The sequence below is a fragment of the Heloderma suspectum genome, chromosome 1 (assembly GCF_057233095.1).
Source record: "Heloderma suspectum isolate Gila_16-S chromosome 1, 16-S_ref, whole genome shotgun sequence".
NCBI lineage: Eukaryota > Metazoa > Chordata > Lepidosauria > Squamata > Helodermatidae > Heloderma > Heloderma suspectum.
In genome coordinates, this window is record NC_139458.1 from 338146939 (window position 1) to 338291117 (window position 144179).

At 42.8% G+C, this 144179-nt stretch overlaps 2 protein-coding genes and 1 long non-coding RNA gene across 9 annotated transcripts; 1 reads left to right on the forward strand and 2 right to left on the reverse strand.

Annotated features, from left to right (window-relative positions):
• Positions 1-11482: 11482 nt before the first annotated feature.
• ALDH8A1 (aldehyde dehydrogenase 8 family member A1) lies at positions 11483-37603 on the reverse strand. 5 transcript variants are annotated; one of them, XM_084827591.1, is made up of 8 exons: positions 37431-37494; positions 33593-33793; positions 29728-29871; positions 27670-27825; positions 22816-22965; positions 20728-20984; positions 16445-16606; positions 11483-13258 (listed from the first exon to the last, which is right to left on the reverse strand). In XM_084827591.1, the coding sequence occupies exons 2-8, from the start codon at positions 33783-33785 to the stop codon at positions 12797-12799; spliced, it is 1524 nt and encodes a 507-aa protein (XP_084683717.1). In that variant the 5' UTR covers positions 33786-33793; positions 37431-37494; the 3' UTR covers positions 11483-12796. The 5 variants fall into 5 exon arrangements, with proteins under 5 accessions (XP_084683717.1, XP_084683715.1, XP_084683720.1 ...); XM_084827589.1 differs by lacking the exon at positions 33593-33793 and having other exon boundaries at positions 29728-29875; positions 37431-37603; XM_084827594.1 differs by lacking the exon at positions 33593-33793 and having other exon boundaries at positions 29728-29835; positions 37431-37492.
• A 4366-nt stretch (positions 37604-41969) lies between these two features.
• On the reverse strand, positions 41970-98077 carry HBS1L (HBS1 like translational GTPase). Of its 2 annotated transcripts, XM_084827587.1 has the most exons (19): positions 97872-98077; positions 92444-92509; positions 90943-91071; positions 87791-87985; positions 86711-87178; positions 64737-64845; positions 56906-57165; positions 56610-56775; positions 55589-55706; positions 55021-55167; positions 53356-53430; positions 52426-52543; positions 52076-52144; positions 50830-50934; positions 48719-48809; positions 46515-46623; positions 45936-46036; positions 44858-45002; positions 41970-42602 (listed from the first exon to the last, which is right to left on the reverse strand). In XM_084827587.1, the coding sequence occupies exons 1-19, from the start codon at positions 97912-97914 to the stop codon at positions 42591-42593; spliced, it is 2526 nt and encodes an 841-aa protein (XP_084683713.1). In that variant the 5' UTR covers positions 97915-98077; the 3' UTR covers positions 41970-42590. The 2 variants fall into 2 exon arrangements, with proteins under 2 accessions (XP_084683713.1, XP_084683714.1); XM_084827588.1 differs by lacking the exon at positions 86711-87178.
• On the forward strand, positions 97278-106160 carry LOC146359564 (uncharacterized). 2 transcript variants are annotated; one of them, XR_014786696.1, is made up of 4 exons: positions 97278-97341; positions 99828-99891; positions 100702-100837; positions 105340-106160. It is a non-coding gene; the product is annotated as an uncharacterized LOC146359564 (long non-coding RNA). The 2 variants fall into 2 exon arrangements; XR_014786697.1 differs by lacking the exon at positions 100702-100837.
• Positions 106161-144179: the final 38019 nt, after the last annotated feature.

The following is a 144179-nucleotide window of genomic DNA, read 5'->3' on the forward strand; positions in this document are numbered from 1 at the left end:
TCAACATGACCCCCAAATCTCATAGTTCATGTCATGAGTTGGCCTTTTCTGATGGTTCTGTTGCAATGGAAAGGGATACATCCTGAGGAAAGGGTGCAGTTCCCTTTATCTGACGGCTGTCCAAAAGTCACACGCTATGTTAACCTCGCAGGGACTGTTCTGGGAAAGTGGAGTGGTGGAGGGCGCAAGACACAAGAGTGTGTTTGCCATGACATTATAGACAAAAGGCAGCACAATTTCTTAGCCCCCAAAGGTAGTAAGTTTAATTTGGAGCAGCAGACACAGAAGCACAGCAATTGGTTGCCTATTGCTTTCTGGTCTCAATTCAAGATGTTGGTTTTAACCTTGTCTGCTTGGGATCTAGATATCTATGTGAGCTCCTGTCTCAGTATGAACCTGCCTGGTTATTAAGATCTGCAGGAGACCCTTTCCTGAGGACACCATTACCCACAGAGGCTCATTTGTTGGGCACACATGAAAGGGCTTCCTCTTGTGTTACTCCCAAACTGAAGAAAGTGCTCCCTCAGGAACTACAAGTGCCCCCGACCCTGCTTTTCACGGAAGTGCAATGACACATGTTTTTAATGTAGCTGTTTAAATTATGTCATTGTTTTAATGTTTTTAATGTTCTTGATTTTCATTGTGCTAATGTTTCATTGTTTTGAATTGTTGCACACCGCCTTGATGGCTTTTTAGCAAATACAGCAGTATATAACTGTTAAATAAATAATAAAAGGCCTTCAAAGCAGCTTACAAGTTAAAGAAAACAATAACAAAAGAATAAAACAAATGAGTAAGAAGAGCACACATAGGCAGCAGTAAAAGAAACGCCAACTACAGAAATATAATAAGTTAAGAATAAAGACCCTATGCCAATCACCTAAAAATCTGTGGTGTGGGAGCCATGTGAGTCTTCAGAAGAAGGGAGTTCTGCAACCCAAGTGCTACTACCAAGAAAACTGCCCCTTATCACCAGCCACACTTCAAATGAGTGAAGCACAACCTTCCCGTTAATGTAGTAAAGGTAGACCTTCCGCGCAAATTACATTTTGACATGTCTTGTGCTGGCTTCTACAACTGCATAGGCCAGAAACCAGAATTGCTTAAGGCAGCTGCATCTGACACATTATTTAGTTCAAAAGCTTTTAAAAAATGGAACAGGAAGAGTGATATTTGTGTAAATTGTCACATATATCTTTTTTATTTAACATATTAGTGAATATTAAAACATATGGATAGGGGGCATTGCCCAGGCCTCACCTGTCCACATTGGCTGCTTATAGATGCATGTATCTTAACAGTGATCATGTTGTAGAGTCTATGCTCACCACTGTTTGGTCTGACATACAAGCTTCCTGAGAGAATTAATGCTCAGGAGCAGCAATCTCTTCTTGTTTCTAGCAGAAGGTGCCTGTGCAGCATCCTGATTGGCTGGCATAGTGATGATTGAAGTGACCTTCCAGAACAAATCCTACCCTCAGATTTGGACCCATAGCTAGCTGCCCTAGCTGGGAGCCCATCCTCCTGAGGCTCAGATACAGATGCAAGGGGCAGAGCCTGAGAACGTGGTGGGATAAGGGTGAGACATAGAGGTACCTGGTGGAGCAAAGGATGGCACCTGGTGAGTCACGGGAAGGGCTTGGTGGGCCTGGTGCCTCAGCATGGAGCCTGCCTGATGGACATAATGTGGCAGAGTTAATAGTAAAGCTGAAGCCTAACCTAAAATCCCCACACCATTTATTCTGAGTCTCCAGTCATTGCTGTAGCCTGGGGCTCTGTGCTGTTTCCACTGAGCTCTAATTGAATTGGAAGTAACTCCCATTGTGGTTAATGAGGTCCTCTGGGTTAAAATGAGGGCTAGTTTCCCTCTTTGTGTTCTCCCCCACTTTTCCCAGCACAAGCATATGTGTGTCTACTTGGAAGTAACTCCCATTGTGCTCAATGAGGCGTGCTCCTGAAATGCAGGTGCATCTGGACTTTCAGGGGAAAGGAGAAAGGGGGGGGAGAGGGGGGAGCCTCTCTTCACAGCAAAGCTGATTCCTTTTTAAAAAATCTGGTACTCCTCCATTAGCTTCTCCTTCCGTTGTCCTGGAAACACTGCCGAGGAGGCGGGAACACAGATGAGGTCATCAGACCAACCCAGACTCCTCTCAGACTCCACCCAGCCGTCAAGAAAATAATTCATTTAGAGCTCAGTGGAAACAGCACAGAGCCCCAGGCTACAGCGATGATAAGCTGGGACTTTAAGCACTGTGGAAAGAAGATGCAATTGGGGAAACATCGCAACAAAGTTGCAAACGAAGTGAAGCCAATAGCGTGGAAACACGCCCCTTCAGATTTGTCTCCAGGAGCAGAACAACGAATTGTCCTTCCTGTGCGACGGACAGGAGGGGTTGGGGTGGAGGAGAAGAACTAGGTATTTATTGGTCACATACTCCAATGCAGTCTTCCCCAACCTGATGCCCTCCAACTGTGTTGGACTACAACTCCCATCACACCCTAGGGGATGATGGTGGAGTTATAGTCCAAGGAAACAGCAAGAGGGGAAGGCACTTCTGTGTCCCAAGATAGAAGAGAAAATATTCTCAGGTATGCGAGAAAAACTTTTATTATGCCCAAAGCTGGCTGGGGATGATGGTGGCATTATAGTCCAACACATCTGGATAGCACCAGGTTGGGGAAGGCTACCCTAATGTCTCCTCCACTGAGCCTAACAGCACTAAAGATTTCTTGCTTAGGTTGCACAATGTCTTAATGCACATGGTGTAGAAAAATAGGTCTTTGTCTGCATATCATTTGGCTGGCTGGTGGTGGTAGGGGAAGAGGTAAAAGGTCTTGTCAAAGAACAGTATCAGCAGCTTTTTACTTACTAAGAAGGCTTAATTCACTCCACACACACACTTTTTCTCTGAGGCCTGTATGGGTGATACATGTAGAAACATTTCCTCATTACAGAAAACATTTCACAATTCCTGATACAAGAAAACATCCCACATAAATACCAGATAAGCTGTTGCGTTTGTATCACTATGAAAGTGAGATTCAGAAGTGAGGCTTCACAATGCAAGAGTTGTCGGAAGCTAAGCAGGGTCAGCCCTGGTTAGTACTTGGATGGGAGACCCCATGGGAATCAGGCTTCCTGCACTGAGCAGGGGGTTGGATTCGATGGTCTTGTAGGCCCCTTCCAACCCTATGATTCTATGATTCTAGGCCTCCGGGGCCACGATCCGAGTGTTGTCTTTCCAAAGATTGCATGACATTTAAGCACTGAGAAATGGTTCTGAAACATACACAACACATGCTCTTACCATGTAGGAGAGATCAAGAGGCATTTAGAGGCAACATCAATAAAGGGATAGCATGCCATGCCACATAAATAATTAATATCAAATCATTCATGCAAAGCACGCAGCAAATTTACATAGGCTCAACATGGTTGACCCTGGATAGAGGTCTTAATTCTCTCCTCTGGCATTGTCTTGGAATATTATCAAAGTCCTTTTCTCATTGGCTGGGTTGCTAAAAGTATGTTGTAAATTCAGGTACCGACTCCTACATAAAACTAGAATTTAGTAGCCATTTACACCTGCTTCAGAATCCTCAAAAAACAGAACTCAGCAGAACATTACTAGGCAAGCACTGGGGCTTCATTCAAGGACCTCCCTGGGACAGAGAATCATAGAATAGTAGGGTTGGAAGGGGCCTATAAGACCACTGAGTCCAACCCCCTGCTCAATGCAGGAATCCAAGTCAAATCATTTCAATATGGTGAGTTCTTGAACTGTCAATAGATGCAGAATAATAAACAGCTGCAAAAGGCAATCCAATTGTTCATTCAGAGCACTCCAAGGTCAGAACACTCTGACATTTCCTAAGCTCTGCTGAGCTCTGGCCTGCAGGGCAGAAGGTAGAGAGTGTGTTCGCCACTCCTTTCCTCCTGGTTTTTCATCTCCAGTCCATTGCTTGCAATTAGAGGGAAACATTTAGACCAGCTCTCTGGCTTCTCCAAATTTCCTCCCATGCCGGGGTGTGATGGAGGGCTGGGAGGGCTTTGGATACTGTGTATCCAGAGTTCTCCCTGCTCCACCCACACCATGCCCCTCATCTGCCCATTTTCTCCCCTTGGTCGGAGCTCTGACATTGGAAAGGGAAGGGTTTTTCAAAGGTCCATTGGGGCAGGGAAAGGAGATTGCATCTCTTCTTCTGAGGTCAGAACTCTGTCTCTGACCATGTTGGTGGGGTAATTCCCATAAAATAGGAGAAAAATGAGGTGGACAGTTGCCACTTTATGTTGTTATTTTGCCCCATGTGATCAACTGAACATATTCCACCTGTAGAAAAAGGAGACCCAAGGCTGGAAATGCTTTAGTCACTGGCTTCCAAAAAAGCAGAATTCCCGAGCACTGTATCTAACAACAGGCTCAGCAGTAAATATCAGTTTGGATGTTTTCTCCTTCCTTTAAAGCAGCAGACGAACTGAATTTGGAAGAAAGCCACCAGCAATATCCCAAGCTGTTACATTTTTCACAGATAGACATATTAGTGTCTCCATTTAACTCAAAAATCATACCACACTAGTGACTAAAATCATTATGAGGGAAGTCCTTTTTGCCACTTGGGCAGAAAACATATTGCATCCTTTCGAGCCTGTTGTCCTTGAGATTTATTGGGACTACAACTCCCATCTCCTCCCACCAGCATGGCTGATGGGCCTTTCTGGCTGGGAATGATGGGAGTTGTGGTACAACACATCTGAAAGGCACTAAGTTGGGGAAGGCTGACATACTTAAGGGCTTAGCAGCATTTCACACCTCTGGAAAAGTGTCTCATTCCTACTTGCTTGACTGTTTTGCTGCTGTGACTAGATTCTGCACTAACATAATTAAGCCTGAAGATGTGAAGAGTATGTGCAGGACCACAAATTATAGTTTTGTTGACAGAAAACACTGCTACATATTACTATAGTACAAGCAACCTGTCACCATAAATATTACATCCTCCCATATCCACAGAATGTGGGTATTGCACAAGAGAGTATTATTGGCTGTCTGCAGATGAAGAAGCATAGGTAGAGATCAGAGATAAGGGAAGGGGTTCCGTTGATAGTATAGGAAGCCCTTCCTGATCTCTGATCTTTGCTGAAAGTTCAGAGATAAGGGAAGAGTTTTCTTTGCTGGTCTGGTGGGCTGCCAAAAAAATGACATACGGTCCATGGGCTGAACTTTTTGTACCTCTGGGCTAAAAGAAGGGGTTTCACATTCATTTGCAGTATGTTGGAAGTGATATTCCTAGAAATCCCTCAGGATTTTTGTACATTTAACATGGATGAGCCATATGCACAAAGCTGATTCCACATACAGATTGCATCATCAGGATGAGCGTGAAAATTTGCTGATCACTTCCAGTGATGCAATCCCAGTAACATTTCCCTACGTTAACATGGAGAAATGGGGGCCCAATCATTGCTTCCATGTTTAATGCAAGGAAACCTTATCACTTAAAAATGTGTGGACATCCCATTGACAATTGATGCTGCAAATCGTGCTTCACATGTATTTTACCATTTAAACATGAATACTTTTGTACCCCAGTGTAATAAGTAAAGCTAAAATTGGCCCCTAGTGGTCAGTGATGACGTACTATGCGTGAGAATTTCTGGGATCCACTTAACCCAAGCAAGGCAGACGCTTCCCACGCTGCACATGGAGACAAAACAACGCAGAAAATTATTAGCTGGAGAAATTTAATTATGGATTGCAAAACTGTGCCCTCTGTTCTTAAACAATCTAATTTTATTCCATGAGAACCATGAATAGAAGCAGTAAAGAACAGAGAAGCTATCCTAATCCAATCTCCCCTCCTTTGTGAGTGATACTCTGGAATGTATCCCTTTTGAACAAACACAGGGTTTGTTCAAAACAGGGTATTATTAGAATCAACAGGTTGGATACAGAGCAAGTCAGTCACACTTAAGTCCCATTAAAATCAATGGGTTCAATCCAGACTTAGTCAGAGTAGACCTATTGAAATCAATGAAACTAAGTTAGACATGAGTAACTTAAGTCCCATTGATTTCAGTGGATCTACTCCAGGCATAGGCAATCCTTTTTAGCTGTGGGCACAATTCAAGCAATTTGAAAAAACTGTCCTGGGCACCACCACAAAATGGCTACCATGGGAGGCATGGCAAAGGGCAAATAACCCACCCAAATGACATGACAAGGCAGACATTGGGTCTGAGCCCCAACATGCTAAACAACTCATTTGAACCCACAGTTTTCAGCACCAACAGAAACCTATTTTAGATCAATCACAGTTGCTGGTAAGAAAATGTGTAAATTTTTTTTTTTTAAAGGGGGAGGGGTAGGGCACCTTGGTGAATACCAAGAAAGGTATCTGGAGGTGCAATGGTGCCCACTGGGACCTTGTTGCCTAACCCAATCTACTCTAACCATGACTAAGACTGGATCCAACTCCAAGTCAATGTGAAAAGTTAGTCATGTTTTAAGCCCCATTAATTTCACTTGGACCTAAGTGCAACTAACTTGGTTCAGAAGATCCATCCTGAGGTAAATATTTTCAGAAATATTTTCACATTGTGTCCCATGTATTTCACATATATTCCTACATTATGTTTTTAATACAAAAATGTCCTGAGCTTTTCAATATGTCACTCCTATTCCCTTCAGGTAAACTGATCCTTTCATTATACCAGTATATGCAGTTCTAGCGAATTCCATGTTTTTGAACTATAAGGGCTTAAACGCACATGCGCGCACACGCACACTCACACGCGCGCGCACACACACACACACACACAGATAGAGAGAGGTGAGAGGGGGGAGAAAAAGAACATAGCAAGGTGGTTTTTTTAACTTACCAACAAGATATTTCAACAGATTTATTAGCAACTATGCTTTGTCATTTCCATGTGGGTGCTACAACAACCTAATAATGTGGAGGTGAGAAAAACCTCCCCATCTCTACTGCGAATGAGTCCACCCATCTTTTTCTCTCTTTTTTTTAAAAAAAAAAGAATTTTCAGAAAAGCTCAGGCTTTTCTCAGTTCTCAGAAATCTGGGAGAGACCTGGCCCATTCGAAACCGCTACCTGTCAGCCTGTCATTGTCCTCAGCCTGCCTTCCAGCCAACATTTCTCTGTCCCCAGCCAGGTCCCTTTTAAGACTATGAGAGCCCTGTGGCATGCGGGGGGAAGCTAAATCTCCATTAGAGCCCCCCCCCTCCTTCTCACAGCACCCTGTGTCAGTAGTATTTTTATATGTACAGAATCTTTTCAAAAATCATCTCTGTTTGACATCTGTGCCATAGAGAACTATAACGACTTCTTCCCCCACCCCACCCCACCCCACCCCACCCCAACCCAACCCAACCATGGATGTATCTCACGTTGCCTCGGCCATTATCCCTCTCTGCACCAAGCCTCCATTCCACGCCCAAACTTACCAGGTGATACATTAAATCTGTGTGGCAGTTGTTTTTTAGAAGCCAGTCAAGACTGAGACTGCAGCAGATGGAGATGGAGGGGGTTAATCCTTTCCTCTCACCCTGTTGTCCCAATGAAAATCACCTGGCCCTTCGAAGCTTCTTATTTGCCCTCAGAAGGAAGCTGCCATCGGTACCAATGGCAGCTTCCCTCCCAGGGCAAATAGCAGCTTAAAGGGGTGATTTTTGACTGGGTGAATAGTGTGCAATCATGCATTTAGCGTATCTTTGAGCATGGCCCTTGCCTTAGACCAAGTGAGAGGGAGGGCTTGATGGAGATAGGGGCATGCTGATGGATGTCTCATGCCTAACAGCCTGCCTAGACAGTGTGGTTTGCACACCTGACCAGGTTGGGAGGGGGAGCTGTATGTTCCCTACACAGCCCCGTCTGCAGGCATGAGCTATGCCCATGCTATGGGGGATCATGGCCTTTTTCTTCTTCCTGCCTCCCCCTAAAATCATCAGATCAGATAACCATCATTAGTAAAATTGGAGTGTAAGGAAACAAAATCAGAACATACATTCAAGAGTTTGCAAATTCAAGGTCAAGAATTTCCCCTCTGAAAGCTCTTGCTCAGGGGTGCAAAACCTCTTTCCACCCGAGGGCCGCATCCCAGTGGTGGGTGGGGCCGAAGGCAAAAGGGGCAGGTCCACAGTACCAGCATATTCTAGCTTAAAGCTCTTACTGCTAGTTCTGAAACCTTAGGAGAGGCACTTCCAGTTTTTAGAATGGGGGAAAACCCTCACAAAAGCTGGAAACTACCAAATAATCTGCGGTCAGGGGAAAGGGCATGGCCAGACTGGGATACCAGGTGACTGGATTTGGCCCATGGGCATGAGGTTCAATGCTCCTGCCCTAGCCCAGCCTGTGTGTGGGGGTGGGGGATCATAGAGCACCATATTGCACCAGTTTTAAAATCTTTACACTGGCTGCCAGTTTGTTTCGAGCAAAATATAAAGTGCTGGTTCTTACATTTAAAGCCTTACATGATCCAGGTCCGAGGTATCTTTGGGAGCGCTTTCTCCCCTACGTCCCAGCCCACCACTTGAGGTACTCTGAGGGCCACCTGCTGTGGTGAGATTGGCAGCCACACGCAAGAGGACCTTTTCCTTTGCCGCCCCTCAGTTGTGGAATGACCTGCTGGCTGAAATGCACCTGCTGACCTCTTAGACGGTTCTTAAGCAGGAATTAAAGACTCTGCTATTCCGGCTGGCATTCCCTTTTTAGAACTCTTGTTCCTTCTGCTGACTTTTGTATACCATTTTTAAGCTGTGGTGTTTTAAGCTGTGTTGTCTTATTATTGGATTATAATTTTTTTTGTTAAAGTGTTTTTAGTTCAAAGTTGTTTTTAGTTATATGTTGTTTGTATATGTTGTCCATACGCTTTTATGCAAATGGTTTTTAAACTTTGTATATTATATTTTAATGTTTTAACTTTTGCAAACCACCCAGAGAGCTTCGGCTATGGGACAGCATAGAAATGTAATAACTAAATAAATAAGGACTGTGTATTATGTCAATTGAATCACTGTGAGGTAGTTGTCCAAATAAAGTATGTTCTCTTTTCAGTTCAATGGCAAAGAATGAGCTTTGCCATGCGGGACAAGGATTTTATAGCACAGAGAGAGATGGGGGTAGGGGAACTAAACACAAGGATGCCATTATCCTGTGCATGGCTGTGAGAAACTGGAATTAAGCCAAAGAAGAGTCAACTCTATGCTTGCTGTTACATAATATTTAATTTCAACTGACACCCAGTTTGCAGTTTTATTGACACCCTAAATTATTTGCTAACTTAGACTAGATAATGACTCCTGTCTTTTCTCTCCTCTCTGCCATGAGCTTCAGTGAAACCTGGACAGAAACAGAAACAGGGGAACATAAAACTTAAAAGTGTGCCGCCCTGATGCAAGCAGACAGAAATGGCCTCAGCAACAGGGGCTGCCAGCACAATTCTCAAGTGAAACACCTAGTCCAGGGCCGGCATGTTTGCATCTCCCCCTGTGGGGCTGGGACATATAGCTGCAATGTTTAAACCACAGGAGGCTGCACAGCCACCCCTGGCTGACTCAGAGCCGGAAAAGGTTGTGGGGGTGGGGGGTAGGTGAGAAAACCGGTGCTCCACCACATGGGATCCATGCAGGAGTGGCTTCTGACTTCAGCCCCCAGCAGCACAGCCACCTACTGGGGGTGAGGGCTTGAGAGTTTTTTGAGCAGGCACTGGATGGTTGCCTATCAGGGATGTTGTAGCAGCAGATTTCCTGTATCGGCAGGGAACTGGATTAGATGATCTTCGACATCCCTTCCAACTCTGTGATTCTATGAAGGGAGAAGCAGCGGAGGCTGGTGGTTCTGATGTCAGCAGGACGGTGGATCCACTCCGGGTTTCTATCAGAACCAGCCAGAACTCTAAAGGAGCTATCCAAGGTGCAGAGCCTTTAGAATGACACCTGGAGCGGATGCACTGCCCCACAGACATCGGAGCCACCAGCCTCCACTGGGGAGAAGGGACACACGCTATGAAATCAGGCGACCTGTTCTTCCTGCTCCTGCCACACTGTGCAAGTCTGTTGTTGGAGGAAGTGAGTCTGCCCCCCCCCCCGCCGTCACTTTCCTTCTGTGTGGAGTGCACACCAATTTGCTGGATGTAATTGGCCACTACCGCCCCACATGGCAACCTGTTGCTGCTCAGCTACATCAGATCTGGGCACCAAGACCCATGCTCAGACATGGCACGTTGCCTCTGGATTAGGGTATGGATTTCAACATACACACAAGTTTATTTCACATACACACGAAAGGAATTGAGAGCACATATTTGGGTTCGAGGGCAAGGGTTACCTTCTGCACTTGGTATTAGCTTCGCATTTTGTATTGATCAATGTTCTCCATGATGATAAGCTCAAAGTGACAAAGAAATGTCAATATGCTGGAATTTTGCACATTATATTTTGAGCCATCTGTGTTCTTACATTTGTCACAAATATAGACCCATTGCCATTCATATACTCTGTCTTTCCACAAAAGCATTTTTCGTGCTCAAAAAATAATAATCAAGGTCTAATTTTTACATTTTTAAAAATGTAAAATGTTTTATTCATGTAAAGTATTAAATGTTAAATGTATTTTTTTAAACACCCTAAAAGTGGTAAAATACTTAGCTTAAACATGAGTGTTAGAAAACGAGAGCATCATTTTGAGAAGAGATGATGTAATCTCAGCCCGGCCCCAGTCAGTTGAAATTGTCGCATGACAAGGTACTTGTCTGGATTAGGGGCATGGGGTGGGGGTGGGGTTGTACCAACTGGCAGTAGTGGGATAATCAGTTCGGAGTTGATTTCCATCTGTAAGAATTAACAGATGGACTGACTCTGCAGAGTTACATAAAATGATTAAACAAAACCCTCATGACAGCTACGCAATTTCTTTTGCCTGACGGGACAGCTGGCAGCAAAGAAGGTTAAAAAAATTCCATTACCCCAGGAATGGAAAACTACAAGATATCTGCAGTTCTCGGACTGCGTCTCATAGGTCTGGTGTAATGAATCCATTTGATCCTCCACATTTTAACTCCAAGGTTTCCCTTGGCCATCGAAATGGAATCTAAGCTCAGTAGTCTTCTACCTTTAGAGCAAGAGTGGGCAATTTGTGGGGGGGTCCACAGGCCTCGGGATCCCCTGCAGGCTGCCCTCCTGATGCTGCAGTTGGCTGTGGTGGCCAAAAAAAAAAAATCAAGCTAAATGTGTCCATTTTAGATTTCCATAGTGGGTGGTTGCCAAAATTTGGCACTGAGTTTTTTGCTGCTGCCACAAATTTCGGTGGTAGTAGAGGGGGTAGCTACACCTGGGGTGTTGGGGGCCTCATGCAGGCTGCACCTCTGCTTTAGAGTTTCAAAAATAGAGAAAGGTTTTTCTAACTAAATTCTCTTTTCCTATTTGTATAACTAATATTTTTTTCTTTATAGTTTTTTTTTCCCATTATGAGGGTTTTCTGAAAGGGAAAAACAAAATCAGGGAAGAAAGAAACATGTTTCAGAAAGACATCTAGATGTAATGAAGCTCAGCAGAAACAAGAGTGAACAATGAACAACTCTGCTGCCCTCATATGGACATAAATGACAGATTTGAAATGGTATTCATTATGGGTTCAATGCAACATCACGCAAGCGGACATCTGCTCATGCAACAGGACTTCCCCTTCCTCTCCTCCCCCCTGCATCTCCCCATGCCCCCCCCCAAATCTACTCTAGAGGATCTCCAAACCCTCCAGAGCAGATATTGAGAGTGCGTGGAGGACCGCAAGGAGGAGAGGAAACAGATTCCCCATAAAGTGTCTGTTCTGTTTGTGGATGGGCACTGTTGGACCATTTTGCTATATCCCCTTAAAGCTCAGGGAAAGTAACCCATTCCCATGCTCTCATTTACACCACTCAGCAGATCACCCTGTATTCCCATTTTACAGAATTTCCATTGCTGAAAATGAAAAGTTTAAAATAAATGGACCCAACACGTCCTTAAAGTTTAATTTTCTCTGTACTAGACAGCCTTTCTGGTACAAGTGCTTGAATGTCCGGCTTAAAACACAGGCACCCTAGGTTAATCGATGAACGAATTCCCCTGTTCAGATGTGAAGCAAACTTAAGCCTTGGATCCCAAAGTCACACACGACCCCTATAGAACTGGAACTCAGGTCTCCTTGCTACAAGACCAACACTCTACTGGCTAAATCAGAAGAACTTTTCAACCAATCATATGTAGCTATCAGCCAGAACTTTTCCTGCGTCAGGATTCTTTCACATCCCAGGTGTAATTCTCACGTTCTCAAACATATGGCTCAGGAACCAAGCCAGATGAATGCAGGCTTCATGGGAGGGGAGGGGGAGTGAACAGTATTGTGGAGTTCGGACAATGGCACACATACAGGCAGAGGCACCCATCGTCCCAAAATGGGCGCATGGTCACAGGAGCTGCCCCTTCCCACTGCACTCTTTTTGATGACATAACTGTTATTGTGCAACCCTTCTGTTCTCCACAGGAGGCAAGAAGGCAACCAGACAGCTCCCATGTAGGTATAAATAAGGGATTCCAGAGCACATTTGAATATACAGTTATAAGCAAACCATGTCTTCCAGAGAGACACAGCAGCACACGCTTTATTTTTTTATTATTTATTTGTTCGTTTAGGCATTAAGTATTCTTAGAATCATAGAATCATAGAACAGTAGGGTTGGAAGGGGCCTACAAGGCCATCGAGTCCAACCCCCCCGCTCAATGCCCCCTGCTCTTTTCCATCACTACATTGCAGTATGCTTTATTGTAATTGTTTTCACCTCAGTGAAAAACTCATAGGAATCCTTTGCTCCCTCTCTGCCTATCCCAGATGCTTTCATACCCCCAAAGGGCAAATTCAAGTCTCTGATTAGCCAGCAATTGGTCCACACCAATCCAGACTGGAGTCTCTTAGCAACACGATGAACCCGCCCCACATTGCTTGACCACAGAGTGGCTGCCAGGCCATACTTGACTCCATTCGCTCTCCTAATCACTTCCTCTTCTGTGTCAAAGACCGTGATGCACGTTACAGGACCAAAGATCTCATCCTGCATGCAACTGGAGTCATCACCGATTTCAGTAATGATGGTTGGAAGCAAGAAATAGCCATTCTGGTTTCTTGTAGGAAGAGCCACGGAATTGATTCCCTCTCCGCAAAGGATCTTTGCCCCTTCTGCCTGTGCTTTTTTGATATAGTTCTTTACCTAATGAAAGGAACAACAAAAAAGCATGTTTAGAAAGGCTTGCAATTCCCAGCGTCCATAACTGATCCACAAGGAAATAAGGGACTATTCCTAGTGATTTCTAGTGAACTGCATCCTAGAGTAATAAAGGAACTGGCAGAAGAACTCTCAGAACCGCTGTCTATTCTCTTTGAGAAATCATGGAGGACTGGGGAAGTGCCAGATGACTGGAGGAGGGCTAACGTTGTCCCTATCTTCAAAAAGGGTAAAAAGGAGGAACCTGGGAACTACAGACCAGTCAGTCTGACATCAATCCCTGGGAAAATTCTGGAGCAGATCATAAAGCAATCCATCTGGAAGCACCTTGACAACAATGCCGTGATTACTCGAAGCCAACATGGATTTGTCAAAAACAAGTCCTGCCAGACAAATCTGATCTCATTTTTTGATCAAGTCACCTCCCTTGTAGACCGTGGGAATGCTGTAGACATCATATACCTCGACTTCAGCAAAGCTTTCGACAAAGTGCCCCATGATATCCTGATGAGCAAACTTGCTCGAAGTGGGCTAGATGAAACAACGATCATGTGGATCCACAGTTGGCTACAGAATCGGACTCAAAGAGTGCTTATCAATGGGACCTTCTCAAGCTGGGGAGAGGTAACGAGCGGGGTACCGCAGGGCTCAGTCCTGGGCCCAGTGCTCTTCAACATTTTTATTAATGACTTGGAGGAGGAGGTGCAGGGAATGCTGATCAAATTTGCAGATGACACAAAATTGGGAGGGATAGCTAATACTTTGGAAGACAGAAACAAAATTCAAAGTGATCTGGATAGACTGGAGTGCTGGGCAGAAAACAACAGAATGGCATTTAATAGGGACAAATGCCAAGTTCTGCACCTAGGAAAAAGAAACCAAATGCACAGTTACAAGATGGGGGATACGTGGCTCAACCACACTACGAGCGAGAAGGATCTTGGAATTGTCGTCGATCACAAGCTGAATATGAGCCAACAATGTGATGTGGCTGCAAAAAAGGCAAATGCTATTTTGGGCTGCATTAATAGAAGCATCGCTTCCAAATCCCGGGAAGTACTAGTTCCCCTCTACTCAGCACTGGTTAGGCCTCATCTGGAGTACTGTGTCCAGTTCTGGGCACCACACTTTAAGAAGGATGCAGACAAGCTGGAGAGGGTTCAAAGGAGGGCAACAAAGATGATCAGGGGACTGGAAACAAAGCCCTATGAAGAGAGACTGAAAGAACTGGGCATGTTTAGCCTTGAGAAGAGAAGACTGAGGGGAGATATGATAGCACTCTTCAAGTACTTGAAAGGTTGTCACAGAGAAGAAGGCCAGGATCTCTTCTTGATCATCCCAGAGTGCAGGACACGGAATAATGGGCTCAAGTTACAGGAAGCCAGATTCCGGCTGAACATCAGGAAAAACTTCCTGAGTGTCAGAGCAATACGGCAATGGAACCAATTACCTGGGGAGGTGGTGGGCTCTCCCACACTGGAGGCCTTTAAGACGAGGCTGGACAGCCATTTGTCAGGGATGCTCTGACTTGGATTCCTGCATTGAGCAGGGGGTTGGACTCGATGGCCTTGTAGGCCCCTTCCAACCCTACTATTCTATGATTCTATGATTTGTCATTCAATTGCATTAAGGAATTAAGGTAGTTAATAAAAAATGATGATGATGATGATGATTAAGAAGAATATTAATCTATAGAGGAAAAATCCTAGGCACCTCAAAATATGATGATGGAACTTGATATTTTTCCTGCCTGGCTGTAATTATATTTGTAAAAGAACATACAAGAGGAAACAGATTGCTTGCAACTGTGTCCATCTCCCAGTGGAATGGATTCCCCCTCCCCACTGCAACCCATGGGCCACCAGCCCCAAGTCTGCTCCAGATGGTTGGGGGACACTCTGGAGCAAATTTGAAGGGGCAGAGGGATGCAGGGGAGAAGGGGAAGTCCTACTACACAAGCAGAAGTCTGCTAGCTCAATATTGGAGGCCTTTCTACACAAGGCATTTATTGTGCACTTGTGATACCTCACTCACGGTAGTTTGCAAGTACTTTACATGTCATCATCACCCAGGGCCTTTCCCGATCTTTGCAAGCATTATAGTGGATTTTTTTCTAACAAGAAAAGTCTGGTATTTCCTTGAATGACAGCATGAAAGTGTATTTGCTCAATTCTGCTATACTACGGCACCCCTTAGTGGCTGTGTAATGGAACATATATAGAAAGGTAGAGAAAGAAAAACCCCAGGGGGAAAAAAAACACATTTAAAGGAGCTGATCTTAATCCCACAAAGAATCCAGAAGCAGAAGCCTTGGTAAAGTGTTGGGTTAAAAGCCTCAGGTAGAAAAGCCCTGGATGTTACCCAACCCTTCCAATTTAAACTTCTTGTCACTTGTGGTGAATTTTTAAGGAAGCCCTTTAAATGTGAAAAAATATACCCAGCTCTCAGGCTCTCCATAAACAGCTTCTCCTGGCTAGAGGAGAGGTAAGCTTTGAAGGCATATTCCAGAAAGCAGGAGGAAGAGGCAGAGGGCTAAAGAGCATCATCATCTTCATCATCATCATCATCATCACTATTATTATTATTATTATTTGAAAGGAGGTTAAAGGAAGAACACACACCTCTCAGCCACCTCGTAATGCAGCCTTCCCCAACCTTACAGATGTGTTGGACTGCAACTCCCATAATTCCCAGCCAGCATGGCCATTGGTTCTCCTGGCTAGGAATTATGGGAGCTGCAGTCCAACACATCTGGAGGGCATTGGGTTGAAAAAGGCTGTTGCAATGTATTAACCCCCCCGCCAACATTTCTAAGGAAATTCTCCCCCTCCCCTTTTGGGGGATGGTTTCTCTCCCTTGCAAGTAGCCAAAAACTGATATCAGAAAAGTTATCAGAATGTTATCTGATGATAACATCAGATGAAAGTTATCAGAAAAGTTATCAGTTCTGACTGCTGCAGTACTTAATTTGAGGAGCGGCCCTCAAAGCTGCTAAAGTCTTGCTCATGCCTGTTCCCAGGATGACTGTCGATTTACAGTGATGTGAAAAAAGCACCCTCTCTGTGTTTTGAGGTACCTTTGTTCACAAGCCATCAAGAAAATTGTCCCATCTAATATGCTGAGCACATTATTTGAGCACAGATAGCCTCTTTTTCACTTCTTTTTTTTTACCTTTGCTAAATGTTCTTTACTTATCAGTGCTCCCATGTCAACTGTGGGATCAGAGGGGCTTCCAACCTTCCACTTTTTAACAGCTTCCACAAACCTTGTCAAAAATTCTTTGTAAATGCTCCTCTGTACAAAGATTCTGCTGGTGCACAGACATATTTCACCCTAATGGTGCAGGGGGGTGGGAAGGAGAGAGAAAACAGTTATGGGTGGTTATTACTACGGTTTTCAAAATTTCCATAGAGATCTAGAGAGATCAATTTCTTTAAAATGTGTAAATAGTGTGAAAGCCTGACTTTACTGAAAACTTTATCATTTATTTCACCAAGGGAAGAATTTCTCTTCTAGACTTCATGGGTAGAGAGAACAAATTGGCAAGAACTGAGGAAGAGAATATACACACAATATAGAAAGGAAAGGAAAGGAAAGGAAAGGAAAGGAAAGGAAAGGAAAGGAAAGGAAAGGAAAGGAAAGGAAAGGTTCCTCCTGTGCAAGCACCGAGTCATTGCTGACTCCTAGAGGGACGCCTCTTTTGCTGGTGTTTTCATGGCAGACTATAGCGGGGTGGTTTGCCATTGCCTTCCCCAATCATGACTACCTTTCCCCCAGCAAGCTCGGTACTCATTTTACTGACCTTGGAAGGATGGAAGGCTGAGTCGACCTGAGCCGGCTACCTGGGACCCAGCTTCCACTGGGATCAAACTCAGGTCATGGGGAAAGTTTCAGTTGCAATACTGCTGCCTACCACTCCACTCCACTAAGTGCAAATATCAGTGTGCAGTCATATTGGTTGTTGCTTAGTGCCAACCTCGATGTTAGTTATCTCAGAAAATGTGTGCTCCTAACCCCCTGTTGCTAAGATAGCTGGGGAAGCTATGGGGAGAGTGTGCTTAGAAGGCAACCAGTGAACTTAAGAGACTGCATTTAACTCCTTCTGTGGACACTGATTCTTCCTTGATAATCTATGTATACACACACATACCCCTCAGATATTTTTCCTGCTGTCAAACTTGCTTCTGGAGGTGGATCCAGATGGGGAAACATATTTTGAAAAACCACCAAGGGGATTTTCAGGGAAGAATTGTCAGGCTTGGAAAAAGTTAAATACACGCTGCAACCAGTGCTGGCCAGCCCAACTCTAGGATAAATAGTGCTTTGGGTGAGGAGTGAGTTTAGTGCCCCACCCGCCAAGGTCAGTTTTGCAGGGCCACCCAGAGGATTTGTGGGGTCTGGTGCAGGTGTGATGTCCACTGAGAACGACATTGCTCAAAACCTTGATCTCTCCGCCACTGTGCTACACTTTGCACAAGTCAAAGTTCAAAAAACTGCATTCTGAGCATAGAATCACAGACTCATAGAACAGTAAGGTTGGAAGGGGCCAGAAGGCCACTTTGGCTTATTTCCTCCACTGCACATGCCAGTCACATATGGGCCAAATTCCTTTAATTGCCCTCACTGGCACAGCTTGCTGTGTGGCCCAAACCTGGGCGGCATGACTTGTTTGGGGTGGGCAGCAAGCAACCCTCAAATAACCCAACAACAGCCCATGGGTTATTTGAGGGTTGCTGCCCCCTCAAACAAGCCGTACCTCCTGGGTTCAGATGACATGGTTAGCCACACCAGTGAGGGTAATTAGAGAAAGCCGGCTGGTGTGCAGTGTGGTTAACCATGCCACAATTGTGCAACCAGGACAATGGGTGGATGTAGAGATTGACATGTTGAGAGCTGTAGGTTCCAAACTCATGAAGTGTTGAAGATTTATTTATTTATATTCATTTATTTGAAGTGTTTTTATCCTGCTCCTCAGTCAAAAAAAGGCTTCCAGAGCAGCTTACAAAATTAGTAATGAGAGGATCCTTACACCCAGGCTTACATCTAAAAGACACAACACAAAAGGAAAAAGGATTGAAAGGGAGGATGAAAAAAGCAACATTCAGGCACCAGTTCTCAGTTTCAAAGTTTTTATAGGAGTTGAAGCAATTGTTGTGCAGAAATGTGGAGCAAATCATTGACACCTGCCATTTATTTGTTTGTTTTATTTATATCCCGCCTTTCCACCCAAAAATGGTGCTCAACGTGGCTAACAATAAACATTTTTCTTCATCTGATCAATGAAGGAAAAAGGAGGTTAACATCAACCACAAGGGCACAAAAAGGAGTCAAACCCTGAAAATGGTATTGGAAAATAAAATGTTTTAAAGCTGTAAAATGCACTTTTGTAAAACCTTCTGGAGCACAAAAAATATAATTGTCCAATTCAGGCCATATTTCTTCTCCTTAGTAGGAAATTGTATTCTTGTGTCCCTGAAGGTCTTACCAAAATGTGCCAAGCAATTTATAAAAACATGCTACCATTTTATAAAATTCTGTTTTCCAATACCATTTTGAAGTTTCACCTCTCCCCCTGCCCCCAGCTTGGGTTATGTTTTTTTTTTTTTGGGGGGGGGTGCTGCCATGTGATCGATATCAAACCGTGTTTCTTGCATAGTTACTGGATACTGATGCTATTGAAATTCTCAGTTAGTCAGCTTGACCAAATATGGGTTTGACCAGCTTGTACTGCTCGGTCAGTTAACAAGTGGTGTGCTATCACCATCCCTCGAGTTCTCTAAAGGCTCCAAATGACTAACAGTTTCTGTACATGGGCAGCCTATCTGTGGCATATCGTATGGCCAAAGCAAACTGCTGTGTAGGCACGTGCATCAAAGGTGTTAGTTGTCAATCCCTCAGGCTCGCTGGAGATTTTGTTTACACTCGCATGTGGTGTGTGAAATCAACATGTAATTTTCAAAACAATACTGTGCTCTATGAACAAATGAATCAATCATGCGCCATTCCTTGTTCAAAGAAAACACACACACCCAGCTGCATATCCACAGCGTACAGATGATTCATAAAAATCTCATCTTACACTTGATTGCAACAATCAATTCTCAAAACCTGTCAAGCTGCAAAACCTGTAACTTGAGGCCTTAGTTTCCCTTGCACTGCAAATGATCTGAAACTATATAGGCTCAAGGCAGGGCTGGCATCAAAGATAAGCATGGATGGGCACCTCCCGAGGGCCTGCACCCCAGCCCCCTGGAGTTGCTCCTCCTCCTCTTCCTCACCATGGCAACCTGCTTATTCATCTGCATCTCACTCTGGCCCAGACAACAATGATGGTGGTGAGAAGGAAAAGCAGCAGATGCCACGGCCTACTTGTTTGGTGGCTCTCTGCCTGTCAAGCAAACAATGATGAGAAAGAGGATGAGGACCAATAGCAGCTGGTGATGGTGGTGGTGAGACTCACTGAGGGAGGGGGCCCATTAAGGGTGTCTTGACCAACGTCCTTCAAAAATCTGGAGCTGGCCTGGCTCGGGGAAGTAGTGTGTGCTCATGCAGCTAAAGATCCCTCATTGGACCTCCCCCATTCACTAGCAAATTGACCACACAGCCAAGCAACTAGTGAGTATCTTCTCTATTGGGACTCCTTCTTATGGCTTTTGGCTAGAGCTGAACACTGGTTTCTTTGCCTCCTGTTGCTAAGTGCCTCTTGAAGTACTTTTTTGCCATGATACGTGTGTCGGGGGGCGGGGGGCAGCAGATATTTTCCGAAGTGAGTGTTGTTGTTTTTTAAGGTGGAGGGCCATGGATTCATGCTTCATTGGCACTGAGAATATCTAAGCACTCTTCTGCTCTGGGGAGGATTTTCCCAAGTGGCTTCCCACCACGGCTTTGTGTGAAACTCTTAGATTTCCAAGGGGTTGGAAAACAAACCTCAGACATTCAAGCATCTCAGATGCAGTTTCTTGGTATAGCAACTAGATCCCAATTCCCAAAATGGGGTGTGATAATCTGCATGCATAGGATAAGGTCAGCATTCATGTAAGAATGTGCACATGCCAACATTATTTTATTTTATTTGTTTTTATGTTATAGTTTAAGATTATATTTTTTAATCTTGACTTTACTGCTAGCCACCTTGAGTGCCATTTTTTGGCAGAAAGGCGGGATATAAATAAATAAATAAGAGAATTCTCATTCAGAACTCAGTGTGCCCTGAGAAAGGTCAGAAAGAACCAGCCAATAATGAACAAAGATGAGAAAAGCGTGCTCACTCACTATAACTGAATATTCACGACACAATATTCACTCAGAGTCAGAGATGGCGCCATGCTAGATAGACTTGAAGCCAGTTCTTACCATTCAAAATTTTGAAGGGTAAGACATAAATTCTGTTATTAGGGCGTACAAGTTCTTAAGCTTCACAAGCAACACAACAAACTTTGCCCATTTGTCCATACCTGATTGGCAAAGCTGGATCTCACAGTGGCAGGAACGCATTCATCCAAATTGGCATCCTCAAAGATGAGAGCTGGATTTTTCCCTCCAAGCTCCAGTGAGAACTTCTTACAAAATGGAGCACTCCTTTCAATGATGCGCTGGCCAGTGAGTGTGCTTCCAGTGAAGGAAATCAACGACACCTCAGGATGGGAAACAAGAGCATCCCCGGCTTTGGGACCACTCCCAAACACGATATTCACCACACCCGGAGGAAATCCTCATAGGCACAAACATACAGAACACTAATGCTCACATGGTAGCCCCATTCTCTTTTTACACTTGGGAACATGGTCCTTTTAATTGTAATTAACACCATGGTCACATAACTGTAGCGAACGTTGTTTGGTTAGTCAGTCAGTGGCTGCTCCCTCGCCACTAGATATTCATTACTGCTTTTGGTCATGGCATTTCTTTCATACACAAAGAGTTATAATTACTGTTAATGCCTGTTGTCGTGCTTGTCACATATACACTCCGGAGAGATATTATTACTCACAGTAGTATACAGTCAGGGCTATAACCACTGTCAAAAATGGGCATGTATCTGAAGTCTAAGGCTCAGCTACACATTATGTTAATTGTGTAGCATGTAGCTAAGGGTTTTGTTTTGATTTTTTCACTCTAGAGTAAGTGTGCACAGCCCCAATTTCAATTGGGACCACTGTGCACCCAGAGGGGAGGAGTAGAATCAGAGAATAGTAGGGTTGGAAGGGGCCTACAAGGCCATCGAGTCCAACCCCTGCTCAATGCAGGAATCCAGGTCAGAGCATCCCTGACAGATGGCTGTCCAGCCTCGTCTTGAATGCCTCCAGTGTGGGAGAGCCCACCACCTCCCTTGGTAATCGGTTCCATTGTCGTATTGCTCTAACAGTCAGGACATTTTCCCTGATGTTCAGCCAGAATCTGCCTTCCTGTAACTTGAGCCCATTATTTCATGTCCTGCACTCTGGGATGATTGAGAAGAGATCCTGGCTTTCCTCTCTGTGACAACCTTTCAAGTACTTGAAGAGCGCTATCATATCTCCCCTCAGTCTTGTCTTCTCAAGGCTAAACATGCCCAGTTCTTTCAATCTCTCCTCATAGGGCTTGGTTTCCAGTCCCCTGATCATCTTCGTTGCCCTCCTCTGAACCCTCTCCAGTTTGTCTGCATCCTTTTTAAAGCATGGCGCCCAGAACTGGACAGTACTCAAGATGAGGCCTAACCAGTACTGAGTAGAGGGGAACTAGTACTTGCCAGGATTTGGAAGCTATGCTTCTATTAATGCAGCCCAAAAGAGCATTTGCCTTTTTTGCAGCCACATCACATTGTTGGCTCATATTCAGCTTGTGATCTACCACAATTCCAACATCCTTCCTGCTTGTAGTATTGTTGAGCCAAGTATTGCCCATCTTGTAATTGCATTTGGTTTCTTTTTCCTAGGTGCAGAACTTGGCATCTATCCCTATTAAGTTCCATTCTGTTGTTATCTGCCCAGCACTCCAGCCTATCAAGATTACATGATAGTAAACCTCCTCCCACCACTTCTTCCTGAAATCACCCCCACCCCACGTGGTGGAAAGGAAGTCTCCCTTGGTGTTATCACCAAGCAGTGATGGATATCATTTTTTAAACCCCTCAACCCGCCTTGCCATAAAGGGGGGAATTGGGGGGAAAAACAGGGGGGTTAATCCTCCCCTCCAGATGCAAGGTAGTCCCACTCCAAACTGGGAACATGCGCACTTACTCTGGAGTAAAAAGATTATCTTCAGCTTCATGCTACGAAATTAACATAACAGAGAGCTTCAGCTATTGGGCGGCATAGAAATGAAATGAAATAAGTAAATAAATAACAGGTAGTTTAACCCTCAGAGAATACGTAACTGGAATTTAATTGCTCCTATTGTGTTACTTTTTACATCGACACTTAACAAATTGATTATATTTTTTAAAAATAACACCCCTATACTAATAATTTGTCTGCCTTTTCAGGATTGGACTTGGGGTTGGCCTTGATGGTCTTATAGGCCCCTTCCAACCCTACTATTCTACTATTCTATTATATGCTTACCTGCTTTATTGAGAAGTTTGCACATCATCCAAGCAGTGACGGATGTCATTTCACTGGGCTTGGCAATAACAGTGTTTCCACACGCCACGGCAGGGGCAATTTTCCAGGTCAGCAAGTAAAGTGGCAAATTCCAAGGACTAATTAAACCAGCTAAAAAAGGAAAGAAGTTGAGAAGTCCAGAAAAGTTAAATAAATGTGCTTAAACAAGAGGCCTGACACTTCAGGAAAAACTTCCCAACCAAAGGGGAAAGCATGACAGCCCTAAAGGTGCTTCAGAAGTTTTTCCTTCTGCTCTATGTCAGTACATATCTACAAACAAGGACCAATTCTACTATCCCACAAAGATATCCATCTATGCAGATGTCTCGTGTGTATATTCTTTTATGTAAGAGTCACAATTTATGTCTTAAGCCACTTATAATACTTGCCTTTTATTATGATTTATGTGGAAAAAATGTCTCTCAAATGTCAACTTTGGGGAAAAGTGTTTCCTATGTTATGATTCCATATTCTTTAAGTGATTGGCTTCTATTGGATTTACATTCCTTTCATATGAGCAAGAAGGCATTCTAGGATCGAAAAACCTTTGGTTGCAGAGAAGAATTTGGGTTCTCACCAATTCACTCGTGCACCCAAAAAAGCATGAAAATTGCAGGTTAAGGGCTACCGCCTTAACATCTGCTATTAAATTCTAAGCTTTTAAATCTGACAACCAATCTCTTGCAAGAATTATATTTAGCTGTAAAGCCCAATCTTTTGTATATTTAACCAAAGGTAAAACAAACAAAGCCAAGTATATATTTAGGCATCATGAGAACATCAGACTTGGTCTCTTCTGATTGTTAATTCTCTAAAGTTTTATTTCATTGACTTTAAACAGAACTAATCTGTTCCAAAGCATCCAAACCTGCCCTTTCAAATAGCAGAAGTTTTCTCCAGCAATAAAGCTGTTCAGTTCTGTACACTCTGCAATGCCAACTCATTGTGGAACAACTACTTATGGTCTCTTGGTGGTGGTGGAGAGGGTAAATACACAGAACAAATGAACTTCTCTCTCTCTCTCTCTCTCTCTCTGCCTAATCTATTTTTCAGGGAAGAAAGGCAGGATAAAAAATGTAATAAATAAAATACACTTTCATTGTTGCATGTTCTCTGTGGTACAGGATTCAGCAAATACAGACAAAATGGATGTTAGAGCCAAGCTGCCCCTCACGTAAGAGGTTTGTGATTAGATCACTTAAGTGTTTGTTGACTGAAATGTAGCATTGTGCAGCTGCCAATTTCTTTGGAGCAGCAGTGGGGGGGGGGTTTAAACCCTTTCCTCAATTAGAAAAAAAAAAATCCTCCCCCTCAGTTATTTGCCATACAGAAATGGAGAGGGCGAGAATACAAGTTCCTGTATGAGCAACCTAAAGGAACTGAAATTTTTGAAGAAATGGTGGGTGGAAAACAGAAAGCACTGAAGATATTTTTATTTAAAAATCATTAGGTACCAAATACATTATCTGAAGAAGTTAGTTTCTGTTTTGAGAACTATCTTTTTTTACAGAATGATAGGTAACATAAGCAAACTAAATTACTGTTTTACTACTGTAAAAGAAGTAGTACATTTTCCGTTCTAACACTGACCATTTTAGAAAAAACACAAGAGTTCTTTCAAAAATGTGTTAGCCTTTCCTGTTGGGATGATGTCCGTGCTACAGCTCTCTGTGAGGCACCTCAGAGCTTTAATCTTTTCATAAGTTGTGTCTGTCCAGGGGAGGAGATACAAGTTATTAAATATCCTGAACATAAGTTCTTATTCTAATGTAGCTATAGTTTTACTACTTCTCAGTATTCTTTATCTATCAGTATCATCATTGTGAGTGAAATTCTAGTGAGCAAAATGGGTTGGATACAGAATTTGCTTCCTGCAATCAGAAGGCCTCCTTCTGATCCAGTAGAGCAGGTGTAGACAACCTGACGCCCTCCAGATGTGTGAGACTACAAACCCAAGAATCTCTGACAATTGGCCATGCTGACTGGGGCACCTGGGAGTTGTAGTCCAAAGCACCAGGAGGGCACTAGATTGCCTAATACTGCAGTAGAGCATTTCCACCAGTTGAACTGAGGGGGAGGTGATTTTCACAGATGCCACACACACACACACACACACACACACACACAGAGTGCCATATGCTTCTTTGGAAATCTGCTCCATTGGATTTGTGGGGGGTAATCTCCTGGAAAAGCATCTGGGAAAACTGCTTCCCACCCTTTCCCGCTGGCAGCAACTGGAGCAACCTTGGCTGGAGAGTTCTGCTCAGGGAGTGCTCCCACTGAGAGAAGCAAACTCTGGATCCAACCCAGTATCTGAAGAGAGATTCATGGGTCTGGCAGTCCTCAACTGAAAGCAAACTAACAAGGGAAATTAATGTCAGGGATGCCATTGATACTAAGAAAGCTAAGAAAATCTCCCTTTAATGAAAATTGCCTATATTTATTAATTTAATCTGCGTTTTCTCTAATTGTTCACAGTCCTACCTGGAATATATTATTGCTGAACATGCATTGAATGCTTCATGTATGGACTAAGTGAAGTCATCCGTGTTACCATCTAAAATAAGGTCCCCATAAGACCATTCAGTGCAGAGTCCAGAATTATGTAATTGAATCACTGAATGCATCTACTACTTTTTGAGAGGATATGTGAACATATCCCCAGGGAGGACCTCCCACTGAGCTGGCAGCACGAACTGCACAGAAGTGAAGTACTTTACGACTGGAATAAAATACTGTTCTTTAAGAGCATGACGAACTGTGTATGATGTAAATTGGATTATTTTTTTTTTAATTTTTAATTCTGAAGTAAATTGTGACACCTAGTGGTCTATTTTTGGAATTCCATAAACAGAAAGCACATTTTGCAAACAGTACATAAAAGAAAGTTACATTTTGCAGAATGTGTATTTAAAATTGACAAGTAGTAAATTTAGGCTGTTCCTCCTGACTAGAAATCCTAATCACTTCAAGTCTAAAGCAGACTATGTTGTTGTTGTTGTTATCTATGATGCACAAACAGTAAAAACAAAGAAATAATGAAGGGCAATTATATGAATATTCTGACACGACTTGATCTTGAGTGAAACACAGTTTAGTGGTCATTTTGTTAGATAATCTGAAATATTCAGTCATGCCTAGCACTGAAATTTTATAAAGATGATTGGCCCCTTCATTAGGTAAAGCAAGACAACTCACTTCAGGAACCAGATTTTGGATATTATTAAAAGGATAACAGATTGCCAAGTAATTAATGATATTCCTTCTGGGGGCCTCAGGTTGGATTTGGGGCCTCAGGTGTCAAAATATCTTTGGACATCCTTGAATAATAACTTGTCTGGGCCAGATATTGAAAATCTCAAATTGTGCCCTTGTCCTGACTGGCAGAATGATGTGGCCTTGTAGCAATGGAAGAATTAACAATCACTATTAGAGAGGGGAATCACAGAATCATAGAACAATAGGGTTGGAGGGGCCTATAAGACCATCGAGTCCAACCCCCTGCTCAATGCAGGAATCCAAGTCAGAGCATCCCTGACAGATGGCTGTCCAGCCTCATCTTGAATGCCTCCAGTGTGGGAGAGCCCACCACCTCCCTAGGTAATTGGTTCCACTGGCATATTGCTCTAACAGTCAGGAAGTTTTTCCTGATGTTCAGCTGGAATCTGCATGTCAATGAAAATTTCACGTAAAATGGCTAACTTTTCTAACGTCTTGCAGCAAGCACTGTAGAACTATTGCTACAGTGGCTTATAAATGTTGCTATTCTGTAATTAGTACTTGGATACTTTACCATTCTAAACTGAAATTGAATTTAAACAAGAAATGTGTACCTGTCCCATCCCAGTATACCAAGGTATACTATATTGTTATGAGCTTGGGGTCAGTCTAAAGTGGCTTCAAGGGTTTATAAATAGATTATGACGAGATTGAGGATTCTCCCCAACTCTGAAACTCTTGAACTGGTAACATTGGTTCTACTAGGCCAAGGGGAGGGGCCAAGTGAGGCCGGTGATGTAGCAGGAAGTCAGGCTGGCAGAGAGTGGATCTAAGATGGAGGAGAGAGCTGACTTTGGTTATCTGCAGTAGATTCCTACCAGCTGAAGGGGAGCAGGAAGCGGTTGGACTGCTAATGTCATGGACCCTCATCTCGAACACAGGGTAAATAAACCTTTTGAGAGACACACCACAAGTGTCCAGTGTCTTTCTCCTCAGGAAACCAAAGTCTGAGTAAGTGGTGAAGCCCCTGAAACTTCTCACCTCTACAGAAGTGGTATGCAAGAGCGTAACAATGTGCTAAAGCTACATTCCCTCAACCATACTACATGCTAAAGCTATATTCCCTCAACCTGAAGCCACATTTCCTCAACTAAAGAAGACCAGCGGTGTACTGGAACCAGGGCTAACAGAGATTCAGCACCAGCATATTTTTATTAGCAGTGAGACTGACGTCATCTACCAGTACCACCACCAGACTTCCCTGTTCCCTCTGAGCTTAGCTGCAATCCTCACAGTAAATTGGGAGAAATGGATTTTCCCAGCAACACCATTTTGTTCCCCATTGTAATGCAAAGTATTTTGGGGTGACTTGGTCCCCAGTGGGCGATTAAGACCTGCTCCTAATGGAGATGAAAACTGCTAGAAGGGGGTTGTTTGATACAGATCAACACAGCAGCCTGGATTTCTGAACTCCCCTGGGGTGTGTGGCTACAGGAACGTCTCAGTGAGCACCTGCACTTCAGAAGTTACCACTACACCACTGAAGACCTTATTTCTGTCAGAAACTGCAGCTTCATTTCTTTGGAAAGACCTTACCAATTCCCACTGGGGTTCTCTCAGTATAATGCATACAGCCCATATGGTCCATCTGTGTACATTCTGTTGTCTGGTGAAGGATGGATGATGAAAAAAAACGGAAATTATATACTGCCCGGGGGATGTCCACTGTTCTAGCAAATGTAACGGTTTTCCCTGAAACAGAGAGATGTTTAAGAAATGCCGCTACACCATTGCAATGGTCATTGAAGTCCATTTGATATTTACAAATTCTCTCAGAATTTCTAAGTTCTGAAATGACTTTAGGAGGGTTGCCTTTGGGCAAAGAATGAAAGTGTATGCCTTTCACAGTTGTTGCTGTGGCGTGGGAATAGTGCCCAAAATGTTTAATTATCAGGTCAAACAGGAAAATGCCACAAAGTGATATACCACTGCAAAACAAAAGTGTTTCCAGAACTATGGGAAAACTGAGGGAAGAGTAGTCTCTGTGGCCATATGTGAATATATCTATGAATTTTAAGTTTCTTGTATCGTTTACAAGATCTACAAAACCTCTGTGTGGACACAGACAAGCAGTCCATATCCGGCAGCATTACATGCTGCTTGCGTGTAATTTACAGACACATTCCCCCCTCCCACTGCAAAGGCATACATGCGCACTTCTCATAAGAATAAAGGAGCCGCTTCTAGCTCCTATCTGTCCCACCTGTTTCCCCATCCCCTCTGAAGCCCTTCCCCAAGTGATGGGCCACTCCTTTATCCCATCCCCCTGGAGTGGCCATTTTGTGAAACCCCTTTTGTAAACCCCCCACCTTCCAAAGCAGGCACTTTGGGGGTAAGTCCCTATTACCCAAAGGATTGTTCCTAAGGCAGGGTGTGACTGCTCAACATGCTTGGCTGAGTGCCCTCAACAAAAAGGAACAGGTTTTAATTATCCCCACATACACACTTTCTATTGCTTTCAAATGCTTCCACATGTCTCTGTGTGTATGTGGGGATAAGTAAAACCTGTTCCTTTTTGTTGAAGGCACTCAGCCAAGCATGTTGAGCAGTCACACCCTGCCTTAGGAGGCAGCGCGGAACAGCCCCGCCCTCCGCGTCTATTGGCTATAGGGTTGCTCCCTCTAGTGCTAATATGTAAAGATGAGCGGGGGAGGCTGACCAAGACACATAGGCTCAGAAACCCAATACGCATTCACAAAAGCACCGGAGGGAGCAATCCTATAGCCAATAGAGAGCGGCTAGACAGCCATAGGTTATCTTGTTTTCCGGGAACCGACTTCCCCCACAGCCCCACCCTCCGCGCTCAGAAGAGGAGCACAGAGCAGCTGAAAAGGAGTGTGGCTGGGGGCGTTCCAGGGCAGAGAGGGCGGAACTGCCTGTATGACACATCCTATGTGTCGTGAAGCAGCCTCCTTCCCTGCTCCGTGCTCCCACAGCTAGATAGCCACAATTGGCTGTCTAGCCAAAAATGCAGGGCAGGAGGAGCTCGGAGGGAACAATTCCCTCTGTGATTCTCCTGCTCTGCTTTGGATAGGTGGTCACCTCCGAGTTCGGAGGCGGCCACCTATCTCAATAGGTTTGCGCCCTTAGATGGTATGGGCGTACCCCCGGTGTTGTGGTGTAAATGAGCTCAGGTCCTTTAAAGTAGACTATACACCACCACTGCTGCAAATCCTGTAGGAGGGGCACATGCCACTTTTTGTGATGTCATCACTTGGTTGAGACGTTTCAGGGGAGGGGCTTCACAGAGGGGAGGGACAAGGGGCATGGCATCTCCTGCCACTTTGACGAGAAATTCTTCTCACTTGATGAGGCGTGCAAGTATTTTGTATTGAGTATAGCAATTCAAGAGCAAGTATTAAGGTGAGAATTGCCCTTCATCTGAAAATTCAAGATAAACAACACCGCAATCATTCATATGCAGACACATACATAATTTTGAATTTTGCTATGCGTTATGCAGCCTAGGCCCCAACCCCACTGCCCTGGACACCTATGCTTAGATCCATTAGTCCTTCCATTTGTGTATAACTACACCATTGTCTCAGCCCATCACCAACTGGGAATACAACCCAAATCGGCTTTTGCCTTTACCTTGATCCTTTGATTCTGCTTGTGCAAAAGATTCCAGGTCCCCTTCAATTAGGTCTGCTAGCCGGCTCATTATTTCTGACCTTTCTTGGGGACTTTTGGCAGACCACCCTGGGAAAGCATTTTGGGCAGCTTTGACAGCAGCCTCTACCTTGAAAAGGCAACACATAAATGCATTTCATGCGGCACTCAGCAAAACCAAAAACACGGTATACGTTAATGGAAATTATGAGAGAGAAGAAAGTGCATTTATTGTAATGTGTTCTAGATGGCTTAATTTGAGCAAGAGCTCAGACCCAAAACCAGTGAATAAATCAATAAACAATAGCAATAATAATAATAATAATAATAATAATATGCTCTCTATATATAAGTGTGTGTGTGTGTGTGTGTGTGTAGGCCAGTATCCAACAGCGGCCTGTATCCAACAGGCCACTGATTCTGCACTCCACCGATTCCATTGCACAAGTGGTCCCCCATGCTTGCGTAATGGCGATTTAGCCCTTCCAAGAGCAACCCAAAATGAGTGGAAACACTAGTTTCTGGAAGAAGGCAGGTGAGTGGAGCTCACATAAGGGAGCTCCACCGACCTGCTTCCTTCCAGAAATGAGCATTTCTGTTCATTTCAGGGCTTCCACTAGGAAGGACTAAATCTCCTTTGCATAAGTAGTGGGTCCTGCTTGTGTAATGGAATTGGCAGGACCCACTGCTTGCAGAAGGGATTTGGTGAGGCAGAAGGGAATCAGCAGGGTGTAAGCGCCCCATTGGATACTGCCCAGAGAGAGAGAGAGAATATGAGAGAGAGAGAGCATCTTTGTCATCCAGGTGAACAGCAGCCAACTCCCACCCATCTGGGAGTAGGGTACAAGGTCCCCAGTTTTAAGGGCACTCTCTTCTGGACAATCTTGGGCAGGCATCTCTTTTAAAAACAGAAATTAAGCTTGGCTTCTTAAGCGTTTCACTAGCCCCTTCCAGGAAGTGGAGACTTGGAGTTCTTCCTGTTGGAGGGTTCCTGGTGCTACCAGTTAAAAGACATTGCGCAGCTATTTTACCTTTTTCTGCTTAACGGATTTTCTGCAGTAAGAAAAATGACAGAAAAAGCAGTGGGAAAACATGGGAGGGTTATGAGTGGGAGATACCCCTTGTAAAATTCTGTGAACAAGGCAAGGTGATGGCACAATAAAAGTTTCTTCTGGAAGAAACCATTGAACAGTATGCCTTGATCTCTTATCTTCCAATTTCTTATTCATAATTAGTACCACTAGGTGGCACCATTGAGCTGAGGTCTCCGCTTCCCCTATGGATTGCCACATCACTGATTTTAAGCATAACAACTTCTAAGGACATAAAAAAAGTTTGTTTGTTTATATTTTAAACCACCAAATAACTGCAGTTTTCTGAGCAGCATGCAGACAAACTGAAAACATAAAATACAAGGTATCAGTTAAAGCCATAATAAAACCATAAGAAATAAAACTAGCAATAGGGATAAAACAGTGCAAAGACTAGAAGCACTAAAACAGTTTCTGGAATGCCTGGGAAAATAGAAAGGTCTTCACCTAGCGCCAAACAGGGCATAATGTAGGCACCAGGCAAGCCTCTCTGTGGAGGGCACTTTACAGACAGGGTGCCATTACTGAAAAGGCCCTATCTTGTAGTCACCCGGTTTGCCTCATTTGGTGGGGCCACCTGGGAGAAGGGCTCCAATGAATACCTGAGGGTCCGGATAGATGATGCCCCTGCATCCCTTATTTCAGAACACTAGCTTAAATTCCTGAAGAGAAGCTGAGTGAGAAGCTGTGGCAACAAGACAACAGAAATATATTTCCAGGGGGCAGCTGTTAGTCTGTTGCAACAAAAACAGCCGAGTCTTGTGGCACCTTCGTTAAATTAATCTGTAATTAAAATAATTACATAATTAGTATGTAATTAATATGTAGAAGCTTATGAGATTGTATACTACCCTGAGTTCCTTGGAGCAACAGCAGGATACAAATATAACTGATAATTAAGAAGTAATTAGAGTATTTTACTATTTTCCATATTTTGCCCAGAATGTGCTTTAAATCGCTGTTTCAGAACAATGGCTTTATGGGGAGTAAATGGAGAGGAGCGCTGAAAGGGAGATCGGATTCTTTAGGGAAAGATGCTTGGGCCAGGGTCATCCTTACTGTTAGGTACTAGGGGCCAATCTACATTGCGCCCGCCATCGCAATGAATTCGGTGTCCTGTCAGGTTAAACGCTCTCTCATTTAAACGTGATTATCCACACTCAGCCATTTTCCCCATTGCAGTGCTTCATCAAATGTGTGAGCTCGGTTCACGCTCGAGCACTGTGCTGTTTTCCTGCTCTTAAAGATGGAGGCTCTCATTGGAGGATCAGAAACTCTTCCTGTTTCTGCTGATTCCACGCCCACCACAGTCACAGCTCTCAACGGCCCCATGTCGTCTTCCGGTTACTGATCGCATAGCTTCCTCAGCACTCAATGTTTCCTCAGCAACAAGCCAAGGGCTGGATGTGCCTGCGCTTGTCTGATCTCAGAAGCTAAGCAGAGTCGGCCCCCATCAGTAGTTGGATGGGCGACCACCTGGGAATCAGGCTTCCTGCATTGAGCAGGGGGTTGTTCTATCCCTTCAAATGAGACTATGTTTTACCCCCTCCTATCCCCAAAAATTTGAAGATGTGAAGCTTCAAATCTTCAAATTTTCGAATCTTCGAAGATCATGTCTGAATTAGGAAAAAAAATTGTGGAGAAGCCACAATTTTTCAAAGATAACGCCTTGATTAAAAAAAAAAAAAAAATCTGAAGTGGGGGATAGGAGGGGGTAAAACTTCATCTCATTTGAAGGGATAGAACAACACCCTGCTCAGTGCAGGAAGCCTGATTCCCAGGTGGTCACCCATCCAACTACTGACTGGGGCCAACCCTGCTTAGATTCCAAGATCAGACAAGCGTGTGCACATCCAGCCCTTTGCTTGTTGCTGAGGAAACATTGAGTGCTGAGGAAGCTATGCGATCAGGAGCCAGAAAACGACATGGGGCCATCAAGAGCTGTGATTGAACAGAAGGGAAATACAAACACCGCCGTATATGGACTATGACCAGAAACGGTAGCGAAGGCGGAAAATTAGAGCACATCAAGGGGAAATATCAGGATATCAGGGTATTGAAAGTGGGAGCACAGAAGCAGGAAATTCTGATTCCAATTCGAGGTGAGTACTGCATAGTGTGAGAGATGAGCTTCCGTCGTGCATTAAAAATGTGGTTGTTCAGGCAGGCATTTGGGGTGGGTTAGGGTATTTTACAAAATGTTTTTATTGTAGAATTGTATTGTTTTAAACTGTTTTATTGTATGCTGTACGTCGCCCAGAGTGGCTGGGTGACCAGCCAGATGGGCGATTAATAAATTTAATAATAAATAAAATAAATAAAATGGGCGGTGAAACCTCATTGGAAGCGAAAAAACCCGTAAGTGTAGATCGGCCCTAGGTGGCTGTCTCGGAGCAGCACTTCGGCTGTAGTAGTAGTAACTGGAAGGGATTTCACGGGCTTGAAACAGTTGTTTACCTTGGTTGCTTCTTTATGTGGGGGGGGAGGGGGGATCGAGAAAGCCTGCTAGAAAGAAGCAAGGAAGGGGTAAGCAATGGGAAAAGATTTCCCCCAATATATTTTTATTTCTGAATACATTCATTCATGCTTACAATGCATCAGCTTTAACACATATGCAGTATGACTAAAGTTGCTAGATCTCCTGGCCTACGCCTATCCCATTAGTTAATCAACTGCCTCCAGCTGTTTTGGATAGTCTGAGTGGAGTTCATTCTTCCCTCCCATAGCAGCTTATAGCTTGGTATTTTATTCATCACCATAATAATCCAGTTCTTCTTCTTCCATTGTACAAAGGACGGTATACATGATGTTTGCCAGGCTTTTGCTAGGAGAAGCGGGATCTGAAGTCCCAGGGCATAGTCTGAAGGCACATGAGGCAGCCGCCTTGCTGAAGCTAAGCAGGTCTGGGTCTGGCCAGTGCTTGGAGGGGAGACCACCTGGGAACCACATGTAGCCACCTTGAGTTCCACAACAGAAGAAAGGTGGGGTATAAATGTAATGAGTAAATAAAATAAGTCACATGAGCACAAGTCTGAGACATGGATGAGCTGGCAGCAGCCCAGGTGAGTTGAGATCCAGGGAGTCCTACAGGAGAAACAGAACCAAGGAACCAGCGGGCAGTGGCTCATATGTGACCTGTCATTTACAAACCAAAGAGGTTTGGGGTGGGGGGGCACTGTGCGAGGGGTAGTAGCTCTTCGAGACAGGGTAACTAGGGCCAGCAGCGTCAAGGACCAGCATAGTTGTGCACCTGCCAAGGACCTACGCCCTACCACGGGGACCACTGACAGGTGCCCCTGTAATGTGCTTGCTTACCTGCCTCTCACTGTGGCCCAGACAGTGGTGGCAGCATGAAGGAGCAGTAAGCACCACCGCCTCTCTGCCTGGCAAGCAAGCAAGCGGTCACAGTAACGAGGAAGAGGAGCAGCAGCAGATGACAACCAATGCTGGTGAGGAGGGAGAGGGGCCCATTGAGGTTATCTAGCTCAAAGGCCCTTCCAACGCCTGGAGCTGGCACTGAATTGGCAACTGAAGATGTATGCTATGCATTGTGTGTAAAAACCAGGAACGCATGGAATGAAAGGCGAACAGATTTGTTGAAATGTTGTTCTGCAGGACTCGCCTCTTGATCAAGCCTTGTCTTTCCCTGCAGCATGTGCATGAGAGTCATCCATTTCTGGTCACAAGGGGAATATAAGTTAAAATCAAGGGAAAAGCTTATTGGAAAAAGGTTGTGTCTGTCAATGGTTTTCATATTTGCAAATTAAAGAAAGGTTTAAAATAGATGAGAAAAATGGTGGAGTTGAACAAACAGAATCTGAGTTTGAAACAGCACTGTGTACAAATGATGAACATGTTATTGCTAAACTGTTACTGTTAAGGTATGAGACAGAGGATGAGCAAGTAAAAGAATGTATGATAAAAAGAGCACAAAATGTTGGTCCTAATATATTAATGGAAGAGTGGGAAAGTATGTGGGGAAAAGATCTAAAATTTACTTTATGAACAAATCTTAAAGAGAATTTTTACAAGATGATGTATAGATGGTATATGTCACCGTTTAAACTGTCTAAAATGTATAAGGGTGTATCTGGAAAATGTTGGAAATGTGAAGATCAGGATGGAACATTTTATCATTTATGGTGGACTTGTAAAAAAGCTAAAATATGTTGGAAACGAATACAGTCTTTAACTCAAAGAATATTAAAGAACTAAAGCCAGAAACATTTTTACTGGGACTGACCGATAAACACGTAAAAGAGAAGAGGGGGAACTACATGACAACAGCTGCAGGGTTATTGTATGCACAAAAGTGGAAGAATAAAACAATACCAACTGTGAGCGAGTAGATCAGGAACATGATGCAGCTGGCAGAGGTGGCAAAACTTACTATTATAATTAAAGAAGAGTCAACTAAATTTGTTAGATTGGAAACCTTTTATAGAATTTGTACAAGAAATAGAGAAAAATGATATCTATGTATGTGGATTTTGAACTTGAGAAATGAGATATTGTCTGTGAACTCAATGTATGATATACAACTAAGATAAGAAGTAGAGAATAATAATAAGCATTTGTTGTGTAAGGGGAGCCAAAGGTAGCTATCTTACAATCTTAAGACATATTTTAGTGTGTTTTTGTGTGTTGATGTTGTTGTTGATATTTTCTTTTAAAAAAATAAAATGATTATATAAAAAAGAGAGAGTCATCCACTGCTGGAAGAGAAGGGACAGGCAGGATACAAGTCAACCGTTGACCAGTAACCAGGAGCAGCAGAGGCCAGGATTGACCTGGCTGGGCATGAGGGACACTGATATTCTGAAGGAGGTGCGGACACTCCAATCTCCAGCGCAGGTGCCGAACCCATTGGTGCAATGCACTGAGATCACAAAGAAGAATTTTATTAATAAATGTTAATAACATATTTATTGATATTTTAATAAATAAAATATTAAGTTTGTCAGAAAACTTGAGAGATTCTTATGGATGCTTTCCAAGCTATAAGAAGGGACTGACTTTCCCGTATTTGACAACTGCTGCAGCAGAGTGCCAAGATCAACAATTATCTACCCACGCATGCCCTCAAAACACCCATTTTGTGCAGGCCCAACTTTAATGTGTATTTTTGTTCCACCTTTCCCCCTCCTTTTATATGTTAGATTGCGAGATGCTTTACACAAGGACGTTGGGTGGGTGGGGGGACCTAGAATACTTAATAAAAGTAATTATAATGTCAAAAATCTTCCCAAATATATATTTTGTGGTATTATTATGGATAAGGCCCTACAGTAGGCATAGGCAATCTTTGTGGACCTGTGGGCACATTTGGAAACTTAAGAAACTGTCCTAGGCACTACCACAAAATGGCTGCTATGAGAAGTGTGGCTAGTCACCTTGTGGCCTGTATAGCCCAGAGGCATTCATATGAAATGAAAATTACAGCAGTCGCAAGCCCTCGCTTTCCTTTGAAGTGAACCCAGCTGCCAGTCAAAAAAATGTGTTTGCTTGTTTTATGTGGGAGGTATAGGGCACCTTGGCGGGCACCAAGAAAAGTGTCCAGGTGCACATAGGTGCCCACAGCCATCACATTGCTTACCCCTACTTTACAGACATAGGAGAAGTAAGACTTCTTTGTGTATGTTCTTTCTTCAGTATGCCCTATTAGATGGCACAAGACGAAATTATGCAACATTATTGGCTGTTCTTTGTCCATGCAACACAGTGTGGTCCAGTTCAGTACAGTATAGACATTTTTAGCATACATTTCATATTTTGGATATTTTAAAGTGTTTTGTCATTTCTTTTAGTCCACATACAGTAATTAAATGTATGTTAAAATTCAACAATTTCAGTGTTTTCCTGCTCTCTAAATGGGTCTGTCTGTAAAATAAACTTGGATTGATTGGTTTAAACTTTAGCAAAGTCAGCTAGTTACACTTCAACCCCTACTTATCTGTCCTTAATAAATATTTGACCAACTGAAGCTGAATGCTAAAGGTTGAATGTGAAACTCAGAAAATATAGATAATTAGTGCTGTTGTATTTACAGTTGCAGTCATTCTCTACACAGCAGAGTCTTTTTTGAATCAGTTCTTTTGAAAGTTTTTTTTTAAGCAATTAGGCACACCATTTGTTGTGCATAGAAGGCATATATACAGTCCCATGTCAAATTATTGGTGATTTTTTCACCTTGCCTTGTCACTGGACAAAATTCCCTCTCCACCACTTTGAGAAGCTCATTCTAACAGGCAGAGACTTCAAGGGAAGCATGTTCAACTTAGGTGCTGTAAATCTAGGGCTTCAGCTAGTGGTGAAACAGGACACTGATTCCAAGATTATAAGACTTTAAACCAGGACCGTTAACCACGCCACTAGTTGACTTTCTGTAAAAAAATACATTTGCTAGTTTAGAATACAAAACACATCATGCAGTTTCAAGATTAGTTTTAGACTGGCAAATTAGCCAAAAAGTGTGATAAAAGGAAAAAGGAAACTGACATTAAAATTGATTGCAAAATATTTACATGCCTTCATGGAAATTCTACAAGGTTATGATGAACAAGGAGTTGACTGTAAATCTGTGCAGGAACTCACCTCTTCTCTGCCACTGTCTGGCACCTTGCAATATACTTCTCCTGTCGATGGGTCATAGGAATCTAAATATGAGGAGCAAGGAACAAATTGGCCACCTATATAATTCCCCAAGACCAAGTGAGTCTTCGTGCTGGCCATTGTGACTCGATCTGCATCATCCAAACATTCTCACTGAGCTTCCAGTTTATAGTGCAGACCTATTTATTTACACTTGTAAGCTTGAACTCCTCCCTGTTTGGAAAGGCTTTATTAACTCGATCCAAGAATAAGAAGTGCTGTTGTACTCATGTCCTGCTTGTGGGTTTCCTGTGGGCAGCTGGTTGGCCACTGTGTGAACAGAATGCTGGACTAGATGGACCCTTGGTCTGATACAGCAGGGCTCTTATGTCCTTAAGTTTCCATTACCTGGTCAAATGAACCATGAAAGCAGTAGGTAGATCAATTTTTATTTTTATTTTTCATAAAGGTGCCATTATAATTAAGGTTGGGTCTCACTCAAAACCATATTTGGGGAAAGGATTTTACTCTAAAACCACCTGATCACATTGGCAGTGACTTTGGGAGATTTGTTTTGCCTTCGCCTTCAGTGTACTTGCATGAGACATCTAAGTCTGCAGCCCCAACCCCCACCTCTGTTTGTAACACAGTGTCTGAACTGCATAGGTTGGTATGTGTAGGAGTAGTTGGAGGGTAGTCCTGTTGGGGGATTGGATTAGATAGCCTTTCAGTTCCTTCCAAGGAAAAAGGGGGAAGAAAAGGTGCTCTGTAAATAAGGCACATTCCTTCAACTTGAAGAGAGACAAAGAAATAAGAGGTGGTTATCCACTGTATGTTCTAATACTGAATCCTATCAACATTTGGGGGGGGGGACCTGAGTCTGTGACCCGAAGTCACCCAGTGTGTTTCCATGGCCAAGTGGGGACAAGAACCTGAATCTCCCGACTCCCAGTCCAACACTCTAGCCACTACACAACACTGGCTCTCTAATTAAGAGGATGGATGGATGGATGGATGGATGGATGGAATTTTTTTAATGGGCCAACACAGTCTGGCCTGGTGCAGAGTCCCTGTGCCTCATGGAGCTGCATAGTGTCCCATTCTGACAAGCGATATAAAGATGCAATATTAACTATTGCTCCTTAAGCCCAGGCAACTTCACAGAAAGGGAAAGGCATAAGGATAACGTAACCTCTTGGGCATTTATTATTCAACCCTCCAGTCTTTGCAGAAACTTGTAGGGAAGAACATCCCCACTTGCAGTCTTCCAAACAAATTATTTGCTACTTTTCTAAATCTAGAGAAGAAATTGATAGCTTGTCATAATTCAAGTTAAAATAGATGGGAATTGTTTTAGGGAAAATGGGGATCATTAAATATTGCAAATTCCTTTTTAGTATTTTTTAATGTTTACTATGAAGATCATTTAAAATGTAGTGCATTTGCCATACTCTAATTAGGAGTACCTATATAGTCAATTCACTGAACACTAAAACATCCCTTAGAGAGAGACCGTTAGCAAGTGAAAACCCACTTAGGAACTTCTAAGCCTCCTCTTTTTGGAATAGATCTCAATAGCATGAATGTAGCTGAATTAACACCAACAAATTAAAAAGGAATGCCATGCATGCTTAATATTCCCAGATGAAGGCCTACAGACATCTATATTACGTAGTTCCTTGTGAAATGCATAGGCTCTACCAGCCTATGTTTCTCATGCCCTTCACCTCTTCTCACACTAAGCAATGTTGACATATTTGTTCTTGAAGCTGTGAGGTGTACACCCAGGAGCTATTTTACACAAAGTTATCCTGATCACTATTCTCCCCAATCGTGGGCAGTATTTCACAAAAATGTGATGGTAAAGTCTCCAGGTGTGGACATCAGCATCTGGAAAGCAAGCAAGTGAACTGGGACTAACAGTGACCTGATCCACTTTCACTGGATCATACCCATAGTGGCTAGCATAAACCTCACTTCCTGTTGAGGTTTAGATTCTTGGCAGCCTTCCCCCTTTGCAAGGGTGGGGGACCTATTAAAATGGTCCGTCCCCAGAGGCTAATGGATTCCGATGGATTCCAGAGGGCTCTGGGGGATTTTCCTGCTGGTATGGCTGGTGCGCCTGTTGAAACCCAGGTCGCTCTGTGGAATGCAGAGATGACTCGGGCGGTTGACACGATCGCGCCCAAGCGCCCTCCCCCTCTGAGCAGAGCCCGGCCAGCTCCTTGGTATACACCTGAGCTGAGGGCAATGAAGCAAGAGGGGAGACAGCTAGAACGCAGGTGGAGGAAAACTCGTGCTGAGTCTGATGGAACACAGGTAAGAGCCCACTATCAAGCCTACTCTGTGGCAGTGAGGGTGGAAAAGAGACATTTCTTTTCCACCAGCATTGCATCTTCTCAGTGTCGTCCAGCGGAGATTTTCCAAGTGGTTCGCGGCCTGTTACATTCTGGGCCAGGGAGAGAGAAGGTGGAACCCTTGGTAGCATGCTGTGATGAGTTTGCACGGCACTTTGAAGATAAAGTCGCTCAGATTCGTCATGAATTGGACACCACGATTAATGCAGTTCCATTGGTAGAGGCGTTCAGAGCACCGTCTGGTCCAGTTTTATTGGATGAGTTTCAGTTACTGAGGCCTGAGGATGCAGACAAGGTGCTTGGCCAAGTCCAATCGACCACTTGTGTGCTCGACCCTTGCCCTTCATGGCTTATTAAATCAAACAAAGAGGGGATGTCCAGCTGGGTCCAGGAGGTTGTAAATTCCTCCTTGAGAGAGGGAGTGGTGTCGGCCTCTTTAAAAGAGGCGGTAAACAGACCACTCCTGAAAAAGCCTAACCTGGACCCAGAGGATGTTAACAATTATAGGCCAGTGGCCAACATCCTCTTCCTGGGCAAGGTGCTTGAGTGGGTGGTTGCAGGACAGCTCCAGGCACTCTTGAATGAAACGGATTATCTAGATCCATTTCTGTTGGGCTGCAGGCCTGGTTTTGGAACGGAAACTGCCTTGGTCGCCCTGTGGGATGACCTCTGCCGGGAGAGGGACAGGGGGAGTGCGACCCTGTTGATTCTCCTGGACCTCTCAGTGGCTTTCGATACGATCGACCATGGTATCTTTCTGGATAGTTTGTCTGGGTTGGGAGTTGGAGGCATTGCACTGCAGTGGTTCCACTCCTACTTGGATGACCGACTCCAGAAGGTGGTGCTGGGCAATTATTGCTCTGTGCCATGGCAATTGTGTCATGGCAATTGTTCCACAGGGCTATGTTTTATCCCCCATGCTGTTTAACATCTACATGAAACCGCTGGGGGAGGTTATCCGGAGGTGTGGGCTGAGGTGCCATCAATATGCGAATGACACCCAGCTCTACCTCTCTTTCTCATCAAACCCAGGTGAGGCAGTGGCTGTTCTGAATCAGTGCCTGGGCACGGTAATGGACTGGATGAGGGCCAATAAACTGAAACTCAATCCAGACAAGACGGGGGTACTGTTAGTGGGCAGTTTGTCTGCCCGGCTGATATTCAACCTGTTCTGGAGAGGGCTGCACTCCCCCTAAAGGATCACATTTGTAGTTTGGGGGTGCTCTTGGATCCAGAACTGTCACTTGAGGCACAGGTGAACTCAGTGGCATGGAGCACTTTTTATCAGCTTAGGCTGGTATACCAACTACGCCCTTATCTGGACAGAGATAGCCTAGCTACAGTTATCCATGCTCTGATAACTTCTCGTCTGGATTAATGCAATGCGTTATTTGTGGGCTGCCTTTGAAAACGGTCCGGAAACTTCAGCTGGTCCAAAATAGGGCAGCTAGATTGTTAACAGGGACTGGCCAACGAGCTGATATTACATCAGTACTTTTCCAGCTGCACTGGCTGCCATTCCATTTCCGGACCCAATTCAAAGTGCTGGTGTTAACATTCAAAGCCCTGAATGGCTTGGGGCCAGGTTATCTGAAGGATCGCCTCCTCCCATATGTGCCTGCCCGGACCTTAAGATCATCCTCAGCGGCCCTTCTCCATGATCCACTGCCAAAGGAAGTGAGGCGGGTGGCTACTAGGAGGAGGGCTTTTTCTGCTGTGGCACCCCAGCTGTGGAATGAGCTCACTAGTGAGGTTCGCCTGGCATCTACACTGTATTCTTTCCGGCGCCAGGTGAAGACCTTTTTATTTTCCCAGGCATTTTAGCATTTTAGCTTTCTAGTCTTTTAGCTTTGCTGTTTTAAATCTGTATTTTAAAACCCTGCATTACTGCTAGGTTTTATTCTGGTTTTACTCATGAACTCTAGAGCTAGCCCTGGAGTCATATAAAAAGACAGAAGTAATATATTAACCTGGCTTTAAAGCATGACTCATATAATGGTAAGGCTTCTGAGATGTGAAAAATAGAACAGAAGTTTCTAAGCCTTCAGACAAAGGTGTTGTACACTGGCTTGCACCCAATCTTTCATACACTTTGAAAAAGCAGCATATTTTTGGTTCTTCATAACCAGCTTTACCCTCTTTGTCAAGATTTTTTTTTATTTATGAAAGACAACAAAAACCAGTATTATGCTCAGATCACTACTTTATTATACTTCTACAATTTAAAAAATAAAATTAGCCATTATTGGACAAACTGTGTCTACACAAATAAGTTTTTAAATAAAATTGGGATGGGAAGAAATTAAATTTCTAGATGCAGCATTATATGATGTTTTCTGAAACGGAAGGAAATAGGATTCTTTGAAAATGTATTTGTATAAAACCTGGAACATTTTAGCCCAATTGAAGTAATTTATGAAATCATGTGCAGTGTGGAAGCAGCTCCTCAAAAAAATTGTAAACAAAGTTTAAGGCTGGAAGTAGCATGATGAGTCACCATCCTTTAATACATCATTCTGATCAACTTTTCATAAAGGTCCACTAGAGCTACTGAAGGGGTGACGTTTTAGATGGGGAATATACTGGAACTTGTGCAATGAGAAAGTGCAACTAGTACTTCCCTGTTGGCATATTGTTTTGCAGCAATGATGGCCTCAACATGTTTGCAGAACATCCAATATTTCATTTTCTCCTCTTAAAAATGTCATTGCCTTGTTCCTTCAACTGATATGACTGAATTCATCAAATAAGCATATTTGGACATATGATTTCATTTGGTTGGATTACAGAAGTCCTGGCACAGCTATCATTCTTTAATCTAAAATGAAACAAAATGCATTATTTGAAAAGATCAGAGAAGTCCTTGAACAGGCAGTAAATTTTATACACCAAAGCTTCAAAGTGTACCAGCCTGCAGGCCTGACACCAGGTTTGAGGGTGCCCTGGGCAAAATGTCCCTCCTTTCCATGAGATTTCCAGATGGCGGGGGAGGCAGTGCTGGTACATCGAGCCCCACTTTTTGCTTCTTTTAAAGTTGGGCCCAGTGCGAAGTGGAGAATCACAGGGCTGGGCAACTACAGTGGCTGCCCTATCCTTTCTCTCCAAAATGCTAAAGGAGCCTTCCCCAACCTGGTATGCTCCAGATGTTAGACTGCAACTCCCATTGTCCCCAGCCAGCACGGGAATTGCAGTCCAACACATTGGGAGGACACCAGGCTGGAGAAGGCTGGGCTAAAGAGTTTGGGGCTATTTATCTGAGGGGGGTAAAAAACAGCTGAGACAGCTACCCCAGAGGTTTGTAAGTTATGCACAGATTGAAGTTTCTCTGACTCGTATAACACTACAACTTGGAAACAGAACTGACAAAAGGCCTTTCATACAGACATGTAACTCTGTTGCTAAGACAGGTTCAGACTGCTTTAAAATAGAATTAGACATGTGTATGGAGAGCAGGTATAACATTGGGGATGAGCCATGATAGCTAAACTGAACTCTTCGGTTCAGAAGCAGTATGCCTTGGAATAGTAATGGGAGGGGGGCAGTAGAGCTGCAAGCCAGTGTACAAGCCATGGCCTTCTGTGGCTTTCCCAGAAGTATGTGGCTGGCCAGTGCTTAGGAAGAGGATGTTGGACTGGATCAGAGGTAGCCAAAGTGGTGCCCACAGGCAGCAGTGTACACCCAGACATCTTCCTTGGTGCTCACTGAGACACCCTACTCCTCCCAATTTTTATGTTAAAAACATTTTTATTGTTTCTTACTGGGGTTGCTGCAATGTGAAGTGGGAGCCTCTAGCTGATGCCATCGATTTCCCATGAATGCCTCTGGGCAAGTTACTTTGTAACTAGCCATGCCCAGCCATTCCAGCCCATTTTATGGTTGTGCCCAGGACAGTTTTGAAAATTTCCAAACGTGCCCAAGGGCTCAAAAGACCGCCTACCCCTGGACTGGATAGACCCTTGGTCTGATCTAACAGGCTCTCCTTATGTTCTTGCATTAATTGGGAGTCATGCAAACGCAACGTGGTAGAGCACACAAGGACTGCTGCAGCCTTCTGCCCACATTCGGCTCAGGGATGTGACTAAGCACATAGCTGAGGGCAGAGTTGCAAGCAGAGCCCTTTGCAAGCATGCTGACACCTCAGTCCATGAAGCCGCTTCTGCAGTTAGCTAGAAGGTTGAAGTATAAAGTTTTGATACTGCAGGAACAAATTCTTCACTATTTTCATCCATGAAGACAACTCTCGTGCCATCCTGCCACGTGAAAAATTGTGACACCCACATTCTTTCATTCATATAATACATCGCATTACCTACTTTGTATCTCTGAAGTTATCAAAAATAGATGTTTACGTATACTATAACATTAAAGGTACTGGAACAGTGTGTGCGCGCGCACACGTGTATGTCTGTCTGTCTCTTTTACAGACCAGTCCCCTGTGAAGTACTAAAGTCAATGCTTATGCTTTCTCCACGCTCCTGTTTGAAGAAGTAAGGATGGGCCTCTGGTGTAGATTCAGGCCCTTCAGATACACCCTATTTGAGCAGCACGCTGTGGGTTCAGGGCACTGAAGTGGTGCCATTTTCTGCATTACAAGAAGTGGCTGACCCAAGCCCTCACTTTCTGAATGGACATTCTTGTGAGAAACTGATGCCCAACCAACTGAGGGTAGACTGACCAATCGTCTTCTATAGATTCAAACCCTAATCAAAGTAGGAGCAACACTGGGCAAGCAGTCTCCCTCAGCTGGCACTGGAAAACATAAACCCTCAAGGACAAAGAAGGAAGGCAAGAGAGTAGGTGACCTGCTTATAGAAGAGCTTGCTTGACAGGTTTTTGTTTAAGGAAGGGGGGGGGAAGTAATAATGTTCCTAAGATTTTTTGTATTTCATTAATACTTAATTAAAATATCCTCACACTATGTAAATCAGAGCATTCTTAAGCCTGATTAACTATCCAACTATTAGTAGCTTGCACTTGTGTATTTCTTTAAAAAGTGGTTGCAACCTCAATGAATAGAACACACCACCGCATAATGAGTATTTATAAAATCATTTCTAAAAACACACACTGTACCTCAGCAACAACTCCTGCTGCTATGGTGGATCCACTGTAACGCAACATAAACCTTCCAAGTTCTTTAAAGTCTTTATAAAGTTCTAGAGCAACAGGCCTTTGGGTTTGCAGTTCTATTAAAGCATTCTGGCCTTTAGTCAGATACCTAAAGGGGGGGGGGGGGAGAAAACTGTTAACACACAGAGTGGCACTGCTGTAAAATGGAAGGGGGGGGTGAGAGAAAGACAGAGAGACGCCTGAAACTTAAGATTTAGGGGCTGTTCACACACTTGTTTTGAGCTGTCTCTCAATTTTCTCAAACAAGCCGCCCTGAGAACCCATGGTTTGTTGTTGGGTTGTTCAGGGTGGTTAACAAGGCATACTGTATGGTTAACAAGCCTCCCTGGCTGCATTCAAACAGCATGCGAATCCACAGTTCAACAAACAACCCACAGTTCAAAACAACCCAAACTCAACCAGTGAGTGTGGTTTACTGTGTTGTGTGAACAGCCCCTCAGTGTCCTCTCCAGCTCAAAATGTACAGAAAGTATTGCTTTTCCTTTCTAAAAGAGCATGATGTTGAGAAATCTGGTCACATTAATGTTGTTTGAATTCAATCAAACGTAGCTTCGGGTGCTCCTATTTCTCATTTCCCATGTGCTTCTCCCAGAGACAGAAAATTACTAAAAACAAGTCCAGTGTTGATATCCTCCAAATGTATTTTTTTCACTTCCTCAAGCCAGAATCTGTTTGGCCCATTAACCCTGTGCCACATCACACAGAGTTTGGACAAGAGTGTGCCACAAGCTGAGAGAATGGCAGCTGAGGCTGATATAGAGCAAATCTTTCTTAGAAAAGATAGTGCATATATATATGCTCAATACCTCAGCAACAAAATGATTATACCTAAGCTTGTTTTGGGATACTATGAGACCTATATAAGAACACATTTTTGCAATGCATAATCACCATTGATTAGTATCTCTCCTCAATTTCCACCTGGCTTAATAGGACACAAATTCTAGTAGGACTTACTACTTGATATATATTTTTCAGACTTCTAAAACTGAAATTAACAAATTGCTTCAAAAATACTTACTTAGGTTTTTTCTTCGTGACTTCACCGGTACTCTTGTGAAGCACGCTCAGTAATCTTCTAATGGTAGCAGGCTCACTAACGGTCTGAAAATGCAGAAGCACCTGAAACAATAGTTGGTTTCAATTGACACTCTTAAAACCACTGTCAGCAGGTGACAAAACACAAGATTTCCTGAAACATTCCTCCAAGCGATACATTTTGCAAAAGGCAAGGTGAGATCTTGCATGAACCGCATTATGATGTTAATCCATACTGTCTCATCATTTAATTATGCAAGCTATCTGAGGCAGCATCTATCTGTCTTCTCCTCCTCAAGTAGGGCTTTTGTCTACTACTTTAACCCATAACAGTGAACCTTCCAAGGATCACTGCAATAAATATAGCAACCTTCTCAAAGAACAGTGTAATCAAGATGAATTCTCTGCTTTAGGACATGCTCATATTAGCAGGAAAACATTGTTGTGCAATACCCCATAGACAGAATGAGTATTACTTTAAAAACCCAAACATGACTGCTAAAATATTAAAAATAAAACAAAGCATGGTAACTTTTGAAAACAAAACCAGTGCCACACTCACAGGGAATCCTTTGGTGATAGGGATGTCAATATTGAAGATGAGGACTCGAGCTCTGAAACGTGTGCAGGCTTTAATAGGTTCCTTGGGACAACAATAGATACAGCCAACACTGCAAGAAAGACAGTGAAGAAACAAATAAGGCTATGTAATGACCATGGTTTTGTACAGACTTTTTAATGTGATCATACTAAAAACCAGGTTTAGATGGCATGCTGAAAAACGAGCTTGGAGTTTCTTTCCGTTCCCAAAGTGGTCACTCAGCCTATGACAGGGGGCTACCTTCCTGTGACTGATCCTGTTCTTGTACCCAGATTGTGCCAAGGAGAGGAAGATTCCCCTGCAGCTCAGCGTCTTCCTATACAACATGGCAGCAGAAATGCTCCTGACTGCTACCCCGGAAGTAATGTCTCTAGTACCCCTTTGGTGTTGCTGACTCTTCGAGCGTGCATGCACAACTTGGTAGGTAAGAGGGGGTACAACAGTGGAAGTGCAATGTGACCAAATTATGGAACTGTTTATTTTATATATGATATTCAGCCAGCTACATATTGATCCAAAGCCTCAACAAAATTTCATACACAAAAAAACCCATGCATGGTTCCTACAGACTTCCTGTTTGTTATATGTTCTCTAAGTAATTCATGGTGTAATGTGCAGAGAAAAATGGTATTTGTTCACATTTTATAAAAGTCCAACAGAAAAACTCTATCATGTTTGCGAGCTTTAGGCTGCACTCCTACGGCCCCAGTGCTTTTCTGCATGCTAAACTCAAATGTTGCTGGGGGTTGGGGGATGATTTAGGATTGCTTTTAATGGAAATGTTAACCTCCTTGGACACCCCTTAATGGGATAAAACTATTTTAATTCATAAAACTGTGTCAGTTCCCTCCTAATTCTAGTTCATTCCTCCATGTTTCACATGACAATCAAACAGATGAGGGATTTCACTACTCTTTCGTGGCAAACCAAAGGAAGCAGTGACCAGAACAGCTGCGGACATTGACTACATTTTATAAAAGGAGCATGGGACAATCACACCACTACAAAAGTTAACGGTGAAAAATTTCTTCAAATTAAAAGCTGGTGTGGGAAAACAACTGAAAAGAAGGTAGTTGGGGAATACGAACTCAAATTAATCATACACACACAGCACCCAAATTAAGGAGGGGACACGGTCCTGTTTCTCTCTCTTGTTGTTACATCTGCAGTTAGTTAAAAAGATGGCTTAACATGGACTCCCCAAAAACCATGGACTGTAAGTCATGAGACAACTTAATAAGCATATGCGCCCCTCCATACATTAACCAGGGAAGGAGTGACATGTGCAGCAATGGAAACCATGCTTCCCTTTCTAAGCTAGAAAGTGTAAACAAAATCTGAAATGGGTTACAAAGCATGGTAATGATGGGAACTGGTTTGCACTGGTACATGCGCAATGCAAAATCACGGTTAAGAACTGGAAAAGAAGCAGAGGGTGAAAACCTAGTAGAAAGGAGGGATGGTGCATTCACAAGCCTATCATGATTTGCACGCTATTTTTCCAGGCCTCAAAAGCTAGAGGTTGAATCTTGGGCAGGGATGGGTTTCTTAATGTGTGTGCCAGTTTTGCCTTTTGTGTAACGTTTCTATATATATGCGACGGAACACCGGATGCTAACTTTTTCTGAACTATCATAGCCTCACCTCTTCTATGCTTACTGCAAAACTTAAGCCTCCCTTTCTGTTTTCTTTCTTGAGCCCTATCTTCTCTTTTCACCCTTTGACCTCTCCCACTCAGATGGCAATGTCATGCTTCTGTTACTAACAATATTAAGAGGACTAATGGTGCTAAAATAACTGTCGTTCAGTAGCGGCGAGAAACTTTTTTAAAACACCAACATCGTATGCAATCTAGATATATATTTGGCCACTCTCTCTACTGCTGCCTAATAATTTAGATGAGTATTCTAAGAAATCATGAAGTATCTCTTATTAATTGTTTAACCAAACAATGGCCTGATTAGGATCGAGATCATTGCCAGTTTCAAATTGTCTTTTGCATCCAAGCTTGGTGATGTGCAACTTTATGGTTTTAAAGGTCCAGGTAGCTAACCACCCACACCCTTCCTCTGCAACCGGTAAACCACTGATTATCAAGCACAACGGTTACAGAGCTTTGTGTTAAATATAAACCGTTGCTTAGGCAAACTCTTTTCTGAACTCACTTGATTTTGATGATATCCATGCCAGTCAAAGTGAGACTAACGTGATCTCCTGCTGCAGCCCAATCCACTGGTTCATCATGTAGGGCGATTCCTAGAAATGAGTAAAACCAGAACTAAACAGTGAACTCCCTTGGTTTAACAGCTACAAACAGCTCTGTTTTTGCCAATTCTGCTGCATCAACCACTACTCATCAGTTTTCAGTATGAATGAGGTGATAGTAAAAGCTGTTGACTAAAACCTCCAAGAAAGCAACGTGTGCTTTTTTTTCCTAAGGAACAACCATTATCTAGTCATTTTGCTTATTCATAGAGATTTTTGCAAGTCACAGCCTTGGGCGAAATGTATGTCACACTGCGCAGTTGTCACAATTTTGAAAGTATGACTGCAGAAGAATTTGAGAAGCCTCCCATTCTTTGCTGTCCGCAACCTGTTACATGTCTCAGTAGTACCTGCTTTCATTTTTCATTAAATGAGTTTATGCTCGCTTTCGACATAATGTTGAAACAAATGTGTGTGTAATACAGCACGCTAAACTCTCCACTAGAAACCATCTAAGTCATTTGTAAGAGTTATTGAAGAATCCTAAATATTATATTGTAGATAATTTAATGCACACATGCCTAGAGCTTTGAAGCATTCATATGTGGTGTGTTGGAAATAATAATTGAAGATCCGGAGGCAATTTTAGGAAACAGTGTTCTACAAATACTACTTAAACTAGAAGTACTAATTATGTTTCCAGATAAAACAACACTGTCAAGGCTTAACATAACATTTGATTGTCAAATCAAATCCCTGCTTGGGATACATATATAATATATTTTAAATCCAAGCATATCAGAGTGATAATAAAGTCTTTCCCATTAAAACAATATCAGTAACTCAGTCCTCTACAATAAACAAATATTCAGCTAGTCACTGGATTCAATAAAGTAAAAGCATGGCATGTGGTCCAAAGAAATCTCCAGTTAATTTTAATTGGAATTAGCTTACTTAACTTGCTTTTCAATGTGACCATTCTGAAGGGCAGTAATAAGAGTAGCATTCAATCCTGACTCGTAGGGTTACCTACTCACAGATTTTGAAGTGTCACTTCCTACAAAAACTGCTTACAGATATCTCTAGATTAGTTTCTCTCTATATATATGTATTTGATTTTCTTGTTACGCTAATTATTAATTCAGCAACACCACAATAGCTGCTATACTGTGTTTCATTCTAATAACTGGGGCATTTCTACACCAGCTTGCAACTCAAAAAGAGCCCCCAAGTCAGCTTCTAACTTAAAAACATATATATACACACACACACACACACAATAACATTGAGAAAGATACAGTAACTATATCCAACAAATAAAAGCAAAGAGCATTAAACAGAAACAATTCAAACAGCAGCAAAGAGAGGGCATGAGGTTGGGTCAGTTAAAAAATAAAAACAACCAGCCAACAGCAGGAAGACTGGCAAAATAAAAAGGGTTTTGCTACCCCAAAACTCAGAAGAGAGGGAGCCAACTAAACCAGACTTGGCAGGGAATTACTCAGTCAGGTGCTGCAACTAAAAAGACCGTGCCCTGCATATCAGGCAGCCACACTCAGAATACGGAACGAGGCCTCTGATAAAAACCACAGAAAGTGGGCACGTTCATGTGAAAGGAGGCAGTTCTTCAAATATCCTGACCGCAAACCATTTAAGTCTAAGGTAATAACCAATACTTTGAACTGTGCCTGGAAACCAATTAGAAGCCAGTTCAGATTGAATAAAACCAGAGTAACATGTTTCTAGAAGGAAACACCAGAAACCACTCTGGCAGCAGCTGAAGTTTCTGAACACTTTTCAGAGGCGACCCCACATAGAATGTGTTGCTGGAAATCCAATCTGGATGTGACCAGGGCACGATTAACCAAGAAACAGACCTAGCTGGTGCGAAAGTACCACTGGACACAGCTGCCACTCAATCATGCAGGAGCAAAGCTTTTGTGAAGCAATATTTCACAACTCATCAACAGCACTCACAAAAGTTTATTATAGGCTTTAACATTTATCAGATTCTAAAACTGTTTACAGTCTAATCCCAAAATGACAGTATATATGCATCTGTATACCATACCTTTCACAGTGCAAGTTTCATTAGGAGGCATTGCCAGCAGTCGATCACCAACTTGGACATAGCCTGCTTCAATTTTACCAGTTACGCAAAATCCTGATCCTTGATCTAGAACAAATATGATGGTTTGAGAAAATGAAAGATAAAGTAATGCACACCTGTTCTGGAAGTTGCACCACCATGAATACAGATTTTCAGTAAGATAAATACAGCTGCACAATTAATTAGTCTTATGTCATAATGAAAACTGAACTTATTCCAGAAGTTTTGCCCTTTGTTCTTAGCTTAGGAAATGATGCACTTGCTTTAAACCAATGTCCTCGTCTCCCCATCCTCCTCCTTCCTGTCTCTCTCCCCCCGCCGCCCCTCCCTTCTACGGTTGTAGGTTGGTTTATTCTGTATTATTTTATTAACAAAAATGTCGCAAACTTGCAGAAATAAAATAAAAATCCAACTAGTAAGAGTTCTCTTCACTGTACGAAATACCCCTATAAATACCGGAATAATGTATGCTCTTTTAAACAAACTGTAAGTTAAAAAAGGTGATCTGCTTTGATCACTTTCAAACAATTCTTTCCCCCAACCCTTCAAATATGTTACTGGTGATGTTAAAACAGAGTGACCATTCTGGGCACTGTGGTGGCAAGTCCAGCATCAGGAGCTGTGCATGCTGTGCTTTTCTACAGGCACAGTTCCCAATCTAGACAGCGATTCATACATGGAAGCTTGCTTCAGTGTTGTATAGCTGTTGGTGGACTGGGATGCCTGGATGGAAATTACATTTTAGGATAATTTTGCTCTCCTCCAACCACAGTGGAATTATCTGGAAAAAATCCTGTTATATTAAAAAAAAAAAAATCAAGTGCCTGGATTTCAGAGCTGTATGCTGTTTTGTACTCATAAGGAGAAATTAGTATTTGGAAGGATTATAGGCACAAAGCTTAACATGTGCTGATATCCTTACTGAAATTAGCACATGTTGGAAATGTTACATCTCAGTCCTAAGAACTGCAATGCCAGCAAACAGGCACATATGATGGTGCACATTGAACATGACGCCAGTACACCATCACAGGCGATGCAGTGATTCTGCCACACCTGTAACTGCACTGCAGCCAATGCTGGGAATAAGGATATTGAATGAGTAAAATAATCTTCACGAACATATTATAAATATTTTAAAATGAACGTTTCACACACAAAAATGAAGTCAATTTTTAAAAATATTTCAATAAACTTTGCTACTAACCTTTAAAAACATCAGATACACATAATCTGAATGGTTTATCCACTGACCTTTGAGGTGGCTTGAAAGAATCTGTAAATAAACCAATGCGTTCTGTTAATGGCCAGGCCCTTGACTGACTTGTAGCAAGCTCTGTAATTTATTTGTCTCTGCTGCATTCCCCCAGCTGCCTTAGAAAATTGCCTTCAAACAAGCCTTCCCCAACCTGGGGCCTTCCAGATGTTTTGAACTAAAGCTCCCATCAGCCCCAGCCAGCATGGCCAATGGTCAGGGGTGATGGTGCTGTAGCCCAAAACATCTGGGGGGCACCAGATTGGGGGAGGCTGCTCTAATGTCTTAAAGTAGATACCTACCAATTTGTTCTAGCAAGCATTTCCCTTCATACCATTTGGTCAGCTCACTCGACTGACTTCTTGTGACAAGATTTTCACCACCGAGGCCACTGGTAGGGATATAAGCCACATCCGACTCCTGGTTGAGACAAGTGGTTGGTTTGCAATGAGAAAATGGCTAGCAACTTTTAAGTATTATTTCTAAGCTTTTGAAACCTAAGGTAAGATGCGTTGTTTTCTCAGGGAAGATTAAAATGACCTAAGCAGTTACAGAAGTTAACTGACAAGGCCTCTAGTTCAGGGGAGATGGAACAAGAAGCAGCACTGGAAAATTCTAGAATGTAGCATGTGTAACAGTGTGGTCCTTCACTGCTGTACACAGCATTTCTCTCCCACATTTTTTAGGAAAAGACTGCCCATGCAGAACTCACACGAAGCAGGGTTCAAAAAATCACTTGCTCACCAGTGGTGAGGGCCCCTCCACCATCTGGCAAGCACCACTGTGCTTCCATCAAATGTCGGTTTGTATTATATTGGTTCTCCTTTCATCCACTATTCTCCAGCTTTCAAATTCTTGGGAGTCAGTACCAAATTAAGGCACCAGTCCTTTATAGAGTTAGAATCATTTTCAAAACTCCTACATGCCAGCATATATTTTTTTAGGGCCACAGTCAGGCAGTCACCTGGAATTTTGCCACAGCCTACTGTGGGGGGATGCCCAAATAAAACGATTTCATTCATTTCATTTATTATATTTCTATACCGCCCCACTTACTTAGCACTATCACTAGCTTAAAAAGATTTCATCACACATTTAGAACAGGGCACGTGCAAAGTTTCCTGGACTAGGAGCAGGTAACCATCCTTCCTGTACACTGGAAGTCGTGGAAATGGTCATCACAAACTTAGCCTGTTGACTCAATCATATGAATTGTATATAATTTTATTTACCTTAAAGCCAGCTTGCTTAAGGAACTGCCCAAGTTTACTGACAATTTCTCGAAATCTTTCCTGTTGCCAATTGACCTATAATAAAAATGTAATAAATCTCTGAAGAAGAGTGGTGTTTGGATATTATCCTCAACACAAATGAATATTATCTCTTACAAAGATAGTAGTAACATCAGCATTAAGGGATCTCCCAACCACCACCCATAACCAGAAGAAGAAGAAGAAGAAGAGGAGGAGGAGGAGGAGGAGGTGGAGGAGGAGGAAAATGGCAGTAGAAAGTGCATTTAACTACAATCTGTAATTTCTTCTTTAAAGTACCAGCTCAACAACAAAAAAAGGACTTTGCTATGTGTACCAAGTATTGCCTTCAAATAATTTTGCCTATTGACAAATAACAATAAGGTTTTCTGGAAAAAGTCAGTATCCCAACTTGTGTCTTACTCAGAAGGAATGCAATAGTAGACCAATATTTAAGAATCACATATTTCAGTTTAAAAATGTAAGATTGCCACTGGTAGGACAAGGCAACCCCCCCCCCCCCCGCCCCACACACAACTAAGCATGTTGAGGTGGTTAGAAGTTTGGTATGGATATGAGAAACCCAAATTTAAATATGGCACAGGCAAGCCACACTTTCTTAGTGTGACCTACCTCACAGTTCACATTTCTTTAGAGGAAATGCAGGATACAAAATGCTACAAATAAAATACAAGATTAAAGCTGCAGTTCTATGTATATTTACTAGTCAACAAGCCCTATTAGGTTAGATTTCACCTCTCCACCCATGCAGCTGTTCCCTTACACTTCCCAAACAACACTCCCGAGAGTCAAGAAACCCTCCAGAACAGCATGGGATGTGGTGCAGAGGGCTACAATGGGAGGAGAAAATTGGTGGAACAGGGGCAGGGGCGGATTCACCTTGCATCCGTGGAAGTGCCTTGCCTTCCACTCGTACAAGGGGTCCTCTAGATCCCTTTGAAAACAGTGGGACCTGTTTAAGAGTAAACATACATGTGATCAACCTGTAATTATTTAAAATATTCTATAATGCAAAAAATAATATGCATTAAAGCTATCATGATGGGTATCTCTTACCTCAGCCTTCCCCAACCTGATACCCTTCAGATGTTTTGGATTTCAACTCCCATCAGCCCCAGCCAGCATGGCCAATTGGTAGGAATGCTGGGAGTTGTAGTCTAAGCATGTAGAGGGCACCAGGTTGGGGAAGGCTGCTCTACCTCAATGAAACCCTATGGGAACATAGATGTTCACAACTTTATGTACTTGGCATGTTGCTGAGACAACAACATTTACTAACTTACGGCGCAATCCTATGCACGTTTAGACAAAAAAAATCCTATAATTCCCAGTATTCTCCAGCCATCCACATTGCCTAGGGAATGCTGGAAATCGTAGGATTTTTTTTCTGTTTCAACATGCGTAGGATTATGCCTTTACTAAGAATACAGGACCTTAATTTCAAGGAGAAATAAGATTTCCTTCAGTTTTAGAATATGTTTTCAGATCAAGATACTAGACCTGAAAGTTCAATCTAAGTTTGTAATATTTGTAGACCCCCCCTCTCTCTGCACATACGCGTACATGTGTGTTCTCTTCATGTGTGTTTATAACAAAAAAAAAATTAAAGAAAAGCTCAGAAAATACCTGGTCCATTTTATTGACTGCAACTGCCAGCTGGGTTACTCCAAGAGATCGAACCAACAGACCATGTTCTCGTGTCTGTCCACCTGTCTCAAATCCTGCTTCAAACTCCCCTCTGCTGGCATCCACCACTAATATAGCCACATCAGCCTAAGGAAGAAGAACAGTTGCTAATCAGCATCCATGGCCATTTTTTGACCATGAATAGCAAAGAATGCAGCCACATCTGGAACAACTTACCAAATCATATTCCTTTCTCCTCTTACCACAAAATGTATACATCTTTGAGTCACCCCAAAGTGACTCAAATAGCAGTCACCCCACCATGACACCAATCATGTTGAGGGAATGAAAATTGCCAAATGCAAGTTCACTATGCTCCCCCAAAATAGCAGGAAATGTCTGAACAATATTCTCACTCCACTCGCTATTATAACAAAAAATTGCACTCTGGTGTACTAGGGTATAGATGGGGGGGAAAGAATTTCCAGTGAGTGAAAGTGCTACAAAATTCCATTCAATATGCTATCACCTTATATTTGACAGGTTCAACTAAGAAAAAAGTATTCACCTGTGCAGCTCCTGTAATCATATTTGGAATGAAGTCTTTATGGCCAGGAGCATCCATCAAAGTAATAACTTTTGTCTTTGTCTCAAATTTGGTCATACCTACATCCATTGTCACTCCCCTAAAAATAAAGCACAGGCATGCAATGAATCATTTGCAAACATTTTTAAAGTTTACCATGCATCCTCATCCATTAATTAGTGCTAAAAATCATCCACAATTGGGGGTGGTGGGGGAGAGAATTAAAAAGGAGATTGGCAAAAAAATGCCTTATATGACTGTTGTGACTGTACCCCTCTTTTATGATAACGGTAATTATGCTATCATTTTTTTTTTACATCTTGGTCACATGGTAAAACCACTACCATACTGGTGCAGTAAGTAATCCTGGGAAGATCTGACATGTGCCAAAATGGGACCATTGCAATGGTGGGATATGGCGAAAGTTTCCTGTATGGCGAAAGTTTGAAAACCACTATCCTGGATTCACAATAACAGATAACAATCCTAAAAATCATACCATTTTATATTACTACCCGTTACAAATTTAATCACATCTATTCATGCTAACAGTTAACAAAAATTTACACTACTTCATATATTCTCCTTTTTTTCCAATATAGATACATGACTTTGTATATATCCATTGCAATGAACACATATGAATATATATATGAAAAACAACTTTCTAGCAATTATACATAGGCTTCAACAAAAGTGGAACAGATATTTAAATAAGTATCCATTTGAAGGTGGCATCTACGTATATGCCGCCTGTTCAAATATTGAAAGTGCTATTAGGTCTTCAATCCATTGCATTATAGGAGGTGAGCATTTATCCTTCCAATGTTGCAGTATCAGTCTTTTAGCTGTCAAAAAGGTGTGGAGAACCCATTTACATACATACATGACTTTGCATATATCCATAGCAATGAATACATATGAAATGGATGCGTGCGTGCGTGCGTGTGTGTGTGTGTAAGTACAATTAAATAATTCCAACTCAAAAGGGAATACTGCTCACCTCTCTCTCTCTTCACCTGTCTCATCTAAGACCCAGGCATAAGCAAATGATGCTTTTCCAGCTTTCTTGGATTCCTGCTCATATTTGTGCATAGTTCGTTTGTTCACATTTCCCAGAAGATACAGCAAATGACCCATTAGAGTACTTTTTCCAGCATCAACATGTCCTAGAATAAGATATCTGTGTGTTATTATACTGATGGATATGTGTTAGAAGCCATACTCTACTTGAGCCAAAGGCGAGGAACTGTATATATATTCATTACATTTTCACTCTAAAAAAGAAACATATATTACCTATTACCACAAGGTTAAGTAGATGCTTTCCTCCTTGCCTCTTCTCCAACTCAGCTTTCACATCTATTTGCTGTTTTGCTTTTCCAGACCTTTTCACTAGAGTTGGTGCCATTGCTGGTTCTTCTGATGCTTGAACAGACTGGGCTGGAAATGTCAGTTTAGGCAGAATCTCAGCTACCCCTAAATTGGCATTGGCATCTCCGGCTGAGAGTCCTTTTTGTGGCATAAAAGTGTTATCTCCATTCTCTTCAACATTCACACTAGAGAAAGCAAAGATAGGATTTAAGAGAATAAAAGTTCTACAACATTGTAGAGCAAATGAAATTAATTCTTATGTATTCCTTAAAACTTCAAAATAAAAGAAAAGTGATAGAACTACTAGATAGCTGCAGACAATGACCTGGCTTGCACCAGCACTGCAGCAATGCATGGGCTGTGGAGCATGCAGCAGAATTTGACTTTCAAGCCACGACAGCAGCTTGCCATGTCATCTGAGCCCACTGGGGGTGGGTGGTGTAAGGGTTAAACAACCCTCAGATAACCCTAGAATAGGCCATGGGTTATGTGAGATAACCCCCCTTTTTTTTTTGCAATATACATACATGACCTTGTATATATCCATAGTAATAAAAACATATGAAATGCATATATATCAAAATACAACTTTCTAGCAATTATACATAGGCTTCAACAAAAGTGGACCAGAGAGCCAAATAAGTATCCATTCAAAGCTGGCATCTATATGCCACCCATTCAAATGTTGAAAGCGTTATTAGGTCCTCAATCCATTGCATTATAAGAAGTGAGCAGTTATCCTTCCAACGTTGTAGTATCAGTCTTTTAGCTGTCAAATGGGTGTGGAAAATCCATTTACTCTGACCATTAATTAAGTTCCATGAAGCAGTTAAGTAATTTAAAAGAGCATGTACAGTAGCAAATATGAAAAACTGTTCCAGTACAAAATTTATCCATATAATAACTTCCTCCTGAAAAGAAGCAGCTACTGGACATTGCCAAAACAAATGTTAAAAGAAGCATTAGCTGCATCACACTGCCAGCAATTAGCCGAATTAGACAATCCCTTATTAAAGAGACGTTACAGTCTCCAATAGATATGAAACAAATGTTTTTGATGAATAAGATGCAGCCCAAGATGCGTTATTTAACCCACCAGGTTCGGATGACAAGCTGCAGTCGCAACTTCAATATTCAAAATGGCCACCCACATGAACTGCAGCCCACTGTGGCTTAAATAAGCCATGGTAGGCTGTTTGATCATGTGAACTGGCCCAACAGCTTACCACAGTGGGCCTGTAACCATTTGGTAAGTGGTCATCTGTATTGTCCTGCCAAGTAATGAATGGAATCCTAGCACTCTTCTGCTTCCCTAGATTACAGACCAGGTGCAAAATTGTGTTAAGAGTCCCTCACCACTTGGCAGGGCCATACAGAGAGAGCTTACCCAATGCTTATATTCACACTACACTAAGTTATTATTTGACCTGCATTCACACATTAAGCAGCTTGCCTGAGATGCTAGCTTTACAATGGACAAATGGCACTCCATATATAAGCAGTAGTACTATGAGAACTGATACGATGCATGGAGCAGTGTCTGGAAGGACAGGATTCAAAGTGTTGTTGCACACATGGAGCTCTGCAGACAGCCCTTTGGATCAGGGCAATAATCTGCTATGAGCAACTCTGAAATCTGTTCCTTACTCAATTGTTGTTGTTGTCGTGTCGTGTCCCGTGTCCAACTCTTCGTTACCCCATGGACCATAGCACACCAGGCCTTCCTGTCCTGCGCTCTCTCCCAGAGTGTGCTCAAGTTCATATTCATTGCATCAGTGATGCTATCTAGCCATCTCATCCTCTGCCGTCCCCTTCTCCTTTTGCCTTCAGTCTTTCCCAGCATCAGGGTCTTTTCCAGTTACTTTTCTCTTCGCATTAGGTGGCCAAAATATTTGAGCTTCAGCTTCAGGATCTGTCCTTCCAATGAGCACTCAGGGTTGATTTCCTTTAGGATGGACTGATTGGACCTCCTTGCAGTCCAGGGGACTCGTAAGAGTCTTCTCCAGCACCACAGTTCGAAAGCATCGATTCTTCGGCGCTCAGCCTTCCTTATAGTCCAGCTCTCACAGCCATACATTGCTACTGGGAAAACCATAGCTTTGATTAGACGGGCCTTTGTCGGCAAGGTGATGTCTCTGCTTCTTACTATGCTGTCTAGGTTTGCCATAGCTTTCCTCCCAAGGAGCAAGCGTCTTTTAATTTCATGGCTACAGTCACCATCTGCGGTGATCTTGGAGCCCACAAAAGTAAAATCTGTCACTGCTTCCATTTCTTCCCCTTCTATATGCCAGGAAGTGATAGGGCCAGATGCCATGATCTTCGTTTTTTTAATGTTGAGTTTCAAACCAGCTTTTGCACTCTCCACTTTCACCCTCAACAAGAGGCTCTTTAGATCCTCTTCACTTTCTGCCATTAGGGTGGTATCATCTGCGTATCTGAGGTTGTTGATAATTCTCCCAGCAATCTTAATTCCGACCTCTGATTCATCCAACCCGGCGTTTCTCATGATGTACTCTGCATATAAATTAAATAAGCAGGGCGACAATATACAGCCTTGTTGTACTCCTTTCCCAATTTTGAACCACTCGGTTGTTCCATGTCTGGTTCTTACTGTTGCTCCTTGACCCTCGTACAGGTTTCTCAGGAGACAGGTAAGGTGGTCTGGTACTCCCATCTCTTTCAGAATTTGCCACAGTTTGTTGTGATCCACACAATCCAAGGCTTTAGCGTAGTCAATGAAGCAGAAAGAGACATTTTTCAGGAATTCTCTTGCTTTCTCCATGATGCAGCGAAAGTTGGCGATTTGATCTCTAGTTCCTCTGCCTCTTCGAAACCCAGCTTGTACTTCCGGTAGTTCTTGGTTCGCATACTGCTGAAGCCTAGCTTGTAGGATTTGGAGCATAACCTTGCTGGCATGTGAAATGAGCGCAATTGTACGGTAGTCTGAACACTCTTTGGCATTGCCCTTCTTCGGAATTGGAATGTAAACTGACCTTTTCCAGTCTTGTGGCCATTGTTGAGTGTTCCAAATTTGTTGGCATATTGAGTGGAGCACTTTAACAGCATCATCTTTTAGGATCTTAAATAGCTCAGCTGGAATACTGTCACCTCCGCTAGCTTTGTTGTTTGTAATGCTTCCTAAGGCCCACTTGACTTCACTCTCTAGGATGTCTGGCTCAAGTTCAGTGACCGCACTATCATGGCTATCAGGGACATTCAGATCTTTCCTGTATAATTCTTCTGTGTATTCTTTCCATCTCTTCTTAATCTCATCTGCTTCTGTTAGGTCCCTGCCTTCTTTGTCCTTTATCATGCCCGTCTTTGCACAAAACATTCCCTTGAGGTCTCCGATTTTCTTGAAGAGATCTCTAGTCTTTCCCATTCTATTGTTTTCTTCAATTTCTTTGCATTGTTCATTTAAGAAGGCCTTCTTGTCTCTCCTTGCTATTCTCCGGAAATCTGCATTCAGTTGGGTATATCTTCCCCTTTCTCCCTTGCTTTTCGCTTCCGTTCTTTCCTCAGCTACTTGTAAAGCCTCATCAGACAGCCACTTTGCTTTCTTGCATTTCTTTTTCTTCGGGATGGATTGAGTTGCTGCCTCCTGAACAATGTTACGGACCTCTGTCCATAGTTCCTCAGGCACTCTGTCTATCAGGTCTAATCCCTGAAATCTATTCCTCACCTCCACTGTATATTCATGAGGGATATGATTTAGGTCATACCTGAATGGTTTAGTGGTTTTCCCTACGTTCTTCAATTTAAGCCGGAATTTTGCAATAAGAAGCTCATGATCTGAGCCACAGTCAGCTCCAGGTCTTGTTTTCACTGCCTGTATAGAGCTTCTCTATCTTTGGCTGCAAAGTACGTAATCAATCTGATTTCGATATTGACCATCTGGTGATGTCCATGTGTAGAGTCGCCTGTTGTGCTGTTGGAAAAGAGTGTTTGCTATGATCAGCGTGTTCTCTTGGCAAAACTCTATTAGCCTTTGTCCTGCTTCATTTTGTACACCAAGGCCATGCTTGCTTGTTATCCCGGTGATTTCTTGACTTCCTACTTTAGCATTCCATTCCCCTATGATGAAGAGGACATCTTTTTTTGGTGTTAGTTCTAGAAGGTGTTGTAGGTCTTCATAGAACCGATCAACCTCAGCTTCTTCGGCCTCAGTGGTTGGGGCATAGACTTGAATTACTGTGATGTTGAATGGTTTGCCTTGGATTCGTACTGAGATCATTCTATCTTTTTGAGATTGTACCCCAGTACTGCTTTTCCCACCCTTTTGTTGACTGTGAGTGCTACTCCATTTCTTCTAAAGGATTCTTGCCCACAGTCGTAGATATGATGGTCACCTGAATTAAATTCGCCCATGCTTGTCCATTTTAGTTCGCTGATTCCCAAGTTGTCGATGTTCAATCTTGCCATCTCATGTTTGACCACCTCCAGCTTACCTTGATTCATTGATCTGACATTCCAGGTTCCTAAACAATATTGTTCTTTACAGCATCGGATTTTCTTTTCACCACCAGACACATCCACAGCTGAGTGTCCTTTCGGCTTTGGCCCAGCCAGTTCACTCTTTCTGGCACTACTTGGAAATTCCCTCTGCTCTTCCCCAGTAGTATATTGGACACCTTCCGACCTGAGGGGCTCATCTTCCGACATCATCTCTTTTAGCCTTGCGATACGTTCCATGGGGTTTTCTTGCAAGAATACTGGAGTGGGTTGCCATTGCCTTCTCCAGTGGACCACATTTTGTCAGAACCCTCCACCATGACCTGTCTGTCTTGGGTGGCCCTGCACGGCATAGCTTATGGCTTCACTGAGTTACGCAAGCCCCTTCGCCACAACAAGGCAGTGATCCATGAAGTGGCCTTACTCAATTACTCTCAAATATTTCAAATATCTTTTCCCCTATCCTCCAAGGTCTGACAAGGGAGAGTTGTGAGCAGTGTTTTTATTTCTCACGTGAAACAGTCAGAACATGCACATATCCAGTAAGGGAAATTTAAAAAGAAGTGGTGGTTGGTGGACACATGTGCTGAGGTACAGTGGATGATAAACTAAAACAATAAGGTGGAACAGGTAGCAGGAATGCAACACACATATACCGAAGTTGGGGTCATAAATATCGCAACTCCTTATGATCATTCTAAACATCTGTTTTGGCAGGAGATGGCTGATTTCAATCTTGAAATATAGTCTATCACTACAGGGTTTCTTGCTTGCTTGCTTGCTTTGCATCCCCATAGTCCAGGTTTTAAATTAACAAAGCAAGAGTACGTATTCAGGATCTCAGCAGCTATGGCATAACTAATCTATGCAAACCAATCCTGCTATGCACTCTTGCTTAAGAATATACATTTAAATTCCTTGCTAGACAATTAAGGTTCACTTAGTCCATTATTCTTTGTAAGAATCCAGTTTCTCATGGGTGGCCATGAGAAATTAGGTTCAGCAGTAGACCACGATCTAATTTCTGCTCACCCCATGCCACAATATCAAAAAAGTAGAAGCATAAAATGGGGGTGACTTTGTATAGTTAGAGCCTATACTCAAACTCAGAGACAGTGTCAAATTCCATTCTACAGGTCCCTGTTCCAACTCTCCCTGGAATCTTTGTTAAGCAAAGCAACCTCAATTCTGAGATTGAACACTCAGCAAAACTGAAACACTCCCCAGTTGGTCTCCATTTCTAGCATCCATTTTGGGTCCATTCACACTGTTCAGCTAGTGTAAATCACTGAAGGTCTTTGTTGCAGCTGGTGGAATATATGAAATTAAATAGGATGTCTGTTCTGTAAATTCATTATACAGCTATAGATAACTATTTTACTCTGTAGGCATCAATTTTTTGCAAGGAAAAATACAGATTGCACCAGATCACTGTGAGAAAGGAGAAGTGATTTCACGGAATCCACTTGATATTATGACACCATCAACTCAGAAAAAAACTAAATTCATAAATAAAAAGTATTATATACAAATGCACTTCTAGTCAGCAACCTTTGCAATGAGTGCAGAGTATTTCCCCTCCAGATGACCAAAGCTCAGTCATTGGGGTTATTTTAAAACTTTATCCAGCCTGACTGAACAGAAAACTAAACACATTCATGAGAAAGATACTATATTACAATAAACAGCATAGCTGGGCTGGCCCTCAGTCTATCAACTTCAACTGCACTAGCTCTAAACCCAGTAATTTTTCATAATCTGCCCAATGTGTTTTGAGGTGCAGCCAATAGGAAACTAACTGGTCTCAGAGTTTCACCTTTCTGTTTCATGTAACATTTGAAGACCCCCAAGAAGGAAATGCTTAAGGGGGAAGATATATCAAACTAGATTGTAAACACTGCCAGTTTTTTTCTTCTCTGTCTACTCCCTGGATATCAAACACCAATCAAGGTAAGAGGTTTGTTTGCCAGCAGCTATTCAAGATCTCCAAACACTGAGAAAAGGAGAACATCCTGAACAAGTTCCAGAATACTATCAGACACATTCAAGTACCATTTTATATCACCCATCGGTAAAGATTATGGGTTGGATCCAATGGGGGCCTTGCAAGGGCAGCCCATGGCCCCCAGCAGCAGCATGTGCATGGCCCCTACCGCTGGTCACACCCCTTTCAGGAATGAGAATTGCTGCTCGTTTGAGCACTTGCCCCCGGAAGCACTAAACTGCGACTGTTAAAGATAGGGGCCACGCATGTGCCAGCCCTGGGCTGCCCATACAAGGCCCCTGCTGGATCCAACCCAAAGTCTCTGTATTTTTTTAAACTTATATTACTATGCTTATTTTTTGGATGAGCTGAGCTGGAAGACTTATTGATTGTATTCCCTTCTTCTTCTTCTTCTTCTTCTTCTTCTTCCAAACTTGATGTAACAACAAGGTTTATTATTCCCATACTGTAGGAGCTAGCAATTGGTGGCCTCTTGGCAAAATTTGGGTTACTGGGATATACCACCTGGTCCACCAGAAAGCAACCCATGTCTACCTGCTCTTCAACTTTGCAGAAACAATTCTTCCAGGAAATGAGAGGGGCAGGAAGAGAGAGGCAAAGGTGTTAACTATGAGAGGCTGAGGTGGGCAAACTGGCTTGGAATTCCCCACTTCCTCCTTAAAATGCCCATCCCACGAATAACTAATTCCTAACCACCTTAGTCTGTGGATACAGGAATGCTAAGCTTCCAGTAATATTAGATGAACACTTTTATAGGTTCCATCTCTGGTATGCACTAGTTGGTAATGTAACTCGAATGTAAGGCAGTAATGTAACTCAACACTATTTTGTAAGTTGACATGTAGGGCACGTGAAGGGTAGTTGAGCCCTGACTCATGTGGAGTGAGCATGTAGAGGATTCCCACTGGCAGTATGGCAGACATGGGTCTACACATGGATGCAAAAACTCCGCTTTTTTCTCTCCTCTCTGAATGATTACCCTTCAATTAACTTATCTAGCAATAAATCAGTTTGCAAAGTTATTCTTTTTAAGTAACCTCCAGAAAATGTAGCACTCTATGAAGCAGCTAGATGTTCTCTCTATGCTACTCAGAGTGAAAGGAGTTTTTAAACTCACAAATGCAAGACACCTTCTTCTGAAAGTAATTATGAGTCAAACAAGGAGCCATGCTGTTTGGTTTTGTGGCATATGTAAGTCTAAATCTCTGTAAAAATAGACGAAAAGGAAAATCTTGCTACAGGTGCACAGTTCTGGGGGAAGAGTGATGCAAGTGTACCTTGAGAGGGATGAAGGCTTACCATGGAACTTCAAACCCAGTAGTTTGTTTCTTTCCAGATACAGTCATTTTCGTAACTTTTGGCACAATGTTGGATTCAATTCTAGTTGTCTGGGAATCTCTGACTTTTCCTGGCATGAGGGAAAAAAAATAATTTATAACGTAGGAATAGAGCAAGCAGCCTGAATTCCTAGTGTAGTCAACTGTGTTCTCAATAGACTGACAATAGATAATTAATTTTCATCCTTAAAAAAACACTAATTCCTAATAGAGATGCAAGTCTAATGCAAAGCTATTTCTGCAACAATGTAGACTATACCTTTGGAAATTCTGAACTTGTTTCTTAAAGATCTTAACCATCTTGAGCTTTTAGAACAGGAATCAATGGAAACCAAACATTGAAAAATTAAAATGATTCTGTGTATGCATCTTCTTTCTCAAAATGTGCCCCAAACTTGCAGAATCTCGTGTCCAGCATGAAATTTGGCATGCTAGTAATAGGCAAAAATCCAACATCACGCAAGCAGAATTCTGCTTGGGCAACAGGATGTCCCTCTCCTCTCCTCTTCCTGCAGCCCCTAGCATGCTTTCCAAATCTGCTTCAGAGAGTCCCTCAGCCCTCCAGAGCAGATTTTGAAAGCGTGTGTGTGGGGCACGGGGTGGGGTGGAATTACCCCTGCCCCATTTTGCTAGTGGCATCCATTCTGTTGGCAGAAGAGGTTCGTTGGATACCAACTGAAGTTTTTATTTTAAAAAAAGACGGAAACTTCCCAAACCTCAAGTTAGGTGTGGTTCTCATTTTTAACCTTACATTTTAATTAGTTATCGAAGCTGCATATTCGAATTTGTTATTATAACATACTTTAACAATCTCCTTCCCTCTCCTGCCTCCAAATGATCTCCCAGGTAACTGCACAGTCTTTATCCTTTAATTCATATTTTCCAGAGTTAGGATGCAAAGCATATAAATGCAAAGCATTTTCTGAAACTTACCCCTACAGTCAAATTATCTCCAACATTCATGCTGTTCCAACCTTCAGATTTCTCCAGTCCTTTAAAAAAAAATCTTCAAAACAAGTGTATATTTGGCCAATTTGCATAATTTATTCCAGTCATGAGGTGGTATTCAACAGTGCCATTCCACTGATGGAAGTTCTGTCAATGCAACTGGGAGATGGGTGATTCCCATCTCCTGGCACACTCTCAAAATCTGTTCCAAAGGGCTGGGAAACTCTCCGGAGCAGATTTTTGAGTGGCGCAGAGGGCTGCAGTGGGGAGGAGAGAGGAAGAAAGTCCCATTGTGCTAGCAGACCTCCGCTACCTTGACATTGGATTTAAACCCTAGAATGTGGCTCTCCTTGGATCAGATTTCATTTATTTGGCCCAGGGCACAATAGCCATGAGACTTCCATGATCTCTCTCTTCCACCCACATTACTTGGTTCTCCTACTTAATTTGTGTTGTGGACTATACCAATGGTACATTTCAAGAGTACAAGAGGCTTCACGGGTTAACAGAACATACTGAACAAGATACATCAGTCATTGAACAGAAGTAGGGAGCCATTCCACCCACCTACACTGCTTACGAGATTCTCCTGCCTGATGAACTGGGGTTATCACCCATGCGTGCGGCTGGATGTGGACTCACGCAAAGTTACACTAGCCACTCAGAGACGTTCAGCTCCTTACAAGTTGTTTTTGAATAATTCCCCAAGTAAGAACAATGAGTTATTTAGAAAAAGGTTATTTCCTAAATAGAAATTACAGAAGGGGATTTCCAAGTAAAAGCTCTGTTGCTTTCAACTACTTCTTTATAAAGCTTAAGAGCCTGTTCACGCACTACCATTTCTTGTCAAAACGAGCTGTCCAGTGCCCCCAAGTAGGCATCCACATTTACCATATTATAAAGAACCAGCCAGTCACAGTTTCAGACTGGCAGCAATTTCCATTATTGCAAAAGCCACAATAACCAACGAGGAGCCACCTGTCTCACACAGTATGTTTATCATGCAAGCACACGCTTGTATGAACAAAAAATGCTTTGTGTTAATTTAGAAAAAGCATTTTAAGATGATTTTAAAGGGGATGTTATCCCAACTAAACACAGTATTAATTTAACATATATACCAAGAAAATTGTTCTCGCTTTCCCTGAAATAACCAGAAGAGGAAAGGCCAGCTAGATCTGTTTCGGTGGAGCATGCCCAGAAAAATGCAAACTCTTCCATAAGTATTCAAGTATACTAACCTTCAAAATCATCCTTTTAAATGTTTGTGTTCTGTCAATAAATGTCTGAACTGGAAGTAGACTGGTGCTTCGCACATAACGGAAAATGGACTAACATACTCACATGTTTGGAACAGGTGTTCTAACAGATTCTGTGCAAATCTAACACACATAACATCTGTTTGCCCCATGCAGTCCGCACAGAGGTCAATAGATGCATAATGCTGCCAGGCTTACAAACAAAAAAGCAAATCGTAGTTGTACAAAATCCAACCTTGCTGTCTGTAGCTGGAACTAAGGGTTTCCTTGAGCTTTCTTTTTAAGGCATGTGACTTTTCTTGTTTCTTCACTGTACAATTGTAGTACTACTCGAGTTATCACAAAATTTTGTGTAACAAGTAAAACACCAAGGGCAGTACTCAATGGGGTACAACTGCTACTGGAAATTACGTTGCACTAGCATAAACCACTCTACTTTGCGTTGGTGGCTGAACCCCATTAGATACTGCCCCAAATAAAGATTTATCAAGAAAGGACAAAACAAAACCTTCCCCAAGCTACCTGTCCTATATTAACATGAAGATTCAGGGAAAAGAAAACATGCAGTTACAGAAGCATAGGGAGGAGCAGATAACACCAGGCAAACATCCCAAGAGGAATGGGAATCAAAGCTGTGTAAAATGTAACTAGAGCAGCCAGCTCTAATACATGGCTTAATATGCACAGTTCAATTCCATCGCAAGCATTGACTAGGTCTGCATAACAAGACAACCCATTGTGGATGGCAAGCCACGGTGAGTTGTCATGTCATGCAAATTCACACGACAACAATTAGACTGTTTCCCGCAGGGTGGCTTGTTTGTAAGCAACAAGCCACCTTAACAACCCATGGCTTGTTCTAGTTGTTGTTCAACCCATGATGGGCCGGCAGGTCATGTAAACCCAGCAACGATTTTGACAGCTGTCAAAGATAGCTGCAAGTAGTGTGAATGGGTGCGAAAAGCAGGTGGCTTGTAGATCTATGTGAAAAGGACTTGCTGGGGACTGGTGCAAGTGGGGATCCGAAGCAGGGCACCCCCAAGGGTCAGGGCAATACCTAAAACTCCAGGGATCACCTTGCTAAGGGGGTGATCTTGACCTCTTTTCCCCACTTGTCAACTGTCAAAGGCTGCCAAATCAGCCTATATATAGTCTTGTCAATTAGCTTGTATGTTTGACAGCTGAAACATACAAAGTGTCAGACAAGGTAAGCCTGTGTATTTTTGACAGTCAACCCAACACCACCAAAAACAAGAGCATTTGCACACAAAAGATTGTTCAGCCCCATTTTGTGCACTATTATTTTTTTAAAGCTGGGAACCAAAACCAGGGTCACCGTTCCCACAGGGAGGGGGGCTTAATGGCATACAAGACAGGTTCTACTGCCAAGTCCCCTGGGATACCTCCCTGGAGGTGGCAGGAGGAATGATGGGGAAGGAGAACAATCCATGGTTAGCCAGATCGTCTGTCAGGGTCAACATGGGTTGTTCTGACAACAATGCATACTGCCTGGCTTCGCCAGGGTGGGCTGTCGTGTCATGCAAACTCAGCCAATGTGTCAGGGATTATTTGTGCATTTAACATTTTGTTCAGTATCCTTCCACAGAAGATCCCTGTTCATTTGATTCTCACATTCTACAATAACCACAACTGCGTTTGTGGCGTTTTCTTATTCAACGTATCTTGCTAAATGACTCCAAAGTGTGTTTCATTGACAATCAGGGAAAATGTTCTGTGATGATATGCACAGCTTCCTGACCATAAATAGGCATGCAAAAAGCAGTGTCAGCACTAAATGTGGGATAGCCCTAACAACATTTCTCTACTAACCAGTTAACCTAAACTGAAAGTGTATGCAGTCCAAGGTAACGTTCAACACAATTAATAGAATTTCTGTTGAGGCTCTGGTTCGCTATGAGTATGTAAAACTGAAAGTACATGTTAACGAACAGGTACTTTTACTGCAATTTAGTCATGTTTCCAGAAATGAAATAGTATCAAGACATCAAACTTGACATACCAGAGGATGGTGCTATTAACCGGCCAAATTACCAATATGCTAAATCAACTATGTATATATTTTACAAAAACACAACTAAACTAGAAGTGTGAGAATCACTACCCTAAATTAATGTGTCTGCAACTACTTGCCAGACAATTGCTTCTAAATAGGAATGGCATTACATCAAAAGGAGATAATGCAGATATGGCTGTTCTACTCTAAGAGAAAGTGTTTTTTCCATTCTTTAAAACATATTAATGGTAGTTTTGATTTGAACAAATACTGATAATAAAAATAAGATGCATGAAACGTGTGTGGTGTTGGACTTGACTTATGATGTAACTACACAAACAAAACGCACAAGAGCCCTATGAAGATGTTACTTGCAAAATCCATCAACGCGAGTACAAAGGGGCTGCAGGGATGTGCGTTCAACCCTGGCCCCAAAGGCACATGGCTCCATCCAGCCATTCATGTGTTGAGGAATAACTTTTGCATCAGGAAGTCTTTCCATAGCCATATGCTCCCCAGGGGATTTAGAACCTAAATCATTCATTCATTCATTCATTAAATTTATTGGTCACCCAGCCACTCTAGGCGATTTACAACAATAAAAACAGTTCAAAACAATAAAATTCAACATTAAAAACATATTTCTAAAATTACCCTAACCCACCCCAAATGCCTGCCTGAACAATCATGTTTTTAATGCATGGCGGAAGCTAATTAAAGACCGGGCATGGCAGAGTTCCCTAGGGAGGGAGTTCCACAGAGAAGGCCCTGTCTCTCGTCCTCACCAGCCTAGCTGTCCTGGCTGATGGGACAGAGAGAAAGCCATCCGAGGATGATCTTGTAGAACGGCCTATCTGGTGTTGCTGGAGGCGCTCCTTGAGATAGGCTGGGCCAGAACCATATAGGGTTTTAAAGGTCAAAACCAACACCCTGAATTTGGCCCGGAAAACAACTGGTAGCCAGTGCAGCTCCTTCGGCACTGGAGTGATGTGATCTCGCCGGCAGCTGCCTTTAATCAGGCAAGCCGCTGCGTTCTGTACCAGCTGCAGCTTCCAAACCGTCTTCAAGGGCAACCCCACGTAGAGCGCATTACTGTAGTCTAAATGACAGGAGACCAGGGCATATACTACCGATGGCAGCAGATGGTCAGGAAGGTAGGGGTGCAGCTGCCGTATCAGATGGAGTTGGTACAGCGCTGTCCGGCTCATAGCTGACACCTGAGCCTCCATGGACACCTGGGAGTCTAAAATGCGGACCTGGTCTTTGAAGGGTAGCTGTACGCCATTCAACACCAGGTCAACATCCCCCAACCTCCTCTTGTCTCCCACCAAAAGTACCTTGGTCTTGTCAGTGTTCAGCTTCAGCTTATTCCTCCCCATCCAGCCACTCACCATCTCCAGACATTTGGACAGGGATTCTACGGCCAACCTTGGTGAAGATTTGAACGAAAGGTAGAGCTGCGTGTCATCCGCATACTGATGACACTGCACCTCAAACCTCCTGAAGATAGCCCCCAGCAGCTTCACATAGATGTTAAATAGCATCAGGGAGAGGATGGAACCCTGTGGCACCCCACAAGTGAGCGGCCACGGGTCCGAAACCTCCTCTCCCAGTGCTACCCTCTGGTACCTGCCGGAGAAGAAGGGCCAGAACCACCGTAATACGTTATCCCTCAACATGTGACCAGCTGGGAGGAACTGTGCAACCTCAGGGGCAGGGCTAAACACGCAGGCCGTTTGTACTCACATTGACCAATTGCACATGTAACACCTGCACAGGGCTATGGATGCCACTGAAAACAGCAGCCCGTCAGTTCTCAGCCTCATACTATACAAAACTGGAGAAGAAGACAACCCAGGCTGCTGGTTTTGGTGCAAGTCCTACACATCGTAAAATGTATAGTTCTTCTAGTTATGTGTTTACATATACAGCATGTGTCATTAAAATATAGTCCACCTTGCCCTCCTTGATGAGGCAACAGGCATTATTCATCATGATTATGTCCCATGAAAGCCCTCTTGGAATCAATGAGCAGAAATCTAGTCTACATTTCAAGGTTTCCAGACCTAATTAAGGGCAATTATGCTCTCCCTACCACCATCCAAGACCTTTGCTAATTATATAAAAAATTAAGTGAAGGGCAGTTTTCTAGCTCATACGTTTCTGCTTCTTAAATAATAAGCTGCTCATACTTAGGAAAATAAGAACGGGCATCTTACTATTAATAATTCAGCCAACTTAAAAAAGATTCTTAATTTGTATGTATCTGATGGCAAATTTAAATGTAATCAGAAAACCAAATACTACTTTCTGTGATGCTATTATATTTAGTGCTGCTTTAAAGAAAAAGAAAAAAAGACAAAGCTCATGGGAAATAAAAGGAAATTAAAACATGTTCTCCTTTGCACATGTAAATGAGGTAAAGTTAAAGATTTCACACAAATTTGTTCAAAATAAAATGTGCTGAGAATGCACACACCTTTTAAGTATACAAAAATAGACAGACTACTTGTAGCTCCTGAAACTTAAAATAGCAAATTACTTATTTTATAAAGCCCCATCCACAGTGTACTTGGCATTGGTTTGGGAATGACAAATGAATGGAAAAATGAGCCAGCAGTCTGAAAGTTTCAAATTAGGATCTGATGCTAGTATCTGAATTAGGAAAATAAACACCTCAACTTTTCTAAGTATTAAAGATCCACCCATTAGCTGTTTCTTTTGTCGTGACCAGATACGAAAATCCACGTTTTGTGTTATATAAACCCCTCTGTGATATTGCCTTCCACAAGCTCAGTCGTTGATTGCAATTGTGTACTTGATGCATTTCCATCAGTACTCAGAGTTAATAACCTTGAACAGCCTTCCCCAACCTAGTGCCCTCCAGATGTTTTGTAGTACAGCTCTCAGCATTCCTGACCATTGGCTATGCCAGCTGGGACTGATTAGCTATTGAAGGCCAAAACATCTGGAGGATGCAACTTGGGGAAGGCTGACCTTTGTAGCAGTTTTTAACCAAAAGACTTGAAGTGTATAAACACCAAAAGCTCCAAACCTTTTACATATATTAGGAGTAATCCAACAAATTGGGTTCATCAATTTATACATTCCTGAGTAGTGACATTTTGGGATTCCAGACTATGTTTATGAATACACTGCAAACCCCTTCACAAGTTCACACTTCTTGCTTCAACCGTTATTATGTATGTTTGCATAATAGTTTTTTTTGTAGTATGGAGAACTATTATACATAGATGTGTACTCAGATCAGTTTAGGTTTTAAAGCATTTTTATAATAAAGCAATGTCTGTTAATAATCTGAAACACACATATATGTATTCACTTGGTATCTCTTTTAGTATCTGCTGGGGGTCTGTGTGTGTTACAACTGCAGCATCAGACCTGACCCTCTCTGCATACCCAACCTCCGTGCACTTGTCAAACATGTGCGTAGTGCACATACAGACATGAATCCTAAGTTGTTCCTCTGTTCAGGTGAAGGAAGAACAATTTCTGCCAACTCCCCCTCTATCAATGGCTCCCAATATCATATCAAGCATGATTCCCAAGGTATCCAACCCCCAGGAGCAAAATTTCAGGGGGCAGAAGGAAGGGGGGGTACTATAACCATTTCAAGTTGAAAGATCGAGAATCAGAAGTTGCAGGATCTGTCCAGTATCTCACATAACGACATAATCACTTACTAATGCTACTTTTCACTTCCATAGAGTATGGATATAATTTTGTTAACAAACACTTATCTAATTAAGAACCGCAAGTAGTATCCTTGTAATAGTAAGATCAGCACACTCTAGAAGAAAAATCACTTACTTTCATACAAGCATGGTGTGGTACAGTATGTTTGGCGCAGATTATGGTTTAGTGTATGAGTAGACAATCTGGTGGCCTCCATATGTTTAGGACTACAACTCACAGAATGCCTGATCATTGGCCATGTTGGCTGAGGTTGATGGAAATTGTTGTCCAAAACATATGGAGGGCACCAAGTTTCCCAACCCCTGGTTTAGTGGCAAAAATACAAGCTAACTTAACTAAATAGCCTAGAACACTGGTTTCCAACCTTGGGTCCCCAAATATTGTTGTACTAAAACTCCCATAATCCCTTATCATTGGCCATGCTGGCTGGGGATGTTGAAGTTGTAGTCAAACAACAATTGGAGACCTAAAATTGGGAACCATTCTTAGAGCAGCAATCTTCAACCTTTTCAGATATAAGACTGCAGTATGGGAACCACTTCTGATTTTTGGTTTTTTTGTATCATAACCATTTATCTCCTTCCCTATTCAGGGTACTGATATACAAAACTATATTTTTAATAGATATAAAGAATCACATAAAGTATTTTTTTCACAGGTGCAGTTTGTCTTGCTGGGTAAAGAAACACACCTAATATCTCCTTCTACACAACAATTAAAGAATTAAACTTATTTTCTTCCCTTTTGCATCTCCTTATCTCTCTTTATCTTCCTTACCCCCAACTTTTATAAAGGAATCAAAAACAAAAAGGATGTAGAGGTGATGCACTTGTCTTTCTTGAACTATCAGTTCAAGACCAATGGCCTTCAGGACAGTCAACACATGGATAAATAGAAGCAGAAGTACAATTAAGGTAACATTATGAGGGTACAAGGGTACATGTCATGCAATATGGATGATAGTGAAGGATATAGTCTGAGAAGCCTAAACAACCCTTCTATTTTTCTACTACATTTCAGAAAACCAGAAGCACGGATCACAGAAATGCTTTCTTACTTTCCATGTAAGAAGAAGATTCACTTTTTTATTTTTAAAAACACTAAGTGTCCAATCCTAAAGCCAGGCAATGGCCAGCTAAGGGCCGCCGGATGCAGTGTAAGCACCTCTCCACCAGTAGAGAGGGAGGCCTGCCAGCGAGACTCACTTATGTCACCGGATGCCCACCGGTACACCCATGGATATTCTACCAATGAGGGTGGGTGCAGAAGCAGGGCATTTGGGGGGACTGAGGATGCAAAGTCCCCTCATTCCCTCAATACTTGCCCCAAAGGACTTTGCAATTACACCAGTCCTGGAGCTTGTGTAGTTAAATCCCTCCCACTGAACTTAACTGGAGGGAAATGAATGAACACATAAACAGCAGAAAAGAGGGAGTTAATTCCCTCCCCACCCATCTCCTGCAGTGAGCTGTTAGAGACGTAGGAAGTAGTGATGGCTCCAACACTCTCCATCCCCACCACCACCCGATTGTGCTGTAATTTTGTTTTCCTGCTGCACTTTAGATGTAGAGAGCCAGCTACAGTTTGCCAGTCTCTTTTATTGGTATGCTATTTTAACCTTAATTTATATGCAAAAATGTCAATAACAACAGTGCCATGTTAAAAGGACATTAAAAATAGTGAATAGTTATTTTCACATTCTTTGCTATCTAAATGTGTTAGCAGTAACACATTTACAGAAAGAAACATTTGAAATCAAAGTGTGAAGCTGCTAACACTGCTTTGAATCTAATTTACAAAACACAATACTAAGCTGTATCAATGCAGAAGGTTGATTAAGCATACTGAGTTTATCAGCACTCAGTAGCTTTCGTGATATTAAATATTAGCAATTTAATGCCCAATAAGAAAAGGTTGCACACCTCCTAACTTCTGTACATTATACATACAAACAGCTACTAAGATGCTTGTCTAAAAAGAAGCAATCCCATACAGTGCATATTTGAGCAAGGTCACAGAATTTACACAGGGCAATGGATGATAAATATATGAAGGTTTAATGGGGGTAAGCCAAGAAGCATGCACAGGAGGTTGCTATATTTTAAAAAAAAACCTAGTGTCATAGTAGCTGTTGAGCATTTGGTTTAAAATAAATGAAATGTTGAATTATAGTTTTAATCCTATGCATGCTTATTTGTGAGCAAGTCCCACAGAAGTCAGCAAAACCTCCTGGTGGTGATTAAATATGCATAGATCAGATTAGGACCCAGTTCACACAAACAACATGGTTTGTTAACCATGGGTTGTTTGTGAATGCATGGGAGTGAGTGAGCATGCCTGCTTCCCACCTGCCTGCATGCTTCTGCTTTCAATTAACAACCCATGGTTTGACGTTGGGTTAAGTCTAGGTTAACTCCTAAACAACCCAGAGTTTCTAGGTTCACGCTTCGTGAAACAATTCAGGAACAGGGCTTTCCTAGGTTGTTAATTGAAAGAAGAAGTGGTGAGCAGGCAGCGTGCTCACTCCCATGAGCCCGCAATTCTTTGGTTAAACAACCCAGGAATTGACTATCGCCAACCTGTAGAGAAAAATGGATGGCCTCATAGCAAGTCCATGTACCTAGTTTCCCCACCCAGCAGTAGCCACTGAGCAGTTTGCATTCTAGTTAATAAGACTTGGGGATTAGGCACCAGTTGTACAACACAAATAATACAAGCAGAACCCCATACTAAGCAGAATCAGTGCTACCCTCAGGAGTTTTAACTAGAGGTGCTTCGTATTTCTGGCATTCTTTCAGAAAAGGTAGACCTCAGATCTATAAAACTGACTCAGAATCATATGCTTCTGAATGCTAGGGGCAGTTTCCACCTTCAAATTCATGCATCAACCAAAATATAATTGCAGATCCATTCTCACCTTACAAATGTAGATCTTTATATATGAAAGTATAATTTGAGAAGCAACCATGAGGAGTTTTTCCTCTTTAAACCTCTTTCATTACAAAGTTTAGTTTGGCCTTGTAGCTTTAAGAAAAACCCTCACTAGAAAGTTGACAAGTCCTATGAACAAGATCCCTAAAACTTTTCATACATACTGTTGTATCCATCACATGCTTCTGATGGAATTTTAAACTTGCTCAGATTTCCAGTTGCCAGAAGCAACCGCTTTTACTTCTTCAAAATATGTTTCAGATTTTACAGCACTAAGCTAATGTCCCCTGTCTCCATAAATTTGCTCCAGTTTTTTACCAATGGGGGGGAGGGGGGGGGGAGAGAGAGATATCATGGCAGTTCATGGCACAATGGAGCAGTTTCACCCATCCCTAGATAGGACTGCATTTATGCCTCATGGTGCTGGTACAACACAAGTAATCACTTCATTGCGCTCACACTACAGTGAATCTGAATTGTACCAGTGCAAGATGTGTATGTCATTCTGCTAAATTCAGCCCAAGATATGGGATGCAAGAGGAGAGGTAAAGAGAAGGGGGCACAAGAAAATGACAAAATGGCCAGCTTTGTCAGCATCCTACCTACTGTGTCAGATTCAAAACAACTGTTTAGGTTTGCACAACTCTGTCAGAAAATGTGAGTGCTAAGAGTGTAAATATGAAGTACCTTTATAATGGCTCAGACCACTAGAATGCTGCTCATCTGAGCAGCTTCAACTCTCCAGTGACTCAGACTAGATTAATTCCTGCCCTCGGTGGCCCTGTAACAAGGCTTAAAAAGGGACTTTTTGCAGGCAATGCCTGCACTCATTGTGCTGTAGCCCCTGCCTGCAGTTTTTCCCAACACAAATCAAATATCACCAGAATTCTAACTGCATACTCCGTATTTCACCACAGAAACAGATTAAAATATGCTTCAGTGTTGATAATGAAGGCTTGATCCACTTTTTAAATCATGGGGCAGTATTAGAAGAATTGCTAAACTGAAGTATTTTTATATTAAACCAATGGAAACAATGTTCTCCTGATTTAAAAGAAACTAAAAGAAAACTAAAAGTGTCATATTTGGGCTTGACACATGGTGTCAGGCATCATTAGGAAATACTGAATTATCTACACCCAGGGAGGGGGGGCTCAGATATGTTTAACCAAACACAAAGCTGTATATTGAATTTATTGGACACCTAAGAAAGTAGGCAAAATTTTAAAAGTCTAATCCAAATAGCTAGAGATTGGAAATATTGGGTGCAGAGATTGTAGCCTTGTAAAAATGTACATCTGTACAAGAATTTTAGGAGGGAAATGGTGAAGTGGTGCCAGTTCATTTCTGAGTAATTTCCAGTGTATTGTAGCTTTACATTAGCAAAGTTATGAATATGCATAAAACAATAACTGCGGACAGTTATAATGGTAGCAAAATAAAACTAGAACACTGGAGGAGTGAAAGAATTCCTAACAGATCAACAAACAACCTGATAAAATGATGCCTCTTGAAATACTGCATATGTCTCTGGAAAAAAATATTTGCAGAACTATGAAAGAACATCAATACTTTTTCAGGTATGTTCAGTGTTTGAAACACTGACGATGTAATGCATTTATTCTGAATACTTTGGAAAATTTTATGGGAAAAAGTTACATTAGACCATTTTAAAAGTGAGTTTTGTTTCTAGAATTCGCACAGTTAAGACACAGAAATATAAAAAGCTATCAAAGCTTGTCTGAGTTTGGTAGGATAATCCAGGATTTTTAACAAGTTTTATGCACATATGACTTACAACTCACAAGCCCACAACAAAAAAGTAAACATACACAGTAGCAACAGGAATGTATAGACTATGTGTCAAAAAGTCATATATTCCATGGCAAGATAGCCAAATCCTGCTACTGGTGTGAAATATACAAATTAAGAGTGACTAGAGTACTGTGTTTGGATGTGCCAAGTTTAAATCCCTGTTCAATTATGAAGGTCACTAGGTAGCCTTGTGGAGGTCACCATTTAAGCCTCACCTACCCCACAGAGTAATTGTGAGAATAAGACAAGATAACCCCATTGTGAGCTGCCATTTATGAAATGCAGCTGGACAAATAATAACCACTTCCTAATTCCTACAGGCTGCATAAAGCAAAGTCCTATTTATAAAATATAGGTTATTCTTCTGCTTCGGGGCTTTAAAATAGCGCAACCTGCATTGAGGCAGGACAAAAGTACAAACAAATACTTCCTGTTGCATAGTTAAAATTACTCTGAGTTTGAACATAATAAATGGCACATGGATTCACTTTTTTTTTATTGACGATCGACGAGAACACTAAACACATTTCATTGTTCAGCAATACACAGCAGCACATTTCTTGGGTTTTTTTGTTGATATGCACACCAAAGAAATCTGCCCTAGTCTTTTTAAAGTGGTGTTCTTTCAAAATGCCCTGTGCTAGGCTTTAAGACTGCGAGACAAAACATCTCAGGGAAAAAGTCTTGGGAGTGTCATTTTTTCCAGTGTAGGTGTATACAAAGGGAGTTTCAAACCATTTAAAATGTTTCTCACTGCTTTTGACATAAGCCACTTCCTTTCTTAAGCCCACACACAGCTGTATCACACAGATTCTGTGACTCTTGCCCAATGTTCCCCAAAAGAGATTCTTACACAGAGGTTCTGCTCACTACTCCTCATTATTACTGCTCTAACTATTTAAGTTTGTTTAACCTTAGTTACATTTCATAGCCATTTGCAATAAGGATCATTTTTCATTCACGTGACTACTTGGCATTACAGGAGACTTCAATGAAGGAGAATGCTATAATAAACAAATATTTAATACAAAACAACTCTGACATAAGGCTAAAACTTACGATGTCTACCACATATACTAACTAGCAGTATGCAGATAATAACAATAACAACCACCACTAGAGAACAAATTCTGCACCAATAAAGATGAATTCTCCACCCTCTACAATTATTCAAACTGAACATATTTGTATAATTTCTTATTTGTATTATTTGTTCTGCAATGCTTTGCATTTTTCATACTCAGGTCCTTACTAGTCATGCAGAGATGAGAGGCAGGCAGAGCGCAGATGCCAAAGATGCATTTCAGTCAAATTTCTGGCTTCTAAGGTATTTTATACACACTTTCAAGCTGGCCTCGTTATGAACCTGTCTAGTTATTGAGATCTGCAGGAGAGGCCCTCTTGAGGGCACCTTTGCCCATGGAGACCCATCTGTCGGGCACAAGTGAAAGGCCTTTCTCCTGTATAGCTCCCAAACTGTGGAATGTGCTCCCCCAACAACTATGGCTGGCTGCCACTCTCTTGTCTTTTAGAAACAGTGTGATGATACTGGTTGGGGGATGTTGACCTGGTGTTGAATGGGGTACAGTTACCCTTGAAAGACTAGGTCTGCAGCTTGGGGGTCATCTTAGACTCCCAGCTGTCCATGGAGGCTCAGGTGTCAGCTGTGAGCTGGACAGCGCTGTACCAACTCCATCTGATACGGCGGCTGTGCCCCTACCTTCCTGACCATCTGCTCCCATCGGTAGTACATGCCCTGGTCTCCTCTCGTTTAGACTACTGTAATGCGCTCTGCGTGGGGTAACACTTGAAGACGGTTCGGAAGCTGCAGCTGGTACAGAACGCGGTGGCTCGCCTGATTAAAGGCAGCCGCCGGTGAGATCACATCACTCCAGTGCAGAAGGAGGTGCACTGGTTACCAGTTGTTTTCCGGGCCAAATTCAAGGTGTTGGTTTTGACTTTTAAAACCCTATACGGTTCCGGCCCAGCCTATCTCAAGGAGCGCCTCCAGCAACACCAGATAGGCCGCTCAACAAGATCAGCCTCGGATGGCCTTCTCTCTGTCCCATCAGCCGGGACAGCTAGGACAGGGTTATTTTTAGAGGTGCAAAAGTCCCACTTTGGAAGTGGTGGGTCCCGCAAGCACAATGGAAGCAACAGATGCAGAGTGGCCCCCTTTGGGTACTGCCCAAACCCACATTCTGCATTATTCTCGTATACTCACAGCCACATACATAACGTATATTAACATGAACAGCACGGTAACACATTTTAGCAATCCATATTCTGGAAGTGGTGGGTCCCGCAAGCACAATGGAAGCAACAGATGCGGAGTGGCCCCCCTTGGGTACTGCCCAAACCCACATTCTGCATTATTCTCGTATACTCACAGCCACATACATAACGTATATTAACATGAACAGCACAGTAACACATTCTAGCAATCGATATTCTGGGTTAAAAGGTAGCGGCCTTTAAGAGCTGGAGCAAACATTACAATCACCATGAAAACAGCTACCTAATGGTAAGTACTCCAACCCTTGCTTTACATTTACAATGCACATTCACTATTGTGCAGAAAGCCCAATATCCCTATCCACAGCTACCAGGTAGACTGAGTAGATCCACACAACCATTTAAAATGTTATAGCAAGGAGATGTAGAACTTGTCCCAGGAATGCAATTCTCAGGAACAACCCTGAGGTGAATATCATGACAGCCAACTCCAAGACCAGAATATTTAAAGTTTCCCAGAAACCAGTGCTTAGGATGGAGACATATCAGCTGATGCACCAACATCACAAACCAAGACAGGAACTTTATGACACAGCCCCCTTCACACATTACTCTCATAAAGATGGTATCATGCAAGTAATGGGGAACAGAGAAGTACTCTTATTCTCAAGCTTGGCCCTGCCTACAGATGTCCATATGTTCATGTAGTGGTCTGCAGGTGAAAAGCCTTTGCATGATCAGGACACCGGTGCAATTGGTTTCCCTGATTATGTACACATGAGCAGCTGCTGATGCAAAGGCTTTTTCCCTGCAGACAACCATACTAACGCATGGACATCTCTGTATATGGAGCCAGGCAGTGTGTCTGATGTTGGAGTGTGTCCCCACTTCCCATTTCTCATGTGAAGGGGGGCTAGTAGCAGATGCATACATACGTAATGGCTTAGGTCTGCAGATATTCTTTCATGCATCACTTTGGAATTTTCATAAAGCTTTCATGCAGTAGTTTAGTATGCAGCATTAGTTTACGTATACGACAATTCAGTTTTCCAATAAAGGAGGAAGACTGAAATTAAGTAAAATTTAATTTAATTCCTCTTATTTAATTATTGCATTTGCCAACAGTACTCAACCGAGCACCGTGAAGACTGTAGTAGAAATATAATGTTAAGCACGTGGCCACAAAGTAGAAAAATATGATGGACCAAAGAAAAATACACCAAAGCTACATCTGACCTATGGACAGGAAGGAAAGCATGTCTTTAGTAGCTACACTCAGGTGTTAAGTCACATGAATATCCTGAAGATGGTCAATGCCTTTTTCTGGGTTTCAGTTATCAAATCTTTGTGTACATTTCCAGTTAAAGAACGCTTCTTGTAGAATCAATCAATACACATATGCACCCTATGGTATATAGACCAAGAAACAGCAAGTTTCCCCAAGTTGCTTTTAAGAAATACAAACTGATTCACTGTGGTCTGGAACCCTCTGGGTTTTAAAACAAATTTCTTTTGCAGATACTGCCACAGATTTAATACAGAACTGAGTGTTTTAGCCATATTTTTTAAAGGGAAGAATAGTAACAAAAACTAGAACTGACATAAAGAATAGAAGAGAATAACAGGCCACAGACATATTCAGAGGCAGTTCTGTTGTGCTGTACACAGGACTATTTATCTATTTATTCCTGACAGTTTCTACTGGAATACTGAATTCACCCCTGCTCCCATAGAAACTATTTTACCTATTTTTCCCTCCTCAAAAAATATAGCATCAGACAGCTGCAAGAACCTGAATACACTTGTGAAGACTGAACCAATGCTTAGCAGTTCTGAACAAAAGATAAAAAATATCCTCCATGAACTCTTTGCACTGTTATACAGCTCCAATATAGCCCTCAGAATGACCCCCAAAACGCTAGTCATCTACCTATTTAACAGTGTTTTGAGTACACTTCTGAGTGCCAAGCCATTATTATTAACTGAATCCAGCATGTTTAGATATACCTCTATGAAAAATCAGTCTCCAACTGGGACACAGAATAATTTTGACTGATGATATGACTGCCAACAGAACTGAATGTCTTGGGCTGAAATTTCAGAACACCCCGTCCACGCTTTAATTGCACAAAATCTGAGGGGGAATTAATACTATTTTATAATTGTTGTGGCTGAAGATATACAATTCTGTTTTAAGACGCCCCGCTATATCAACGGAATTCCGTAAAAGTAGCTGTTTGGGTCCTCAGAGCAAGACACAGAAAGACAGTGTGCACTGATGAATTAATATTCAATCTATTTTATTATGAATATTTCATGTAAAACAAATTACAAGCCAATTTTACTTTAAAATACTTAATTCTGAATACATAAAAGACCGTAGATGCTGACTTCACAATACTCTGAATATTTTAAATAGCACATTTTATTGTCCGAAATAGGCACCCAAATAATAGTTGAGTTTTTTTAAAGTTTCAAAATATACACTATTAATACATTTGTGCTATATATACACATGCAAAAGACAGGCTGGCTTCAGAGCAGTAAAATGTAAAGGTACGATCCATTCCTGATCCTGCAAGGATGCAACTTTGCTCCGTCACCTCCCATCCCTTGCTGTGTATGAACTGCAGCATGCTGGCAATTATCTACAAAAGGAATCCACTGCCCACCACCTATACAGCAATCCACCTGTTCTTTGCTTCTGCAACACCCTCACCTAGAAGTTACCACCCCGCTGAACTGAAATTAACTCGCAGGCTCAAGATCTGGGAAGAGGGTGACAAGCAGATTATAAGAGAGACACGGAACAAACTTGCATTGTAAACTAATAGCCAGTATGCTGCAGTGAGTCTGTGTATGCCTGAGAGCCAGCCAGGAAGGAGAAGAGGGATTTATTAGGCTCTACATTAATCCCTTCCCATGGTGCAACAATGACTGTAGGAAGATGGATCATGTCCTAAGCGCCTGAAGAGTAATATTTAACATCAGTCAGAAATATTTTCAAAGCTGAACAGTCATCAAAAAAATTCTAGGAAGAGAAAATAGTCACAAAACTAAGAAAATAAAATTTCATCTTTAGAAAAACTATGTTCTTATTGTAAAGATATACACCTACATCATTTTTAAAATTACAGCATCTGTCTCAATAGACGTTCCATGTATTAAAGCTGTCGTGCAGCCCACCACGCGTCTGACCCCAATTACCCCTACAGAGCTGCCTAAACCATGTCTGCCATGGATCACCACACTAGTCCACCCATGTCAGAGTGACATTTTCCCCTCGCTTTCTCCTTTACTCACAGAGTTTGTCTATGAGGCTGCAGCCTTGAGACATATGCTGGCAAAGAGGGTAGAGGGACTAGAATCTCATATGATTACATGGGATTATCAGAAGTGACAGGAAAAAAATTGCACTGGGCAGGGGGAACTATAAGACACTATTCTTATCATAAAAAGATGTAGTAAACAATTAGAAACAGTGATATTTAATGACACCCCTGAATTGTGACAATGTGCATCAACCCACAAAGACAATCAATTTGCACCCAAATGCTGTGGAATGTAATTTACAACAAAAAGTTATATATCAGAATCATTCTACATTTGATATGATTTTTTAAAGTGTATTAAAACATCTCGTGTGTGCGTGTGTGTATAAAACCAAGTACATAACAGCTGCCTGTTAAAAACAGTGGGTTCCATCCAACATCACATGAGCAGACATCTCCTTTCCTCTACCCACCCCTGCAGCCTCCAAATCTGCTTTGGAGGTTCCCCCAACCCTCCAGAGCAGATTTGGAGGGGACAGCAGACTGCAGTGGTGAAGGAATCTGTTCCGCTAATGGTTTGTTCTGCTGGCAGAGAGAGATAGTTGGACACAATCCAAGGACAGTATTAAAAAAGAACAATGAAAATCTTAACAGTTGACAAATGCCCATAATCCTTTATAAGAATTTTTTTTTTTAAATGACATAATCACAAACTGAAAACTAGGCAAAAAAAATAAAAAACACATCAACACTTAAATTAGATTTAAGATACTGATGCTGAAAACCAGAGTCTTCAACAATGTAATGAGCCAGTTTGGACAATCATATCTTAATTCATTAAGCTGACATATGAGCAAGACTTTTGCCCATGCATGCAGCCCATTTGCTCCTCTGCTCCTCTGTTTGCAGCATGAGCAATCAGATTAAAGCTGATAAGTGCAGTTTCCCAGTTCAGATGAAACTGGAATCTATGGGTAGAGGCTTCCTGATTTGTTTGGTCGTGTCACAAAGGGAGGAGCAAAGAGTATGCATGTGAAGACAAAAGGTTCATTCGTACCTCAGCTTGTTAAGCTGAGATACGACTGTCCGAATGCAGCCATAGTAAACAGAGTGCATAATTAACTATTTTTGTTACTGATTAAGTTTCTCCACAACTGGATGGAGAACAAAGATCCTTAGCCAATATTGAAATAGTCTTTTTATTAGTCCGAAATCTTTTTTAAAGACCACTTCACATATTTTTTACAGGAACATGTAAAATATTTGCATGTACCTTTAACTATTTTAATATGTGCACATAGGAAACACATGCCTGACTACATGTAAGATGTATGCACACACACACAGGACAAAATTGGCTGCGGTTTCCTGCTAAGCACACATATGAAAAACATGCATAGCGCCTTGCTTAACATATGAAGTGACCATAAGACCAAAGGGTAAAGAAAACTGCTTCTCAATAACGTATTATATCCAACCTTGTGCAAGAAGGCAAACTCACATAACAGATACCTCCCTTCCCTTCTTCCCCGGTGCAAGCCCCTATAACACCCCCTCCCCTCGAAGGCCTCTCCTGGGTGGGAACCTACCATACATTTTAGGCTGTGTCTTCTGGGCTGTACCGAAACTGGCAAATCTCTGAGACTGGGAACCTTGCGCAAGCAGAGAAGATTCCTCCCACCTACTACAGCCCCATAAGAGCCCACAACCCTCTGGAAAGCCTTGGAGTAGGGGAGGGATACAAGCGGCTGAAGGAACAGAAGGAAGGTCAGTCGTACGAGCTTGCCTTCTTGTCATGCAACACTGTACGTCTATAATTCATTGACCCTGTTCACACATGCATGAATGCGAGTGAACAAGCACACTGCCTCCACTGAGGCACTTCCAGGAAACGAACTACAGCCTGTTCAGAGGTTGTGAGCATGATGTGCAAACCAAGGACGCTGGGTTGTTTAAAGGTTAAACAACGCAGTGCAACAGTTAACCCACAGCTCACTCGTTCCTGCTTACGCATACGTGAGAACAGTTATTTACAGACTGTGCTTTTGAAGATGTCATACTGGCCCCACTACAAGTTTAGAAATGGCTTACCACCATGTTCAGCATTAACTGTTTTTTTTACAGGAGTCTTAATGTGCAAAAAAGCCCTATGCACTGACAAACTATCAATTTTTCAAGAAGGGGACAGGTAAAAAGGAAAACAAAAGTCTCTCATGCCAGTTATCAGTTAGAACACTGACAGTGGTCTATGAAACACATGAGTCATTAAAAACATAAGGATTACATTACGGAAAATTAATTCACAGAAATATACATTCAAGAATTTGTTCCCCAGTGTATTCTTTTAAACCTGAAACCATAAATTATTACTTTTTATAGCAGCGCTAGCACATTCTTTTTTGGAAAAATATTTTCAGTATCAATTATCTGGAAAAAATTCAATAACCAGATTATTCCAAAACTGATGAGTTATTGAAGGTTTAGATTTACCTTTACTATTTAAGGAGTAAAACAATAAAAAAAGGACTGGAATTCAGTGCTGCGGTTTAAAACTTTACTACAAAGTCTGTTAACCAATATAAACTGATAATTGGCTTTTTTAAAGGAATCTATTCCAATTTACAATACAAAGTCACCTTGTATAAAATAGATATTTTTTAATTTTAAAAAATAATCAAAATTAGCATTTGTATGTTGCACTGTTATCTAGTGAAAGCTTTCTTTTGGCCTGATTTTACGATGTCATCAGGTGATGGTGATTTGAAGTCAAATGGAGTTATCGCTAATAAGGGTCCAATTTCACTAATTTTTACTTCTTGCATTTGGCTGCTGTATAAGAAAGCCTTATGGAGGTTAACACTTTGGCGCTTACATCTCTTCGGGGGGTAGTGAAGACATAAAGTTATAGCAAAAGCTGAAGGTCTTGCAGAGAGGGCCTTTGTCCATGGAACAGTACCTTCTAAGACACATGATCTGATTTTCTTTTTGCTTTTCTTGCCCCCTTTAGCTACAAATATTTGCCTCCCTTTCTTTGAAAATAAAGATTCAGTTTCTGGAAGCAGTATGTCTGACTGTACTTCCAAAGGTTTTGGAGATAATGCTGATTTTTTAATCAGAACACTTAGGTCAATATCTGAATTCATAACTGCAGGTTGCACCATTTTAGCTACATGAAGCTCAGAATGGTTGCTTGTTTCAGGCTTATCCACTTCAATTGATTTTGCAATTAAATCTGAAAGTGATAGACTCTCAAGCTGTTTCACTGGAGAAGACCTGGAGAATGTCAGGGAAGATAAAGATCCTGACAGTTCTGACATTCCAGATGAAATTCGAGGTTGACTGGCTAGTTGGGACAACGGTGAATATCCTAATTCCATGTCTGTGAAGCCTGCTGATGATGTGTTGCAAAGGTCAGACAAGGGACAAGCCTTGTTTGAATTACTTTCTTGGTGTTCCTGCAGGAGATTAGCCAGTGATCGACTTTCAGACATTGAAAATGTTAAGCTATCAGCCTCTGAAGAGCTACTGTTGTGCCCTTGGAGACAGCCTTTATTTTGCAAAAGTGAAGGAATGTTTCCAAAGCGTTCAGACTTTTTGCTGAGCTTATAATTTATCTTACTATCTAGCATCAAATTCCCAAAAGCACTTATTAAAGCAGGAGGACTATCCAAACAGCTTCTGCTATCACAATCAGAATTTTTCTGGAGAACCATTAACACACTGTCTCGGGCATTGGATGAGTCACCTGTTTCATTAAGCCTCAGCAAGGCCTTCAAATCCTGAACTCTACTTTCAGACTGATTCCATGGGACATTTTCTGATGGATTTTCTTTCAGCAATTCGGCATCTGAACTAATGCACACATCACATTCCTTGCAAGATCTCGAACTTGCTGTGCTGGTTCTGTCAGCTAATGGGAGTATTGCCTGCTTGCTGAATGGCTCATGAAGTGATACGTTATTGTTGCTGAATGGTAGAGGAAGTGCTCCCACAGATTTACATGAGGATTTTAGGGTTTTCTTTTTGATTGAAGATGTTTTGACATATTTAGGTGTGAATGGAATTTTGTCCATAGGAGCTGAAGGGTTACAAGGAGGTTCAAAATTGACTATGGGGTCAGTGAGATTAAAGCAGGAACTAGTGGAATCTGAAGCGTTTTCCACCAAGTCAGTCAAGTTGCTATCATTAGAAAATATTTCGGGGCAAAATAAGCCTTACCTTACAAGAGCCAACAATTCCAAGACAGATGCAGTGCCATAGCAAAAATAGTTCCAAGTTGCGACAAGGCAGGAAAGGCAACAGCAAAATCAAGAAAAAACATGAAAAGGCATTTAATTAACAAACATCATTAAAACTATTTTTAGATGTGTAACTCATAGCCTTATTAATTCAGTTCAATAATTATGCTAAACTAGTCACAATTCTGAAGCAACAGAAACTTAGAATTACTAAGCTAGAAAATCACTACAACATGCCACAAAAATTCTTGCTCTTATCACTACAGTTACACTAGGAGTAACTAATTTATAACTTAACCACTATCTGCTGTTATTTTAATTAAGGTTATTTAACAGAAAATATAGTTTTACTGCTAATTATATTTTCAGAAAGCAGTGGTGGTCTTTAGAAGACTAGGGCTTGACTGGGTTGCAAATATAAATTGTGTATGTGTGCGTACGCGTGTGTCACTCATTCAATTTATGTACAAAGAGAAAAAGGTAAATGCTTTTTTAAATAAATCCTATATTGCTGATACACAGCCTGCCCCCTGCTGAAAAGAGGGCAGGCTGCACTAACTCCCAGGAAAATTTAAATGTAAATATACCTTTTGTTGTCTTTCCTGTAATCACAGTATCCTCATTCTTGGTCTTCATATTTTGCTTATTGTCTTGTGCAAGAATGTAATCCAGAGCTTGCTGTACATCAAAGTTACTGCTCAATATTGCTTCCACCATCACCTGCTCTGGCACAGAATCTCGAAGCACTTCTCTCATACGGTCAAGGCACGAATCAAGCTTAGCTTAAAAAAAAAATTATAAACTATTCAAGACAAAAACTTTCATATAATAACGTTAAATGAATATTTGCAGAGATGCTCCAATTTCTCTCAAACAAATCCTGGATCTCCATCCAGGAACAAACTTTATTATCTCTTCCCTGCCCATCTAGAGTACTCCTTATTTCACCAAGAAGTATAATAATATCGACTTTTACCAGCATAGTTATCGACATGAACAGCATTCAACCCAAAGAGCCACACAGGGTAATATCCAACTGGAGCCTTGCGTACACGACCAGTCCCACCACCCCAGTCCACACTCTCCTAGCCCCGCTGGCCCCAGTCCACCCGCAGCAACGATGTAGCACTTCCGGGGACAAGTCCCAAAATGAGCAAAAACACTTGTTTCTGGAATGGGCAAGTCTCACTCGTTTCAGGGCTTGACCCTGGAAGCACTACATTACGGCCACATGAGGACCAGGGATGGAGGGGCTGGCCATGCACACAAGGCTCCAACTGGAAACTACCCATACATTCATCATTAAATAATTCAACATAATTTGGCAAATCAATGTGGGATCATTTAACAGTACATTTTAAGCATTTACAGATATTGTAATTATCTTCTATAGTTAGCAGCACCTTTTCAGGCCTCGGGATTCAGCAGATGGGTAACCATAACTGCAAGCATTTTAAGTGGATTGTTAATTTAAAATCTGCTAGCTAAAAGCCTTCAACTTTTTAAGGAGTGCGAATAGCTTCCCGGAACTTAACATTCAATGCATTTCTAAAAGGTTCTCCACCTACTAAAAACTACAAGTAAAGTGAAATGTGAGCAGGTCTGAAAAGGAACATCCCACAAAGTGATATACACAGTTAGCTAACTCTCGCCTCTGAAAAAAGGCATGATGTAGTTTTCTGTTGAATAAAGATACTGAACACAATATTTGGGTGCTTCTAGACCAAGGTCTTTGTGAGTGACAGACATGCTGAGTAAGTATTGCCTTACATTCACAGTCTACACATGGAATTGGAGGAATCCAAACATACCAGTTTGGAAGCCAAACATACCAGTGGGATGAGCAAAGGTGGCACAGTAACTGTGAAACCAGAACCATGATGGCAGCACCAAGCCCTATCACTAATTGGCACCTCTTCTATTAGGTACTTTCCTCTCCCACAAAAATGCAAACAACGTATTTGGCACTAGCATTAATGGGTAAAGCCTGTAACTCTCAAGAACTAGAAACTATGTAAATTTAAGATCCTGATAGTTCATGAAATTTACGTAATGGAGTCTAATATGTCTTAAATGTTCAGGTCTGATCTGGATTGCAGCTACAGCTTGCAGACCAGAACAAGAATACTGTATGCATTTTAAAACAGTTTCAACTCAAGATTTTCCAATCATTCTATAAGAAACAAATGTAGATTGAGTAAGGCTCAGTTCACAGTACAGCATCCAATTATGACCTATAAACATTAATAAAAATGGTACTTCCCTGAAACAGCTATTCTAGTGTCATTAAGAAAGCATTTTCCACCAGTTACTGGACAAAAGTGAGTCATCAGCCAAACAGGCATGGGGGCGGGGGGGGGGGGGTTAGGGACAACAACCACAGAATGGGAAGAAGGGGATAAGCGGTGTTGCGGAGAGAGAGTGCAGCTGTCTAGGACTGACAGACCAAGTTAGGTCCCACCTACTGTCTGTAGCCCACAAAACCTGGTGAGTTGTTGGACCAAAATTAATAACCACTAGATCTGTGTAAGCTTCCATAGGCAGATCATACAGAGTCCTTGCAGACATCCCCTCACCCCCCAGGGGTAGGGAGGAGAGAGAGAGAAGTGGTTTCCTCCCTGCCCCTTCCAACCACTGCCTATTGCTAGAACAAGCCCACTTAAGCCTGAGCTTTCTTGGTTTGAGTGTAGAAATTCTGGCAACAGGTTTCTGTAAGAAAAACTGCTGGAACAGACCCTGCTCAATTTAGTCCAGCACCCTATTCTGTGTGTGACAAGCTAGGTGTCTCGAGTAGCCTCACAATCAGGGCATGAAGGAGCAGTCTCCTTAGTAATCGCTGCTGGAGGGGATATATGGTCACTGCCACAGCACCCCTTCTCCTGCCAAAAAATTCCCAGCTTCAGCACTGATACTCCAGCAACAGTGAAAACTGACCATACTGTGGCCTACTGAAGCTCATTTGGCCACCTTTTTAATTCTGGCGCCCACCATGTGGAATTATCTCCCCAGTAAGATCAGGCAGGCTCCTGGCATGGAATGTTTTCCCCAACAACACTTGTTTGCCCAGGCATTTCCCTGCAAATGTTCTAAATAAAATAAATAAACATTGTCACCTACGCTGTAGTTATTTTAATTGAGATTTTATTGTTTTTAGCATTGCTTTATTGTTTAAAATATTGGTTTTGTTGTATTTTATCATTTTATATTGTAAACCACTTTGGGATTTATTTATTTACTTTTTATAAATGAAAAGTGGTATAGACATTTTGTGAAATAAACAAAAAATAAAAATATTAGAACTCCTCCACAAGCCATATTCATGGGTCTAGCTACAGAAGGAACCCACCACATCAGAGCCAATCCTGCTCAGGCTGTGAACTTCCCAGCCTGAGTGAAACTGGTCTGACAGAGGCCCCTGGGTCACCATGACTTCCATCTCCATGCAGCCAGCTTCCATGAGGGCCCATTAGAAGAGACTTGAAGTATGAGCTATCTGATAGGTGAGGGTAAAGGGAGTGATACCAGGTCTCCCCCATCTGTCCACCAACTAGTCCCTGATTATTAAAACTGACAACTTTAATGCAGACTTCAATTTGACATAATTGTGTCAGTTCTTTCAAATGCAAATGCTCCAATGGCAAATCAATCACATCAGTTTATTGGTCAAAATCACAGTATTTCTACAAACCAGTTAAAGAACACAAGATCTAAACATATTAATTGACTTTTCAATAATTACCTTTTTCGACTCCAGTTAGTTGGTGACTGGAGACACAATTGCTAAGGTCTTTATCTTCATAGCTATATTCTTCTAATGTCTCAGCAAATGCTGAAGGCTTATCCCGTCTTGAATAGATAAACTGAGCAGCTATAACATAAATCAACAGCAAAACAGTTCAATCATCTTATTTATTTTTATTTATTTACAACATGTGTATACCACTCCATCTCTGAAACAGATTCTGGAGCAGTGAGCATAAGAGGTAAAACAGTAAAAAGATAAAAAGAATTCAAACACCTTATTAAAATTATTTTTTAAAAAACAGAATGCCAATAAAAACTATGGCTGGTCAGTTAAAGAATGCTTCCTGAAATAGAGCTGTTTTCAGGAGGCACGAGAAGCAACACAGTGTTGGCGCCTGCCTGACCTTCCAGGACAGGGAGTTCCAAAGAAAGGAGGCCACCTTTCTTCTCTGGGTGGACTCCAATTGGGCCAAAGGTCCATGTGGAGCCACCAAGACCATGCCCTCTGATTACCTCAGTGACCGGACAGGTTGGTAATGGAGAAGACACTCTCTCAGGGTATCCTGGTCCCAAGTTGTTTAGGGCTTTTAAACCAGGCCCAGTAGCAAAAAGGCAGCCAGTACAGTTCCCTCAGCAAAGGAGTTGCATGCTGAAAAGGGGCAGCTCCCAACAACAACTGAGCTGCTTCATTCTGCACTAGCTCCATCTTTCAGAGCAGCTTTGTAACTCCGCAGACCCCTTCTGTATTCATAACTCTTTTATGTTAATTTAAGAAATGTCCTAAATAATCTTATTTGTTAAAGTTTGCAGAAAAGCAAATCTTTATTATTCTAATTATTCACAGTAGACTTTTCTGTAAATTTGATTCAAATTTCTAGTTTCTTTTACTCTTAACAATTCAGAATTCAGTTATGATCTACACATTGTGAAGAACAGCTAGTTTGGCTTTAGAATACTTTATTTTAGTTAAAGATTATTTTATTAAAGATCATGATTAAACGTAATTTGTTTTTGGAGTACTCATAGTCAGAGCTGTAAGACAATCAGTTTGGGTGATCAGTTCAATGGTCGTAAGGCAGGGGTGAGTAACTTGTGGCCCTCCAGATGTTTAGGCCTACAACTCCCATAAGCCCTAGCTGATGGTGACAGATGATGGGAATTGTAGGCCAAAATACCTGGAGGGCCATAAATTCCCCACCCTGTCCTAAGTGATAGGAAGATGTGTCAGTCAGGAAGATTTAGTCAGAGATTAATTCTAATCCAGCCTCTACAAGCAATCTTAGGCAAGACACTTTAGCAATTTCTACCTTCATTCTTCCTCCCACTCGCTGCCTTACCAAAATATGCTGCAAAAATTCTGACACACATTCTTATTAGCCATCTATGAAGCACCAAAGCAGAAAGCCCTTTCAAAGCTGGAATTCCTAATGCTACCAAACACATCTCCTTTGCATCAAGTGGGGCACCAAACAATAATGGTCAAATATTAAACTAACCTGTTGAAGGTGAAATGCAATAATCATCTTCAACAGACTGTCCATAAAGATCATCTTCTTCAAAGTCTAAGAAGCAAAAATACAATTAAACTTCATATAAGTGGAACTTTAGATAACTTCCTTATATGCATTGGTGTAACAAACATTAAGCTACACTACAGCTCAAAGGCATGTCCACACAGGCACTTTTTACGCGTAGGTATAAGGCAGTGTAATTTCTGAAACATAAAAAATACAAATTCCTGCATTCATAGCTTCTTCAGAGCCAACTACGTTATGATCCAGTACTTATCCTCTTTTCAAGAATGAAACTATATCAGGTACTTTCAGGCTATTTCCTTACCCCAATAAGTGTACTGCTTACTACTCACCCATAGGCCGAGTTTGCATGATGGTTTATTTTTCTGAATTAGCCTTGATGGTTTATCGTGTCATCCGTGACTGGTTTGCCCCAACCACCGTTGTTTATTTAGCCAAAATAAGCCACCCTGATAAGCCATGGTCGGCAGTGAGGTTTATTTTAACCATCGTGGCTTATCGTGTCGTCTGGTGTTCCAGAGTGGTTTAAACAGATTGCCTACTGAGTAGCATGGCAAGAACAGTCAAAACTGCTGCCACCACTCTGCTCCTCTCAGGCGAGCTCTGCTTCTGAGATCTGCCTAGCAACAGATTGTGCTCTCAGCCCATCTCCACCCTCACCCCTTCCTCGGTGGTGCACTCCGCAAACTTCCAAAGTGTCAAAACCCCACATTTCCCATGGAGAGGTATGCCATGCAGGGCTTTAGTTCTGCCTTGGGTGCCTCCCCACAAAGGAAACCTGTGTATGAAATTTTGTCCCGTTCCTGCAAACTTCCAACAGTTTAGAGCCACCGCTCCCTTTTTGGTGTGGGAGGGCATGCGGAAAGAGTGGTCGGGACTGGGGCAGTGGTGAGCAGTGCGGCACAGCTTGGGTAGCATGATGGCAGTGGGGGTGCTGGGATGTGGGTAGGATCGACACTGAGGTGAGATTGGCAGCGACAAGGTAGAGACAGAAGAAGACGGCTCATAGCACATAGCCAGCCAATTGGCGAGAGGAACATGACATAGCTCCAGTGCAAGGGTCCGCCATGAATGGTATCCAGCACAAAGGAAGCTGGGATACCATCCTGGCCAGGCGGGAGGACTCCATAGGTAGGAGGGGCGGGGGGGAATAAACTACTCTGCATAGCTTGTCCAATTGTGTGAAGGATCACAGTAGGTTATAAACCACCATGGCTTAAAGTGACATGCAAACCTGCCTATAGATTTCTTTGCAGAAAAAACAGCATTTCTAAATTCTACAAATACTCAAATAATTATTGGGAGATGATTAATGCATGAAAACTACAAACACATATGCCAAAATAAGAATGCCTCCATACATCAATTTGTATTATGTAGAACTTCAGGTTTCATGGCATATTTGGCTTTCTTTACAGCAGAATACTGTCTGCTTCAAGAAGAGTCTGAGCCAACAGCCTGCTATTAAAAATAATGCACACATTTAAATCATGCAATCTTAATTTTGTTTATTAATATACTTTTTCTGGCTGCAGAATTTAAGGGGTTTTGACAAATACCAGCAGTTTCCAGCACTGTAAATAAGCCAGTCCTCATGTAACACTCTCTCTCTCTAGTAAAGATGAACCACATTCTGAAAATATTTGCTCTCAGTTAATCTTAAAGTCCTCTTCATGAATCTATGCTTTCCTTCGCAAATGATAAAAGCCATTTTAAAAAATCCTTAAATGCAGGAGTCCGAAGTAATAGTTGCTTTATACTAGTCTTCAAAGTTATTGCGATGTCACAACTTGTTTCAAATAACAATCTTAGGGTACAATCCTATGCACGTTTAGAGAGAAAGAAGTCCTACAACTCCCAGCATTCTTCAGCTAGGATGGCTGTCTTCGGAATGCTGGGAGTTGTAAGACATTTCTCTGTCCCAACCTGCATACGTTTGCACCCTAAGCGTATTAAGCAATGCCCTGTCACTTTTCCCCTAACACTGTACCTTTAAAAATACAATTTAGGCCTCAAAGCTTAAGTATGGAGACATCATATTCCTGAACTTTAGGACTAAGGTCTAAAATATTATTTTCCTATAGAACACTTGCAAAGGAAATGTATGAAAATGTCACAACATGAGGGAATATTATAGTACAAGTGCAGTAATCATACCAACATTGTGTTGAAAATAGAGAGTGAGGGTGAGTTGTAGGATCTTCTTGTTTAAATTTTTTGAAGGAAAAGTTGAACATGCACCTAGCAGGAAATCTTTGAGTACAGTGGATTGGACAAGACAGCCCATGCCATCCCTCCCATCTCTTATAGATAATTCCACAGATTATAACAGGGATGACTGGTTTTCTCATTGCAGCTTTGTCTACTTTCCCCCTTATTTAATTTGGCACTTGAACCTCTGGCTTGTAAAATAAGAGCTGATGCCCAAATTAAAGGGTTACTGGTTGGTGAAGGCAAAAAAAAATGATGATTGTCATGTACAATGATATTTTAGTAGTTAGATCTTAATCATTTAGTTATTGAGCTAAGTTTATAAAGTGTACAATCCTATACATGTTTAGAGAGAGAGAAAAGTCCTACAACTCCCAGCTTTCCCCAGCCAGCATGGGAGTTGTAGAACTTTTTCTACAAAAGGCTTGCCCCTTAATTTTATTTTCATTATTATCTATCTTTAAACATTTATGATAAAATAGGCAAAATCCAATATTATGCCCTAGGGCAAAATAAACAGAATAACTTAAATTTAATGCATTGCAAGTGAAATATAAGGGCTTATTGGTGATGGCAGTTAAAATAAAACTAACATGGTGGAGCCAATTTAGATCCATTACTGACAGAAATAGTAAGGGATTTTGAAAAGCCAGTATTGCTCTGCAATTATCTCTTTGGGATAAAATAAATATAATTAAAATGGCTGTGCCTTCCTTAGATTATATACATATTCCAAGGTCTTCCAACAATAATTGCAAGTACATAGTTCATTAAAATAGATCAGTTGTTTAGAACATTAATAGATCCTAACAGTAGAGTAGCTATAGTATATACTAAATTGCATTTACTAGTTTAAGCTGCGAGTTCAACTTCCAAAACATAAAGCAAAGGCAACAAAGAGTCCTGTGGAACCTTAAAGACTAATGAATTTATGGCATAAGCTTTCATGTGCCCACTAACACAGCTACCCCTCTCCAAGTTTAAAGTTTCATCATTGAACATATGCTCATACCTGAGGTCATGACATAGTCTAGTAAGATCAATGTCAGTATTACAAAGTGGGTTCTATGAGAAATACATATTTAACATCAGTGATTACCATGGCCACATTAAGCATCTAAATAAGTCAGACACGCCACCTATCATCAAAGGAGATGAATGACAAATTTGGTTACATTGTGCTGACTTACAACAATTTGATCCATATAATCATTTACTTTTGTCAATAAAGGGTAACCCCAAATTATTGATTTTTTAAAAAAATGGAAAGACTAGGTTATGCTGCTGTAATCATTTGACAGTATTTTATGAATGACTGCAGCATTTTATTAACATCCGATTTAACGTAACAAAAAATCCCAAATGCAGTCATGCCCATTGGTGCAAAACATTGGGCCAGATGCATGCATTGTGTCTGATGCATATATAATAATTTGGAAATGGAATCACTCCAAAGATGGAATAAAAATTCTATTTACTAACTGCAGGATACTGAAGGGTAGTCAGGTAATTATTTTATAGTCAGTCTGTGAGAAGTTTGTTCAAAAGAGTTTGCAATACATACATTGCAAATCAAATACACCTTAAATCAATTCAATTTTCAAAGCTCATACAACAAAATAATATTTTGTGCTTGCTAGACATTACAATTAAGGTGTAGAAAGTTGGCTTGCTTAGATACAAGGTGGCACTGAGCTTCATTAACATGAAGCTGTTCTAAGCAAAATCATTAAAATGAGATGTGTTTTAGTATTTCAGCCTGGCTTTGAATATTATGGGTACAATCCAGCCAAACTATTTGAAGTGTCACCCATTTCAATGGGACAAATGTAGGCATGTGCTTCACATCCCCACTAAAGTAAATGAGAGCTAGAAATGCTTAGCTCTAGATACATTTTGCCCATTTTTTCTTTCACATAAACTATTTTGGGGGCATTTCCCACAATTTGGAAACTATCATATTAGCAGCAGTTTGGGCGGAATCATGGTTTCTAGTGGAGCAGAAACTCATTTTAAGAAACTGGAAAACAAAACTTGCATGCACCCAGTTATGAATACTGAAATGCCCTTACAGGAAAAGGGAATATTTCGTTGATGTGCCAGATCTGATCTTCTTGATGCAATTTGAGGTTTTTAAAAAAATTATACATCTGGCCTCCAGTGGTAGCGTTGTTCGTCACTATTAGATGGTATTATCTTCTTATATAATGGTTTAATAATAAAGAAGCTATAGTACTTTATAATCATTTATTCTGATATGTGTTAAGTACAGCATTTATAAGCTCCATAGAGAATTATACACGAATGCTGCATTTATATAAAATTCGTAAAGCATAATTAAAAATAGCTTTCTGGAAACAAGTATTTAAAAACACTTACTTTAAAGGCACAATAAATAGGTGTGCCTTTAAACCTCTTCTTTGTACAATATTTAAACACAACAGGTGCAGTAACGCCAAGTGATTCACGTACATTCCACTGACACGTTTTCTATGCAGGCAAGATTTTACCTCCTCTTTCTTTCAACACTGGCCAATCAGCTGCCCCCGCTTGCAGGCAACTAAACATGACGCAACAGCCTTGCCCTTTTTGCTTTTAGAATCCACCAATAACAGGCGCACCATCTCTAATCATGGAGGCTCCAGATGGTTTGTTGTTGTTTATATCTTCTGCTAATCCTCTCCTCCGTGTCTTTTCTAATCCTTTTTTTTTTTTAAGCCATTTAGCCTTAGCGGCCTTCATGACAAAATGCAGTAACTTTAATTCCATATGTCAGGTTCAAAATGGATTCACCCTGTCGGGGCCAGCTGAGATTCAGGCCCCGAAGCCCCCCTCATCTGCGCACTGGTACCCTTTGCGGTGAACCATCTGGCAAAACAGGGGGAGGGGGCTGGCTCACGAGGGGGCTTCCTCGAAAGAGCACCTACCCGCACAGAACTCGACTCACCTTGTGCCAACCAGCCTCCGCACGCACACCCACCCCTCCCCCCGGCTACCACCGCCACCCCTTGATATCCGCCCCCCCGACCCGTAGCCAGGCAGACCCCAGGTGTGTTAGTGACGTCACTGGCACTCTCCCTCCTTCCTTCTCCCCTCCCGTCACGGGCCTGGCAGGGCTGCCGCCGCCGGGCCTTCTCGGGAGGGAAAGAGGGTCTTCCTGGGCACAGCAGCTCTCTACCTTCGTCGTAGTTATAGCCGCGCACGTTCCTGTGCCGGGCCATGGCGAGCGCGCCGATGGAGACCTGAGGTAGAGGGGGAGAGGCTAGGCCTCGTACACCCCCTTAGAGCTGGCGCCTACAGCGCCCCCGGGCCAACATGTTGTTGGCTTGGGCCTACCAGGCGCTGCCCCGCCCTCCTCTCCGCAGGGCTGCTCGCGCATGCGCCACTCGACCCGCTCGCTTTCCGTCCCTCGCTAAGGCGCGTGCGCGACCCGGGGATACGTTTTAGCGGCGCGCGGGCGCTGCGTGCTGCCCCCGTCCGGCCTGGCGTGTCTTTGTTAGTTCGCGCTTACCTGGCGCTACGTCAGGTTTACTGCCCGGTCGCGCAGCCAATCAGGGCCGGCGTATCTTGGCGCTCTTGCAGAGGCAGCGGGCGCGTGTTTACTCGGGAGGAAGTCCCTGTGAGTTCAGCGGGCCTCACTCCGAGGAGCTGCGCAGCCGACTTCAGCCTCTAGACCAGGCAGACGCACGCAGGAGAAGCCAGGGAGGCCCGTCACACACGTCCCCTCCACACCGTAATTATTGACGCCCCAGGACGTGGCATATCCCCCCCAGGGCTAGTATGGGACCAGTAACTTCCGCCGGTGTATGTATCTGTGGCCAGGTAGTAGGCCAGCCAACTAGGTGTTTAGGTAAGAAATACCTGCTACTACTCACTACATTATCCTATCCTTCCCCTAAGCAGAACAGAGCAGCATACATAACCCCGCACTTTTAGCCTCACAACAACTTTGTGAGGTAGGTTAGGCTGACTGACAGGCTGACTGGCCCGTGGTCACCCAGTGAGCTTCATTACAATCTGATACACGCTTACCTAGGAGTCTCACTAAATCCAATGAGGCATACTGCTGAGTAGATGGGTACAAGATTGCACTGTGTGTGAGGAGTTGAACCTGTGCCTCTCCTGCTATAGTCTAGCACGTTATTGCTGCTGCACACTGGTTCTCTGATGCGAAGGTCCAAAACAATCCTAAAGCATGATTATAAGCACCATATTTTTGCCCTTTTTTTTTAAGATTAATTGAAACTACGGTGGTAAAAGCATGGTACTTTGCTCATGGACAACTCATTTCAAATCTCAGTTTAATAGCTGTCTCATTGCATGGCAGTTGGTATGTCTCTTTCCTTTGGTAGAAGTTCCTTGTCTGTAAAATGGGCATAATAATACCTTTTCTCATACAGTTATTGGGAGGAAGAAGGGAAAAGACGGTAAGATTTGTCATGACAGAAGTGCTAGAGAAAATATTAGAAGCGTGGTGCTTCAAGTATAAGTTCTTCAGTACAATGCATTATTTTTCATTTCATTCAATGAATCTGTTAACCAAGGAAAATGGACCAAATCATCAACTTGTTAGCATATTATTTAAATTTCTTTTTCAGTCTGTTGTAAAGCTCTATTGCGCATTGCTAAAACAAATACACTATCTTTTAAGGACTAATCTTTTATGACGGATGTCTTCTCCATTTTATAAATCTACTTGAAAGCCTATCTGATAAAAATTCATGCCTGCAGTATGGTGATTCTTTTATATCAATGTGCTTGTCACTCTGCCCTTTAAAAAAATATAGTAATACCACAGAGTTGGGTGGATATTGAAAATATGCAAGGTCTTGATAATGAGACACATTACCCACAAATTTTACAAGAAACAGTTTACCAAAAAAAAAAAAAGCATCGGGCAATTTGGCTTCTTGTAGTAATATGCACGTTTTTAAACACAATGTGCCTAAAGGTATTAGTTTGTGTAATTGTGACAAAATAAACCCTCATAGTGCTGCATATCAAAAATGGCATCATACATAATTTTCACTACATGTTGATTATTTCCATGTGAAGAATGTCATGTGCTGAGTAGACCTTTCTAGGTAAGCCTTGTACAAGTCACTATGTCTTACCTCCATTTCTCTATCTGCAGAAATGGGAATAATAACTATCTCACACAATCGTTGAGAAGATGGTAAATGGAATTTGTTTTCCAGGTAAGATGGTTGTCACATCCCCTCTGCAAGCTGGTCTATTCTGTCCTTTACCATATTTAGTTCCCATTCTATCCTTTGCTCTGTCTCATTGAAATGGTGAAGGACTCATGCTGTTCGTTCACTTGCCATCTGTACTTCTCCACTAAGGACTGCTTGCTGTCCCCGCTGCAGTTTTGATCTCCTAAAGTCTTGGCACAAAGAGAGGTTTGGAGGTATAAGCAGCAGTGTAGTGGTGGCGGGTTGCGCCAGGGCGTTGCTCTGGCATTTTTTTTGAAGCCAGCCCCCAGCCGGGTCACAGTCTGCTAGAGGAGGAGGAGGAGGGGGCAGAGGGAGTGTGGGCGGTTTCCTCTTGGCTGCCGGCCAGACAAAGGGAGCTAGCAAGAGAGGGCGCCTGAGGGAGCTCTGCAGCATCCTCCCCCCCCCCCCGCTTCTCCTCCTCAGCTCTTGGCTTCTCCTTCTGTCCCTGCTCCGTGCCTGCACGCCCAGTGCAGCCCTCATCTTCTGCAATACTGGCCACCCGTTCAGGGCTGCTGCTGGCCATGGCGGCGGGAGCGGGGCGCTGCCACCATTATTTACTTATGGGGCAGGGCGGCTGGCTGGGTTGTGCCAGTTTTTAGGGTTTATCACACAATCCTATGCATGTTTACTCAGAAGTCAGTCCCACTATGTTCAGTTGCCAATTGAGCTTTCTCCCAGGTAAGTATGCGTAGGACTGCAGCCTTAGCTGCCTTCCCAAGATCTCTGTAAATTTAATTCGAAATAAACACCCATTGGATTGCACTGTTAATCCTTGAACATTAATTTCTACAGTAAGCAGAAGTGCCAAATGCAACCTGCTCTGTCAGCTACACTTTTTGGTACAAGGTTGGCATGTATCTGGGCAAACAACCCCTGCTGGAGGGAAGAGAAACAGAAAAAATTCAGTTGGGGGGAGAGGAGAAAGAAGGTAGGTGTGTGTGTGTGGTTCAATCCAGCTGGTTGTGTGGACATTTCTGTTGCTAGATGGGAGAGATATAATGAAGGAGCTTAGGAAAGGCTAATGGGTAATGTTGGGGCGCTAAGGGAGTGTGCAAGGGGGATGTTTAAATGAGAAGCGTTCTGTCCATGAGGGCTGAGTTGAGAGGGTGAAGCTTCCATAGAGTATCATATTTTGAAAACCTAAAATGTTTGTGTTTGAGTGAGTGAGTGAGTGAGTGAGTGAAAAAGGTTAACACCCCTGCATTTTTTTTCTCAGACGTCCAGTTGAAATACCACTGCCTTACTCTCAGCTGCACTGTTTTTAGATCCCAGTTGAAGGCTGTATATCTTACAAGGTTGTGCAATCTTAGAAGGGGCATGGCTGTGGGGGAGAGGGTGGCTGTGACTGTCACGAAGGGACCCTGCACTTCTGAATTTGCTGCTACACTACTGGGTATAAGTTGGGGCAGGCTATGTTTATTTTTTTTTAATTGGATATTTCTGTATCACCCTTCAGAGCAGAATACCCTATCAAGTTCTCAGTAAAATGCTAAAACAATCTAAAAGTTAAAAATACAAATCACAGTAACAATAACATGAAAGCATTTCACTCCACAGCAATACTAAAATAGGAGCAACAGCACCTTTATGCAGTTAAAAACAGGTCGTTGAGACACTTTGTTTTGACAAAAAGGCTGTGGAAAGGTCTATGGGGTTTTGCTCTCTTCATATTTCAAGAGTGTATGTGTCCTAAGAACCTGTTGTCCTCTTTATTCTGTACAGATCTGCATTGACATTATTGTTGTGTTTTGAGTGCCTTTAATTTTGGATGACTGTAAGACAGGTTAGGCAACATGGCACCCATGGCCACTTTTCTTAGTACTTACTGAGGTGCCCTACCACTCCTATTTCTTTCTTTTTTAAAATAACAAAATCTCTTATTGACAGCTGGGATCACTTCAAAGCAAAGTGAAGACCTCTAGCTGCTCCCATCTTCTTTTCCCATGAATGCCTCTGGGCCATACATGGGGCTCAGAGACATTCACAGGAAATGAAGATAGCAGGTGGCTGAAGGCAGATGCTTTCATCTGGAGCATGCACATTTTGAGGTGGTGACCTGGACAGTTTCTCAAATTGCCTAATGTGTCCACAGGCCCAAAAAGGTTACCTATCCCTGGTTTAAGGCACCAGGGTCTAAGCACAAAGGATAGGATGCCACCTACTACAATAACCATTCCCACCATGCCACATGCCATCTCTGCCCATGTGTAGTCTGTGGAAGGCCTAGTATGTTTTTATTGTACCACCTGTGTTCCTTGAACCAGTGTGCAGGCTTTCTGGCTGCACCAGCTCAAAGTAGAGTCTAGCAACCTTACTCTGATAGAACACAGCATCGGAGGCCAATAGAAAGCCATTTATTCATGCTGCAAATGTCTATCCAAAGTGTACACAACTATGTGGGAAAAGGTTTGTTGAATACACACAAACTCCATACACACAAGGAGTATCAGCCACTTCTTTGATTGGTGCTACAATAATAAACATGAATTATTAGTGCCTGATGTTTGTTTTTTTCGTCCCAGTTCCTTTTCCTAACTTTATTTATTAAGGGAGCAATCCTATCATAATAGGCAGCTGCCTCCAAACTCGGAGGCGACCACCTATCCATTGCAGGGCAGGCGGAGCGCGGAGGGGATCTTCTCCACGCTCTGGCTGCCCTGCGTTTTGTGGCTAGATGGCCAATTTCGGCTGCCTAGCCGCAGGACTTTGGAGTGGGGGGGAGGCCGGACGATGCATAGGAAGTGTCATACCAGCACTTTCGCACTTCCCATCCCCTTTGGCCCCACGCTGCTCATCTGAGTGCAGAGCCTGGGGACAATCCACCCCACCTATGAGGCAGCAGTGGAGCAGGTGCGAAGGTGGTTTTCCGGGAACCGACCTCACACCGTGGGTTCTGTGGTCGGTTCCCAGAAACCGAACAATCCTATGGCTGTCTAGCCACTGTCTAGCACTCATAGGATAGGTGGCCGCCTCTGAACTCGGAGGCAACCACCTATCCAATTTAGGCCAGGAGCAGCATGGAGGGGATCGTCCCCTCTGCTTCAGCCAGCCTGCATTTGCAGCTAGACAGCCAATTTTGGCTGTCTAGCCACAGGAAGGCAGAGTGGGAGGCGGACACCAGCCGATGCATAGGAAGCATCGGAACAGCACTTCCACCCTCCCTGCCCCAGCATACCCCCAGGAACGCTCTGTTTTTGCCGCTTCATGCTCCTCTTCCGAGTGCGTATCTGTTGTGCACTGTCTACAAGGCAGTGCGGGAGGGGGTGGAGGTTGGCTGACTAGAGGTCATAGGATTGTGCCCTAATTTATTTATTTCTATACCGCCCAATAGATGAAGCTCTCTGGGCAGTTCACATGTCCTTAATATTGTAAGCTTGCAGACAGGAACTGTGTTATTCCTTTTTAAGATTCTCTAGGCACCTTCTTGGCTAAAAAGTGGGGTAAAAATGCTTTAAATAATAAAATAACAAAAGCGTTGTTTAACTCAATAGCAACATGTTTTACTGAAAGAGGAATGAATATTCCAATTACGTTTTCTGAGTTTGCACAGAATTTCACCCAGAATAACATTAAAGCATTGTTTCAAATTGAAAATGTTTTAAACAAGTTTTTAATACATTAAGACACTACAAAGATTAGATTAACTGTCATTGTACAAACAATTACCCGGCCAAGTATTTACTTAATCTCTTTTCAGTCTTATTGCTATATAAAGCCAAAGTTTGAAGTATTCCATCTTATCAGTCACACATAACCCATCGTGTCTTAAGCTGGCAACTGGAGAGTAAAGAGACAGTAGAACAGTCTTCGTTTAAATGTTTAATTGATGCACCTTGATGTAACCTTAAAAATGAAATATATAGCATGAAGTTGTCCACTATAGATAAATGTAATAGGACAATTAATAATGGGAGTAATTTTATCAATTTTTCACCAGGGATGCATGTACTGAGTAGAAAACAACTTAACTAGGCAACTGCTGCTGTTACGCTGAAACCTAATATAACAGAGTGAATTAACAGAGTACAATAGGCCTTTCCTCATTGTTGTGAGTGGTGTTTAGCTACAGTATAGTGCCATTGTGGACCAATGGATAAGAACTTTAACTTTTCCCTCTCTTCCAGTACTGTTCATACTTCAGTAATCATTAATGAAATCCTAAAGCATACTTCCATTGAACTCCGTGGAACTTACTTCTGCTTACACATGTTTAGGATTGGTCTGCTAGCTACTTAACTTTGCTCCTCTGGTGTGAACTTTTTTTGCTCTTGCGGTATTACGTTGCAGCAGATTAACAGAGGTTGACAAGGTTAAGCACTTATAAATGTTATTTACACATGATCTCTTTAAATCAGCAACATTGGGAGAAAAGTTACACTGTTTGGGGTAGTGAATGGATGGAAGTGTTACCTCAGAGTAACACATTTTATACACATGGGAATGCTTAAACTGACAGTCTGTTCAAGGGATATGCATATTTATTTATTTATAGTCTCTCACTGAATGCACCTCTCACACACTTAATTCTGTGAACAAATAGTTTCCCTGGGTTAGAAAAGTGTGTGTTTATAAGCATTGTCACATGGCAAGTAACACCTGCTGAGAGGAATAAGGAGCAACAGCTTGTGCCCTGCTAGGAATGAAGAGCTATAGTTATGGGCTGGTTGTTGTTTCCTCACAGCAAACCCTTGATTCTTTCTTGACAGAAAATTTGCATACTTTATACATAGTGTGCAAAATAGTAGATAGTTCATGCTTGAGTATATAGCTGAATGCGTTAACCTGATTAACCCATCTGAAAAGCAAGTTTCCAAGAACTTACTTGTGAGTAGCTAAGCAGGTAAAATATGGGCTTTAGGACCAATAAAATACAGTTGTAGAGTACAGTTAGTGATCACTACTGCCAGATCATGGGTTGGAATGAATACAGAGTTGGTGAATCCCAATCAAAGTCAATATTCTGTTGATATTTGCCCGTAGCAAAATGTTAGGGAACCAGTACATGGCTCAATTAGAGGTTACTTTCATAGTACAAACAGAGCTCTGGTCAGTGGCCATCTCTGCTCAGATATCTCCTGTTGTCATTATTGGAGAAGCTTCTCTGCTGTGATAAGCTTTTCCTTCCTCGTCTAAATGTAGACTGTAAACTCCTTGAGGCAGGAGTTTTCATTATGATACTATGTAAAGCACCATGTACAGTGTACATTGATCACACCAAATAAATAAATGAATGTATGCTGCTTAAATCTTCCTCTTCCCTGGAAAAAGAACTGCACAACCAAATACATGAAAGCACTGCCCTTAAGAGTACAAATGCATTGCATTTTTAACAGTTCTCTTAACTGGTATAAAAATTCATGATTGTTAATTATAATAGAAGTCTGGAAGAATTGCCAGCCATTTTAGTTATCCTTTGTTTCCCCCTCGCAGCTTCCCCAAAATGCAAGGAGAAAAGCAGAGCATTGGAGGCAGAAATAATATGTTATGAATATTTTTAGGAACCTGAGTCCCCTGGACTGCAAGGAGGTCAAATCAATCAATCCTAAAGGAAATAACCCTGACTGCTCATTGGAAGGACAGATACTGAAGCTGAAGCTCAAATATTTTGGCCACCTAATGCAAAGAGAAAAGTCACTGGAAAAGACCCTGATGCTGGGAAAGATTGAAGGCAAAAGGAGGAGGAGACAGCAGAGGATGAGATGGCTAGATAGCATCACCAATGCAATGAATATGAACTTGAGCACACTCCGGGAAAGAATGGAGGGCAGGAAGGCCTGGCATGCTATGGTCCATGGGGTCATGAAGAGTCGGACACGACTTAACGACTGAACAACAACATGTGGCAGTTCTATCATGTTTGCTTATATTAATTATTTAGGCTCAACAATTAACCTTTTCTAAAAGTACAAAGTTGATATACCCTGCATGAAAAGTTCAAGAAGTTTTCACAATAACACTGAGTGTAGCTCCCTGCAAGAAGCACTTTTCATAAAGCCACAGTCTTCATTTGTGGTTGGATTCTTGGTAGAAAACATCTCTTTACAAAAGTACCAGGTGTTATCTCACAATCTCACAAAGTGTAGGAAATAATGCAACTCTAGGTACTGAAAGGTTCTATGTAACAAAAAAGGGGAAAATAATGAGGCCCATAGCATATCAAACCAAAACCCCATCCTATTTCATCCCAATATCCAAGTTGTTCTTTATTTTCTATATATGGCAAATTAAAACTTCTAAAAATGCTAACTGAATTATTATTTGTAATGGTGATGATTGATTCAGACAGTCATACTTAAAGCAGGCCCATTAAAATGAGTGGGACTTCACTTAGTCATAACTAACTTGAGCTACTGATTTAAATGGTTCTAAGTATGGCTGTGTTTACTTAGGGTGTTCCCTACAAAATGCATATTTATTTGGATTACTATTACCAATTGTTTTGCTTTATTAAAAGTATGTAAATCTGAAAAAAGGTATTTTAATTAAAGTTTGCCCCAGGTGACAATAAGAAAGAACAGGAAACTAGTTCCCTAAATTGTTTGTGTTTAAGTGACTGAAGGTACAATCCTGTACTCAAGGTCTGCTAGCTATGGGGCTTTACAATTTGACAGAAGCCCTGCTATACCACTGGAATGGAAGATACGAAAAATACACTGGTGGAACACTGTGCTGGCAGAACAGTTGCAGTGGGGCAGAGACATGGATGGCACACTGGAGGAGCACATGCATTATCATATGCCCATTAAAGTCATGCCCACACCCACATCAATAGCTGAGTTTTCCATATGGCATGGCACAAGAAATTTCCCTTCCACTGACTTCAATGAGATAAAAATATAAGGTTTTTAAAGCTCCCACCCACCCCCATTGATGACGGAGCATGAAATGTGGTGTAACTCAAAACCCAATCACAGGACACCAACACCAGTATATAAACCCCACACAGGAGGACCATAACTTAGGTGACAGCATGCACAAAGTGGGGCTGTATCTCCCTGGCCCCATGTGAAGCAAACTCCAGAGCTCACAATGGGGAACTCTGGTGATGAGAAACTATAGAAAAGGGGCATTTTATACACAAAGGGAACACTGCACAAAGCAGCCTAGCCTCACGGCGCAGATAGGGATTTAAGCATATTGCTAACACTTCTCTGCTTAGAACCCTAATGGGTAACTTGCTTTAGCACTGCAGGCAGAGATACCCGACCCCACTCCACTCTGATAACAGGGGGTACCAGGACAGAGCAGCTCACATAGGTAAGCAAGAGAAGGGGAGGGCACATGCTGTAATATATAATTGCTGCAACTTTTTCCCTTGACTACTGCCCCCCAGCCCACTTCGTTATATACGAATATTGTGTCTTGAATTCTGTCACCACACACACAGTGGCCCAGTTCGCACATAACGAGAAGCCACCATGGGTGAATATCCCTGCGGGGCTTTTCATTGTGGTGGCAATGAAAAGCCTTAGCTTGTGATTATGTGTGAACCTGGCAAGGGTGGGTTGATGGGGTGGTTGACAAGCCACCCAGAACCCATGGGCTTTTTTAGGATTGCGGGTGGCTTGTTAAACACCCCAACAATCCAGCCTCGCTGGGTTCGCATGTAACAATAGGCTACGCTACAGTCTGCCCCCGCCGCAGCTTGAATATTCAAAATGGCTGCTGCAACAAAGAACCCCACAGAGGAATTCACCCATAGTGGCTTCCTGTTACATGTGAAACAGGTCAATGTTTCTCTACAACACCCAAGGAGGAAATTTCCCTACAGTAACTGCAGTCTCCCTCTATCCCCTGCAGGGGAGAGACCAAGGGATGGACACTAGTAGAGCAGTCAGATGACACCATTCATTTCCTCACAAACACCAACTCAGCAGCCAAACTCAGGGACTATGCTCCAGCTGCTCGTGACTCTCATTCACACGACAGGCTAACCCACACTGAGTGGTTGAGTGTGGGCTGCTTGTTGAACCGTGGGTTAGCATGTCTGAACCCAGGACATTTTTCACAGGGTGGCTTTTTAACCACCCTGAACAACCTAACAACAAACCATGGGTTCTCAAGGTGACTTGTTCGAGAAAAATAAGCCATACCGCATGCTTAACAAGCCACTCTGCAGAAAATGTCCTTGGTTCAGACAACATGCTAACCCATGGTTCAACAAACAACCCACACTCAACCACTCCGTGTGGGTTAGCCTGTTGTGCGAACCCAGCCTCTGTGTGTCTCCCTGGCACTCCACAGACCACTTGTCTATACATCCAAGATCTATCCCACACCCCATTCTGTGCTGACCATGAGGAAGCCCCACCCCATGATCATCAGCAGTTTCTAAGAAGCTGCTGGCTGTTCCTCCATGGGGTTGTTAACCTACTTGTTTCAGGCAGGCTCCATGTCACAGCTCACTGACAGGTGATGGTGTCCCTAACATGGAGCTTGTACCATAAGGAACATTGCACCTGCTACCTTGCTGTCTGTAGAGACACTGTGCAAGGCAGAGGAAGCCTGCTGGGGTGAGTGGATGGCAACCCCAAACACTATTGCACAGCCAGCAACCATCACTGTTCAGCCAATCCCCAAGCAACCTTAGGCAGCAGTTCAGATCTCCTTATGCCCCTTACTTGCGCATGAGCACAATACACAAAGGAGCGAAGGGCAGCCCACACAACACAGCATAGATGTAGGTGTCCATGGGTAGCATGGGTAGCACGCTGCTCTCTTGGGATGAGTTTGAGACCTATGTAGAGAAGGGTATTACTTGTTTGCCAGGCAGCCAAGGAGAGGCACAACAAGGGCAGCCACAGACACACACAGCAGCAGTAGTTTCCAGTGGCCACAGCAGCAGACAGCACTCACACACAGCATGGAGCATTTATCTTCTGTCCCACACCCAGTCATAGACCAAGGCGCCCAGGGCTTCCGGAGAAGGTCTCATCTGGTGCAATAGCTGATGTTTAACATGCTGAAAGTCTCTGGTATGAGCCAAGGGTATAACCACACTAGGAAAGATGTGGAAGGGCCCCCACACCCAGGCACACCTAAGCCAATCAGGAGGAGTGACGTGGGGCCAATAGTCTGGATCCTGTGTGGGCCAAAGAGCCCTTTTGGCTCTCCCCCCGCCAATTCTCTCTCTCTCGTGCGCGCGCTCTCTCTCTCTGTCTCTCTCACACACACACTCTGCTCTTTTGTCTGATAGGGCAGCCCTGTTGGCCAGTATCCTACCTCATTGCTCTCCCCTAACTGATTGCCTTGCGTGCCCTGGCTGCAGCACCTATCCCATGCCCCTGAGGGGCCTGCCCCTTCACCGTACTGTGTTCTTGAGTGAACCGATAGGAGGGGCCGCTGTTAGAGCCTAGGGCAGCTCTACCCTAGGCTTAGCTGGCCAACAGCATACCCTGGTAAATAGACATACATCTCTCCTGTGAAAATTAAGCCGGTAATGCGTCATTGCATGTCAGTCTTACAACGAATATTCCCAACTGTCCAACCAGTACGGTCAGTGATCAACGAGAAGTGAGGTGAGTTGACTAGACTTTTCATTTTATACCCCTTAGCCAAAGCATGTGGTAGGAACAGAAGATCACAGTGAGCAGCATTAGTCACAGCCTCATTACGCCATTCTTTACTAAAGGGAATTGTTCAACTCATCAGAGCTGATTCACCCATGCAGAAAAATTATGTGGAATAATCCTTTCCGGACAGTACCATTTTGGGCTGCAAGAGGGGAACTGCATTTCTAAATAATCTCTCATTTAAAAAAATATAAATAAATCCTTGCACAGGAAAGGCTAGCATCCCAGGAAGCAGAATAAGCTACACCTTTCCCCCCTGTCAGTTTTCATGGGCAGAGAGTTGGTGAGCTGGCTGGCTGGCTTTGTATTACTGAAAGCAGTGGCGCAGCTAGGGCCAAAGTCCAGGGCCCCACAGCTCAGCCCCCCTCCCCATATGACCACCCAGAGGATAGTAGGTAACGAGGGCAGCAGAAGCAAACTCCATTTCATTCCTGCGCTCATGATGGTGCTATGATTTAAGTGAGTTTAAAATGCAAAACTACACATGCTCAGAGAATTATAATTATTATTATTATTATTATTATTATTATTATTATTATTAAGCAGGCTTGGTTAACAGTTTTGTTGGTTGTCTAACATATCAGGAATGTAGCAGCAGTAAAACATGAAATGCCAGTTGCAGGGGGAAGAGAAATGTTACCTGTATGCGTCACAACTGAAGTAATACACATGGCCATCTAAAGCCTGCCCACTTACCCATCTCATACGATCCTTAAGGGTGCAATCCTATGCATGTCTAGACAGAAAAAAATCCTACAATTCCCAGCACTGGCTGGGGAATGCTGGGAGTTGTAGGATTTTTTCTGTCTAAACATGCATAGGATTGTGCCCTAAGGGAGCAATCCTATGGCCGCTAGTCAGCAGCTAGACAGCCATAGGATATGTGGTTTCCTTGGTACCGACCTGAGAGCCTGTGCTCCAAGGTCGGTTCCCAGAGAACCGACCTTCCCCCCCAGCTTCCTTGCTGCCTTGCAGGCAGTGCAGAGCAGCCCTGCACTCCCCGCTCGTAAGAGAAACACAGAGCGGCCAAAATGGGGCGTTCCAGGGCGGGGAAAGCGGAAATGCCAGTACAACACATCCTATGTGTTGTTCAGCAGCCTCCTCCCCCGCTCTGCCTTCCCACAGCTAGACAGCCGAAATTGGCTGTCTAGCTGCAAATGCAGGGCAGGAGAAGCGCGGAGGGAACAATCCCCTCTGTGCTTCTCCTGCCCTGCAGTGGATAGGCGGTTGCCTCTGAGTTTGGAGGCGGCCGCCTATCCCCATAGGATTGCGCCCTAAACCCAGGGTTTAAAATTACCCAGCTGCACCGCTGACTGAGAGCATTCAGCCATGAGATTCCCCCAACTGCAGTTGGAGATGGTACTGGCTTGTGTGGATTGTACCAGATGCTTTTTCTTCATATTTGAATGTGAACAAATGGGAGGTAATATTTGGGCAAGTGGGAAATGGAGTAATTAGATATAGCAGGACTAGGTTTGGGGAGAGGAGAAAGTTTACTTCTGGGAATGAGGAAGAAGCTTAATTTGTCACAGTCTCTTCCAAATTTTAGAAATGTTAAGGGATTTAATGAGAGCCCTGATGGGAACCTACCTACATACAAAGAGGACAGTTTGCATGAGATTTATTTTGGACATTTTTTAACTATTATGTCTGAAATGCCTCTCATGTCAGAAAAATCAAGACCGTTAAGAAGTTATTGGTATCCAAAGATTTGCAAGAAGCTTATTCCATCCCCCCCACACACACACATGCACACACACACACACACACACACACACAAAAGCAATATGGTAGAATTTGGGGCACACCCAGAATTTGTATTAAAAGAAAAATGTGTTTTGCAATGTCGTCTGATAATGAAGAAAGTATCTTCAGAAAGAAGGTCTGCAAGAGGCCAAGGCACTTTTGTTTTTATTGCTATCATGTCTTCTGCATAAGCTCACCCTGCACCATCTTGCTATCCCAGGCAACACTTTTCTTATGAGTCAGCAGAGAATCAAGTCTGTTAAAAGAGAGAGAGAGAGAGAGAGAGAGAGAGAGAGAACTCATTTCTAGGCCACATTTATTCTTCAAATGCAGGAGATATGTGCTAAGGCCCATTTCTCAGGCTCTGCAATTCTCCAGTCAAGATCTGTATCCTGGGGTGGTCACCTCTGCACTCATCTGGCCATTGGAAATGGCAGGGAATTGTTCCTGCCAGCTGGTCTCCTCTAACATCTAACAGCTCCTCTAACATATAACAGCTGCAGTGATGCAGTTGTCCTTGAAGGTACTCCAGTCATAACCAGAAGACTACTGAGAAATTTAGGTTACAGGTGTCTAGCTAGTCAAAACTGTAAGGCTACTATGGTCCTCCATGCTGTCACCAACAGATGACTTGTACCCCCACTGCAGGTGATTTAGTGTAACTTTAGAACCATCTGAATCATTGTGAAAGTTGTGATGAATTGGGAAAGGAAAGAATTGGGAATAGTGTGTTTGGGAACTTGAAGGTTAGTTTGCTTGGAAGAAGTGACTAGCAAAGAAACAGTTTGAACCAAAATTTCAGTTAAATAGGAGAAGTGCCCAGTTGACTGTGGCCTCGGAACTAGTGTCTTAGAACTGATGCATTTTATATAAATGGAGGAAATATCATCAAACCAATCCTGCAGTCCTGCTCCATCACTGGCTGTTAACACTGGGAAAATACTAGCATAATATAACAGGGATCTTATGCAGTCTCAGCAGAAAAGCTGACAGCAAAATGATATCCTTGCATCTTTTTCTGACCTCCCCAGTTGCAGAAATGGAGTTGAGGTTCCTGTTGGGTGTTTGTTTCTGTAGTCCTGAAACAAAGTACCTTGGCGATATGCTCTTTCTAGAATTGTTATTAGTCCTGGCTGCCTGTTTTTTGTACAAAGTGTTTCCATTTTCTGCAAAGTTCCCATCACCAAATCCGTATTTATACGCTCTATGTTCTCCAGATATGATGCCAGAATGATGAAGGTCCGTGCCACGTGCTCCGACATCTGAGATGTGTGTCGCCAGTCTAGGGTTTATATACTACTGTTGGTCTGCCAAGGCCAGCTGCAGAGTTGGTATCTAATGTCCCGTCATGGCTATGGAGGTGGAGCAGGAGGAATTTGGGGATGAAGGGGAGTTATTTTGGCTCTCCGTTGACTTCTGTGGGAGCGTATTAACTTACATTTCCTCTTAAAAGGTTACACCCATCATCGTGCAGTGGGGTGGGGAAGAAAGGGATGCCACATAAGTCCTACTCCTTCCCTGCTACACCCCTGATGCCACCTGTTTACCCCTGTGGTGGTGCAGTTGCACATGCCAGTGTAACCCTGATGCTTTTGTTCAGTCATTCAGTCGTGTCCGACTCTTCGTGACCCCATGGACCACAGCACACCAGGCCTTCCTGTCCTGCGCTGTCTCCCGGAGCGTGCTCAAGACCATATTCATCGCATCGGTGATGCTATCTAGCCATCTCATCCTCTGCCGTCCCCTTCTCCTTTTGCCCTCAGTCTTTCCCAGCATCAGGGTCTTTCCCAGGGAGTTTTCTCTTCGCATTAGGTGGCCAAAATATTGGAGCTTCAGCTTCAGTATCTGTCCTTCCAATGAGCACTCAGGGTTGATTTCCTTTAGGATGGACTGATTGGACCTCCTTGCAGTCCAGGGGACTCGTAAGAGTCTTCTCCAGCACCACAGTTCGAACGCATCAATTCCTGATGCTATATTGCTGTAGATCACCCACACTGGCGTATGATGAGGATCTACTGGCCCAAGAAGACTTAATCAGGCATAGTACACTATATTCGCCAGTCTGCATATGCGGAGTACAAGACTGCACTGTAAAAGCGCCATGGTTACTTAAAGTAGATTGTCAAAGAGCCACCTGATGTCCCAAGTGATGGTACACTTAGAGCATTAGTAATGCAATCTTAGGAGCACTTAACATGAACCTAAGCAATTCAATATTATGTATGTAAGATGTGGGTAAGACTTTATCCAGAAGTTTAAGGTAGCAATAAAAGTTCATTAGTGGAAGAAAGCTTTTAAAAAGAAAAGAAAAGAAGAAGCAGCCTTGGCAAAACAAGGAAACTGGGCACAATCCAGCCTAAATGCCTTTTGTTTCAGCAGAACAGTGATTGCTGTGCATGCACATTGCTCTCCAGCAGACATGAATGCTGAAGGTGATCTTTAGATATCAAGAGGAGGGCAGGGAAAACAATTTGGTGGGAAATCAGCCTGACTCAGCTCCTAACATCCAAGATGGGTTAGGGATGAAAGATGCAGACCATGAGACGTACATCACTCAGTCCTAATTCTCCTCACCCTTACCCTGGCCAATATGCCTTAAGCTATTAAGGGCTCTGACCACTTTGAAGCTAAAAGAATCCTGCACCCCACCTACATGGTATTTCACCTCCCCACCCCATCGCAACTGCGCAGCATTTCAGCTTCGAATTGGCTTCTGCTGCAATACACTCACGATTTACTATGGGCTTCCCTAGCAGACCCCACCGTGCCCTTTTTTTGCCATTATATTTTAATGTGCAGCTGTGCAGTCCCATGAGCATGGGGGTGTGACACTTCAGTGGCTGTTTTGTATTTCAGGAATTTTGTTGTGTCTGTCTGTCCCTCGTTAGCACAGAAAATGTGGGTGTTCTGTGCTCCTTCATTTCCACGCCATCTGTTTGTCATTTCCCCAGCCTGAGACTCTCGTGATGGTTCGCACTCACAAGGCGTGAGCGGTACGTGCCTACCCATTGCTCCGAAATGGTGGCCGGAGCAAAGCTGGTCCTTCCCCAAGACACCTCCTTGGGCACTGAGTCCAAAAGCAACAATTGCAAAGATACGAAGCTGCAAAAATGTGTGGAAGTGTGATTGAATAAATGAAAACACCTCTCTGTGCCTCTGTAACTGCACAGCTGCAAAAGGACGGGGGAGTAAAGGGGTGTCACAGAGTGACACAAGAACTACACATGCCTAAAACACGCCCGCTGCAAAATGTGAAGGTGGTTTGGGGAAGGGACAGATGGCTCACAACGGCGGCAAACCCACAGCAAATGAAAAACATTGCAACAAAACGCCTCTTTGGAAATCCGGATTTCTGGACTTCTGGTCAGAGCCAATGTCACCCTGGCAGCATTCTGCAGAGCCTCCGTGGGACACTATCTCAAACAGGCTTTTAAAAGGTTGAAAAACCTTTTCAGCTTCCCCTGGAATGAAAAGGGGAGGCAAAAGCAGCATCTGGATGAAGTCTTGCGAGAGTAGCCCTTTCTGCGAAGCAGCAGAGGGGCTGGGCTCTGAGGCTAGTGTGCCAGAGCTTAATCACCACTCAAAGTTGTTTTGAAACTCCTATCTAATTAGGAGAATTTAGAGCTGACGTGCTCCAATGTAGTTTTTCGTGTTTATGGACTAAGGAATACCAGCAATATTTGAGGACCTACAAGATTTGTTTAAAAAGAAGGATGGCAACACCAAGGAGGAGAAAAGGAGTAGGAGTGCCGCCAACCCCCCCCCCCCACACACACACACACACACACCTCCCTTGGCAAAGGCTTCGAGAAGCGATGAAAATATAGAGGAGTTACTTGCTCTGATAAAAACGTTGTCTTTGCAATTTGCTGAACAGGCTAAGAGACTGGATACAATTCAAAATTCCATCACCATCCTGCAAGGGGCTGTGGACTTAATTAACAACTCTTGGCAAAAAATGGAGGCAAAGGTTAACGAGCTTCAAGATCGAGTGGCGGCGCAGGAGATTGTCTTGCAAAATTTTCACAATAATTTTTCTGCAAGAATCTCCCAATTGGAGGCTTTCACATGCAGAGCAAATGTGTGTATTATTGGTATCAAATTTTTATCTACTGATATAAATTTGCTTACTTTTGTAGATAAGCTCCTGCATGAGATACTTCCTTTGTCATCTGATTATGTACTTGACATTGAGCATACATTCCATGTGCCAAATGCTAAAGGGACTGACTATATGATTATAGTTCAATTTGCAAGAATCTCTACAAAAAATTATATCTTGCATTTGGCAAGACGGGGGAAATCGTTTTTGGGAATCAAAACAAGATAGAGTTATGTTATTTCCAGATTACACCAAAGAAGTTGTTGATAAAAGAAGGCAATTTACCAAGGCGAGAAACCTGGCAAAACAAATGAATTTACAATATCATTTATATCCTGCTACATTTTGCATTTTTTCTGAAGGTCAGATGAAGAAGTTTCTAAATCACGAAATGGCAGAGGCGTGGCTAACCGGAAAAACACACGAGACTTCTGCTCCAGCCCCATGAACTGGAATTTATAAACATGTTTTGTCAATTGGCTATGTTTAGTCTGTAAGATCCAGGTTAGGCCAGAGATAGCTAATTATATATATCCGTTCTTTTTCTTTCATCCTTTTTGTTTTTTTCTTCTTCTTCTCTTAAAATGGGTATGATAGACTGTATTTAAAACTTCTGTGTGAGGGTGTACAGAAATGTGCACACTCATATATATATTTAGAAATGATACTATCTAAAATATAGATAGTATAAAATATATTAGTGATGGTTTAATTTTTTAAATTTTTTATCCTTTATAATCTCTTTCTTTTCTTTTTAATTATTATTATCAATATTATCAATATTATGATACTAGGATTAGTAAATATTTCTGGCTGGTTGTTCTTAAGCTTTATCATTATATAGTGGCTAAAAGGCATGATATGGCCAATGGAAATTAATTGTAAGCTTGATTCTTTGTTATAAGCCTGAAGATACAATATTGAAATTGATTACTTATGCTGTATTGATCTGTAAGATTGGTATAATTTTTAAGTAGAGTGATATTTGAAATTTATGTGTAATGTAGTTTAAGTTTGTTATGTAAACTTCTGTTTATATTTTGCTTTGTTTTCCTCTGTTTTTATGTTCTTTCTTTTTTTCTGTTTCTTTCCCCATTGCCCTTCTCTCTCCTTTTTATATTATCTCCTTTCTTTCTCTCTTTTTTTCTCTATTTCATTGCTGATGGGTCCTCTTAAGAATACTGTAATGCTGGAAACTGTAAAAGATGATTATGTTGTTGGTGTTCTTTGGTTCATTTATAAAGATAAAAGTAGAATAAAAAGTATTGGCAGGGGAGAGGAAATCTGCATTTTCCAGGAGAAAACCACGGATGGCTGCGAAGTGGCGACTGCATCATCTGTCTCGAAGGACCTCAACTCACAGCCACCCCAGAGTAAAAGGCTCGTGTAGATGGGGCCCTGTGCAGGGGATTGGAGGAAAAACACGTCTTCTCATCCTAATGAATCACCCCTCCCTCCAAGTACTCTTTAAGCCAGAGGTATCAGACCTCTGTCAGCCCAAGGGCTGAATTCAATTTTGGAGAAGCTCTTGGCGGTTGTATTCCAGTGGTGGGCAGGGCCAAAGTCAAAGGGGGCAGGGCTAAAAAGACCAGCATTTTTTAGCTTAAAAGCTCCTACTTCCAGTAACTAAGCCTTAGGAGAGACATCTCAACCTTTTAGCATGGAAAAGTAACTGCCCAATTTGAGGAAACCACCATACCATCGGGTGGGGGGGAGCAGTAGCCACCTGGTGATGTAGAGAAGTGGGTATGGCCCACTGGGGAATGCTGGAGAGCTGAATTTGGCCCCCAGAGAGGCCTGAGGGTCAACATCCCTGCTTTAAAATGATTGGCCACTGTGTGAACAGAATGCTGGACGAGATGGACCATTGGTCTGATACAGCAGGGCTCTCCTTGTGTCTTTAAGCTGTGATGGAGGCAGAATCACTAGCTTGAGATATCCTGGTAGAAGGATTAAAAATTAGGGTCTGGGGCTGTGCAGCATGGAACATGCATGTCACAGGTGCTTCCAGACAGAAAGCTGCTAGCATTACCAACCAGAGGGCATTGTGCAGCCATCCTGTCTTCTTCTTTTGTCCTTGGTGAATTTTTGTGTGTGTGGTAAGGGTGAGAGGGGAAGTGGTAAAACATAGGAGGGTTAGGAGTGGAAGACAATGATGTCTGGAACCACCACCACCACCCCAGTAAAATTCTGTCAATGAGGCAGGGTGATTGCACAATAAAAGCCTTGTCTGGGAGTTCTCCCTGATCCCTGTCTCTCTCTCAAACTCACTCATACACTGCGGGGGGCGGGGGGGAGAGTAATTATATCTCCCATCTCACACTGTACTGCCCAGGTTGAGGTCTAGATCAGTCTTCCCCAACTTGGTGCCCGCCAGATGTGTTGACTACAAGTCCCATCACCCCCAGCTAACATCACTAATGGCCGTGCTGCCCGAGTTGTAGTCTAACACATCTGAAGGGCACCAGGTTAGGGAAGTCTGGTCTAGATGAGCAGGCAGCTACTCATCTAGTTCCAGTGCTCAGCATCCTCATTCTATTGTGCTTCAGGGAGTGGCTGTCAATTGCTTCTCCCTCCCTGCAGTTCCTAGCAGGTACCACCACATTCCTTCTAATGCTTGATTTGGTGGGTCCATCCCAGCAGCAGGGCAGTGAAACGCGGCCATCCACAGATATGGTGGGGATGTCTGAATACTTGGGCGCTCTCAAATATACAGAAAAATATTCATTTCTAAATTAATAAAATAAAATACTCCACCCCACAAAAAACCGATGAGGACTGAACGTGTTTACTGACCTTCAGGAGGTACAAAAGAAAAATAGGTTAAGGAAAAATTGTCTTGGTCAAGCCCCCAATACCTTATGGAATGGATGGAGAAATGAGGCTGACAGTTATGCACTGAGGTTTTAAAAAAATCCCCCTCCCTGTACTGTGCAGAAAAGTTTCAGCAGGAGGAGGGAAGGAAAAAAGACTGCTCAGTTTCAGGGCTGGCAGCCAGCTCTGAACCTCCCTTCGCACTATATAGCTCGCACACACACACACACACGCACTTGTACTCAAGACACAAACAGTGCTACAAAGCTTCTGTTCAGACTGGCTGAAGTCCAGAAGAGGAGCGCTCCTGTCACGAGGTTGGGATGCACCACAATATTTTATTGTGAGTCCCAGTTTATAAATGTCTCAACTATAGAATAATACACTAATGCTACACTACACTATTCAGGTGTTCAACTGCACAAACGGGGGCTAAAAGTGTGCAGGGAGTGGGGGCAAACATGCAAGCTCCATCCTCAACATCCCCACACACATGGGCTCCTCTTCAGACTGTAGCACATTTGGCTCAATGCAAAAGTAGCCCATGCACATGGGGACAGTGGGGGCGGGGCCTGGATGTGCACCCTGTTGGAAGTGTGGGTGCAATTCAGCTAGCTTCAAAAAGAAAAGAGAAAGGCTGATATTCCTGCATGGAGAGGGGGGGGGGGACTCCAGGCTTCCTAGACTGTCCTCTGATCTGTGCTGATCTTCCTTCTAATGCGAGACTGATACTTAGGGTTGCTGACTTCCTACTTCCTTCTTCTTCATGCTCTTGCCTCTCAGAGAGGAGACTTCTCTTTGGGTCTCCCTCCATCTTGAGTTGGGGACTCTCCTATACAACATGCATTTCCTGCAATAAAATGAAGGCTTTCTTATTCCTTTGACCTAAAGTCTCCAGTGTGATTTATCCAGGCTAAAACGTGCCCCTTCAGCTAGGACTCCACACAGCTCAGCCCTTGTCAGGTTCTTGCTGCTCTGCCAACACACGCCACCCCTACATGCTTGTGCTTCTCTGTGTTCAGGCCGAAGGCCTGAATAAAGCTGCTATCACTGCTTAATCTATGTACTCGCTTATTCCATATAACACAAAACTCAATGACTCGAATTGAGAGCCCAGTTTGGACTGCACTGTGTATATGAAGTCATGTACGTGCAAACATCTAGATTCTCCAGTGTCCACCATTACAACTTTTCCTCTGAGGTATTCAGTGTAGGGCTGGGTTTGGTCTGTTCTGTGGCTTGCTTATTGGTTCATCCCACAGGGGCAGAAATCTGCATCAATGTCAGAGCTTTCTCCATCCAGTTTCATTGCGGGATTAGATCAAGCTCCTTTACACAGTTGTTTCTATCATTATATTCCATTCCTTACCTTTTCACAGAGTGGCTATTTTTCTGCAAAAAGCTATTATTATTATTATTATTATTATTTCATTTCTATACCGCCCAATAGCCGAAGCTCTCTGGGCGGTTCACAAAAATTAAAACCAAACAACACACAATAAAACAATTTAAAATATATAGAACATTAAAACCACAATATAACAATACAACCACAATAACCTAGCAGCAGTACAGGAGTTTAAAATACAGATTTAAAACAGCAAAGATAAAAATTTAGAAAGCTAAAATGCCTGGGAAAATAAAAAGGTCTTCACCTGGCACCGAAAGGAGTACAATGTAGGCGCCAGGCGAACCTCACTAGGGAGCTCATTCCAGAGCTGGGGTGCCACAACAGAAAAAGCCCTCCTCCTAGTAGCCACCCGCCTCACTTCCTTTGGCAGGGGCTCATGGAGAAGGGCCGCTGATGATGATCTTAAGGTCCGGGCAGGCACATATGGGAGGAGGCGATCCTTCAGGTAACCTGGCCCCAAGCCGTTAAGGGCTTTGAATGTTAACACCAGCACTTTGAATCGGGCCCGGAAATGGACTGGCAGCCAGTGCAGCTGGAAAAGTACTGGCGTAATATGAGCTCGCAGGCCAGTCCCTGTTAACAATCTTGCTGCCCTATTTTGGACCAGCTGAAGTTTCCAGACCGTTTTCAAAGGCAGCCCCACGTATAACGCATTGCAGTAATCCAGACGAGAAGTTATCAGAGCATGGATAACTGTAGCTAGGCTATCTCTGTCCAGATAAGGGCGTAGTTGGTATACCAGCCTAAGCTGATAAAAAGTGCTCCGTGCCACTGAGTTCACCTGTGCCTCAAGTGACAGTTCTGGATCCAAGAGCACCCCCAAACTATGAACCTGATCCTTTAGGGGGAGTGCAACCCCCTCCAGAACAGGTTGAATATCACCTAGCCGGGCAGACGAACCCCCCACTAACAGTACTTCCATCTTGTCTGGATTGAGTTTCAGTTTATTAGCCCTCATCCAGTCTATTACCGTGCCCAGGCACTGGTTCAGGATAGCCACTGCCTCACCTGGTTTTGATGAGAAAGAGAGGTAGAGCTGGGTGTCATCTGCATATTGATGGCACCTCAGCCCACACCTCCGGATAACCTCCCCCAGCGGTTTCATGTAGATGTTAAACAGCATGGGGGATAAAATAGAGCCCTGTGGAACCCCATGGCACAATTGCCATGGCACAGAGCAGTAATCCCCCAGCACCACCTTCTGGAATCGGCCATCCAAGTAGGAGCGGAACCACTGTAGTGCAGTGCCTCCAACTCCCAACCCAGACAACCTATCCAGAAGGATACCATGGTCGATGGTATCGAAAGCCGCTGAGAGGTCCAGGAGAATCAACAGGGTCGCACTCCCCCTGTCCCTCTCCCGGCAGAGGTCATCCCACAGGGAGACCAAGGCAGTTTCTGTTCCAAAACCAGGCCTGAAGCCCGATTGAAATGGATCTAGATAATCGGTTTCATTCAAGAGTGCCTGGAGCTGTCCTACAACCACCCGCTCAAGCACCTTGCCCAGGAAGGGGATGTTGGCCACTGGCCTATAATTGTTAACATCCTCTGGGTCCAGGTTAGGCTTTTTCAGGAGTGGTCTAATTACTGCCTCTTTTAAAGCAGCAGGCACCACTCCCTCTCTCAAGGAGGAATTTACAACCTCCTGGACCCAGCCGGACAACCCCTCCTTGTTTGATTTAATAAGCCATGAAGGGCAAGGGTCAAGCACACAAGTGGTCGATCGGACTTGGCCAAGCACCTTGTCCGCATCCTCAGGCCTCAGTAACTGAAACTCATCCAATAAAACTGGACCAGACGGTGCTCTGAACGCCTCTACCAATGGAACTGCATTAATGGTGGTGTCCAATTCATGACGAATCTGAGCGACTTTATCCTCAAAGTGCCGTGCAAACTTGTCACAGCGTGCTGCCAAGGGTTCCACTGTCTCTCTCCCTGGCCCAGAATGTAACAGGCCGCGAACCACTCGGAAAAGCTCCGCTGGACGACACTGAGAAGATGCAATGCTGGTGGAAAAGAACTGCCTCTTTGCCACCCTCACCGCCACAGAGTAGGCTCGATAGTGGGCTCTTACCTGTGTTCGGTCAGACTCAGCACAAGTTTTCCTCCACCTGCGTTCTAGCCGTCTCCCCTCTTGCTTCATTGCCCTCAGCTCAGGTGTATACCAAGGAGCTGGCTGGGCTCTGCTCAGAGGGAGAGGACGCTTGGGCGTGATCGTGTCAACCACCTGAGTCATCTCTGCATTCCACAGAGCGACCTGGGCTTCGACAGGAGCACCAGCCATACCAGCAGGAAAATCCCCCAGAGCCCTCTGGAATCCATCGGAATCCATTAATCTCCGGGGGCGGACCATTTTAATAGGTCCCCCACCCTTGCAGAGGGGAAAGGTCGCCAGGAGTCTAAACCTCAGCAGGAAGTGATCTGACCACGACAAAGGGACAGATGTTAATTCCTCCACTTTCAGATCACCATCCACCTGTCCAGTCGAGAAAACCAGATCAAGCGTGTGTCCTTTTATATGCGTTGGGCTGATGACATGTTGGGACAGCCCCATGGTTGTCATGGCGGCCATGAAGTCCTGAGCCGCCCCAGATACAGCGGCCTCGGCATGGAAGTTGAGATCCCCCAGGACCATCATCCTGGGGGTCCTCAACACCAAGTCCGAGACCACCTCAGGCAGGGAGTCTGATGGGCAGCGGGGTGGGCGGTACACCAACAGAATCCCTAATCTGTCCCGGGTACCCAACACAAGGTACAAACACTCAAGATCTGCACTCAAATGAGCAGGAAGCCTGGAGAGGGAGATTGAATTCCTATAGACCAAGGCAACCCCCCCTCCCCGACCCTCAAGTCGGTGTTGGTGCTGCACCAAGTACCCAGGAGGGCACAGCTGGGAGAGAGTGACCCCTCCCAGTTCCCCCACCCAGGTCTCAGTAATACATGCCAGGTCAGCCCCCTCATCCACAATCAAATCATGGATGAGGGAGGTCTTATTTTGGGCCGACCTGGCATTCAGCAACAGCACCACCAGAACCGAGGGCAGACTGGTAAGGCTGCCAGGAACCATCAGGTTGGGGGAAGAACCAGAAGAGGGGACAGCTGTAAGGTGTTTAGCTCCTCTTCTCCTCAGCTGGCCTGTTAATCCCCCAACGCCATACCTCCCCCTGCCCGTGACCACAGTTATGGTGGCACCTCCCTCACCCCCTGAGTTGCCCAATAGTCCTCCCAGGCACATATTAAAATGTTAGAATATAAAATTCACAACAGTTTAAAAGAATATAAAAGAGATAAAAGAGAACAGCAGCTAAGAAGGAGCAGATAGTCCACGTTTGCCCCTTCCCCTTGTCTTTAAAGCTGCTGCCCTCTGCTGCTGCTGCTATTTGCTGCTGGTATTGTGGCTGCTGGTGTCTCTGGAGAGGCAGGTGGGTAGATCTTCAGGTCCTACGCGACTCCAAGTGCGACGCTAAGTGCGCACTTAGCATCGCACTTGGCACGCCGCCGAGGCGCTGCCTCTGGCAGCCCCGCCTTAAGTACCTGTGGGCGGGGGCAGGTATTACACACACCGGGGGCATCGTGAAATTTCCTCCCTGGTTCCTGCCCCTTTCCCTCCCCTCACAGATTACTGGTGGTTTGGTTGTGATTGACACACAGTGCAGGTGGACAGCAACCTCCACCAAACTGCCCGAATCCCCGACACCACAGCACTGGCTTCCCAGCAAACTGCTGGAATGCTGGCATACTGGCTGTTCTGTGTTGGGAAGTAAGCAGCCGAAGTCGGGAGCAAAAGTCGGTACATTGCATTTAGTCACAGCATGGCAGCAAGCCACAGGTCAGTATACCGACACGCCCACCACCCCGACATCACTGCCATCATCATCAACAAACCAAAACAACCACCCACAGCTGCACAGACACAGTGGTTTCTTCATGCTCCAGGATAAATGCACAGGGAGATTATGGTGCTCCTGTTGCACAGGCTGAAAAAATACTGCATTTTTTCCTTTTGGAGATAACATGGGATAGGCAGTGGGAAATGGCAGGAAAATCACTGGCAGATTACAACGTCTTGTAATGGACCCACAAACTTCTGTGAGTGGCCAATCATGAATGTGCAATAAATTGCAGGTGTAGAGATGCCATTAGTTTGTGTGAGGGAATGGCAAAGCCTAATGTGAGCAACTGGCTGGTGTAAAGTGATAGGGTGTCCTAGAACATGCCTCAGAATCATCTCCCACTCATGTGGATCCTCAGCAGAGGAAGAAAGAATCCACTGAGGGTACAAAGCTTGAAAGCTATTGAACAGAATATTTGATATCCACCATGCTATTTATTTATTTATTTATTTATTTTATTGCATTTATACCCCGCCTTTTTTCCTCTTGCAAGGAACCCAAGGCGGCTTACATTATCATCCTCCTCTCCATTTTATCCTCACAACAACAACCCTGTGAGGTGGGTTGGGCTGAGAGTCTGTGACTGGCCCAAAGTCACCCAGTGAGCTTCCATGGCCGAGTGGGGACTAGAACCCAGATCTCCCAGCTCCTAGTCCAACACTCTTGCCACTACACCACACTGGCTCTCTAGTCAAACAGATCAGCTCATTATGTATGGCACATATATTGAGTATATTATATATCAGAACTTGACACTTCAGTCAGTTGACAATTGTATTACATTCTGTATTCCCTTGGTATCTATAAGGACCTCTGTTCACCAACACAGAGGGTGGTCAGTATTCCTTTAGGTGAAGATCAACTAGTTCCTCTGTTCTAAACAGTTAAGAATAGAGTTGCTTATAAAATGTAGGAAATGCTTCCTGGAATTTAGCCAATGTAAGTTTTTGATCCTCTCTTGATCTTTATTTTCACTAATCCTTTTCTTTTTGTGTTGTTTCCTTTTGTTGATCTGCCAAGATTCTGTCACTCTTGTTCCTCCCTCTCTGTCTGTCTTGCACTCTCTCTCTTTCCCCCAAAATATTTTTGTTAAGTTTAATTAAGCATTTTACCAAGGTTGCCAAGAGCAAGTTAAGTTCCCATAGTGAAATAAAAATTCTCAAAGTACACAGGCAATTAAGAAGGGTTTATTGTAAACTTTAAGATTTTATTTTCCAGGGTTTGCCTATTCTTCAGGTTCAGTTTTTGTGTAAATGAGCTCCTTGCATCATCCCAATTTCCGCTATGTTCCCTGTGTCAGTTGATAATTATCCCCCCAAAAACCATGCTCATCTTTTTGTGACATTTTAGTTCATGTGACATTTATACTAATAAATGTATAAATGTATTACCCTACTGCATTTTTTATTTTTCCTAATGGACCAACACGGCCACTGACATCTTTTGTATATTTGAAACCAGTTAATGAGTCAGAGATGTCTGAAGTACAAAACTGTACATCCTCATCATGGCGATCACTCGTGACTGAGTAAGATTGTCTTCCAAGAGTAGAGTCTTAGCAGTGGGTCTGCAGGAGGCTGTGAAGGCCGATTCTGGATCCACACAGCCTCCCACAGTGAGGTCATAGGTTTCCAGGTGGAAGGCGATCGCGGTGAGGGTTTGCTTGACGTGCCTTCCGCTGAGCTCGTTTCTCTCTTTTGCTCTGTACTCGTGCTTCTTCAAAGTCCATAGCGCCTTTAATATAGGCTGACCTCCAGCCGGAACACTCATGGGTTAAAGCTTCCCAGTTCCCAATGCGTATATTACATTTTTTTAGATTAGCTTTGAGAACATCTTTAAATCTCTTTTGCTGTCCACCAATATTCCGTTTCCATTCATAATTTGGGAATAAAGTAGCTGCTTTGGGGAGATGATGATCAGGCTGTACAGCTACAGTTTTGAATATACGTATTGAAAACATGTGACAAAAGAAAAAAGAAACAAATCAGTAATTCAGTTGCAAAACATCAACCGACATAGACCCATGCACCACTCCAGTTACCCATTGTTGTCCCTCCCTCTCAAATCATGTAATATGCTCCATGACTCCAAGCACCTGTTTGAAAATCTGCTGCCCATAAAACAGTGGCCCAACACAGAGGCCTTGTTGAACTGAAAGAAGCATGAAAGCCAGAAACCTGAAGGAAATGGTAGATGGCATTGCCAGAGCAACAGGGATTACTATCCCTTTCACATCTCTGCACAGCTCCTCTGTCCTGGCTCGCCAGAACCTGCTAGGTTCTGCCCCTGCCTAAATTCCAGAGTGTTTTAAATCAAGAGTTGGTGATCCTAGAGGCTAATGTTGTGGTGCTGACAGGCTCCACTATCAACAGAGGCCGGTAGGGCACATTTAATTTTCATCACGTAGGCCACAAGCTTCATGAACAAAAAAGAGTTTACCTTCTGGCTCAGTTGCAGTACTTTGTGGCAAAACTGTATATAAACATAAATATCTTGAAATGATCCTTTTTGAGCTCCTGAAGTGATGTTTGTGTTCCTTCTGCTTCCTGGATTGCACTTCTTTTAAGTCCCCTGAAACTTTGAAAATCATGTCTCCTAGGGAGCAATCCTAATCACCCAGGGAGGGCAGCCAAGGGGCTGTTGGATCATACAGACAGACCTCCCTTTCTGTCATCAGACCTTTCTATCTGCAGATGGAGAAGGACGTCCACTACCTCCTTTGCAGCAGTGGAAAGCTCCGCTACCATCACTGCTCCAACAGCAACAAGGGGGAAGGGGCAGATTGGGGGAAGCCTTGGATCCAAAGCCCCCTCATTCCCTCCAACATGCCCCAAGAAACAGCAAAAAGGTCTGCTAGCTGTGTTTACTGATTTTTTATTCCCATTGAAACAGGGGTTGGGGGAGCCAAGGAAAGGGAAAAGAGATACCCACCTGGCCTTGTGGGCAGGGCTTAGGAAGTGGTGGTTCTTCCTCCAGAGACTCTCTCCCATAGGATTGCTTTGCCAGTCATCACATGCTAAGGAATTAGTGGGTATGTTTCCTGATAGTAAAAAGCTTTTAACAGAATAGCAGCTACCCAGCAGGATGAACAGAAAGACTACACTTGTGGGGTTGTGTTTACGTGTCTGCTACTATTTGTGAATGCTACTAAAGAAAAGGATTTGGCTTCTGACATGTTGGGGGAGCAGGCGATGGTTCAGAATAGGTTTCTGCATTGGGCTCCCATTCCTAATAATCTGGCCCTAAAGGGTCAGGAATATAAAGCTGATGTTAGGAAAGAAAGTTGTGCTTGCTCCAATAAAAAGTCATTCTTTATGGAGGGATAAAAGAAATCCTGGATGGTATCCAAATGTCAACAAGATTATAATCAGCTAATTTGTTCAGAAAGAATTTGACAGTTTGAACATTTACCGTGAGCCACCATCCCTCTCCTTCCGTCAACCACTTTCCCCTTCCTCCATTTATTTTGGCAAAGCTAGATTGTATGTACCACATAATAGCACTAGCTCCATAGTCCTGGTAGTACCATACATGCAACACCTTTGGGCAAAGAGACATGTATTTTCCTCTGTCAGGCAACATCACAAAAGATATTATTGACCAGTCAAAATGGAAGATTTCCTAATGAAGCTATAATTGATTGTAACATATGATACCTGTAATTACATGAAGTATTCTTTTGTTTAAAAAAAAACCCTTCAGGCCTTTGGTGTATTTTTTTTTTTTTTGTTCAGACACAAACCCTTCTGCTGTCTATTACCCTCCAAGCTACAAATGAGTTGCTTAATCTTGAAGCATTCATCAAATCCCCTGCCTCCTGGCTTCACCCATTCTCATCCCACACCTGCAGATCTGAAAAGCCACTCCTCCTGGCTGACCTCTTCCTCCCCATCCCATCGTCTCTGTCACTGTATAAAATGACTGAACGACTTACAGTAAAAAAACACAACTTTTTTATTATTTCGGGGGGGGGGGAGATAAAGCCCATAGCAGCCTTTTCAGGCAAGCTGCTTCAGAAAATGTTTGGGCCCCAGCAAAACCAATAATGATGGATCTTACCACATTCCCTCCCTCTCGTTTTGAGTGTGAGCAAATCTTTTATATCCTGCTATATTGGGCTCCCAAACACAAGAAACTTGTGTGATAGGTTTGGGGAGGATAGAAGTGCTTCTTCATTCGTGCTCTCCCCCTCTTGAGAGTTGGGATGCAAACATTTTTCACATCTCTTGTTATCTCATGGATGCCTCTGCCAGATGTTCTGTCTGCTGCTGCTGTGCTAAACTGTTATTGAAATCAAGACTATTCATTTTAAATCGGACATGGGGGTGGGGCAATGTGGCCCATATGGATATGTGGCATATTCTGGTCAGCGTGAGGCCATTTGACTTGCCTAAGGAAAGCAAAGCCTGATAAAATCCTAGGAGTGCATGATTTAGGGGCAGGGTGGTGGTGGTAAATTTCCTTGGCCATGTTCAAATGCCCCACTAATGCCTGACCATGAACCCCAGAAACCTGAGGAGCAGCCCCTGGCTTAAACACTGTCTGTTTGTGATCATATGCACTTTGAACCAAACAATCAGCCTTTGTGAATTTTAAAATATATTGATTGATTGATTGGTTGGTTGCCTCTGCCTCTAGCTCATGGCTTGGCTCACTGGCTATTTGGTCTCTCTCAGTACCACCCTGAAATAAATGTTATAAAGGGTGCCTCAGTAGATAGATAGATAGATAGATAGATAGATAGATAGATTCATGTGTTACATGATAGTCCATCTGCTCATGACAAACTGTGCTCAGATTGCATTGGTTAATCTATTCTGGAGGGCCAAAAGTGTTGGATCAATTTGCCTGCCTTCCAACTGGCTTTAATGTAGACGACTTCCTGTGCTCTCTCAATATCATGATTTTATTACTTCCAGAGCAATCCTGTACTCATGATGTTCTGGCTGAAGGGCCATATGATTTGGCAGACACCCCCCTACACTGGCAGAACTGGATACCGCTGCTGGCACAAGAGATATGCCAGTGGAAATGCCCAGATACTCCAGCAGAACAGCTAAAACGGGGCAGAGTTTTGGGCAGCACAGGGGAGGAGCACAGTTATACTGTAACCTGTATTCCTCCAGACCATGGCCATACCCCATTGATGGCACTGCTTTATACTAGCCCAAGACCTCATGCAAAGATTTTCCCTCCCATTAACTTCAGTGGTGTTCAGATCCATCCATAGCAGGTATTCACAAAGCAAGACAGCTAGGTCAGCTGGTAGTTACAGCAACATGGGAAGCTCCATGGGCGCAACTTGCTCTGACAAAAGCTGGAGATCAGCGATGGCTCTCTCCATCTGGACTACCCCTCTGTAACTCCACTCTCCCTGCCAGAAGAGAGTGAATCTTTAAAGCATGGGAGAGGAACCTCCTGCCTGTGGAGGTTTCCATCTGGCCTGTGGAGCCTTCATGTATTCCTCCACGAGGTGAGGCTTGATCAGGGATAATAGCAGGGGATGCAGGTGAGCAGGGGACTCAGCCAGTGCTGGGAAGGGCTACTCCTCCCAGTGGCAGCTGAGCCTGTTTGGGCATTGCATATGGCTCACATGAGGATGACACACAGTATGCAAAGCCTCAGAGATTCACCTGTGCGGCAGCGCCCCACTGGGGAAGACACCATGTGAGCAAAGTATCCTGGGCAACCCAGTGGCTGGAGCATTCTTCCACCCGCTGATTCAGTCAGGGAGGCTTTGCTAGCATGCCATCTTCCCCAGTGGGGAAGGCACCACATCAACAAAGCATCTCCGGCTTTGCTGTACACCAGCCTCCTCTGATGGGGGAAGCCGGTGCACAGCAAAACAGGGTCCCAGCCAACACATTGGATAGATGATCATCCCAGCGCGTTGGCATCAGGAGAGGGCGGGGGGCCACACCGTCTGATGCCATTTAGTCCACAGAGGGCTGGGTGGGGGGGTTATCCACCTCCCACCCCAATTTAGTTCCCCACCCCTTCTTTAAATGGCCAACCCCCTGGGAAGCACTTCCCTTTTCTTTGGCTCTCTGCCAGGTGCGCTCTCTGTACTATTGGGCCGGCACGGTGGAGTGGGAGATACTTCCAGTTAAGGTGCATCGGTCCCAGGGGAAGGCCTCCCGGCTCAGGTTTCTCATGCTTCTGACCACTAGCCTCAAGCTCAGCATCAGGTACTCAGTCCAGTTCCTCAGCCAGAGATACAGTAGTTTCAGACTTGGCCAGCCCATCCAATTCTGACTCTGAGCTTAAGACTGATAACATGACAGTTGGGAGGTGTGTTTTTTAAATAAAATCATCCCCACATCAGTGACCGCTGCACCCACATCACCATGACAGAGCATAGGATATGGTGAAACTCAGCACCCAATCACGGCAAACCAACACTATATACAAACCCCACACAGGGAGACCACAACTCAGATGACAGGGTGCATGGCATGGAGCCATATCTCTCTAGCTCCATGTCATGCACACTTAGAGCTTGCAAGGGGAGAAACAGGGGAAAAAACACTTCACACACAAAGGGAGCACTTTGCATAAGCCATCGTGGATTTCCCCTTTGTGGATTTGAACCAGCAAACTCCTGAGCATGTTTGTGTATTTGTGCCTGTCTCAGCAGAAAGCACAAGACTCCTTGTGGCTATACCTGTAGCCACTGCCAGTTGTCTGTGTTTCTTCCATGCCTGGAATGTTATAGAATCATAGAATAGTAGGGTTGGAAGGTGCCTATAAGACCACTGAGTCCAACCCCCTGCTCAGTGCAGGAATCTAAGTCAAAGCATCCCTGACAGATGGCTATCCAGCTTTGTCTTGAATGCCTCCAGTGTGGGAGATCCCACTGTTGTGACATGATGGGCATTCCCCTGACTTGGCCTATGCAGATTGGCTCCCTCTGTGTGGGCAGCATCACCAGCTCAGCCCTTGATTGGAAGGGAATGGCAGTGTTCCCAGGGTCTACTGAGTGAATATAGGATATGCCATTCCACCGGGGTATCTCCTCCATTCCCTTCATAATTAGAGTACAGGATTGCTTTGTCTGACAGAGGACATGACATACCCACAAAAAAATAAAGACATATTTCTTAGGGATGTGACACACACAAATCAAAAGTATTTCAGAATATAAATCACATTATTGAATACTCTATCTGCTGAACCCAGGGCATTATGAATCAGGGTTTAAGGTTTAAAAAGGAATTGGTTTTAAGATGGCCCACCATACTAAATACCATGTTCCCTCCCCATTGTTATTCACATGCAAAGCAGGTGCTCTGTCACTGAGCTATGGTGCATCCCCAACCTAGAGCTTTTCTCATAGCCCAAATGTGAAATACTAGAGATAATGATCAATGATAAAATGAATCTATTGCATACAAAAGGGTAAAAATGCACAGCATGAAAACAATGTGAGAGAAATAAAAATGATCCTTGTATATTATCTAAATGTAATAGCACAGCCATAAATCCGAGCTAGCCCTACCATTTGACAGAGTAAGGCAGCCGAGAGAGTTGGAAAACAGAGCTGTGTGTCACGCAGCCCCCCGCCCCCCTGTACTCTTAGGTGAGCCTGCTGCCTTCAGGGAGGATCCCCACCGTTGAAGTAAGATTCATTCACCAGTCCAACCAGCTTTTGTACCTCGAATGGGAGGGGCGCCATCTTGTTCTTCTTTTCAGGCAGCAAAATGTCTTGGGCTGAGCCTGCTGTAAATACAGCTTGCTTTTTAATCTCTCTTTTTCAGGCTGTAGGAGTATCTGGCTATTCTCAATGTTATCACAAGACACAAGGCTACTGCAGTTTTCAATAATGATCGAAAACACAAATAATAAAATATAACCATGAAAAATTTCAAATCTAACAAATAAATAATGAATAAAATAAGTTTCATGAATTGAAAGCAAGGAAGCAAATACCGGTTGTCACCATAAGAGTACTTGGTAATTCATCTGGTGGAGTAATGTTGGAAGTGATTTATCTCCACTTGTCAGAAAAGGGTAGACTTACCTATAGTAAAAATGTATTTGGTCTGGCTGAATTCTTAGACACTTACTTGGTATGTCAGTTTGTCAATAATAAGATAATCCCATGTACTTCTGTATCAAGACTGGATAGCAGGATGTTTGACCTTTCCAATGTGCCACTATTTTCACTCTGGATACTGTTAGAAGGTAGGGGAGAAGGTAAATTTAGGGTTGCTTTAACTGGATTCAACTGATGACTTTAACAAGTACAAATAAGAGTTGTTGTTTTTTAAATTTCTACAGTGGAATCTTATGCAAGTCTTCTCAGAACTAAGTCCCACCAAGTTAAAAGAAACTCCAGGTAAGTGTGTATGGGATTGCATCCCTTGGATTACATCTAGCATCACAGTAGGAGAGGGTTTCCCAGCCCTCCAGAGCAGATTTTGAGGGTGCGCAGGGGGCATCCTCCCCCTCGCTTCCGTCAGTGGAGTGACAATGTTGGATATGATCCAGAATACCTATATTATTTGAAAAAAGCTACATTAGAATGTATGTTGTATTTCAACATGGGTCTCTTCCACTTTTTTTTTTAACTGCATTAAATAATGTTCATAACTGTGGACACTGAGATTCAAAGTTATTCTAAACATCACAATGGGGCTTACTTTCAGGGAAATGGGTATAGGATTTCAGCTTTAGACCAGTTATCCAAGCCTCACATCTCTGCTTGGCTGGGGAGCTCATTGGGTGGCTTTGAGCAAGTCACTCTGTCTCAACCTAGCCTACCTCACATAGTTGTTGCGATGCATTAAATGGGATAACTTCATCATGATTTATTTGGGAGAAGTGTGATTAATACATAAACTTGTGAAAGCGCTCCAAGGCTGCAATCCCGCTCAGAGTTACATGTACCAGTTGAGTTCACAACTGTCTGCATGGGAAATGTCTCCTACTTCCAAGTAGTCTCTGGAAGATATTATATAATGTGGGAGAACCTTGTGCGAGCCTAGCACCGTGGACTGTGCTAGCTGCAGACTCCAATACTGTACTGCTGCTGTTCCCATCTTTTCTGACAAGTAGGTCAGCACAGGCTAAGGGTTCAGGAATCATATGTGCTACATGAGCCTGACCATTCAATCCCCAAAGACCATCCCCTGCAGGCCTTCCCTATAACTCTCAGATGGTGGCCCCCATGAATAGGAAGGCATTGCTTTTCATGCATCCAATGACAACATGATTCAGGAAAGAAAACACACACACACACACAAATCAAACCTGTTTGTTTGTAGAACTGACAGTTTGGGGCATTATGGAAAGAACATAAATCAATGAGTGTGTCTTTCTTTCCATGGGCCTTTGATAATATCGTCTGACTGCATTCCAAATATATGTCACTACAATTTACTGCGAAATATAATGCGAATAACATGTAAAGAGCAGCCTAATTAATAGTAGATTTTTCATAAAACAAAAAGATCCTATGTAAAGCAGAAGAGTAATGTTTCTGCCTTCTTTCTTTTCTTTTTTTACAACTTGTTGCAAAACCTGCCAAGAGATATTACAAGAATACCAGATACCTATTTCTGGAGAAAGGGCTGCTGACGCCTTACACGTATGAAACTGCCCTGCACTAAGTCAGCCTGTTGGTCTACCTAGCCCAGTACTGCCCACGCTGATTAGCAGCAGCTCTCCAGGATTTCTGGCAGAAGGCTTCCCCAGCAATGTGACCAGCTGGTGATCCCTTGACCTAAGGACTTTCTGCATGCAAAGCGGGAGATCTACCACTGACTGAGCTACGCAAATAGCATTAAAAGAATAGCGTGTTATTCAAGAGTCTTGGTTCTTTTAGCTACGGCTTAAAAGAGACAACAGGAAGCAAGAATGCTTAAATACAGTTTATCTACAGTGGAATCCACTTACAGAAATACAGTTTCAAAAGCTGTGGGAGTTGAAGTGAATGATGACGAGATTATGATCATTGTTCCATCAGAAGCACTCTTTTCAAAAGATAAAAGAAGAGGAAAGGAAAGTTTTCAGAAGGTATCTCTACTGTACTGTATATAAATGCAAGGAGCACAATCCAGGCAAAGTTGATTCTAAGTGCCAATTTCACAGAAGAGTTAAGATCATATTTAAATATGTCCCATTGACACAAATAGGACATAGAAGTGCTTAGCTTCAGCTAGATGGTGCCCTTGTTTGACTTTGACTGACCTTTCATCTTGCCATTAAGGCAGGAATGGACAATACATGGCCTGCAGGTTGCATGCAACCTCTGCTAGCCCCCGATATAGCCCCCGCTGCACCCCTGTTCCCCTTTCCTGCCCAACAAGGCCGCTAAGATATTTCCAGTAATTGTTCAGTTTGTTATGGGAAAAAACATCAAGGAATAGGACAAGAAACAGGAGATTGCTACACGCATCATGTCCTACTTGAGATGTTCCCAGACCCATCTACTTTTGGAGTACTAGATTATATAGACCTTCACTTGAGCCAGTCTTCATTTATCCCGAGGTAACAGCATGTGCTTCTTCCTCTATAAGGAATTTGGAATAAGACATGGCTAGTAAATGTGAAAACCTTTGAACATCTTGCACTAGCCTTCCCCAACCTGGTGCCCCCCATATGTTGGACTACACTTCTCATCAATCCCAGCCAGCATAGCCCATGATCAGGGATGATGGAAGTTGTAGTCCAAAACATCTGGAGAGCACCAGGTTGAGGAAAGCTGTCTCACACTCTCTTATGAAATCTGTGTAGTTGCAAAGATGTTCATTCAAATTTGTGGCAACGATTGTCAAGTAGAATGCTTTAAACAAACCTATTTGTACTATCCCTCCGAACCTAGTTATTTCCCTCTAAAGCCAACACAATAACCACTGTATAGGACAGTGTGTGCATCTTCCCAAGTACAGGCATTTTCCAAAGAAAGAACCAGATAAGTAATCATAATCCAGATAAAGTTAAATATGCTTAGGTCCTTTTGAACCTAATGGGATTTAAGCACAGACAGCACAATCCTATGCATGTTTACTCAGAAGGAAGTACCGTGGTACTCAATGGGGATAATTCCAAGGAAAGTATGTGTAGGATTGCAGCTTTAACTGTATACTTCAGGCAGCAATCCTTTACACACTGACCTAGAAGTAAGACCTATTGAACTCAGTGGGGTTTACTTCTGAGTAGACATATATGGGATTGCACAGCACAGCTCCAATCCTATGCACATTTTAATAGGAGTAACTCCCATTGAACTGAGTGGAACTTAAGCTGGAATAAACATGTATGGGATCAAGCTAAATCTCCTCAGTGTGTGTTTCACCTTCTCTGAAATTAATCCAAGTTATAAATTATAGGCTGTGAGAGCTGGACTATAAGGAAGGCTGAGCGCCGAAGAATTGATGCTTTCGAACTGTGGTGCTGGAGAAGACTCTTACGAGTCCCCTGGACTGCAAGGAGGTCAAATCAGTCCATCCTAAAGGAAATCAACCCTGAGTGCTCATTGGAAGGACAGATACTGAAGCTGAAGCTCCAATATTTTGGCCACCTAATGCGAAGAGAAAACTCCCTGGAAAAGACCCTGATGCTGGGAAAGACTGAAGGCAAAAGGAGAAGGGGACGGCAGAGGATGAGATGGCTAGATAGCATTACGGATGCAATGAATATGAACTTGAGCACGCTCCGGGAGAGAGCGCAGGACAGGAAGGCCTGGCGTGCTATGGTCCATGGGGTCACGAAGAGTCGGACACGACTGAACGACTGAACAACAACAACAACAATAAATTATAAATTCTATACCAACCTATCTATAACAAACTCTAAAAATAACAGCACTGTTTTCTTCATGCAACAGGTATCCTTGCATGCCAGGCTTTAAAAGACCTTATTCCTGTTGGTTGAGTGATAACAGAATACTGAAACATTTCTCTGAGAATCTTCAGACCAAATCAGATTGTTTCTGAGTGCTATTTTCACACAGGCAGAAAATTAAAGGTTCCAACCGCTTTGTTGCCAACTGATCTCAGTCATTGGCTCATTTGCTTAGCTGTTTAAATTTGAATTGGGACACTCTCATGTTTAGCCACTCAAATTTGCCTTAATTCTTTTCATGTCCTAGAAAGTGGTGAATATCTCAGATATTTTCAGTGTGGTAAAGTACATTATTATAAATCATGCATATAGGTTGTTGTTGTTTTTTTTAACTCTTCTGCACAGTTTTGCTCCTTTTCTTATTTATTCTCATTATAAAATCAGGAGATTATTCTCTGATTATTTATTCTGTACCACAGCTCGGGGACTGAAGCTGAGAGAGTGTGACTTCCCCAAGGTTTCCCAGTGAGCAGACGTTTGAACAAAGGTCTCATTGACAATCTAGACTGAAACTATGCCATACTCCCTATGGGATGACATGAACTCAGTATCCATGATTGTGAACAGACTCCGGTCATTTTTTATGCAATTCCAGAGATACAACTTCAGCCACATGAGAAAGAAACCTATCAGAAAAAGGTCATGGGCGATGGCTCTAATTCTTGTCTCTGCCAGCTAAGTTTCTCAAGGATCAGTGTGAAACATCTGAAGTAGTAATAAGAAGTTCCTCTGAGCATGTGCCAACACTCACCTTTCTCTCATAACTGCCACAACAAGCCATGGTACATCTGGAACCAGGGCTAAGGCATTTGGAGGTGAGCATAGGTTGGCAGGGCACAGAGTATGTCTGCTTCCATCAGTAAAAAGTTACTACTGACCTTAGCAAAAGGATAGAATGTTTGACATGATGCAAAGTTGATTTAAGATACAGAATCACATTTGAAATTAAATATGCTTCTTCCAAGCATATCTTATATTTTCTCCCTCATATAATACTAGATCTCAGGGTCAGCCAATGACATGGATTGGCTGGAGATTCAGGATTAACAAAAGGAAGTACTTCGCATAATAAATGTAAGAAATTCACTGCCAGAAGGTGTGGTGATGCCTGCTTACTCAGATGGCTCTAAAGGGGGGACAAGACAAAGCCATGGTTATCAGTGGCGACTATTCATGAGGGCAATATGGACCAGACTCTGAAGCCATCGTGGGAAACAAGATGCTGGACCTTTGTTGTGATCTAATAAAGCTCTTATGTTCCTATAAGTATATTATGGATAATGGTGCATACAATCCATTCAGACAGTATATCTGTATATATGGCAGGAAGTACTGCAGACAAAAATCAGCTCTTGAAGGGAGGGGCTGCATGTATGAATCCACCCTTTGCGAATTCGCACTGAAGTCAATTGGCCACCATCAACGAATCATATTATAATTAGATGGTATTTATACCTGTTCTATCATTCATCACTGTCAGACGCTGACAGATGGAAATTAAAATACAACACACTAAAATTTGGTTCATTGCCTTAGGCATGTTCTAGTTGTTCATTTTGTCATTTCATGTTTAATCATTTACCTGATGATTATGAGTAAAAATAATAATTAAACCCTAATTTAAAAGAAAAACATAAGACCTTTTGTAGAGGATGGCTTGTAAGAAGTCGTGAAATGCTCAGATTTATTAAACATCTTCAACAGAAAAGAAACACTGTCACCCCACTGTATAAAGCAGAAATGGGGGGAGGTATAATGTTGCTATATGAGTAGCATTCCCCATTTAAAAGATGCTCATGTCATTTCCAAACTGCTTTTTGAATTTGGGAATATAAACAACAAATGGGAAGTTCTGTAACTGTACTTTCTGACAGTGTAACTTCCAGTAAAGGGGCCGCGGTGGCTTAGTGGTTAAGACGCTGAATTGCAGACCGGAATGTCAGCAGGACAGCAGTTCGAGACCCGAGTGCTGCGTGACGGAGTGAGCTCCCGTCTTCAGTCCCAGCTTCTGCCAACCTAGCAGTTCGAAAGCAAGAAATTGCAAGTAGATAAATAGGTACCGCTTCGGCGGGAAAGGTAACAGCGTTCCGTGCACCTCGGTGTTCAGTCATGCCGGCCACATGACCACGGAAGCATCTTCAGACAGCGCTGGCTCTTTGGCTTAGAAATGGAGATGAGCATCACACCCTAGAGTTGGACACGACTGGTTGGGGACACCTTTACCTTTTAACTTCCAGTAAAATTCAGGTATACACATCTGCTGACTCAGGGCTGTAGACAAGGAAGGTAGGGCTGTATGGACTTGACATCCTCAGCAACATTCAGGCCCCTCCATGAAGTTTCTAGTCTTTTTACTCATGAAGATATGAGAAAAAACATGCAGGGAGTATTCTACCACCCAACTGTTGAGTAAGAGGTATACCTCCCACCTTCCAGTGTTCTTGCTGGAGAATTCGAAGACAACTAGGATGGCTGACAAGCACATTGCCACTGGAGATTGCTTATTTATTAGAATTGTTTTTTATTTTATTTGTTGTTGATGTTGTTTTTCAGTCGTTAAGTTGTGTCTGACTCTTCGTGACCCCATGGACCATAGCATGCCAGGCCTTCCTGTCCTCCGCTCTCTCCCGGAGTATGCTCAAGTCCATATTCATTGCATCGGTGTTTATTTTATTAAATATCTCTAAACATATTAGACTACCTGAAATTATTGTTTACTGGTTCTCATTGACTTACGATTCACTTCCAGTATACCTTAGGCCTTGCCAGCATCAAATTTCTGTCTGCAAGCCTGACGTGACTGCTGACTCCTCCTTTAGAACCCACCTGCCTTTGCTTTGAAATCTTTGATGGCTCCCATGCTATTTCCTAGTCTATTAAGCCTGGTCCTTCAAGGGCAGCTAATTACACAGTGCTCCTCCAATACATATTTTAAATGTTCAAATGTTTCCAGGTCTGAAACTGAGACGTTCCAACTGAGCCAAGTGTCAAGCCAAAGAGACAGTCCAGGGATTAATTCAGAGGGGATGGTGTGAGCTTAGTAGACAGTCTGTGAGAACACAAACCCTAATAGGTAAGAGACCACAGGATAAGTGTGAAGCCAACAGTAGGGGAATGGCAGCAGTGCTGCAGCCAAGGACAAAAGAAGGTCTAGGAGTGAAGAGCTAGGCCTAAAGATGTGGTAGCAAGGAAAGTGAATGTCTCTATCACCTGGCAACAGTAATATATATTTTCCTCCTGACACAAATGAGGGAAACGTTGGCTGTTTGGTTGAGGTTATATGGAAGGGATTATTTGTAGTTAGGCATGTGTTCCTGAACGAGAACCTGACATTTTTTTCATCCTGTTCCTATGAAATGTGGAGAGTGATGGCACAGTACCTAGGTCATCTATGCCATAGATACATGGATGCTGAAAAAACAGCATCCTTAATACAGGATACTTAAATTCAACCATTAGTTCAAAGAGTGAAAAGCATATCAAACCCAGTTTATCCCATTTCTAAGAAAACAAGATTCTTCACAAGATCACATTTCCTATGAGTGATTCTGTGACAGTGTTTCGTGTAGACAGCAACTTCAATATCATAGACACTTATCTTCAGCCTGCCTGAAAGGAAATCAACTGCCATGTGCTTCCTCAAGACAGATGGTATCAGCTTTGTGATGGACAGTGAAATTCTCTATCTATAGATAAATGTGAAGGGTCCAAAGGTTGCTAGAAGGGGAACATTGTTCACTTGTCCTTAGATGATGAGGGTTACTTCCTGATGTATGTTATGGAAGCATATGCTTTATGGACATGTGCCAAGTAGCCTGGGTACGGACACAAACATGCACTTACTAGACTTCAGTTTGACCCATCCACTTTTGGATGTGTGCAGTTTTTCTAACCATAACAGTCTGAGATAGAGAGCCTTAAATGTAAGAATTAGGAATTTAAAGCTGATGTGCAATACCCAATTAAAGGAGGGTAATAAAGAATTATTGTGTTAAACAACTGCAAATGTGTAAAGCAAAATGTCTGATCATGGGTGATATTTGTGAAATTCAGAGAGAAGAAATGTAGAAAGATCATTTCAAAACATTCATGTCATTGGTGCTTTGTAAAATGGGGGAGCTACTATTATTGTGAAAAGTAATACCCACTGTAACTTGGATCAAGCTGACCGGGACAATGGCTACAAGCTGACATCTCTGAACCTCTTTAGACATGGTTTCTATCAGTTTGACCCAATATTGTTTAAGTATTATGTGAAATCATTTTCACTTTGGGGGCAATAAGCAAGGGAGTAGGCTTACCTTTATAATGCTATGTAGACAGACAGACAGACAGACAGACGTATATAGATGTGTGTGTGTGTGTGTGTGTGTGTGTGAGAGAGAGAGAGAGAGAGAGTTCTTTATATATATATATTCAGCCTTTACAGGAGTATGCTTTCTCCCTTTCCATATATATATGGGGATTTCCCACCTCAGAGCTATGGAAAGGGAGAAAGCACACCTGTAAAGGCAGAATATTAGTGCTAATTTGGCATAGAATTTGCTTCCTGTTCCAAAACTTGCTGGAACATTTTGGAACACTTTCACTTAAAAAGTAAAACGCTTTACTTTTTGTTACACTGTAACAATAAAATAAAAAAATCTAACACCACAAAACTGTAGTTTCTCAGTAGTTCAGGTCTTAACACGATCTGACTATTTTGTATTTAGACAAACACTGAAAATTGCTTCCATCACTTTCTGATTCTTACCTCCCGGCTTCAGTCTGTGATTTATTGTCTGCCTCTCAAATGTGACATTTTTGTTGATACTCTTTAACAATTACCACACCCACCGTACTATACTATTGAAACAGGGTTTCTCTTTTCTTTTCCCCCACCCTTTCACTCAGCTTGATTATTGGTATGTCATGTTACAGATAGTCAGCTAGAGTGTACAAAGCTGATAAACTCTTATTTTTCTTTTATGAAATAACGGTTGGACCAGGCTTGAACAAAGTATATTCACAAAGGACCTGAACCTTAGAAGTCTACTAAAATACCCAAGAGGCTGGAGCATCTTCTCTATAACTGAAGGCTAAAATGTTTGGGGCTTTTTGTTTAGAACAAAGGTGTCTAAGGGGGATGTGACAGAGGGCCAGTTCGCACAACAGGGCGGGCTCATTGTGGATTAACCCTCTGGTAGTAATGGGGTTATGTGAGGATCGTTTAACCCTTGAATAAACCATGACGGCTGGGTTTGGACAACATAGTGCAACCCCTCATTGCTCCGATCAGGGCTTGCATATTAATAATGGCAGCTGCACACACGTGCCATAGCTTGTCATGGGTTAAATAACCTCGCCGTGTCTTGCAAACCAGGTCAGAGGATATATATTTATGAATGGCGTAAAGAAAGAAAATCCGCCCCTGTCTCTCCCTCCCTCCCTCACACACACACACACACACACACACACACGGTGGTTCCAGGAGGGGATTTTATTGTGCAGTTGCCCTGCCTCATTCATGGAATTTTACAGGGGGTCCAGACATCATTGCCTTGCACTTGTAACCCTCCCATATTTTCCCACTGCTTCTTTTGTCTTTTTTGTACCACAGAAAACCCATTAAGGAGGGAAAGATGGAATAGCTGCACAAACCCTTTTGACTGGTAGCATTAGGAGCTGTCTGTCCAGAACCACACATGCACAGATCATCCAATGAAACCGAATGACTATGTTCAGGGCAAACAACTGTGCAATGCACAATTAACTTCTGGGATTGACTTCCGGTCGGAGCCAATGTCGCCCTTGCAGCACCCCGCAGGAGGCTATCTCAAACAGCTTTTTAAAAGGTTGAAAAACCTTTTTATCTCTCCCCTGGAATGATAAGGGGAGTCAAGGCAGCATCTAGATTAAGTCTTGGTAAATTAGTCACCTCGGCAAAGCGGCAGGGGGGCTGGATTCCAAGACTACCCCCCAGAGCTTAATCATCGCCAAAAGTTGTTTTGAAACTCCTATTTAAATAGGAGAAATTAGGGCTGACATGCTCCGTTTAATTTATGGATTAAGAAATACCAACAACATCTGAGGAATGGTTTAAGAAATATTAACAATATTTGAGGATATCTGAGGACCTGCAAGATCTGTTTGAAGAGAAACATGGCTACAGCAAGGAGAAAAAAAGGAAATGCATATCTGCCCACTCCCTCCATACCTCCTTTGGCAAAGGTGCTGAGAGATAAAAATATAGGAGGGTTATTTACTCTGATAAAAACTTTGTCTTCGCAATTAGCTGAACAGGCTAAAAGGTTGGATGTAATTCAAAATTCCATCACCACCCTGCAAGGGGCTGTGGATTTAATTAACAACTCTTGGCAAAAAATGGAGGCGAAGGTTAACAAGCTGGAAGATAGGATGGCAGCCAATGAAACTGCTTCACAAATTTTTTACAACTCGCTCGTCAGAATTTCTCAATTGGAGGCATTTACTTGCAGGGCCAATGTACGTATAATTGGCATTAAGGATGTGCCTAGTGACGTAAATTTGTCTACTTTCATAGATAAGCTTTTGCATGAGATACTCCCTGTGCCATCTGATTATTTAGTTGATATTGAACAGGCATTCCGTGTGCCAAATGCCAAAGGGACTGCCTATATGATTATAGTCCAATTTGCAAGAATCTCCACAAAAAATTATATCCTGTGTTTGGCAAGAGGGGGTGGAAATCTTTTTTGGAAACAAGATAAAGTTATGTTATTTCCGGACTACATTAAAGAAATTGCTGAGAAAAGAAGACAATTCACCAAGGCGAAAAACCTGGCAAAACAAATGAACTTACAATATTACTTAAAATATCCTGCTACATTGTGCATTGTTTCTGAAGGTCAGATGAAGAAGTTCCTGAATCATGAAATGGCGGAGGCATGGCTAAACGCAAAAATGAGTGAGATCCCTGTTACAGCCCCATGAACTGGAATTCATAAACAGCTTTTGTTAACTGGTTATGTCTAGTCTGAGTGACTCAGATTAAGCCAGAGTTAATTGCATATATATATATATATATATATATATATATATATATCTGCTTTCTTTTATTTTTCCTTCATCTTTTTTTTTAAGTCCTTCTTCTTTAAAATGGATATGACATACTATACCTAAATATACTGAGGGTGCATAGAAATATGTACACTCATTGATATATTCAGTATAAAATATATTACTGATTGTTGTAAGGTTGCTTTTAACCTTTATTATCATATAACATTATAAAACATTAGTGATTTGTTATCATTATTTATCCTTTTTAATTTCTTTCCACCATCAGCAGCAGCAGCAGCAGCATCATTATTATTATTGAGACTGGCTATATGGTCACTGGAAATGAATTGTATGCCTGCTTCCTTGTTATAACACTGATGACATGATAAGATTAATCATGCTGTTTTGAATTGCAGTTTTATCAGTGTTATAGGTATAATTTTTAAGTGAATGGAATTTGAAGTCCATGTGTTTTGGAGTTTAGATTTAATCCTTTTAAATAATTTCTTTCTTTTTTCCCTCTTTTTCTCTTTTTTCTTGCTCCTTTCTGTTATTGTTGTGTCCTCTTAAGAAGATTGCATTGTTGGGAAACTGTAGCTACCGATTAAGTTGTTGGTATTATTTCATTTATAAAGACAAAAAATAAAATAAAAAGTATTTAAAAAATTAACTTCTGGGATTGACTATCATGTGATGTGTGGTAGCCAATGGTTTTAAAAGGAGATTAGACAAATTCATGGAGGATAGATCTGCCAATGGTTATTAGCAACAGAACTTCTGCATTCAGAAAAAGCAGTGAACCATTCAGTAAAGCTGGGACAGTTTAGAGATTCGGCAGGATGGCGCACAGGAGGCATTAATCTAGGGTTTGAGAAATTCAGAAGGCAGAACAATAAGATGGGGAGGAACTGTATTTCAGCTGTAGAACATCTGCCTTGCATGCAGAAAGCCCCAGGTTAGGGATGTCAGAGAATTCCGCCACGGATCTCGGTGAGGCCGAATGCCAGTGCATTCAGCCCCCCGAACTCCGTGGCAGAACGGCCTGCCACCCCCCCGCCCCCCGCGGATCCCCCCCGGGATGAGACTTACCTGGGGCGGATGTTCCAGATGGCGGCGGCTCCAGCGGCGGCTTCAGTGGCGGCGGCGGCTGTTCTTCCGACCGGCTGCCACCACCGCCATTTGCAGTCTTCCCCCCCCCCATTCGTGATAGGCTACGTAAAGACTTACGTTGCCTATCACGTCTGGGTTAAAAAAAAAAACACGTACGCAAATGGCGGCAGCTACAGCCACAGCCATTTGCGTTCCCTATTTCTGGTTGTCTTAGTCTACGTAGCGTCCGCTGCGCTATTTGCGTTCCCCCTTAGTTTCGCCATCTTAGTCTACGTAAATATTTATGTAGACTAAGACAACCAAAAACAGGGAACGCAAATGGTGGCGGCCATAGCCGCCGCCATTTGCGTACGTGTGTTTGTTTGTTTTTTTAAGCCAGACGTGATAGGCTACGTAAGTCTTTACGCAGCCTATCATGGCTGAATTCAGGGACGCAAACGGCAGCGGCTACAGCTGCTGCCATTTGTGTCGCTGCTAGCCAGCGGCCGGATGTCTGGCTGCTGGCAGAGCCGGCCGGCGGCTCTGCGGAATCCCTGCAGAGCGGAGCCAGCCAGCCAGGATTCCGGGGGGAGGCGCAGAGCACCTCCCCCCCGGCGAGGATTCCGGGGGGAGGGACGGAGCGCCTCCCCCCCCAGCAGAACCTGACGGAGCCAGGTAAGGGGGGTTTCGTACATCCCTACCCGAAGTACAACCCCTGGGGGTGTCTCCACAACAACGGAAGGAGATGGGAGGAGATGCCCATCATAGCTTACCCA

Coding starts and splice junctions, on each gene's coding strand:
- ALDH8A1 (XM_084827591.1), bottom strand. CDS start 33,785: ATGTGGTTCCCAGGTGGTCTCCCCTCCAAGCACTGGCCAGACCCAGAC. Junction 22,966..27,669: donor GAGAACCCCAGTGGGAATTG/GTAAGGTCTTTC, acceptor TTCCTTTTTTAG/CTGGTTTAATTAGTCCTTGG. Junction 16,607..20,727: donor GATCCAGCTTTGCCAATCAG/GTATGGACAAAT, acceptor CTGCACCATTAG/GGTGAAATATGTCTGTGCAC.
- HBS1L (XM_084827587.1), bottom strand. CDS start 97,914: ATGGCCCGGCACAGGAACGTGCGCGGCTATAACTACGACGAAG. Junction 55,707..56,609: donor ACAGGTGAAGAGAGAGAGAG/GTGAGCAGTATT, acceptor CTTTATTTTTAG/GGGAGTGACAATGGATGTAG. Junction 50,935..52,075: donor TGTATCTGATGTTTTTAAAG/GTTAGTAGCAAA, acceptor TATTTGTTCTAG/ATCAAGGATCAGGATTTTGC.